Source organism: Lates calcarifer, linkage group LG23 (genome assembly GCF_001640805.2).
Source record: "Lates calcarifer isolate ASB-BC8 linkage group LG23, TLL_Latcal_v3, whole genome shotgun sequence".
Taxonomy (NCBI): Eukaryota; Metazoa; Chordata; class Actinopteri; family Centropomidae; genus Lates; species Lates calcarifer.
Window position 1 is genome coordinate 7490267 of NC_066855.1, and position 121896 is coordinate 7612162.

At 41.1% G+C, this 121896-nt stretch overlaps 9 protein-coding genes across 14 annotated transcripts; 6 read left to right on the forward strand and 3 right to left on the reverse strand.

The window, feature by feature from the left end:
* Positions 1-19459: 19459 nt before the first annotated feature.
* sbk1 (SH3 domain binding kinase 1) lies at positions 19460-34153 on the reverse strand. The gene is given in 5 exon segments (XM_018681810.2): positions 19460-23006; positions 23008-23742; positions 24271-24473; positions 25187-25428; positions 32883-34153. Coding segments are annotated over 5 exon segments (1311 nt in total). The 5' UTR covers positions 32921-34153; the 3' UTR covers positions 19460-22913.
* Positions 34154-35127: 974 nt separating this feature from the next.
* On the reverse strand, positions 35128-38414 carry LOC108886782 (uncharacterized). Its single transcript, XM_018681812.2, has 3 exons — positions 38281-38414; positions 36517-37093; positions 35128-36469 (listed from the first exon to the last, which is right to left on the reverse strand). The coding sequence occupies exons 2-3, from the start codon at positions 37070-37072 to the stop codon at positions 36108-36110; spliced, it is 918 nt and encodes a 305-aa protein (XP_018537328.1). The 5' UTR covers positions 37073-37093; positions 38281-38414; the 3' UTR covers positions 35128-36107.
* Positions 38415-39738: 1324 nt separating this feature from the next.
* LOC108886781 (retinol dehydrogenase 13) lies at positions 39739-44617 on the forward strand. Its single transcript, XM_018681811.2, has 7 exons — positions 39739-39932; positions 41036-41154; positions 41260-41415; positions 41506-41610; positions 41741-41953; positions 42090-42191; positions 43224-44617. Exons 1-7 carry the CDS (start codon positions 39868-39870, stop codon positions 43544-43546), a joined length of 1083 nt encoding a protein of 360 aa, XP_018537327.1. The 5' UTR covers positions 39739-39867; the 3' UTR covers positions 43547-44617.
* Positions 44618-45598: 981 nt separating this feature from the next.
* On the forward strand, positions 45599-50485 carry decr2 (2,4-dienoyl CoA reductase 2, peroxisomal). Of its 4 annotated transcripts, none has more exons than XM_018681815.2 (10): positions 45599-45702; positions 46525-46626; positions 46803-46871; positions 47400-47451; positions 47557-47692; positions 48094-48218; positions 48477-48570; positions 48651-48755; positions 49741-49929; positions 50136-50485. In XM_018681815.2, the coding sequence occupies exons 2-10, from the start codon at positions 46526-46528 to the stop codon at positions 50168-50170; spliced, it is 906 nt and encodes a 301-aa protein (XP_018537331.1). In that variant the 5' UTR covers positions 45599-45702; position 46525; the 3' UTR covers positions 50171-50485. The 4 variants fall into 4 exon arrangements, 3 of the variants coding, with proteins under 3 accessions (XP_018537331.1, XP_018537332.1, XP_018537330.1); XR_007809224.1 differs by having other exon boundaries at positions 45667-45834; positions 49741-50025; XM_018681816.2 differs by having other exon boundaries at positions 45667-45834; positions 49741-49993.
* A 695-nt stretch (positions 50486-51180) lies between these two features.
* Positions 51181-80301, forward strand: rab11fip3 (RAB11 family interacting protein 3 (class II)). Its single transcript, XM_051066554.1, has 14 exons — positions 51181-54184; positions 60379-60472; positions 63485-63561; positions 66544-66722; positions 70511-70712; positions 72838-72944; positions 74031-74066; positions 74229-74322; positions 74510-74754; positions 75247-75328; positions 75459-75596; positions 75783-75938; positions 76097-76237; positions 76325-80301. The coding sequence occupies exons 1-14, from the start codon at positions 52529-52531 to the stop codon at positions 76436-76438; spliced, it is 3321 nt and encodes a 1106-aa protein (XP_050922511.1). The 5' UTR covers positions 51181-52528; the 3' UTR covers positions 76439-80301.
* Positions 80302-80995: 694 nt separating this feature from the next.
* telo2 (TEL2, telomere maintenance 2, homolog (S. cerevisiae)) lies at positions 80996-87421 on the forward strand. 3 transcript variants are annotated; one of them, XM_051066356.1, is made up of 21 exons: positions 80998-81136; positions 81320-81764; positions 81849-82126; positions 82209-82277; positions 82375-82522; positions 82638-82740; positions 82822-82890; positions 82964-83105; positions 83250-83386; positions 83528-83613; positions 83859-83972; positions 84056-84144; positions 84235-84326; positions 84464-84580; positions 84683-84754; positions 84870-85040; positions 85135-85226; positions 85332-85431; positions 85720-85784; positions 86060-86175; positions 86827-87421. In XM_051066356.1, exons 2-21 carry the CDS (start codon positions 81424-81426, stop codon positions 86946-86948), a joined length of 2523 nt encoding a protein of 840 aa, XP_050922313.1. In that variant the 5' UTR covers positions 80998-81136; positions 81320-81423; the 3' UTR covers positions 86949-87421. The 3 variants fall into 3 exon arrangements, with proteins under 3 accessions (XP_018537333.1, XP_050922313.1, XP_018537334.1); XM_018681818.2 differs by having other exon boundaries at positions 81390-81764; XM_018681817.2 differs by having other exon boundaries at positions 80996-81764.
* A 1180-nt stretch (positions 87422-88601) lies between these two features.
* Positions 88602-111515, forward strand: ift140 (intraflagellar transport 140 homolog (Chlamydomonas)). The gene is made up of 29 exons (XM_018681819.2): positions 88602-88729; positions 89203-89366; positions 89468-89689; positions 89910-90031; positions 90159-90289; positions 90434-90609; positions 90946-91037; positions 91118-91224; positions 91384-91526; positions 91657-91860; positions 91968-92040; positions 92182-92273; positions 92463-92708; positions 92811-92932; positions 93010-93145; positions 93237-93368; positions 93951-94195; positions 106925-107102; positions 107475-107665; positions 107772-107867; positions 107993-108125; positions 108249-108392; positions 108537-108665; positions 108802-108984; positions 109081-109284; positions 109446-109658; positions 109796-109962; positions 110047-110188; positions 110362-111515. Exons 2-29 carry the CDS (start codon positions 89220-89222, stop codon positions 110530-110532), a joined length of 4341 nt encoding a protein of 1446 aa, XP_018537335.1. The 5' UTR covers positions 88602-88729; positions 89203-89219; the 3' UTR covers positions 110533-111515.
* On the reverse strand, positions 96419-105994 carry tmem204 (transmembrane protein 204). Its single transcript, XM_018681824.2, has 3 exons — positions 104672-105994; positions 103626-103781; positions 96419-97841 (listed from the first exon to the last, which is right to left on the reverse strand). The coding sequence occupies exons 1-3, from the start codon at positions 104949-104951 to the stop codon at positions 97597-97599; spliced, it is 681 nt and encodes a 226-aa protein (XP_018537340.1). The 5' UTR covers positions 104952-105994; the 3' UTR covers positions 96419-97596.
* A 450-nt stretch (positions 111516-111965) lies between the features above and the next one.
* ccdc78 (coiled-coil domain containing 78) lies at positions 111966-119171 on the forward strand. Its single transcript, XM_018681820.2, has 14 exons — positions 111966-112154; positions 112703-112834; positions 112923-113009; positions 113195-113551; positions 113665-113715; positions 113859-113947; positions 114222-114300; positions 114475-114600; positions 114720-114916; positions 115455-115617; positions 116001-116044; positions 116136-116217; positions 116327-116427; positions 116509-119171. The coding sequence occupies exons 1-14, from the start codon at positions 112083-112085 to the stop codon at positions 116594-116596; spliced, it is 1668 nt and encodes a 555-aa protein (XP_018537336.1). The 5' UTR covers positions 111966-112082; the 3' UTR covers positions 116597-119171.
* The last annotated feature ends 2725 nt before the right edge of the window (positions 119172-121896 follow it).

Below are 121896 nucleotides of genomic sequence, written 5' to 3' on the forward strand. Positions count from 1 at the left end.
CCTCTAAGGTCCAGGATTCCTGTAATGTCTGACTGTCTGTTGAATCAATTAGAGGCTTATGGAGTCTATGGAGAGGAATAAAGAAAATTATACATTTTAAAACACAGACTGTCATCCAAAAAGTCTCAGAGACCATCTTTTGCCTTTAAGTGTGTCAACAACAACAGATAACCCACTTACTAACACCAACTATTCATAATACAAAACAAAGAGAAAAGGAAGAAGAGAAAAACTACAACACAGATTTAATCCAGCATGGAAGCTGAGCAAAGGACAAAAATATAGAATTAATTAAAAACAAACTGAAAAAGTGCAATGCATTAAAAAAAATATTTTCTCTTGGTGCAATGACAATAAAGCATTCTGAATCTGAATCTGTATCTGAAATCACTGCCATAGGCTTCTAGTCTGTCCTGAAGTCATGAAAACTATTTCTACAAGTTGTAGTTGTGACTTGCAGAAATATTTCATTTTTATATAATTTCTAATAGTGTATTCACCCATCTCTCCTCTTTCCATTTCCTTCAATAAAGTTTTTACAACTGTTTCTAAGAACTGTACTACATTCCAAGTATCTCATGTCGTCTTGTAAGCTGTTCCAAATTCTCTGCTTTGAATAGGGATCAAAGCTAAAAAGATGGTTGGTCTTATTAAATATTTCTCTATTTAGAGGGAATGTCCTGAGACTATCCTCAGAATCAGGATTGGGGCCAATCCAGGACATAATGTTTTTGATAGTTTGTCAGTATAGAAGTAATCAGGAAACATGGGGAGAGAAAGACAGAGGGGCATGACATGCAGTACCCATCTGGAGTCAGATCAGGATGTTGCGGTTATATGTTACGCATCTTAACAACTAGGTGAATCCAGCTGTGCCCGATCCAAGAATTATATTATGGCTCAGAATCAGCTATGTACTGTAAAGCCCCATTTCCCATCGTTTGTTTGACTGGTTTGAGTGCAAAAAACATTCCACTTCACTCCACGCTCATCATAAAATTGGCAACACTATTGTGCACTCATGCACTCATTAGTATCATGCAACATTTCCAAGAAGCAGAACCCTCCCCCTAACGCTAATCTCTGCACCTAATTTTCTCCTCTCGATTTTTTTCTCTTCTTCATTACATTTCCTTCTCGCCCTCCTTCTCACTGCTACCCATCCATCCCCTCTATAACTTCCTCTTTCTCTCTCCCCAATCACTTTAGCCCCATTCATCCCCATTTCTTCCCTCCACACTTCACATACTCGTCGTTCTGGGCGAGGGTGCATTACAAAAAACACTCTACCCCCCCAGGATCCTTAAGTAGGTCTGACGTAGCTGCATGGGAAGAATGACGCAGATGTATTCATGAGAGTAGGTGGTGTAGTCCTCAGGAGAGAAGCAGACAGGGGGGAGTGGGGGGTGGCAAAAGGGAAACAGGAGACTGAGCAAGAAGGCAGGGAGAAGAGCGATAAATGAAAGGAGACAAGGAAATGGGAGTGGAAAGGGAGGTGACTGAGGGAGACAGATGAAGAGGGGGAATGTGAGAGGGGACAGATTGATGAATGAATGTTTGTGCATGCCATGGCGAGGCAAATGCCAATTTACTACACCAAGCAAGTGTTTCAAATTGAAGTGATGTTTTGAAAGAGGCTGGAGGGGGATCCACTTGGATTCAAAGCTCTCCCTTGTTTTCATCTTCAATTCCCTCCTGAGTGGAGTCTGAAAAATACCAAAATAAACTCAACAAATTATTTAACCGTTACCCGAGAGTGATCATTTGCACATTGCCAAAACTCTGTGCAATGCGCTGTATCAAAATAACAGCTACAAGCTTATGTATCAGCAGCGTTACACTTGACTAAAACTTGCCAATAGGAGCTGAATAGCAATCTCCTGCATGCTGCAAGCTGTTGAGGTCGTCAGCGATGATTAACCTTACAAGCTCTTTGTAGAAGTTTATGTTCTATTTCATAAATAGACCTCTTTCTGTACTTGTTCAGAATTATTCACCATTTTAAAGCTGCAATAAATTATTTTTGTCAATCAACTGAAAGATTGTGACCTCGTTCAACACATAAAGAAAGTGTTTATTAACATTAAACCAAATCAAAGATCTCTCCCTAACCTTATCTAAAGTAGTTTTGTTAGGAGTTAGGATGTGAACCCTGGGCTTTGCTGTCATGACAGTCATGCAATTTGTATGCCTGCCATCCACCCCAAACAACTTCCAGCGACTCCACTGCAGTAAATAAATATAGCAAAAAACACTACCTCTGAACATAATCCAGCCACTGATTAGATTTCTCACTACAACATAACTGGGAAAACAATGAAGTTTAATGTTTAAATGTAATTTCCATGAGAAAGAGTTGCCATTTAGGTTGATGTGCTGAAACTGTTAGCACACTTAGCAACACAATCGTTCATTTGGAATCATGTTTCTGGTCATCTCGCAAATCTAAGTCCAACTGTCTCTATCTGTTTTTGTTTTCTACTGACTCCTGATGGAAATATCTGGTTGTTTATCTGCCACATGCTCCACTGTGTTGACCAGCTAGTTGCTAACTATGTCTCTCTGGAGCAGTGAGTGGTAGTGAGTAAGGTACAGTGAGTTTACAGACCTTTTTCACTGTAAACAGCTGCCTAGTGAAGCTATGAGAGCTACGAGAGGCTGGACAGCTAAACAATGGCCTGAAATTTGCTTTAAAGCTTGGTTAAGTTCAGTGTAGCTGCAGGTAATTCTCTATACATTCATTATTAGAAACAGCTCTTCCCAAATTGTCACTGTGTTTTCACAGTGTCATTTGATACATGCTTGGAAAAAAGCCAATTATAGCCACCTTAAATGTCATGTATTTTAAATTTACAGCACTAAAAGGTTTCATTAGAGGTGACACCTCCTACTGAGTTTGTTTGAGAGAGCACAGTGTGCTCAAAAGAAATCTGCGGTTAAATCATTTTCCATGGTGCGGCAATCTGTGGTGAATTACATTTAAATCAGTTTTCACTGGGAACAGGATTACTTAAAGTTCAACCAGAGTGATTGAAAAGCAATCCTCTTTAAACAGGTAATGACTGCAACACATGGATAACATTAACAAAAAATGTGGCACATAGAGCGGTATATATCCAGGTGCTGGTAATAATATTTGTACCTGTGCTTTATGTATGTGTGAGCTCATGCCCTTAAGGACAATTTGTTATCAGGTCTGTTTGTCTGTCTGACACAGGTATAAATGGATTTTCTTGAAGCTTGGTTTGCCTTTGATCTAAACACCAAGTGATACATATGCTATGATATGATATGATAGTGATCCAGGTTTGCCATTAAAAGATTTGCCATATTGATATCACTAACTTAAAAAGAGCCTGTATATCCTCAAGCTCCAATATGTTTTCAGAGTAAATACATTTCACTCAAATATGAAGTGACAAGAATGTTGGTGCCACAGCAGACAGTAGTAATTCTGACCAAGCGCCAGTAAAGTATCAAATCAGTAAAATATCAAATCATATTTTCTATAAATGCTGCTGTCTCCACTCTACCAGGAATAAAGTTACATTTTAAAATCTTTAAAAGAGTAAAAGTGCTGAAATTTGAAACCCGTAAAATATCCAACATGTAAACTTACTTCCATGTTGCTAAAGCTCCCAAATTCCGACAACAAAATACCATGGTCATGTCCTCAAATGTAACTGTGCAGCCCTGTTTGTAAGAGAAAATAAGATTTCTTTTACTTTGCTAACACACATCTTTCCTCACCCCCCTCTGTGGCCTGTTAGCTTCACCCAGTAACTACATACAGTGTATAACATCCTCACACTCAACAGAAACAGCTCAGATACAGACCCTCGCTCTCTCCACACTTGCAATAATAAACCCCATACCTGGATGAATTAAAAGACCAGACCTCTGTTTGTCTGTTTTGATATCACACAGGGTACAAGGGTACATCCAGAGATGACCCTGAATCAAGATATGAGCTACTGCAGCGTGTGTAAACACAGTCGTTGTGTGTGCATGTCTGTGTGCAGAGATGTTGTTTCCTCTCAGTAACGGGAAACACTGACATGTGTAACCAACTCATCTGAAAGATTTAGCTGATGATGAGGAGGATGATTGCAACAGCAGTACTGCGCTCCCTCCTCAACAGAAGTGTAGCAGACTCACTGGGACGGCATGAAAACACAATTATCACATTTCTGAAGTGTTTCAACTGGGCTAATCAGTCAAGTATGAAATGACATCGCTCACATCACTATACACTGTAGATTATGGAGTTTTTAGCACAACAGTTGGGTATAAAATCCTCATGCACGCAAAGAAAGGCGATAAGGAAAAATTCATGAGGAAGGCTATGCAGAGGAAGTAATTTTGCAGCCTTAGCATATTTCATGTTGTCTTCTTTCTGACAAGTATTAACTCCTTGAGAGCCCATATTTAAAAGAGAAGAAAATGAAACGAATAAGATGTTTTTTGCAAAGTGAAGGAGACAAAGGTCGCATTTAATAATGTACAAGTATGATGCATTAATGCATCTGTTAAAAAAAATACAGTGCATTACAATTACTAATTAAAATCACTTTGTGCTGATTTGTAATCGTGAGCATGGTTTCATTGGTTGTGTTTGAATAATTGAAAAAAATAAAATCTCATCTCACAGCTGGCCATGTTTGCCAAGAACAACCCCGCAGTGACAGTAAGAAAATTTCCCTTTTCTCTTATGCACCAGAAAAGAAAATGTTAATAAAGCACAGAGGAACTGACATATAAAGGCTATGATATCAAAGTGTTTATCTATGATTATGATGAAAGTGATGTGCCTTCTGCTCTCAGTATCACAGAAGAAAATGCCCTCTGGGTTATTATCACCACAATGAAACATATAGATTGGTGCAGGAGAAAAAGGAATATGCTAAAGGCAGACAATACTCCTGATTCCATTCATCACACTCATTTATCCAAAACAGAGATGCCCGCAGCAGAGAGGGTTTTCTGAGTGGAGCAGGGAGGAAGCGTGTAGGCTACCTTTTGTTTGCTGCTAGGCAACCTCAACTTTAAAGCTGTTGATTGGCGGTAGTGTGTGTATGTGTGTGTGCGTGTTTATCCCTTTTACTCCAAAGCTACACTTCCTGTCTTAGAGTTTCATAATGGCAAACATTGGCTCATTGGTTGCCTGAAACGCACTGTCCCTCCTGAACTGTTTTCAAATGAGGAACACCGTAAATGTTTACAGACGAGGCTGCTTTTAACTTCCAAATTGCTCCCCTGCGTTGCTCCATCTGTTTTGATCTGGGCCAACCTCGCCAAGACTCAGTTCAGTCAGAACGCCAGTTCACTCAGACAGGCCAAAGTACTTTAAGAATGATTAAATTTTAAAGTCTTTTTCCTGTTGCCCACCATTGTACAGCATTGGGAACCCAGGCTTTCAAGAAATGCTTACGTAACGCTGCAAAATTTAATCAACCACCGAAGGTGTTGTGTAACAAGCTTACACCAGAACCTCAGAACATCTTGTAATTATATCTAGGCGACGTGATCCCTATATAGAGGACATAATGGGTCATTTGACACTTAATTAGGTGCTGTTAATACTTTTATATCTGTTGTGTTGTCTGAGCTTATTCTTCTTTGCTCCTCTAGGAGTAGGAGTGTATGGAGCTGTATCTTTTTCCACACTCATTTCTGATGTGAATCCAGGCAAGTGAAAGTTATGCAATCAATAGGTGAAGGTCAGAGTTCTCATTATTCTACAACACTAGAGGACAGAACTATAGCTGGAAATTACATAACATATATGTATGAGCTGAATAAAATGTCAGGGTTTGCAAGTTTTCTTTAAGATATTAACAGTGGTTAATACATAATTTGCTTTAGAGTTGAGTAGAAAGGCGATAAACAGAAAAACAGATCAGGTCGAGCCAGGTTGTAAATCCACATTTAAGTGAGCTAGAACAAAAAACTAGTATTTCTTAAAAGCTGTTCCAATTTACACATTTATTAAATATAAGAAGACAATGTTTTGATCCCATCTGGACCTTTTTCGGGTCAAAATGTTTGACAGTGGTTGTGACAGAATATACTGTATATACTGTAGGCTGTATGTAACAAGAGGCAACAGAACCAGAGATATCATTCCTTTTATCCCACAGATTCTTCTTCCTTGTCAAACTCCAGGCACCTACACTTCCCATAATTCCTCCTGCCGATAGTTGCAGCAGCCTCGAGCCTTTAGCAACAAGCAGGTTTGAGGAGCAGGCCACAGAGGTCTGGTGAGCTCACATCTAACACCACACCACCATGCTTTTTTACATTTTCAGACTTCTTCAGCTCACACCGCCTTTAGTGACACCACTTGAGGACTTTATGAGATTTTGCGCAGCTTCCTGTGCAGCCACAAACAACTTTATACGTCCTATATGTCCTAGTAACTCAGCTCACTGATGTGCCAAATCATGGGGAGTTCCCCTTAAATAACAGTCATAAGTGGGGTTACAACCCATAAACCTGGTTTATACAAAAATAAAAAAGTTTGCAAGAAATAAATGATTTTATAATCCTGGATTTAGACCCTTGATTCCAGAGTGTAAATGGTTAAAATACCCTCAGAAGAAGACTATTAATATCTCCTCCTCCTCTTGGGCTTCTTGCGTGCTCAATGCAGATGTATCTCAGGGAGAACACTGTGTCACAGCTACAATGGTCGTCATTATGTGGACAACTTCTGTGTTTGGCTTTTCTGTTATTTAAGATTCGCTTTATTTCTCCCCTACATGAGTGTCGGCAACTGGGCACATGATCAGACAGATTACACTTGACGATAAACCTACATTCAGTTGCTGGTCATTACCACGTATCTCGAAAATGTCAACTCATTAGCTTTTTCAGATATTCCAGTGGATTTTTAAACAGTTTATACACAATACCTAGTCCTTCAGTTTATCTGAAAAAGGAAACAAAAGGTCTTTCAATCTGTAAAATATTAATACTGTATATTAACACATCATTCATTAACAAATTACAAACCCTTTATCAGCATTTCTTATTGTAAAGCTTTGCCACAAAAAACATTCAGACCTCTGAACATTTAACTTATTTGACTATAGCTTTATCCCACATTTTAAGGACTATTTCTTGTTCCTCTTTTATTAAAAACAGTCAATTTCTTGGGCAAAAGTTTGTGTTTCTCAGAACCTGCCAGTGTAACTGAAGAGAAGTAATTACGTGGACACGTTCTTATTTTGGTAAGTATTTCTCTCTGTGTCTAGTATTGATATATTCTTTCGAACAAATACATTTCACCCCCACTGAAATTATTTATGTCTCTCTGAGTTAAGTGTGAAGCCTGATTGCGGCTTCTAAAAGAGAAAGAGAAACTGCCTTCCTTCACAGTCTGAACATTACAGATATGACAAGGGAAGGGCATTTTTCTAGCTCACGTAATCAATCTATGTCTCGCCGTACAGCAGTGAGTTTGCTTCAGGTTTGAACATTTCTGCTCTTAAATCAGTTTCTAGTGATCTTGACCTTCAATTGTCTGGTGACCCTCATCAGCCCAGCGATGTGCAGACCCTCGGCTCGCTTTAATGATGTGTTAAAATTGAAGAGCAAGCAGAACTGCCTTAATTACATTATATACAATGAGATAATTAATGAGGTAGTCTATGCCGCCTTGTATTTTCGGCATTAATGCACTTAATGAGATCGAGCTTTTGTTACTATCTTCTCCTGCTTTGAGAGGAGTGAGTCGTCAAGTCTTTTTTCTTTATTAACACAAAATACACAGATTGGCAGGCTCACAGTCGAATGAGAAATCCTCCGAGCTGCAGGCTCTCCAAAGCATCTCATCTTTTTTCATGATGTATTATCTTTTACAGGGAGTGGATGGCTCTCTCAGTAGGCCTCCTGTTTGCTACATAAAAGACGTTTCTCTCCTCAGCTGTTTTAATCACAGACAACAAGCATCCAGTCATATCCTGTTACCAACCATGGCGATGAATTGAGATTACCCTGGCAACATAGGAGTGTGTGTTTATGCCAGATGCAAAGCAACCACTTCAGACTGCATTAATCACCTCTTGGAAACCAGCACCGTTTGTTGTCACCCCAATCAAACTTTGTCTCTGGCCTCACACAAAACAATGCAGGTTGTGACAAGAGAGCCGGAGCAGCATGAAGCTGTGGGTAGTGAAATCAGAGTGTGATTCACTTCTCCAGTTCATTCACAGAGGTGTGTGGCATGACTCATTCAGGTCTCAACCTGTAGCATATAAACATATGTCTAACTTTTTTCTATTCATAGCTATTTTCAGCCACATAAGCGTCTGAATCTGCCTGGATCCCCACTGTATCACTGCTACAGCTCTACAATACTATATGCAGTAACTACTGGCGCAAATTATATTATTATGTACATTATAGTTCATTATTGTGTCAATATTATTAATGCTTCAGTTCAGTGGAGCAAATTATCTACCTTATTTTACCATTTGGTAGCTAGTAAATCTATAGCAGTACATTTTATTTAATAAGACAACTTGTGTAATATAAAAAATCTTGATCTGCAAAGTAACTACTCACCACAGAATGAGTAAAAAGTAAAATATTGCCCTCTAAAATTTCATGGGGTAGAAATAAAAAGTGACTAAATGGAATACTTAAGCGCTTTACTTAATAATAGAGTCTATAATACCTGAAATTTCAGAGAGAATTAAAAGAAAAAACAGTGACATTTGAACCTACATTAATATTCATTAAGAATATTATGGAACCCTTAATCTTCATATCTGCTGAACTGTACACTTGCCTGTAGAAAAATGTCAGTTTTTAGTATTTTCAGCTAACTTGCAGTGCACTGATCAAAGGGTTACACTACCAGTTAATTGGAATTAATTAACCTGTCTGTGTATTTTAAGTTCAAGCTCTGCTTTATGACATGAGCTTTTAAATTCATTTCAATTTCACAATTTCATTTTTTGAATTTAACTGCTCAAAATATGTCCGTGACAAATTCAAATTTATGAAATTCCATCTCCCCTGACTCTAATCCTCTTCCATAAGTGTGTCACACAGTAACTGAAATAGACTCATTCTTTCACTGGCAGAGACTGCATGCTGTGCTGGGTCACCACTGGCTGAATTATCTGTAACAGACGGGAGAGACTATATTCCCAGAGTGTCTCTGGTGCACGCTCGACCATGGCTGCCATGGGTGTTGAGGTGAGTAAGTCTAGTGTGTGACGTCAAAGCTGAGGCTTCTTCATTAGCCGTCGGTGCGGCAGGGCACCAAGTTTCATCAACCAGATGCTAATGTTCCAAAATGTGCAGGGACTGGATATACTGTACCAGGCAGATATTTAATACAGGGTGAGAAAAAGAGGCCAGCCAGTGCTGACACTGAGAAGCCTGACTTCCTTTTTCCATGCAGATCACTGCAGCTTAAGGCAACACAAACACAGAGATACAGAAGATGCCTGCAGTTTATGAGACAGCCTGTTTTGCACATTGGGAAGTCAGGTCTACCTAAATGAGAGAGAAAATGCTTTCAAAGTCAAGTCATTTTTTTTCTCTTCTAGATTAGAAATGTTACTACTCAGGGCTCAGGACAAATAAAAACGCATTTAGTACTTCCTCAAGGTCACAGGCAACAATTACATCAATTACTTGGGGCTTAAGGTGCACAGCTAATTATGAGAACGTTTGGGAAAATCACATTACAGAGAGGTCACACTGAGAGAACTGGGAGATTTTTCAAGAAAATACAGGAGTGCTGAAAAACACAGTGAGCACAGAAATTCTTAATATTAAATAATGGCTGCAATCTGCTTAAGTGGGCCACTTACTGATGTGGCTTACTGTGACAAGAGTGAAGTCATTGTGCTTCCCCTGCTTTGTCGAGTCAAAATATTTCCTGTAAAAAAGGGTCTATTGTGAGATAATCGTCAGTCCATTCCAGTCAAGTAATACAGAGTCTTTCATTTTGAATCCAATTGTGAATTGGCTGCCCTAAGGGGAGGCTCAAGGGGAGGGTACTCAAGTGGACAAATCTCTTAAAGATGTTGAATCAAAAAAAAAAAAAAAGAGAGAGAGAGAGAGAGAGAGAGAGAAAAGAGTAGTACCATCTTCCTTCCATCCACGCTAATTCTTGCCCAGCAACCCATGACACTAATGACGGTGACGACAATGTCAAACTGTCACCCTCTTCTCCCACCTGCTCTACCCCATCTCTAGGGCTAACTGAGGACATGGAAGGGCACGTCAACATGGCCATCAAATAAATACTACACTTTAACTCCCACATTCTCGGACACTGTTGTTGTGCAATTTCATTTCATTTCATTTCATTTTTATTTCTTAAACTGTGAATTTTTCTATTACTGTGAATTTTTCTATATTTATATTACCTTAGCCTATATGTATATATTCTATTTTATTCTAAATTATTCTTATTGTATTTCTATACTTTACTTTCTGTAATTGGCTTGCACCGGGACCAGAGTAACCCATTTCGTTTCACCTCATGTTCACATGTTGAAATGACAATAACGCCTTGAATACTGAATCCTTGAAATAACCCAATGCCTTCCAGGTATCCCCAACAAGTGCAAGATTATCAGTAAACAGACAGATTCCCCACCACCTCTCCATGATAGGCTCTCTCTTCCTTGATCAAAAACAAAACCATAACTATGTCAAATGTTGCTAATATTCTTCTCCAAGACTTATAGCCCAAGCTAGTCAACAATATAAGCAAACTGAACATCATAATAATTAACCCAATTATGGCAACAAACTGACCTGAATTATGTTTTTAACTGAGAATTGGCTTGAGACAAATGGACAGAGACTGTCACCACCTAATTATAACTTTTCTCAGTCTTGTAGAAAAGACAGAAAGGAGGCAGCATTGCCACCACTGTTTCCTTTTTCTTTCATCATAAAACACTGAATTTTGGTGGTGTTTCTTCCTTTGAATATCTCACTGCGTTACTGAAATGAAGCCCTACTATTCTTTCCACTACAGTCTACAGGCCCCCAAAGCAAAGTCCTCTATTCTTTGATGAATTCTCTGACCTTGTATCAACTATTTACTGCAGTTATGACACTTTTCTTATCTTAGGCGATTTTAACACATTGTGATGTCACAACAGGTGCTATGGCTGTTGCATTGCACAATCTTTTTATATTATATTGGTGAGTTCCTGCTGATAAACATGGCCACAGATTTGATCTTGTTATCACTGGAGGAGTTTGTACCACTCTTACATTAGTCACTGACGCTGATATCTTTGATCATTTTTGCAAATTACTCCCTGTCATTACTCTTTGAGAGTAGTCACCCACCTTGCTCCACAAGAAAGCATTTCTTGATTCATGCACCCCTCAAAATGAGAACAGTTAAAGACACATCAAAACACCATGGAAAAATGCAAATACAGCCACACTTAAAAGAAACTTCAGAGAGGCTGAGTGTAAATGGAGTTCAACAAAATTAGAAGAGCACCTCAACATTTTAAAGGAAAAGCAACTGAATTCTTGTATATTTAAAGATTCTGATCTTGTCTGTATCTAAACTTAATAATAATATTTTTATAATATAACATATAACATAATCAACATCAAGGTTCAGTCCTTGGGCCCCATTATTTTCTGTTTGTACATGCTGCCATTAGTTTCTACAATCCACAGACATGTAATCTGTTTCCATCACTGCACAGATGACACACCTGATGACTAATTTTCTTCATTTAATTTAGGACAAAACAGAGATTGTGATAAAAGAAAAGGCCAAAAGAGACCATCTCATTTCATGTCAGTGTACATTCTCTCTTTTTCCTCTCTTTGATAGTAATTTAAATCTTGAGGCACACATTTGAAATGTCACTAGACTGACCTTTCATCATTTAAAGAACATCATGAAGGTCACACTATTCCTTTCAAGGGACAACAGTGAAAAATGTGTTCCTGTATTTAGTAATAGTCAACTTAATAGCTGTTGGTCTCTTCTCTCAGGCCTTGCTAAGAATCTGATAGAACATCCACAGCTGGTTGGAGACACTGCAGACAGGATTCTCACCAAAACCAAACTGAGTCCACACATCATCCCCATATTCAAATCTCTCCACTAACTGCCAGTAAGCTTTAGAATTGATTTTAAGGTGCTTAACACATCACATCATGTTCCAGACTATATGAGGTTATGTTCTTAACAGATCACTGTGTTCTTGTGACTATCTCACATTAACTGTTCCTCGGTCCAGAACTTAAGCCTAGGGTGATGCTACATTTAGTTCATACACCCCCAACCTCTGGAACATTCTTTCCATAGATTTGGGAATGTGCACCTTAATTACAACTTTTAAAACAAAACTCGTCTTTTCAATACTAGTTTTACCTAGAGACTTGTACTCTAACTGCTCCTACAGTAATCAAGGTATACAGTATGAGATAGAGCAAAGATGAAGGAGGATGAATGACCAGCTATGGCACACTAAGACACTAAAAAAGCTTTGTTAAAGGGGAAATCCACAAGTTGTACACATTGACATGAGAGTTACTGCACAGATTTAAAAACATTGTCTTCACTGGCACTGGAGGAGCTTTGCCAAATGTGAGTTAATTATTCAAACAACATTACGTGGTGTTTGACATTTAAGTCATGGAGGGTCTAATGAGAGAGATGCATTATGGGAAGTAGATCTGGAGCTAATTATTTTTGTTATCAATTAGTCTGACAATTATTTCTCAGTTAATTGATTTATCCTTTAGTCTATGGAAAAGTCAAAATAAAAAATGAAAAGAAAAAAGCCCATCACAGTTCTCCAGAGCTCAAGGTTGTGTATTTAGATTGATTCACAGTCCAGAGAAGATATTTACTATCATATGTGACAAAGAAACACAGATTCTTCACATTTGAAAAGCTGAAACCAATCAACATTTGGCATTTTTGCATGGAATATCACTGGAGGGATTAATTTGTTATCAAAATAGTTGCTGATTAATTTCCTGCAGATTGACTAACTGATAAAGCAGATAATTGTTTCTGGATTTTTACAGCATAGGACTTAAAATCAGGACATCTCAGCCTCTGCTGAACTGATTTTTGTCACCTCTCTCCTCTGCACTGTACAGAAGTGCAATGCTAAATTCCTCATTTCACTTTAACAACAAAGAACAGGGTTGTGATTCCAAATCAAGTTCATTTAAATGTAATTAAATTCAAACATGTTAAAATCATAGCTGGTATTTTGACAGAAAACAAAGAACTACACGTAGGTTGAGGATGATCATGCTGAGGCAGACTACTCACTACAGGTGCATTCACAGCAACACAGTGTTCCAGTGCTCTCTAAGCTGCAGGCAGCGAGTAGACTTCACCAAGGGGGACAATCCTCCCCAACAGGCCATTTTCTCAATAATAGAAAATCCATGTCCCAGCAGGCATCTGAAATACACTGACTGAGAGACCGACTGGAGGGTAGTCACTGAACAGGACTGCAAATGAAAGCACTCATCGAAAGCATTTCTAATCATATAGTTTGTTGTTAAATGTCACAGCTATTGAAGTGGGAAGTTCAAGTATCGGCTTCCTTAAAGAAAGTAAACCTTGCTCAGGTCTGTTTGCAATCAGGGGAGATGATTAATCTCTGCCTGTCATAGTCAAATAAGAAGCCATTTAAATTATCCAGTCAAGACAATGCAGGAAATCATCTCCCATGACCGAGATGATGGTTTTCCATCCTGCTATCGGGGAATTGTGGTGGACATGAATCATCTTTGCCGAGCCGCTAGCGGTAATTCCTCTGTCACAGCTGCATCTCTTGTTTCCCCACTTGTTACCGAAACTCATTAGCAGATAATTGAAAGTAACGACACTGATTATAAGAAGCGCTTGAGCAGCATCCCAGGGGTCTTCACAATTTACAAGCTGGCAATGACATGCGGACGATGCTATTGTCTACAACAATCCATAGGGAGTGGTGCTGTTTACAGGCAAGAAAAAAATAATAGTTTTGGTTTATGATTAAATGTTTTGTTTCAGCATGTCTGTCTCCATATCACTAATGCTGACCTATTGCCTTCTCCCTTACTATTAGAGAACTAGTAGAGTGGTTAAGAGAAAATGTTAAGACATTACAGTGTATATTAAAGGAGAAATCTTCCCTAAGACATTTGATAGTACTGAAAAGACTGATGTACCTCAGGTTACAGGGATCATGTCAGCATTACCATAATACATAGCCAATGCTTAAAGGAACAATTCAATATGAGAAGATCCCACCCTCATATCTATGGGGTAAATATATGGCTACAGTCAGCAGTCTGGAAAGAGGAGGAAATAGCTAGCCAAGTTCTGATCAAAGCTAACTAACTTCACCAGCCAAGCATCTAGCAGGGACTTAAGATATAGTCCCACTTTCAACTTGTAGTTACCTTTTGGTTTTTGTATGGATCAAAGTGAACTGCAGAGGTGCTGGTATGTAGATTTTATTACCTTTGGACACAACCAGGCTAGCTGTTTTCCCTTGTTTTTAGCCCTCATGCTAAGTTGTGCTAACAGGCTGCTGGTTGTAGCCTCATATTTGTAGCACTTTAGCGTGAGCAGCGGCGTATCATAGCTAAGCTCATCTTAGCAAACTTAAAATAGACACTGCTGTTTACTAAATGTGTCATCTCGTTAGCATTATCACTGTTCTCCACTTGTGTTTGTTCTAAACCTCAATTCAGCATTTCGCATGATCTCCTACCTTGGAGGGTAGTTATAGGCTCCACATCGGCAGGTTAAATTAGCTGTTCAGCAGTGAGTGACTCTGTCCCTGAGAATCAAACAGGAATAACGTTTCTGTAAGTCAACAAGTCATTCACTGGGAAATTCATCCGAGGCTGTAACTTTTTTTTTTTTTCTACCTCAGTGGACCATAATGTGGTAATGCAACCACAGGTAGCTACATTTTGAGAAGCAGGCACAGCTGTTGCTTTTTGTTAATTGCATCATGAATTGGTATTTCTATAGCTGCCTCAAGACTTTCAAATTTCATTTTATTGCATTAATAAATGTATTATATTAGATTCCTATTATCAGTATGTAACCTTAATCTTTTTGCTTTTGCTTTATTGTATCATGTACAGTGTCATAGTATCATCAGATTGACCATCAGTGATTACAGTAATAGAAATTCACAGACTCTTATGAATATTTATTAAATGTTCTGAGATTGTTATTATTGGCAAAAATCTTCAAAATATATCTGTACTGTTTTTTTGCGTAGTCAACATCCCCTTAACTCACACAGAAGAAGCAAAAAAAAAAAAAAGGCCACAAATGACTCAGTAATCTAAAAGCAAGTGTTGTTGTTTTATTTCACATATGTTCTGTTATTTTTGTTCTTTCATATTGCTGTTTGTTTTTCACCGTGATTCAACTTAACGTTTCAGCTCTGCATCATTAAGCTGCCTTGGTGGAAGCAGTGCATCACAGATTTTTTTTGATGCACAACAACATGGTGCATTTGTCCTTTAGGCTGGAGGGTGAAGAGCTGGAAGAATTGAAGCATGGGAGATGACAGATGTTGGTGGGTGGCGCACGCAGGTCTCGTGGCAGCTGACAGTAGGCATTCAGGCTTCAAAATGCAGCAAGAATTTCTGCCCTGAGTGGTGAACATATGAATATAAATGAAAATGTGAAGCTTCTGCTCGTCATTTGGAGCCACAAGGGTCTCCACAGTGTGAACAGCAGGATTCTCCATGATTAATATGACTGAAATATGACTTCTGAATTCATACAGTAAAGCAGGACCCAGACATGGTTTGTCGTGTCTCTTGGCTCACGTAAACACCTGCTGTTCAGAAGCTCTTTTTTAAGTGTTTTAATATTGGGTTCTGCTTATCTCAGGATTCCTTTAATTACACTGCAGTATGCTTCCACAGTACACGTAAAATCCATCTAAAATGCTATTAAACTCAGACAGTCTGCAATCTGCCTATTAGATGTAATACATAGATGCTGGAGGTAAGGTCAGAGGGGTCATCATGTGGCAGTCTTCTCAGTAGTGGTAGAAAAATAATTGTAAAAAAAAATTAAATAAAATTTGAAAAATTGTTTCTGGAGGGTGATTGTGGCTGCATTTTAAAGTGAACTGCCTTATAGTCACTGCAAAGGCACAGGATTCATAGTACATTGCATGCACATACAGTGGTGTGCACTGTACCCTGTTGTTTTAACTGTTCTGGATATTTGTTTGTGTGGGGGAAGCCACTTGTATACTGAAGTAGAGATATGGTAAAATGCAGCACAAACAGGCATCCTCCAGCTTAATGAGCCATCCGTGCTGGAGACGGAACACCCACTTTAACATAAAGAACAAAATGTTTCAGCACTATAAACCAAAACAAAAATACTCAATCAGAAAGTGTCCGCACAGTACCTCCAGCAAGGAATGTGATGCTGGTTTCTAAAAATTTTCAGAGCTCCCCTAAACTGGGACCATCTCAGTTGCTATAGCAATGGTGGCAGACGACCACACACTGTCTGAGAGTTTATGTCTGGCACTGACAATATTTAGTGGCATACCTCAGGCAATGCAAATACAGTACACACAAATAGGTTTCTGATTGAGTACAGGTTTGCAGCGACCTAAAAACAGCACAAATGTAGGATAAACAAGGTTATTCTCGGATGACTCCTCTGCACTAGATATATATATTATTATTATTTGGTGTACACTCATTTTGTCCTTGTGTGACTTCCTCTCTAGCACACACACAAACACATTTATCCCGCATTACACATCCCTTCTTGGTCATACCCCCCCTCTTTTTTTTCTCTGCTCAGGCACTCTTTTCCTTTCTCTTCCCAGCTCTCCAGCAGTGATCAGACACTCTTTCACATGATGCCTGAGTCAGGATCTGAGGGAGCAGGGGAACATCCCTTCACAGTCAACCCCTGCTGAGATCACCATCACTATCTGAGTTTCTGACTTCCGAATCTTCAGCTGCATTTTCCAGTGTCATGCCTGCAGCTGTTTTGCAAAACACATCGAGGAGAGAAGAATAGTTCATGGCGCACCGACGGCTTCAGAGTGATTCATCAGTAGGTGCAGAGGCAGGAAGCTGAGGTGACGCAGGAGGTTTAATACTGTACAGTATGTTCCCTGTGGTGTTAAAATGAGCAGATATTACTCTGCAGTCTGCAACTTAGAAAACTTAAAAATATCACCCTCCTTTGTTTACTATGCACACAACCTCTGGAAGAACGCTTTGCCTGAACTTGTTTGCCTACTTACGCAGATGAATTTCCAACAAAGGAAACCACAGTAGGTGGTTTATGTGAAGACACAACAGCTGCATCTTTTTATTGTTCACCAGCAAGACAGAAATGTTCTGTAATTATATGCCTGTGACCTCTGTTTGCTCAGATCTGTCGTCATTTTCATCTGTGAAACAGCTTTGGATATACAGATATACAACATTTTAAAGTATTACCATGCAGAGTTTGGAAGTTGGAAGCTACATGTACAAACAGACATTTGAGCTGAACACTTTCCGACCATGTTTAAAAACCAGATACAACTTTTAGGGATGAACTAATTCAGTATTTTTTAAAACCTGGTTACACATGGAAAAGCACCTGAAATATGTTCTTAAAATTCACTTTTATTTATACACCCCAACAAAGCTACAAGGATTTGACAACCTCTTTTTTCTCCAAAACATTTCATGCTGTGATAACATCAAGTTGAGAGTATGTGTGGGATTGTGTTTTTTTGTTGTTGTTGTTGATGTTGTTTGTTTTTGTTTTTTCGAGGGTTTAGCTGGCACTAACTTGAAATTTTTGTCATATTTTGTCCAAACAATAAATTGTAGAGATGAAGGTGAAAATTTGGTAATTGACATTCAAGGTATGCTGCCTTGAATCAGGGTGGCAAGCGGTCACACAGTCACCTCATGTTGCCAACATTAACCCTCGCTGAGAGACCATATCTGAGCAGGATTTAACATTTGAGCTCATGGAGACAACTGCATCCAGGGAGATCGCTTTCCTAGCTGTTCGTGCTGCTGGACCACCTACTGAAGGCTTAAAATCCAGCTTCCTTCAGTCCCGAGAATCAATTTGGTTTAGCTGACAGCCCTTTAAAAGCTGCAGCTAAGGAATAATCTGGCATTGCCGAATCTTTAGAGGGTCAGTTCAGCCCAGTGGGGGGAAAAACAACCTATTGGTATATCATATTAGCCATATTATAGGTCATATTAGCCATGCATGCTGCAGATGTGAATAACAGCATGTCTGTGAATTATCCTGTTTAAGGAAAGACTAGTTGCCATTGAGTAAAATACCATTTTCTGATGCTTTAACCAGGAAATAATAGATGCCACTAAAATTAATGGGCCAGTTCAATCAGAAAGACTAAATGATGAGACCGCTACGAGGGAAACATAGAATGGTGATTTTATTGAGACAAGCAGATTTTTTGGCGATTAGACCCCGGCAGGAAGAGGATCACCTTGGACAGCTGGTGAGCCTGGCCGAGGCTTCCGCAGGCCGAGAACTTCCCCCCGGAGCCTAGACCTGGTGGTGGTGGTGGAGGATGGACCTGAAGTTGGGGAGGTCTTTGTGGAGGGGACTCGATCTAGGGGTAGAAGGCAGTGTGAGGTGTCCGCAGATGGGTGGTGCAGGGGTGGAGGTGCGTCGTGCGGTTTCATTGCTGAAAGACAGCTGAATGACAGCTGAATGACAGTCAGTCTTTCTGACTGAACTTCCGCTAAGCTTCATTTGTCTGTTTTTTTGTGATGACATGATATTTTATATTCAAGTGTTCACTTTTTGACTCAGTCTGAATTCAGCATCTTCCATCTTCTCGGCTGAGCATTGGAGCTAACACAATTAGGACTGTTACACCGCCACTAGGCTGCTGTAGCCCTTTAAGGACAGAGAACAGACTATCACAGAGGACAAGCTTCCACTCACTACGCAAGCCCCGCGTGTCATGGCTGACCTTTCCTTTCTCTTGCACTGTCTCCACTCATTAGCTTTTCTCAGTGGCAGATACACCGTACAAAGCTTACCGCCACTGTCTAAACTCAGTCTGATAACAACTTGAGCAAACTCTTCCATTCTGACACAACAGTTGAGACACAGTAAGAAGGGTTGTTGGGTTGATAACTGCTCTCATCTTCGGTGCCATATTCTAACCACCCTTGAACTCATTTGCTCTTTGAGGGCAGCAGATAACTCCTATCTACAGATGTGTTAATTGGGCTTTCAGAAGGAAGTCAGCATATTAAAGTAGTCTGGGGGCTCGCTGGCGAAGCAGACCAAAGCCTCGGGAAATCACATGTGATTCAAGCTGACCTTCATCTAATGTGCAGTCTGGGGACTGTACAAAGCTCGGCTGTATTAGATTTGCCAACACTGGCAGAAAAAAATACCACCACAGTATTTCTAACTATCCACAGAAATACCCAGGAGCCATGACGTGGTGCATAAATTTATTTCAACATATATTAACATTTTGTTTCTTCTCTTTTTTCATTTTGTTAAAGACACAATACGTACAGTATTTACATTAGATTTTACAACAACACTTGCTGGCAGAAAACAGTTTGATCATTTGATCAAGAGAAACTGGGTAAGAGGAAGGCTACTCTCTAGAACTTCAATAAAACTTTATATAATTTGACACCTCATCATTAAACTTGATAATTCCTGTCATAACAGTCCATGAGAAACAACAGTGCACATTGCTAGCAGTCTAATGATGATAATGGCTATGATGTATAACACAGGCACAGCTGCTCACATCACAACACTGTATCTTGTCATGTTGCGGGATGCTTGTTTACATGTGTGCGTTGTGTTGTTCATGTTGTGATCTGTCATGTTGTGTCCTGTTGTGCTGTGACATGCTGTGATGTGTCATGTTGTCGTATGTCATGTTATGATGTGTCACTGTTGTGTGTCTTGTTGTGTTGTGTCATGCTGTGATGTGTCATGTTGTAGTGCATCATGTTATGATGTCATGTTCTGATGCATTATGTTGTATTGCGTCATATTGTGTTGTCATGTTATAGTGCATCATGTTGTGTTGCATCATGTTGTGTTGCGTCATATTATGGTGTGTCATGTAATGATGCGCCATCATGTGAAGAATTATTTTATGGTGTGTCATGTTGTGATGTTATATATTATTGATGGATCTTATTATGACGCATTATTATGATGCATCTTGTTATGATGTGTCATGTTGTGTTGCATCATGTTATGATGCCTTATGTTTGTTGTGTTACGTTATGTTGCATTGATCCTGTTATGCTGCATCATGTAATGTTACATTGTGTCATGTTATATCCCATTTTATTATGTTCCGCAATAATATAATGTCATGCCACCCTTTGTTATGTTATGTTGCATTAAGTTATGCTGTGTTGACTTGTGTTACTTGACCTTATGCACAGGATAAAAAAGTCCATCTAATCCCTGTCCTTTTGTTGTGAGACAGGACTGATTCACATCTACAGTCTGCTGATGGATTACCTTTTGACAAATGCTTATGAGGCAGCCAGCATCTCAGCATACAACACATCCCTTTGACAGGGCTTCAGCCTCAATCAGGTCACCTTTACTGAATCAAGAGTAAAGACAGAAAGAGACAAGGAAAATGACAGGGACCATCAACAGCTTCGATTATGCTGGATGAGACTGGATAAAGACTTTGGTCTGTGAACTGGCTCATAAAATACAGGAAAAGTGTAACTGCAGAAATGTGTCATCCGGTATAATAAGCTCAGCAACTGTCATGAGGAGCTGTGGATGACTGGGAGGGGGGTTGGTGACCAGTTGTTTCATTTGGGCACAATTAGACTTGATGTTCAAGAGGAGGACAGAAGCTGAACCAGAGCAGCACCAGCACTGTCACTATAGCGACAGAGCTGATGGGCTGTCATGGGAGGAGTGGGGAAATAAGAAAAGTGAAGATAAGCACACATTTACACACATATATATAGACACAGACACACACCTGACTGACATAACAGTAACGCAATTCAAGCAAGAAAAAAATGGTAATGAGCGTGCATTGAGGCATTCACACTGAACATGCGGTGCTTTTTTGATGTTTTCATAATTAGCTGTATCTCTTTGGAAGCTGCGGCTGTAGCTGTGCGTTGGTCAAGATCTATCAACACCTCGCAGAACGTTAATGGCTGACACCGAGGTCATCCCTCCAGACAAAAAAACATCTGGGCTCTGCTATTCGAGTGACACATTTGGATGGATTCCCAGAGAGAGGCAGGGTGATTAAATTAAAGGTGAGCACAGAGGGGGTGCGACAACATATTCTGAGAGGTCGGGATTGTGTGTTTAATGTTGCATCCTGATAATCAAATATTGGAACACCCTTTGCGATGCTGTTTTATGATGCTGGAAAATTAATTTGTGAGGTGTTGACCTGGAAAGCAGCACTGATCTTTAACTGACTGAAAGACAGACTGGCGCTGTACTCATTGACAACAAAGATGCACAATGATTGTACACAGAAAATGGATGTTGCTCTTGAGAGGGCTATGGCGACAGGGAAATGAGTGATGTCTGTTCACCAATTTGTCTGTCATACCTGGTCCAGTTCAGAAACAACCCAAAACAGAAAAAGAAAATAGAGAACAGCGACTGCTACCATGTTATACATTGTGATAGGCTTTAGATCATATCTGTATATATTTAATTTCTTGTGATAGACTGTACATTCTGTCATATTATGTTGCTACATACAGTACATTGCCCCGACAGTAAATGTAAAACCCTAAAACCCCTTTCCTTGTCGTAGAAAATTAGTACAGCTACATAGTTGAACTACCTGATAGTACGGTGCACTCCTAGAAATATCAAATTATTTACAATAAAGAGTTGTTGTTTTCTCTAAGAGTTCTCCTCCTTTACAAAAATCTTGTGCTTTAGCATTTGAAACACACACATACACGTCCAAACACACACAGCAGGTAGAAAAGAAACAATAAAAATACATTTCTTCTCCTCTTCCTTGGTTCATCACCTTCCGAAAATGTACAATCCCTGTATTCTACTGTGTTACAATGGAGATGAATCTCATTGAGAGCAGTTCAGAAGCAGCAGATGTGTCCTCCAGCCAGTCAATGGATTCCCATTAATAATAAAAGAGGAAGTGACCCACTGTAGTGTCCTGAGGTGATGTCTATCACTGAGAATCTGTCTCTCAGTCTAGACACCTACATGAAAAGACATCTCATACAAACTGCTACATCAGGGTTTCTCTTTTATCTTATTTTTTTCTTTAGAACACTTTCTCTTTAAAAAGTCTTAGACAAATTTTATGCATTGGAAGTTGGCAGGAAGTCGGAGAAATGGCGGACGAATGTAGTTGCGTAGATTGCCAGATCACGGGCCTCTGTCTGAACAGCATCATCTGCTCAGATAACGTTTTGGCCTCCCTGGAGCTTATATTCAGACACAAATAAACTCTAAAGTAAAAGGACCTGGACTGACGAGTGAGAAAAGACAGAATCCATTTTCATGAAGTAACCAATTATAGAGTCATTAGCACCACCACAGTGTATGGGGCTGAAAACACAAATGTCTGGATGGCAGAATAAACTGCTGAGAGGAGCGTCATCAGTGGACTGTTAAATGCTGCCTGCATGGCTTCTCAGCTTGGGAAGCAGTCTTTGGTCACAAATCAAAACCTAAACTGCATGTGCCAATGATGAAGCTGTCCAAGTGTGTACCGCTGATTGATGATGTCCATTTTCGCAGCAGTGGATGTGATCCTGAGCTTCTCTTTCATGGTTAAAGTACCTCTGCTTTTTCACTGGAGTCTCTGTGGTAGTCATTAACACCTCTTCACAGCTTGTTATTACTGTGAAAAGCCATCTAGTCTACAGCACTAACATTAGTGTGGTCACACACAGATTTCGATGGCCGTTGCCATCACCATCTGGCTTTTGTTCTTGTCTCGGCCTGGAGACTGGTGCTGTCCAGACTCCTCTCTTGGGAGACAACGGGTCGGAGAGGACACTACGTTTGAGTGGTGCCGGGCGCAGGCAGGATGTTCCAGGAGGGGTGGAGGGCTCGGGGTGTCTGTGGGAGGAACGTGATGAAGTGGATGTGGAGGAGGAAGTGCAACTGCCAGTACACACTCCCGAGCTTGACCTCTCACCTCTCTTGGCTCGGCAAGATGCTCTGCGCCTGAGCTCGCTGACCAGCTCATACTTGACGAAGCAGAAGACGTCCTTGACTCCGCAGCGTTTTTCCGGCTCGGCGGCGAGCAGCCTCTGAAACATGCGCAGAGCGTCGTCGGTGAAGCGGCGCCATTGAGACGGGTACGTTCCCACCGGACACCCCGCTTTCTGCCAGCGTCGAAACTCCTCGTAGAAGGCGTCAGCCGGCAGCGCCGCCTCCCAGGGGAAGTTGCCCGTTAGCATACAGAAAACCAGCACGCCGAAGGCCCACACGTCCAGACTGGTGGTCACGAGGAAACCCTCAGCACGACTGGCGCGGCACACCTCTGGTGCTGTATAGGGGATGGTGCCGCTCACCCGTTTCACACGGCAGCCCACGCGCCGGGTCATGCCAAAGTCTGCCAGCTTGATACGGCGGCACTCGCGATCAAACAAGAGCACATTCTCAGGTTTGACGTCCCGATGCACCAGGTTTTTACTGTGCATGAAGTCCAGGGCCAGGCCAAGTTGTTGCATGCAGCGTTTGACCATTTCCTCTGGCAGACCCACCTGAGATTAAAACAGAGTGGAGCGAGAAACAAGGAGAGTTGGGAGGCAGAAAGAGAGAGAGAGAGAAAAAAAATGAGATTTTGATTAATACAGCATAATTAGATACAGCACTGTGTAGGAGGTGAGACTATAGGAGGTGACACAAGAAAAGAGCTTTGTGGTGAAATTACAGTTCTGTTTAAAAAGAAAGGTGATGGTTGGGTTGAGTGGACGAATGGAAGTACAGTGAAAAGTGATATGCTACTCTAAAAGGGAAAACTGAAACAAAAGAGTCTCAGCTCTGAGTTCCGCTGCAACCATTTTTAATGAGTCTTCAGAAGAACCCTGAAGTCGAGCGCTCCCTGCACATCAGCTGGAATAGCACTAAAACAAAGTGAGAGCTCTGTGCGGAGATAAAACCGGGACGAAGACAAGGCTCCGATCCCCGGAGATCTTGTTAAAACCGCCGTGTCTGAACATGGCGGCTGATTGGATCAGCCCCGGCTGAGCGAGGGTACTGATTGGTGGAGGGAGGGATGATGGCGTTACCTGCGGGGGGATGATGTCGAAGAGGTCCCCGGCGGGTGCATATTCTTGTCCAAACACGTAGCTGTCCTCCGTCTCAAAAAGCACGTCCAGGACTTTGATGATGAAAGGGCTGCAGCTAAGTGAGCCTGTTAGACTGTATTCCCGCAGGAAACTCTTCAGCTTCGTCTTGTTCTTGGTAACAAACTTCAGCGCCATTTTGGTGCCTACACAAATCAGATATAAACATGTAGGAGACATTTTAAACCCTCTTCATATCATATCATATCATATCATATCATATCATATCATATCTCAAATCAATATTTTACTATCCAAAATATTCTAAGCGTTATCCAGGAACCACTTCAAAGTGAATTTAGAGGTGTTGCCTAATATTCTAAGGGAGTGGAGACATTTCCAACTACATAACCCCGTCTTGTAACAGCTGCTACATTCATTCATATAAACATGTACAATGAATGAATCTCACCTCCATTACACATGTACAACCAGCTGCTCACGATTATAGCTGAGGCTCTTTAGTGTGCACGCAGCACTCTTAATCTCCAATGCCCTCTCAGCCTCTCAGCCTCCCTCTGCACTACTTTACAGTGCTTAGTTATACTGCTTTCAGACTAAGCCAGCTCTCTAACCTTGATTTTTTTTTCTTACAACCAAGGATTAAAAGGGAGACCTAAAAAATCCCTAACAAACCCTTTAACTGTGCTGAAATTAATTTCTTGGCACAGTGCCTTTAGACTTTATAACACACTGATCTGCCTTAACTGGTTATCATCAGCTGTGAAGCATGCTGGTACAATGTGGATATTGGGATCAGAACAGTCTGTTTTATTAAATTTCTTTTTCATATTCATGCTTGATTGATAAATGATAAAAGATGGTTGACAGTCTAGACATACAATATAAGACAGCTCACCCTGTGTTCGGTGCGCCACCAGGTCCACCTTGCCGTATGTGCCCTTCCCAAGCTCACGGATGTGCTCATACTGTTTGGCTACATCTGCTGCTGACAGGGAAGTAATGGCCAGGGCCTGCATGTCCTCCACCGGCACCCCTCCACAGTAGCCCATCTTGGATGTAGGGGAGCCCCCGCCACTGCCCACCCGTCCCGGCCCAGATGGAGAAAGAGACAGGCTCGCCTTGACGCTGTGGGGCAGACTAAACGAAGAGAACACTGCTTAGAGTCAGGTTTCATTCTGCCACAATGATAGCAGGCGATATAAATTTTATGCATGAATGTGTTTATGCTCTTCTGTGCTCTTATGCGTGTTGGCGCGTATCCATATATTCTTGTCTGTACAGTCTGTCCCAGTGGGTGGTTAAATCAGGAAGGCTTTAACAGACGTTCATTTCCATACAATCAATTCAGGGAAAGGCATCAACAGGGGAAGTGCTTTCAGTAAATGTATTGGACTTCCTGCTGTCCCTGTAGATCACTCTGGCCAGCTTTCAGATTTGGTCTCAGACAGCACTTACTGGCAGACAGCTATGGGAAAATCAATATATCCAGGTAGAAGGACTAACAAATGGAAATAAACAGAAGGAGCTGATAACTTCAAGGTGTATACGTGCTGGTAAGGCAAGCTGCAGATCATCTGTGACCATACTGAGGTGATGGTACATATACATGTAGCAGAAACAATCAGTGTGGCTGTGAGACAGAAAGGTTCTTTAGTTTTGCCTGGAAAACACATCTGCTTTGCACTGTGGTTGCTATTTCAGCCATGTTGCTGGAGCTGAAAAAAATAATAATAAAATACTGCAAAAGAAAAGTTATTGCTGATTTTCACAAGTGCCAAGTTTAAAATAGGTCAAACTGATCCTAGGAGGCAAAAATATAGCTGTTTTAATTACACGTTCAGACCACACCAAATTTACCAACTGACAACACATTAGAAGCTAAAGATGAGTGCCTGTGAATGTGAGCCTCTGCTACAGTGTTTGAGCAAATGGTAAGTAAAATTACAGAAAACTAAACCTATTGAATAAACCACACAAAATGGACCTCTTGATGAAATGAAGCGGATCACACTAATGATCCTACCCATTGTCTCTGTCTCTCTTCAATCCCCCTCTGTACACACACAATCAAATTTAATCATCCAATCATGCACAGCACGCACACACACACACACGTGCTAATAGGCACCAAATCAGCACAAACAATTTTGCTGATGGCCTTCTTCATCCATCATTCAAAGGCAACTGCTTTGCTCTTTGTTTTTCTTTCCCTGCAGCCACTTTCTCAGCTTTAACCCAGGTTGCAAACACTTAAACAAAGACATCATAAACTCGTGAATTGACTGTTGAGGGGAAAAAAAGCTGAATTAATGCACAGTATCTATCTATGTCCAGTTGATGAAAACATGGAACAGGAAGTTTTGTTCAGACATTCTGAAGGTGTTGAGGTTCCTCAGCTATCTTGTGGGAAGAATGTGATAAATATAGCTATTAGACAGCGAAAACTAAAATAGGATGCGACCATTTGCAGCCTTGTGTTCTTGGCTCAGCACTCTTTGTCGAAGAAGAAGAGGAAAAAAAACAACACTGCAAATAGAAAGAGTGCCCTGTGTACCGTATGTATCTCTGCAAATCACACTTGCTTCTTGATTTTTATCAGAAGCATGGTGATGGTTATATAAGAGACTATGAATATTGTAGCCTACTCATGCTGAGCGTGCCCACTGTATAGCCTTAAGCGAGTTAACACGAAAGTTGATCACTATCCAGACCAGTCTGTGGTCCAGGTTTGGTGATTAAACATTTAAACAGGACAGACAGACAGACAGACTGGAAGCACATTTCCTCTGACCGCCCACCTCGCATTGGCCCCATAGCCTCTGTCAGATGAGAACGAAGCAGAGGGAAGGGAGCACTTGTTTATTGGCGCTCCTTCCAGTCAGCTCCATGGGCAGAATATGCAGCACTCCAGCATGGATCTTAATCACATTACTCAGCTCCCACAAAGACAAAGGCAACCCCCTCCCCTCCACACACACACACACACACCCAACAGTGCAGGATGCTTTGCACGCATTTCCTTTGCAGAAGTGGATTAAGAGTCTTGAAATGTGATGAGTGGTTGGGAGACATAGCTGCAGTGACGCTGTTAAACATGAACCTGAAACTGCAGTGTAGTGCCTCAGAGGTGTGGGGATGAAGTTATGTGTCTTCTGGGAGATGATTGTGCGTGAGAGTTTGGGAAGAGGGAGGGAGGGTCTTGTGTATCAGTCGCACAGTGACACTCTATCAAAGGCCCTTTGTGTTCCTACCTCTGAGAGAGAGCAGCTGTGAGCCCCGTACGACTCAGCATTCGTGTGCTACCACACCACATGCCCCACTGCTGCCCTCTGCTCCTCTCCTGTCCTCTCAGGCAGCTAAAGACAAGGTAACATCAACACGCTCCACATACAGATGAGGATTTGGCTGGAGACACATTTTTAATGTCTGTGGGTTTTTTCAGCCAGCCCAACTCATTGTTAATCATCTATAAGCCTTTTAAAAACAGGTCCCTGCACTCCTATTCCTGCATTGTTTTTATCATTGCTGTTATGGAAGGACCTCGTAACTTAAAAATTTGTGATTTTCATGCTGTAATTGTGATGAAAATCCACTGACATTTCATTACATGAAAACCCTTTAAAAATCTCAATAGATAAACTCAAAAATACACCATATACACAAGGACTGTCTGACAACAAGCCTCTTTTCCTAATTCCTAAAAAGTGGAGATGCAGGATTTTCGCTCAGCAGCAACAATCTGTTTTCCAGCCACTAATTTCCCCTGAACTAGAGATTGACAATCTCGCTCCATTTAGCAATTACTCAAATTGAGATGAGTGCATTCACAGTATAACCCTCTTAAAAACCAGTTTGTTTCCCGAAAAAGGCTAAACATCCATTTTTAACATCCTAATAACCACTTTAACAGTCTGGAAACCTGTTGTGGCTGACGCCACGTGTGTCCACATGACATTAGACTAAAGAAGAAGTCGACCTTTCCTTCTATAAACACTTGAGAATAACGATGAACCCTGTGATGCCACCGGCAAGCAGTCCTCTTGTTTAAGACTGCTTTACAGCCTCAGGGTGTGCTCTCGCTATGTTCCTTGTCCGGTCTGTTGCTGGCCTCTGCACTCTGAGGGTTACACTTGCCAGTATCTTTTGTATACATACTGAAGTTAGTATTTAGCTTGTGTGAAATGAGAATTTCAAACTGAGTAAACAATGTAGTGATTTCATGATGCTTATATTACTCTTTGTGTTGAAGTTGTGGGGATGTCACATGAGAGCCAGCTGAAAGTCAACTGAGAGTTAACATTAAAGGGCCATTGTGCTTAGGAAAGCATGATCAATACCTGAATGTATGACTAGCTGAACCAACCTTGTCATGAGTCAGCAACTGTTGTTCTTTTATTTACCTGATGGTATAAGGCAAGGCATTGTGGAAGTCCTCTCAGAGAACAACCATGCTGGGGTTTTCTCTCCACACAGTATGAAAAGGAGAGATTTGATTCATCATATTGAGTCTATAATTTCTCAGAGAACAAGCAACTCTTCAACTATTCAAGAAGAATTTCTTTCACAAATTCAAAGCTCTCTTAGTCTTGTTCAGTCCATTCAAGGTTTACTTCAATAACAGGACTATTTGTTCAAAGACTAACAGGTTAGGTTTACAGTTCATTGCCACTGAAAATCAGAGCCTGCATGTGGGTAAAATGTATATGCCACAGTGTCATGTGACTCATCAGGGACAACAATTGTGTATTCATTCAGTGAGCTGTTGGTTCTCCCAGTGTAAACTATGTGAGTGATACAGTTTCAATGAACTGTGACATGACATTGATTGCAGCATAAAGATTTTATAGGTGAGTTGCAACCATGAATAGAGATTCATGTCTCAGAAATTAGTTGTGAAAAAGATGAAAATCTGGCTATCTGAGTTGATGTTGCCCCTTAATCTGTAACAACCATATTTTAGTGTGCACCAAGTATATAATAAAGTGAGAGGTGGATGAGAGTTGGCAGCTTTACACACAGTATTTGTCCTTTTTAGTCCATTCCTCCAGTCTTCCTTCTCTCCTCTTTCTCTCGTCTGTTCCTGGAAATGTAAACAAGGGACTAATGAAAGAAATAAATAGATTGCTGAGCCTGCCTCACTTCTCTACCTCTCTCCATTACTAATGGACTAGTTACTTTGCTCTCGGCAGAAGAGTCATAATGGGTGAAGACTGATCTCCTGTGTCCAATTTACTGTCAAAATGCCCAACGTGTCTTGCCTCCAGGGGTAAGTGAAACTGGTAAGTGAAATATGATGTGACTGACGGGGTTTCTCTCACTGTGGGTCTTAAAATAAATCAGCTGCATGCGTAGGCACACATATAGATGGTATGCATGTTCTGTGTCCACCTTCTTGTTGTCTCAGTGTGGATGAGTTGGATAACAAACAAATCACTGCACTCCTAAACAATCTATCATTTGATCAAAAAACAAATGCAGTGAGGACACTCTGTTCCCTACTTGAGCATAAAAATACTGAATCACCTTCCTCAGTGGCACAGAACATCCAAACCAGTGAGTTGGTGGGTTTGCTGCTTCCACATGATTGAAGAAAGCTCCCGCTGTGCTGTGATAGGTGAACCAGTGGCCTGGGCCACAGACACTCACTTTGACAAATCACTCGCTCTCAGCAGTGCCCAGCTGCCCATATGGAGCATCCCTGCTGGGACTGAGTTCTGTGTAACCCATGGCTGACTTGTCTCGCCTCTACTCTCCTTCCCATCATCCCTTACTCTCTCTCTCTCTCTACTGTATGCCACACATACCCCGGAGCCAGTGAATGCTGAAAGGTCCTGGCAGAAATGCTGCCAGCCACTGGCCTCCTGCTGGAATGACCTAAGACCTGGGAAAGGATAACCCAAGGTTAAATGGATCCAGGCAAAGACTGAGAGCAAGGATTAGCTATGGGAGGTGATATTACAAGGACATTTGGCTTAGTGATGACGACAAATGATGATCAGAGAAAAAATTGGGCACAATGATGAATCAAACGCAGACAAAGCAGTGCACTGCAGAGCCCATCCACACTGTAGTTTAGGATTAGGGCTTTGATATTAGACCCCAGAGCATCTGATTGTAAATGACAATCATCATCACTCTCACTGTAATCATGTCCTGCAGAAAATCATTCACCAGTGAAACATCACTGCAATAAGCTACCCAGGGAACATACTGTACCTAACCCCCACTCCATCACAATCCAGTAGCCTCAAGTTCCACATCACATGAAGAGGCTTCATATGATGTGTGTGTATAGGAGGGAGGGAGAGAGAGCAGAATTGGGGAAATCCAATGAGACTGAACTGAAGCATCCCTCCCTTTGTACCACATGCTATAGACTGCGTCCCTTTGATGTCAGATACATGGGGAAATGTGACTCTGAGTTCAGTAAAATGGGGTCTAAATGGGGGTGTGGCTAAATGATGTAACATAACATTTCCATTAATGGGGACATTGTGAGTTTTTTTTTCTTTCTTTTTTTTTTTCCAGACCATTTCGCCTTCCACTTCAAGGCAAGCCAACAGTATATGGTGATTTGTCATCCGGCACGTACACAATAGCCTCTAAACACAATCAGCACACTAATGTTGATTGCTGAGGCTGCACCCAAACCCCCACTGCCCCATCCCCGGCTTCCCTACCTCTCGTTCTCAAATTCAAATGCAACTGTGCTTTAATTGCATGAAGGGATATTAGCCAGAGTAAGACACAGTGTAAAATATGAGATAATTTAAAAACAAGAACATAGTGTACAGAAATCAAACACTAATTAACCACATACTAAAATAATCATTAATAACTATAACAAGTTAAATGGAAAGAGGACAAAGATACAACAAACACAAACACAAATGCAAACCGCTGGTAGTATACCCTACTGTTCATCATCAACACACACACGTATGCAGTATGTAACTTGAGTGACAGAGGTATCATTAGCCTGCTGTTTTCTCACTGAGTTGATGACAGGTTAGATTATAATCTGCAGATGTTTACGTTGTTTCTTTATTTGTTTCACAGACGTTTGAACAATAGAGTAAAATAAATACATAAATAAATAATGCATCTTGTCCTCTTTGTGTCCTAATTCACAGTGTCTGCACCCTTTCTGTCTTCTGGGCAGCCATGTTTTCCTGTGGCAGTTAATCTGTGGCCAGACTGTGGCTGCTGAGTCTGTTTTCCCAGTACTCACTGTGAAACTGTGTATTAGCGATGTTCATTTCTTTGTGTTTTGTGGCAATGCGAGAGGCAAAGATGGGTTTAGTCTGTGTTTGTGTGCCAGCTGTTGGAGTAGGTCATATAAAACTTTTATGCTGCAGCTGCCTTATCTGTTTGCAGTAAGAGCAGACCTCGTCCTAGTTCTTTGGGGTATATTTGGGAGATTTATGTGGACTCCCATAGTGTTTGTGTTACAGTCAAGGTGAAGAATTTCAGACAAGTGGTTCTATTTATATCTGTGTTGTGTTCACTTTCACTAAAGAACACATGCTTGTAAGTGTTGGTTGCTGATCAGTGGTGTTAATGTGATGATTATTACTTGATTAATTGCATGCATATTATCATTTCTACTGTATAGTATAAAGCAATGGCAGCGCTCTGTCTGTATGAAGTTTTCACATTGTTAATATTGCACATCACCTGCTTCAGGTAGAGCAACTCTGACTCTGTATTTTATCTGCTATTGGTATGAACACCTCCTCTAAAGAAAGAGTGCTGTCAAAGCAAAGATCCCAGCCATTACTGGTGCTGCTCTCCACCAACACAATGTCTGTGACAAAAGCAAATCCATGTGTGTGTTGGCTGCTGTTGTGTTTCATTTAGAGTCCATTACCAAGCCTCAGGGCTGTGCTTTTTACGGGGGTTTGCTCGATCAAGTCAGCTGCTCATTTAAATGCATTAGACGGCATTAACGATGAGATATCACCTGTCTGCCCTGGACAAAGTATAAAAGGGCCATTAAAAGTGAAGTGCCCTGGATGCCCTCGCATCCATCTAGCACAGGGCTGAATCACAAAAGCAGAGTGGGTAACAAATAGGTGCGGCTTTCACAAATAACGTGGGTGAAAATACAAATTAAATCACAGCTCAACCATTAACGCTAGTTAGAGTTAATCATTGCCTAATGGTAAATAAAGCTGAAGAGATGTTTAATAACTATTGACACTGAGTTTTTATTACTGTACAGTGGGCTTTCACAGACTAATTTATTAGAGTACATGGTGTGAATACTGCCTATTAAAGGTGAGTCAAAGTTCAGACAACACAAATTTACTTAGGAGGCGGGGGGTGCAGCTGAATTAAGAGTAAAAGCTGTTAATGACATTCAAAGTTCCACAAATAAAAACAAGACCTAAACTACACACACACATACATATAACAATAAAAGCCACAGTATATTGGCTTTTAATCATTCATTTCAGTAAATATAAAACATTTTCATTTAAACATTTCAGAAGCCTATATTTAGATTAGGCTCCTTCTTTCTTAGCAGGTTCCTGTCGACTGACCCGGTTTCAGGCACCTCAGGGTGCATCTAGGTGTTACTCGCTCACCTGCTGGCGACCTGTCTCTCTCCTCCATGGTCCTGCATCCGATCGACGAGCAGAGCTGCCGCGCTCTGCTCAGCGCTGATCCGCTGGGGTCTGCGGGAAACAGATGGACGGCTCTCGTCGTCTGAAGGAAGTTATCGATCAGCTGTAGGTGCAGAGAAAACTGTGCGGCTCCTTCAAAGAAATAAACCTCGTTGACAAAAGACTGGTATGAGGTCCGTATAGCTGCGCTTTACTCGCCGCCCGCCCAAGATGATTCCTGTCTAGTTTGTGGAGATGCTCTGCAGTTTGTGACTTTGTTTGGAGGCGGATTAAATCAAAGCATCATCTGATGCTGGATGCTGAGATGAGGACACAGGCTGGGATCCCTCCTCTCGAGCGCCCACCATCTCAACCTGTCAGGCAGCGGGAGGAGGGTGCGTGTTTATCTTTCGCTCCTCCAGTGGTCCGCATGACCCAGTTCAGCACCACACACACACACACTCTCTGATACGGAGCCCATTCATTCACATCCACTCGGGGGGCTCAACAAAGCTCCGCTCTCTGCAGTCTGCATGGACTAATCTAACATGCTCCCACTCCCTCTAAACTCCGTGTCCTGCAGTCTCTGTCGGCCGGTCAGTCCGTTTTGTCCGTCGGTCCAACGGGACTCTAGGGTTGAGGAGGGGGGGTTGGTCTCAGATGTTGCTCCTCTGCTGGTCCTACCAGTCAGCTCCTTCATTGTTCACCGTCTCCACCCTCTGGCAAACTAATACGCTCACGTGTCCCGGGTCCTAGCGCCTGGAAGCTCCTACCCAACCACCATCCAACCTACCTCAGCGCGTCCACGAGCTTTTTTAACTTTTGATTCATGCTTTGAAGGAACAAGCTGCTCCACTCTTGCATAATTCAACAGCTTATGGCCTCAAGTACTTCACTAGGGTGACTTTGCCAACCGTCCTTATTAGGTAACAGCAAGGCAAGACTTTCAATTAATTCACTGCCCTGGCAGCTCCCCTTTACTGTACATGTTTAACAACAGGCCTCCTGCCAGACATGTTTGCCAACCAGAACAGATTGGACTGAGAAAACAGCATCAACATAACAGGGGTAACCTTAGTGCATCATCATCGACTACTGATCAGATGGGGTGTGTGAATGGAGGAGAAGTGGGAGTGATTGGAAGCTTTTTTTTCCTCTGTCAAAAAAATAACCAACTAAATAAAGAAAGACTGCACTGAAGTTCCCTGTGTTTGTGCTACTTTCTACCACTTTGAACTTCACTCAAATATATCAAGGAGCAACTTCTTTTTATTTCTGTTAACACCGTTTTATTTTCCTGTGTCCACTTTTCTGTCTCTGCCTTTCTTCCTACTTTTTCTAAATCCTCGTTTGCCCATAGATGCAAGTGATGCCCATACCCAGGCTGACTAGGGTGAAATATAAGCTGTTTTTTAAAATCAGACCAGGATCAGGAGGAGACAATGAATGAAGCCTAGAAAACACTAAGTACAGGGGAATGCTGATATTTCTGTTTCCCGAAACAAAATAATTTGACCTGGGATGTTTTTATCCTTGTTGAGGAGATAGGCGAATATTAAATAGCAGCATCTTCAGCAACTCTGAGACATTCAGGTGTCTCACACAGCACACAGCAACGAGGTGGAGAGTTTCCTCAGGGGTTGTCGTGGGAACAAAGCTGTCATAAATCATAGGGAAGGTCAAGCACTGTGAGCTGACAGCAAAGAGCACCAGGGGTCAAACACACCAGGGGGACACACCTCTGAGCTGTGAACAAATAGAGCAGGGCTGCTCCTCCTCCTCCTCACTTCTTTTTCAGACACCAGACTCATGTCCTAGTTTTTACTTTTTATGTGTCACCTCAAGTTTTCCGCCTCTTGTGCGAAGAGAGTGGCCTTGTTTTTTCAAATGTATCTTCTCAAGCGCAGTGCCCTTTCAAAACATGCTTTTTAGCTCACTTATAATTTGATATTTTATTCAGTCATCTAGTCACCACCATCATTAACATCATCTGATTTCCACACCACTGCTGTGTTATGATATTAATAATGGACCCTATTAATAAGACATGAGAAAATACAGGACCACAAATTCAAATGGACTGCTGTGACACATACACTCACTTGGCAAATGTTCCTGATATTTTGTCAACCTTAATTCATTTAAATGATGTGGACATAATATTAGGAACACCTTTTCGCAAGCCAAATTAGTATTTTTCTGAATAACTGTGACCTAAAACTTTAAATGGGTTTGACATGGATTTATTTAATCATTGGAGTAATATGCAGTTCAGAAAATCACTGAAGAATGTTTTTTTGTATCAGCAAGGAAAATATTTACTATATTTACTATAACAACAGTTTGTACTGTTAGTTTAAGCCATTTTGTCACTCATACATGCCCATTAAAAGAAACAGAAGATGTACAATGGTCAAATAACAATGTTAGACGATGCATAGTAATGTTATGTTAACATAAGAGCAGTAGTGCATAAAGTACTTGTTCTGCCTGAGGTATAAAAAGGTGCTATCATGCTGTCACTGCATCTTAAAAAAGTGCTCTAGAATGCCTTCACTTCAATGGCCGTGTGTACAAGTTGTACTGCTATGATCAGCCATTTCCAGTTTAGGTCTCCGTCTAGAATACTTCCATACTTGACAAGGCTTCCATAGGTTGTGACAAGGTTTTACAGTTGCAGGCTTGTTTACTAAGGAATCCATGCTTTGACTGGGTGCAGCCATCTTTGCAATGCACCGTTTACCATGCACTACGCCAGCCCTGACTTGGTCACAGACTGTCGTTTAATGTTTCTCTTTTGAAGTTTCTCTAGAACCACTCATCCAAAAAAACTTCACAGTTGACACTGCACTTCCTTGAGTCCTCAACAATATGCGTTTGAAGTTGATTGGAAGAATGGCTCTCCAGAGAATCAGAGGACAGACGGACAGAAATTCCCACATTTAAAGTTAGACTAGCTTATACAATTTGTCAAACGTCTGGCATTTAAAAGCCTTGTGCCCTTTGTGACTCGTCTATATGCCTTCTCATATAAGAGTCCCTCTTAAAACTTTTGCCACAAGTATGGCATGAGTTTTCTTCTCTCCGGCTGCTCCAGTTATACAATTACTTCAATGACATCACTCTGATGAGTCGTCACTTTCATTCCATTTGCCGTCTTTACTAACATTTAGACTCACTGTTACAGCATTGGAAGATAGGAGGAGCTCAATCAGTGGTTGGCTCTGACTTAACATGTTTGACTCCAGCATTGTTGGAAGTATAAGCCTCCAAGTCTGGACTGATACACTGATCTGTCTGCTCCTCTTTGATCCCTGGGTTGATTTCTGGATAGATTCCCGTTTCCTCCAGGATGGGAACCTGCTCCACCTTAATGTCGTGCTGCTGCGGCAGTGGCAGCTCTTTGACCTGTGGGTGGATCTTTGTTTCCTCCAGGATGGGAACCTGCTCTACCTTAATGTCACGCTGTTGCTGCACCACCTCTCTGACCTGTGGGTGGACCTTTGTTTCCTCAATGATGGGAACTTGTTCCACCTTAATGTCACACTGTTGCTGTAGCAGCAGCTCACCTGGTGACTGCTCAGCCAGCTGTCCCTCAGCCACTGGCGCAGCTCACTGACCTGTGGGTGGATCTCTAGCGTCTGTCTGCAATCACCATGAAGTGCTTCTAGAAAGAAGTCAGTATCATCATACCAGGTAAAATTGCAATTGTCATGGTATACCTTTTCCAGTTGTGCACAAAGCATTTCCTGATGGTGCCAGGCCAATCCTGTGCATTTGTGACCTTGAAAGTTATGCATCTGGTGCTCTGCTCGCTGCGCAGGGGTCTCCTCATCTCGTATGTGTTGCTGAAGTTGCCGGTCGTGTACCTGGTGTGTCACTCGCTGCTCGGGGGTCTCCTCATCTCGCCTGCATTGGTGGCGTTGACGATCATGTGCCCGGCGCTCTGTGCGCTGCTCAGGGGTCTCCTCATCTCGCATACGTTTGTGACGCAGGCGATCATCTGCCTGGCGCAGCAATCGCATCAGTAATGTTTCCTTCTCTCGCGCAAGGCGGTGGCTTACCCGATCCCGAGCTCGGCGAGCATCTCGTGCTTCCTCTGACTCAGCTGCACGTGCACGGCGCTTTGCCTCCCGCATCCGCTCCCGTCTGGCACGGCTGTCTTTAGGCATGGTGAAATCAGCAAATGTTGTCTGCAAGAAAGATTAGATGTCAGGGTCAGTGGCTTAACTTTGATGTCATGCACACTAGCGTACACAAAGTGTGGGTTATAAGCACACCTCGAGGGCCAGCAGAGGAGCTAATAAAAATATTATTCAGAACTATATATCTGACTAAAAATGGAGGAATTTCTGTCTGTCTGTCTTTCGATTTCCTCTACAATTGCTCATCTGATTGACTTCAGACTTGGTGGGTGTATTGCTGAGGATGCAAGGAGGTGCGGTGTCAACTGAAGCTAACTATTTGGGAGCAGGTTATGCTTGCATTTAGCAAAGTAAAATGGCAGCTAACTAAGCATTAGAGCACAGATGTGGTGAGACGACAATGGTTGATGCACATAGGGTTCGTCATGTTGGACAGCTACTTCCAGTTTTTACCATATTTTGCAGGTCAACAAATCATTACAGATTGCAAATTATAAAGCTTATAAAGTGTGGCAGTTTTATGTCAATAAAAAGATGCTGGAGTCTTTCTAGAGAAGCAGTCTAGGCAAATTTAAAGATTTAAGTGTACTGGGTTGTATAAAAGCATGGGCCACCTTTTCACAGTCTTGAGTTTTTAGGTTTTTCATTTAGTTTTCTTTTAAATTTTCATTTCATTTCCTCCACAGACATTATCACCAGCTGGTTTAAGCTCGTGTACAACTGTCTACCATCTAGGGAAAAAAACATGCAAAGGAATTCGCTATTCTTACCAGTCTCGCTTATCTCCACAAGCAAATTGGCTGTAAATGTAAAATGGCAGCATGTGCGACTCTCATTTAAGGTGGACTCAGATAGTGTAGTGACAGTGTTAATTTCGAAAGTCTAGCCTTTCAGGCACAGCAGCAATGTCTAGACGGTCTGGTAGTCGCCATTTAGTGAAGCTGGTCAAGACTGGACGTATAAAACATAGATTATATGTGTAGGCTCGAGGTTTGTAAACCTATGTACACGGTTTATAAAATGTGCTCTCGGATTCATAATCCGTATTCTCAGATTTGTAAACAATGTCCTCGAATCCATGCGCTCAAACGACTTGGTGTGCGAATGAAAAACACAGTAAATACAGCACCTCACAGTAAAAACATTGATCCTTTTAATTCACAGCTGACTGGGGGGACTCCATACAATGTCACACAAATAACACCAGGCATATATATTCAATGTAAGCAACTTACAAGACCAATGAATCCTTTCCGGGCTGCAATAGTCAGTCGGTCTCGTTTGTTATTGCTGGAGCTGGCTGCTCTGCTGCATTCTTTTAGTGTCTGGGTGACGCCGTCGCAGTTGAGTTCCGGCTTTCTTAAAACCCGCCATGTGCGTATTGTCAATTGTCCGGAAGCTGCAGGACCCTGTTACTATAGTTCCGCATTGTCCCCCACTTCACGAACATCGCTCATCACAACCATACAGTCTATGATCACAACAAGTTTTAAGTATTTCAGATAAACAAATCGAAATACAGACATATAGCCAGAGATTTTCTCATTTACAGCCCGAGCTACTTTATAAACTGCAGTGTCGTACTGGGGAGGCATTTACTTAGGGCCTCAAGTTGAGCTTGTGGACTGTTAAGCCTTTTGTGGACCAAAATTATGATTAAACGTTTGTTTTCCCCCTGCTCTGTTTTAGAGTTCAGATGAAATCTACAACATAACCAAATGATAAAAACAGTTAAAATTGTTATATAGTACAGCAACTGTGTATTTTCTGAGACAAAATAAATGTGTCACTTCATGGGCAATCACATGAGTGTGCAGGTAAGATTTAATACCTGCCATAAATCCCATTTGATATGTCTGTCAATTGATAAATAATAGAATCTCGTGAGATTATAGTTATATTTGCCAGAGTTGATTTCACTATTAGGAAAAGTGGGAGGAAAGTGGTGTTATTTCAAAGTCATTTTGGAGATGGGCATGTAATTCTTGGTTACACTCCTGTCTATAAATGAGTATGTATATGTAGACTGAATAATAATAATAATAACATGAACAACTTTTTGCTATAAACAGTCCAACAATATCCCTGGAAGATTTTGCAACATTTGCTTTGAACAGCAGGTTCTTAAACTTTGAACAGAGGAGAGATTTTTTTCACTTTGAACAACATGTGGAGTAACATTTAGGCAGAAAAACAAAATACTAAATAAAAAATGCTGCTCATGTACCAAGCTCTACCCTGTCCTCACGTCTCAGGGCACTGGTCCATAACATCCCCTCTCTGTCTTACTTTAGCTCTCTCTTCCCTCTGTCACTTTCACTTTTTCAGTCTCACCTGGATCCCCAATGGCCTCATCTTTTTTTCACAATACCAAAAACAGAAAAAGCAGCTCACAGCCACATCATCTCTACCACTGAGTCTAGTCTTCTTATCCTGTAACCCCCATGATTTCATCCTTGGCTTCTGTTTTATTTGGTGGTCACAGGGGCATTCTCATGAAACCAATAAATTAAATGCAAATTAGAAATTAATCTGGTTTGAATTACTCTTGGTTAAAAAAAGAGAAAGAAATCAAAGCAAAAAAACAAAAGTCTAAGTTATTGTTTATTGCTACTTTGAGGTACATTTTAAAATGGCACTACATTTCCCACAGTGCCACCGGGATTTTTGATCTTCGCGGTTCGTCAGGACCAGTTGATGACGTTAAAACTATGCGCGTTTAACCTTGTGCTAATGCCACAGGAGTCTTGTCAAATCAGCTGTGAAAACAGCATTTTTAACATTTCGATGGTATATTTTGTCGTCATTATTATTCCGGAGTCATGAGCAGATATATTTTACCAGTTTCTGTTTTCGGGACAGTGTTTGGATGCGCTGTTTTACTGAAGTGAGTAACTCTTCATAATGTGACGTAAGGCCACTGTATCATGATATAACTGTGTATTTTACACCTGTTTGAATGTGCTAATGCCAATATGCTATAAAGTTCAGACTTGGAGCTTGGACACAATTTGTTGAACACCTGTACCTAATGTATGTAGTACACAATAGCTCTGCAACAGCCCATGAAATTCATTTAACTAAGTCAAAACCTGGGTGAATCACTGTGGCCTGTATTGTCAGAGGGTCTAATTATGCTAAGCTATTAATCTAATAGTAGCTTTTCTTCCATAGTGAGGGACAACGTTTAACTGCTGTTAAAGAATTAAAGACTAATTGGCTCGGTGCTATAGTTGGATATGCTTCACAAATGCAGAATATGTAACAGAGTCACTGTGCTGGACTGAATAGACTGTACAAGTGTCAATAATGTTCTGTTCACCCATTCACACTTAATAAGGCTAGTGTGAATTCTTTTCTGTTCCACGCGTTATCTCACTTAATGAAAAAGAACAGTGTGGCAGTGAATTACGTGACGCGATGAACCACTTTACTTGAAGTCAAGTGGGCATGGGTCAAGATCAGGTATAAATGTTCAAATTCAATTAAAGACTCACTGCATGTGAGGGGCAGAAATGAGCTGTTTCCTCTGTTAACTGCCTTTTCTGTCCTCCTTAGGCAATGCACAGTATTTCAATACTGAATTATTGGATGGCCCCAAGTTTGCTGTGTGATAATTTGATTAAACACATAAATGTACATGATATATGCAAGATTTAACACAAAAACTGACACAGTGAAGAACTTAAAACTAGCCCCTACACACCCATCATGAATCCACACAGGTGTTGTCACTAATGTTGCTGATTAGACCTCTCATTTTATTGGTGATGGGTGACATCATCTGACTGGAGCTCTAATCAGCCAGTTATTGAAAACACCTGTGCAGGACATATAATGCCCTTATTATACAGTTGATATTGAACTTTTGTGCTGCATATTAATAAATACATTAGACTGAGAGAAACCCATGACACTAAAAATGAAGGTGTTACAATTTCATATGCTTAAATAAGATGGCACTGTATTTTGTTTTACTTCCTTACATAGGAACCATGTGACTGGAGGTCGGTGTAGTAGTAAGGCTACCATCACTGGAAAGACTGTGGTTATAACAGGCGCCAACACCGGCATAGGGAAAGGGACCGCCCAAGAGCTGGCCACGAGAGGTGTGCAGAAAATATGATGTCACTGTGATTTGGTGCAAAAAGGCGCAGTATAAAAAAATCTTCATCAGTTGTTTTGGTCTTGCTTACACACTCTTACGTTGTCAGGGGGCCGTATCATTATGGGATGTCGGGATATGGAGAAGTGCGAGGCAGCTGCAAAGGAAATACGAGGAAACACCCTGAATCCTCACGTTTACGCCTGTCACCTTGATCTGGCCTCCATGAAATCCATCAGAGAGTTTGCAGAGATAATCAAAAAAAGTGAGGAAACAAAGCATCACTTGTGCTCAATAACAGAAATAAAGCAGAGTCAGTGACAGTTTGCTGAATATGATCTTTATTGTCTTATAGAGGAGCAGAGAGTGGATGTGCTGATAAACAATGCAGGGGTCATGAGATGTCCAGCATGGAAGACAGAAGACGGTTTTGACATGCAGTTTGGAGTTAATCACTTAGGTACTTACTTTAGCTGAATGAAAAAGCAGGCAAATTAAGTCACACAGTTAATCTAAAATGTCTTTACATTCTAATAAATTCTCCCTTACTCCATCACTACCTGATTTCGATAGTGTCTCTTTTCCCCCAGGCCACTTCTTGTTGACAAATCTTCTGCTGGATAAGTTGAAAGAGTCCGCCCCCAGCAGAGTGATCAACCTGGCCTCGCTCGCCCACATCGTTGGAAAGATTGACTTCGAGGACTTGAACTGGGAGAAGAAGAAGTTTGATACCAAGCAGGCGTACTGTCAGAGCAAGCTTGCCAATGTTCTGTTCACCAGAGAGCTCGCCAAGCGATTACAAGGCAAGTCTACTGGCTGTTGCATATGTGGGCATGTGTGGGAGGGAGTACGGCCTATGTTCTTGTTTGTAATTGGCCATTGGATATATATTTTTAAAACAATGCTGTGTGTGCGTGTGTGTGTGCGTGTTTGAAACAGGCACAGGAGTCACAGTGAATGCTGTCCACCCAGGCGTTGTTGCCACGGAGCTCGGGAGACACACTGGCCTGCACCAATCAAAGTTCTCGAGCTCTGTGCTCAGTGAGTATCCTGCATCCTTATTGGATTCTGAATTTAGAGAAATCAATAAATCCAGTCAGGTTCTGCTTACCTAATGCATATGCAACAGCCAGCTTAGGCTGCACAGACTCTGATATGTGGCAGTGGTATCAGGGAACCTTCTATTCTTATCTTCTTTTTCTGTATAAAGAAGCAGAAAATAACTGACCACTTCTCTGTTATGAAATTTCAACTTTCTAACTGAAAAAAATTCTTAGCTTTGTGACCGTGCTGTTTGATTTTAGGTTATCCTCTTGGGTTTTTGCAGTGGTGGGGGAGGTGTTCAGATCCTTTACTTAAGTGAAAGTACCTCACTGTAAGAATACTCCATTACAGGTCAGAGTCCTGTATTGAAAATGTTTTTTAATTAAAAGCATTATTAGCAAAATGTACTTAGAGTGTCAATAGTAAAAGTAAAAAATGGCCCTTGTGACTGTTATACAAGACACTGTAATGTACAAGCTCATCAGAGGTTTCGTATGTAAACTAAAGCTGTGAAACAATTGTATTAATTTAAAAGAAAAATCACAAAGATCATTGTTTTAAAGTATTTCCCTCCACAGCTACATGGTCTATATCACCTCAGCCACCCATCAGAAAAATGATATTACAGTAACCCCTGAAATCTGAACCCACCAATACACCAGTGTTCCCAGTGCTGCTGCTGCCTCAGCCTCTTAGTTCTCATTCTGGGAATTGAGGATGGATTTTTTTTCCCCCTATGCAATGAGTATTTTTTTAATTACACAATGCACTTTGGGGTAATAAACATCCACCCTTGTGGAGAGAAAAGTGTTTGGTATTGAGATCATTTACAGTCAGTGAATAAGATAATTAAAATCCACAATAATAACAAGTGCCAGATTTGGATGTGAACACACAATCAATTTCTCCTTCATTCACCTTAAGTGTTTCATTTTGCCATATGCCACAGACAACAGCATGGATCTAGTTAGTAATTGAATTCATTCTTGACATTGGTCAATTCATTTCACCTCCACCACTTCCCTATAGGCCCTTTTTTCTCCCTGTTGGTGAAGAGCCCAGAACTTGGGGCCCAGCCCATCGTCTACCTGGCCGTGTCCGAGGAGATGGAGGGTGTGACAGGATGCTACTACGACGTGATGACAGAAAAGGAACCGGCCCCCCAGGCCCTGGATGAGGAGGTAGCTTGCAAGCTGTGGGAGGTCAGCAGCAGGCTGGTGGGTCTGGAGGAGGAGGGACAGGCCAGCATGTCAAACCCTCCAGCAGAAAGCCAGAGCAAAGCTGCACAAACAGACCCGGCACAAAAACATGGACAGAACCTAGGAGCAGCTGTCAGTGCTGTTGGGCTATAGATGTGCTCTGGCCTCTGGGCCAGCAGGGAATAATGCTGGCTCTATGACTTGAGCTGTGCCAGGCTCATTGCACCAATTAACTGTCTGAGTCTGTGATTCTGGTTGTCTGAGTAATGGCAGTCTTTTGTATGTGCCTTTATGTTCCTGCATCAGGATAATTTCTTTGAAACATGTGTAACAAACAACCTTTAACAATGGACTCTGGACTCTTTTTTTGAGACAATGTATGTTTTGAAAGACAAAGTAGCACTTTCATTCTCTTAAAAATGAAAAGTTAGGTTGATGCACCTTTGCTAACTTCAGAATATTCAGGGGTGTTGCTGATACTGGGTCAGTTATGACCAGTAGCTTATGGTGGCTAATATTAATTAAAGTTAGCAAACTAATTAGCAAAGCTAATTTGTTAAGTTTATGACCCTTGTCTTTTTTTTTTACCAGTCAGAAGTTACATAGTTAAACTTCACCTCATTAATCAAAACACATTGGAAGAAAGTGATATAAACAGCTAAAATACAATGCTGGCAAAGATGGCAATTTATATGGCAGATGGGGTTAACACTGAAATGGCTAAGAGAAAACATTCATCTGAACATAAAAGAGAAAGAAAAGGAGGATCATTTTAAATGCCATTGGAAATGAAAAACCTCAACCACTAATCTTGAATATTTAAACTTTTTTCATCTGAACATGAACATCTCATTAACTGTTTGTCTACAATTTTGTAACCTTTCTCTGTTTTCATGCCTGCTGGAGCCTTTCTGTCAACAAAATAATAATAATAAATAATAAATAATAATAATAATAAAAATCCCCTCACCCATAAGCACAGACAGTATTTAGCCCTGTCATTCTCTCACACAGCAGGAGGATGTGTGAATCCAGTCTCAGTAAATTTGAAGTACACATGTATTTTTAGTAGGAGGCATTCTTCTGCAGCTTTACTGTAGGTTCAGGTTTAGACTGCTGCAAATGGTATTATCTTTGTGGATTCAAGCAGAAAATGCTGACATATAGTGCCACCTGGCTGCCACGTAATAAAATGCAGGTGCTATATTAAACCTTAGAATAAAACAGCTGTAGGTGTTTTTGCACACGGATCACCTGTTTATAAGTACTGACCATTTTCTTGGTGTGCAGTTGTGTTTTAAATTTTTGCATGTGTTTTATTGTCTCGGAAGTCATTGTTTTAGTTTATTTACAATCTATCTCAAATAGCATATACGCATACAGTGCAGACAAGCAGACAGTGTAAATGGGTTTCTGGGTTTTCTTACAGTATTCAGTATTATACCCCATTAGCTGAGAGAGTCGTACAAACAAAGTCAAAATAAAAGGCATCATAGTGTGCTCTGATTTTTAAAAAAAGTAATAGCGGTTTGTGTCTTAAGAGTAAAATGCTGACATAGTCCTTTTAGGGTAAATCTGTGTTTTTACGAGCCCAAACATCCATTTTCATTTACTAAATGCACACTTACTTACATGCACCTCTTTTTTTATTGTTTACCCATGCCTCTTGAAAAACAAATCAAGTTACAAAAGCACTAATCTTCCATTTTTAATCCTCTCTGGCTCATATCTGCAGCCTAAGTGCTGAGGAAAATATCCATCCCAAAAGTCTTTGAGGGATCCATTGCATAGGGCTTTTTCCAACAGTAAATCCCAAAGTACAGATCAATATGAGCCACTCTCTGCTCCACAGCACACTGATCAGCCTCAGACCTGAAATGATATACTTTGGATCGTTTATTTCAGTGTTAGTTTACCGGGAGGGACCCTTGCTAGTGCAATCCCAGAAGATGATGGGTATTGGAGACTGGCCACAGAATTACAGGATTTTCCTTCGCTCCCTGGATTGAGAAGACCTTCACAGTCCCCCGAGCATGTTGCAGTCTAATCTGGTTTCTCAGTCTGGCATGAATCAAATCAGCCATGACCTCTGAAGTTTAGATACTCACTATATTTTCTGAGTTTTAACCTTGTTTTATTTCTATATTCTCCCCATATTCACATATTCTGTCTTAAACAAAAGACACGCTCGGATAGCGAAACATTCGTGCTCTTGAACACACACGACGGACTTCGTTGCCCATAATGCATCACAGTAGGACGTCGAAAAAGTAAGCGTCCAAGGTACAAATAGTTCCTGCTGGAAAAAGGTGAGGCAATAAATGTAAAAGTACCTCCTGAGAGTGAGATAACTGCTTCATGTGCCGGTCGAGTTTCATTCCAGAGAAGCTGGACGGTTCTTTTCTTCAGCGCTTCAAAAACTAGCTTGTTTTCTTCAGCAGGTAACACGACAGCAGCTAGATGCCAACTCAACCTCGCAGCACAATCCATACAGTTAAAGGCTACAATATTGACTGTGAAAGCAGTAGACTAATTTAAATAACATGTCAACATATTAAAATGCTTGTCAATCAGTTTGAATGAGGGTCTGTGTCACTATTTTAGGCTTTGGTAATGCAGTTTTCTTTTTTGGTATGTGATTATTGTGACTCGCTACAAACTTAAAGGCGTTAAAGTTGATATAGCATCATGACCTCTGTAAATAACTGCCTTAACAGCTCCTCTACAAGATTACTGATGGCTGACTTACAGAATATTACTTATTGTCATTCAGTTTTACATATTTTTGCCAGTTTCTACCACTGTTACTGTGACTTACTTTAAATTCTGTGATGCAGGAAGGGGGAAGTCTCAAATATGACAGCATATGCATGAAATACTTCAAAATTAAAGAGTAGATATAGGAAAAGGTAGATTGTTATGAACAGCAGCTGAAAGACAGTAACAACAACCTTGTAGTTGAGTGTAAATATCTGGCTTGATCCAAACTGCTGCAGTGGGCTACTGTTTGAGGTATATGTGAGGTATTTTCTTTTACTTTGTGCTACTTCTGTACCGACCAGTCAATTTCTGGATTTAGATTGCGGTTGTGCCAGTGTGATTACATCTATTTGACATGCATTATTTATCAGCATGGCAGAGCCGCAGAGAAAAGCAGAACTGCTACCTGAAGACATTGGCACAGACGACTGCCTGACTTCATACACACACATCTACAGTCCAGATTTACTGAAGTAAGCATGAAAACCTGTGCTTTCAGTTGAATTTTCCATTACCACCATCACCATTTACTACATTTCACGCAGCTGTCTGCAGTTGGCTTTGTGCGTGATTACTTTTTTTGTTGAATTGCTTGTCATCGTTATAAGTGCAGGAGCCAGTCTTTGAGGATTTGTGCTTTATTTTCCAGGGATCATGTTGCTTTCATCACAGGTGGGGGATCTGGGATTGGTCTCAGGATAGCTGAAATCTTCATGAGGTGAGAGGGAGTGTCTGCTTGTTTGTCATTCATTGGTGAATGTATAGTATAAGAATACATTTATAGTATGTATAGTCAATGCTGTGTCAGCACATTGCAATTAGTCTAAAACAGTAAAATGTGTGAGGTAGATAGTGTGTAGGTGCACTTTAAACCTTGTAGTTGTGTTATCTGACAGTCAGACTTTCGTCATTTTGCCTGTGCTTGTGTGACAAAGTTGAAATGGTTCAATAATAAACTCATGTGGCAGAAATAGTTTGTCTTTTATAAAAATTAACACCACACCTTGGTACCTTTGTGTCCTGGCTGTTTATAGAGCTGTCAGCCAGATTTGTGGACTCACCCCAACACTAAGCTACTGTTTTGCATTTTGTGTTCCCTGTTTCCCATTCTCGCCCCCTGTCCTACTTGTTTTGTCATGTTTTGTCTCCCTGTTATTCTCACCTATGCGGGTAGTCATCTTCATACTAACACTATTGTTTCTTTGTCTCTCCACAAAGTTACATTTCACTCTTTTCTTTCTCTCAGACATGGCTGTGACACTGTGATTGCCAGCAGGAACTTAGACAAGCTCAAAGAGGTCATTCCTCTTGCACAATATTCACAATAATCCTAAAACATATATGTTAAACCATGACTAAATCTTAATGTGTCGGCCTCAGGTAATATGACTGTCTTCCCCTAGGCCGCTAAAAAGCTGTCTGCTGTGTCAGGGCGCCGCTGTCTCCCTCTGTGTATAGATGTGAGGCAGCCAGAGAGCATCGCAGCAGCTGTGGATGAGACACTGAAAGAGCTGGGCCGTATAGACATCCTTATTAACAGTATGTGACCTCTTATGCACCAGTCTAAAAAATGTTTTTTGTGCTGATGGTTAATGAGTTTGTGGTGGGTACAGGTGTCTGTAAAGTGAGTGCCAGTGTACTTTGAACAAAGGTCACATGTGAAAAGTTAATCTATTTTTATCTTTTATCTTTGCACATTAGTCCCTGTTGCAAACTGTTACTTCACTGCAGGATTATTAGTTAATTTTTTTTTTTAGTTCAGTTCACCTATGCAAGGTGATTTCTATTTCATCAATGCACCACCTAATGAATGCATTTATAGCTGTGATGAAGCATTTATAAAGCATTAATGAAAAAGTCAACTCCTTTGCCTGTCTTACATGGATTTTGTCCAGCAGTGTGTGTCTTTGTCTGAATCACTGTGCTGTTTTTTTTATCAGATGCTGCTGGAAATTTCCTCTGCCCGGTTACGTCACTATCCTTCAATGCCTTCAAGACAGTAATGGAGATAGACACTATGGGCACATTCAACACCAGCAAGGTGGTTTATGAGAAGTGGTTCAAGGTACAATACATTTTTCATCTATCTTTGTGACTCAATATTTCTGAACTTCAAATTAAAGTGAGTTGTTTAATACCCTATTGCATGAGATTCATTTTCTGCAGTTCCCCCAGTCACCAAAAGAGGGTAGTAAAGATCACAGATTACCAAATGCCCTCTCATAGCTAAATGGGATTTAAACTGCAGCCTTTGCTCTTTGATGCTGAATTAATCGTTAACTCATTGCATTGATTTTCTGTCTACCATCACCTCTGTGTGCAGGATCATGGTGGAAACATAGTAAACATCTCTGCAACACTTGGATACAAGGGGCAGGCCCTCCAGGTACATGCTGGCTCTGCTAAGGCTGCAAATGGTAAGAGGTGTTTTTGTGGTGTTACATAATGGTTTCAAAATGAGAATCTAACTAGTTTGTGTTCCCTACGCTGTCCCCAGATGCCATGACCAAGCACCTGGCTGTGGAGTGGGGGCCCAGTGGAGTGAGAGTCAATGCTGTGGCTCCAGGCCCTATCTCTGGCACAGAGGGATTCCGCAGACTGGGTAAGCACAATATTCACTAAATGGCTAATTCAGCCATTTTACATTAAACTAGTGGTCCTTTATTATAAGCAGTGATTTGGTCTCTTATAGTGTGCAATGATTTCATACACAACCTTCAGAAACAGATGGGATGTTGGGGGCTATTGTTATTACGTAATGATACCAAATTTCCATATTTGTTACATGGTTTATGTAATATTATTGTGTATATTATTATTGGTGCTCAAATCATTTTGATCAGATTTTACATATTACACATATACTCTCCTACTGTCTTGATTTAATGCAGTTACCATCACTGGCACATCTCTAATGAAAGTCATTCTGGAAAATACTTTATTAAAGAGTAGACAAGCATATTGAGGCAAAAGTAAATTAAAAAAAGTAAATACTTTTCATCACACAGATTGCCTTGGAATTCCATAAACACAGATAATGTTATATAATGTTAAACATCACTGTTTGATACACAGCGGTGATTCCCAACCAGACACCCAGTGCGTTCACTTAGCTAAAGTTAAAAGTGACTGGAAATAATGTGATGCAAATCTGCAATAACCAGCAAGCTGCCAATCAGTCCAAATCTGTTGTAGCACATTAGCACTATGTGTTGCATTTGAGAGTGTGTGAAAAGTAGCTGGCAAGCTAGAAAAGGAAAGCTACTCAATCAACACTTGACATACTGAGCCAAAAGGATGGTTAAGCAGTAGAAATATTTAGCTAAATGTAATGAATGACCCCTTGAAATGTTAGCTGAAAACTGTAAAACTGTTGAAATAGATACTTGTAATGAATAAACAGTTGAAGTGTTAGCGTAAAGCTGTCACTAAACTGTTGTAAATAGTTGACTGAAAGTAAAAAACCAGTAACAGTAACCACTTTTATATAATAAACAGTGTTAAATAACATCCCAGCTTATAATCCATTCTTAAGAACATATATAAAATAAAACAGATGTGTTAATGAAGGGATTTAAATCTCTCAGGTGGCCCTAGAGGGGAAGCTGCTGGTGCCTTCCAGTCCATTCCTTTGCAGCGAGCAGGCAACAAGACAGAGATGGCCCACTGCACTCTTTTCTTGGCCAGCCGGGCCTCCTCCTACGTGACCGGTGCCATCCTGGTGGCTGATGGTGGGGCGTGGTTGACCTCAGCCAATGATGTCTCCATGCTGTTGGGTATAGCCTCCTCTAAATCTGCTAAACTCTGAACAGGGGCTCTCCTGTCCTCCTCCTGACCCAGGTGTGTAGGAGGAGGTGCAGCTTGAGGTCCATGTAAGGCTGAGAATGAAGTGATTGTGTTGTGGATTGTATCATATTATTGTTTAAATGACAAGAACAGCGAAACCCATGTTAATCCACTTGTCTCTCATGTTTTCTTTCAGGCTATTGGTCATCTGAAAAGAGGGGAGACAAGTAAATGCTGAAAACAAAAGAGTAATTACAGGCCATCTTCAGTATTGATATGCTACATGTACATTGTTTGTGGTTTATCTCACCATTGCTGTCTTAAGAGTGGATTGCTAAGTGGCTGTAGGAGATGAACTCTAACATACAATACTTATTATATTACATGTGTTAGTTGTGGATCAACTTATGTAACAATTCAGGGATTTTTCACCCACTACAGTGCTGCATACTATCATGCATTTCATGTACAGTCATGTTTATCACCTCATTCCATTTGGTTTTTCAGTACCTCTCATTTATTAATAAAACTTTTATAATTAGTTAATGGATGACTGCAGTCTGCATTTACTATTGCAAGTCATTTTTCTTTTTCTTATGTACAAACAGCTGTCTCCTCCTTGCAGTCTGTGCACTGTTAAAAAAAATGCAACTTTCCTCCAGTGGATCAAGATCACTGAAAATCCTAATGGAACAGTTAGAGAAGAAAAAGTAACTTGATGTTTGCTTGCAGCTCATGTCCACACAAAGGCTGTAACCTGTGAGTATATAGTAATTTGCTCTAGAGGGGATGCAAGCCAACAGCGGCTGAGATCCACTGAATGAAATGACCAATATGATGAGGTACAGCATGCATGAATACCTTTGTAAAACAGATGGGGGCGCCAAAACACTGCAATTGCATCCATCTGTGTTTTCTTAGAATGATAAATCTGAGACCACGAGTTGTCTAACAATATCATATTGATTTATATGTTATATCAAGAGTTATTAGAGCTTAGAGACCACAGATCACTGAACAAGACACCCTAGCTCCTCTATGTGACCCTGAACTTTGACCTCCATGTGAAGAGGTGAACACGCTTACTTGAGATATCCTCTAACATGTGAGCGCAGATGACTGTTCGTTATATAAGCCACGACTTTTGAGCATATAAACCCAAATCGTAAGGTCTCAGCTGGCAGCTGCTATAAACCCAGCGATACTGCGGGGTATTTTGTACGCTTGCGTGAAACGTCAGTGGTGTGTATGCGGCTGGAGGAGGAGGAGGAGGAGGAGGATGGGACACTGCTGATGCTGATGCGAGAGCTTTCGCTGTCTGTGATCAACATCGGTGGACTGGCTTCTACGTGACGGAGCTCTGTGGTCTGATTTAATACCCTTTTCAGTCCGCCATGGGTTCCGACGAGGGCCGCGGAGACAGATGTGTTTTTTGAGACGAGAATAATAGAGGAATTTTGTGGTTTCGTCTCGTCACTCGTCTGGCCTGTCTTGTGACTGACACAGGTGGATTGCCGCTGGAAAACGGCATCGAAATGAAGACATAATACTGGACTATCACGGAGTCGACAGTTCCCGTAAATACCTATTAAACCGTGGACTATTTAAGCTAATATTTGGTTTAATTTCACTGAGAGGAGTGGAGGGTGGACCGTTTGGCTTGTTAGCTAGCTAATAGGCTAATTTAGCTAGCTAGTCAGTTAGCAGCTTCCCTGGCCAATGGCACGAGAGAAGTGGGATGCTGGAAGGAGGAGTTAACGTTAGTTGCTAGCATAAATTGATTTGAGGAAAGCCAGTTGTCCATACATTTTGTAAATCCGCCGTGTAATGAACGTTACAGCTCGAGGTTAATTCAGGTTTAAATTACGCTTTTCACATCGTTTCCTCGCCGCACTGTCCGCTCCTCGGTAAATTAGCTTGCGACTGATAAGATTAGATATTCGGCTAAGAAAGCTAATGTTGACAAACACCGGCGACTTAACGCGTTGATTTGTGTTGTTTCAAACCCTCTCGTTGGCAGAGGTACTGTCAGGTGTGTTTGTCAGTTCGGCTCAGAGACTTTATTTCGGTGATTTTTCCAGCTTTCAGGCCGAAGTGAAGCATGTTGACGTTGGATGAGCTGAAGCTGAAACATTTGGCAACAACCGGGAGTGGATCTGGCATGACAGAGATAGACATAGTGAGTCAAAATACATTTACATCAGAACTATATTCGGTAAGGCAAAGAAATGAATATGAGTTTTGAGTTTAGGTAACATTGTTGTCCAGACGTGGAGGGCAACCACAGAAGATAATACAATTACAGTGTGTTAATCATTGTTTCCAAGCCAACCCACCCTCTTGAAATTATCTTTGCTAAGTTAGTTGTATACAGTCATTTATTAAGTCACAGTACCTGCCAGCATTTTTAAATGTCGGAGTTAGACAATGCTTGTAGGAATCCCTCACATGTATTTAAAGATCTCACTGAAAATGTGTAGTGCCATTTAAAATCATGGCATTAAAGTTGAAAAACTGGATCTTGACAACAGCAGTGAGATAAGACGCCAACAGCTTTCTCAAGTTTGTAAGGAGGAACAGGCAATATAAATGGAACCGACAGTTCTGTCAGGCCCTTTGGGGCACGCACAGTGGGACTCAGACCAGCCATTTCCTCTTGGATTTCACACACTGGATTCAGACAATGGAGGTGTGCTCTGTCAAAGCAAGAGTGGCCAGACAGGTTTGGATTTCAGAGACAGTGACCAGGATCAAACATCCCAACACAGTGACAGAGATAAGGTTTTCCAGAACATGCCTGTAGTGCTGGACAACCTCCTAAATATCTCAGATTTCAGTTGTGGGGATTTGCAGTTTGAGGCAGATCAGTCTACAATTTCCAAAGCCTCTCTCCATAGTACTCATTTAGAGGAATTATCTTGCACAGAAAAAACTGAGGGACCTGATGAAATCAGTGACTGTACTTTATCATGGTTATTTCCTCCCAACCTCACTGATGTGGTTGGAAAAAACTCTACCTGCGAGGAACTGAATCTGACACAGGAGGCCCCTCTTGAGGGCTCAGATGCCGTCAGTAGTCAGGCTGAGCTAATAAGCCTCAGTGTACCTGTCTCTCCATCAAAGATTTCTGAGAGGAATCCAGAGACCAACATAGGGGATCCATTTTTGTTGGTAGATCTCCTCTCAAATGAACCTCCTTGTCTGCCCCCAGAGTCTTCAGGTGAGTTTAACCCACAGGGTGTCAGTGAGGAGCTGGTGGACCTGTCACAAGAGGAGCAGGCGGGCCTCCCTCCCTCACAGAGCAGGGAGACTTTGTCACCTGAAACTGAAGACAAAGGTTTATTCCCTGATCAAGTGACTGATCTGCCTGTAACCAGTAGCACTACCCTGCAAGGTCTGCCTGAGAACTGCTCCTCACAAAATCACCTCAGCGCACCACTGGAGTTTTTCAAAGGATCTGTGCCTTTGTTGGATTTAGAGGTTCCAGATTGTGACAGCAGTCTGAGCCTGTGCCCAGCCAGTCCTGCTTCTGTTTTTGGCACAGGTGCGCGGTTACATTTATCAGCTGAGGAGTCAGAGGTGGAACATGCAAGAGCTACTGTAATTAGAAATCTGACTTCAGAACTACAAGGTGAGGATGACTCATTTGCTCTGGGTTTGTCAGCTGAACCTTCATCACTGACAGTGCCTCTGGCTGAAGATGCCTTCATCCAGGGTGATTTCACCAGTGAGAGTTGCTCTGCAGAGAATGTGTCTAAGGATTTGATGGAAGACAACATTTGCTCTGAAGCCAAAAATCAGGGGAATGAGGAAATGGCTTTAGATCTGTGCTTGACTGCTGATGAGGTCCATGACGAGGAAACTTGGGACTTGAAACCACAGGAGGGTGTACAGAGTGGCAATGTTCCTGATCCAACAACCGAACAGAGGGAAGAGAAGAACACGATAGACACTAACCAGCTGGAGGGATCAGATTGTCATGAAGTCACTTCTTTTGATTTTTCAGTTCAGGACTTAAACACTTCTTCTCCTGAGGCTGGATGGACTAGTGAGCAAACTGTGGAGACAATTTCCCTCTCTAAGATGGTGGTAGATGACTCACTGCCAATGGTTTCAGCTGTGAACACAAGGGAGGAAGATGTCTCCCCACTGAAAGCTGTATTCGACGCTTTAGACCAAGATGGGGATGGCTTTGTTCGGATTGAGGAGTTTATGGAGTTTGCTGCTGCCTATGGGGCTGATCAGGTGAGAAATCCTGTGTTTTTCTGTTGATTTGCCCTCCCCTTTTCAGTAGGCAGCTACTGTGTAATGTATGCTGAGTGAAGTTCTGTGTCAAACCATATAAAGCTCCATATACGTAAATGATTTATTATCGATTTTCTGCTGAACCTCAAAGAGCTTCCTGCAAAGAGTCTGCTTAATTTAATCAGTTGAAACTCATCTGGCTGATGTCGCTTTCCAGTATTTCAAGTTTAGGATCCAAATCTATTTAAAACTCACTTTTGTTGTAATTAAGTTGGTAAATCAGTCATGTTTAGTAATTTAGATTAATAGTCTGTGCAAACGCCTAAACTGGTCATACAGAGATTAGTAGCATTATTCTGATATAATTTTTATGTTTCTAAAATGTGGCCCAGTTCTGAGTTGAAATGTTTTTTTGTGCTGCTTTAGGTTTATGTTTCTCTGACACATAATGAAGCAGAGGTAACACGATCCCGTGCCTGGGTGCCTATGTGTTTCCCACAAAGCAGTTCTCAACCTTCAGTGTAATAGATTTGGCTGATACTGGCTTCATATTGTTAAAACCATGCCTGGATTATTTTGCCTTTTTTATTTATTTATTTATTGAGTGTTCAAGAGCTAGGATTTGGGTTATCATGGAGATAAGTCTGTCAGGCATATTGGCTGTAATACATTCTGTCAGGCCTAGAACTCCTCCATATGTTAAATGACAAAACACTCCTCTTCCCATTTGCATATCCTGTGGTTTGGGGATAATCTCTTGTGAAACGCCTGACGTGTCTCACTCCACCCATGACCCTCACCCATTTGATGTGTCTCACCCTTTGCAACATGCCTTTTTAACTTCATTTCATAAGATTTTAGTTACTTGCCAGTCAAAAGACAAACTATTGATATAAAAAGAATGGAAACCTACTAAATGTTAATACTCTGAGCATGGTAGGTGTAGGTGTTGGTCTCGTCTTCCACCGAAAGTTAAATTGAAAGTACATTATAGTAACATTTAACACAGAAGTCACGCACACCAGAGTGAAAATGACCTCCGTTTCTTTTCCTGTCAGACGTGCTTGTTTGTTTGCCTGCCCGACTGTCTACAAGAATCAACCTGAGCTTTAGCAAGTGATCACACCATTTGCAAATAACAGTAAAAGGATGAATGCACACAATGATGTTACCTAACTGGTAACTGAGTATGAGTGACAAGTGTGCTCCAGCGAGCATGTCTTAGATATCTTTTCTAACTCATTATGACTTGTTTTAAGAAGCCATATTGTTAATCCTGCCACTTACAGTGTTTATAATCCATTTTTAAATACTTCCCTTCTAGTTTTAAATGTTGGCATGAGGTGGATTGAGGCGATTTGATGAACTTAGAAAATATTAACCAACTTAATTCAAACTATTTTTGATGAACTTTGAACACAGCCTTTGGGTGAGCATTGGGCGCGTGTTGGTACTCTACACACAGAGTGTGGTGCTGGCTCACTAATGCTTTTTAATCCCTTCTCTCCCAGTTCAAAGCGCCTCTATTGCCCCTGATCTGTCCTGTGTCTAGCCGTAGATATCTGTGGCTCCCCAGGCAGGGAATTGTGAAGGATTAAGAGTAAAATGTGTTTTCCTGAGTCAGAGGGACTTCATGGTTTGGGTGCCGTCCACCAAACTGCCCATGACCTTGTTTTGAGGGACAGAGCGGGGCTTTTGTCATGTTAGTCTAATGTAAATCAATTCCACCTGTTGTTTGGCTAGGCAGCACTGGCAGCGATACATTTACATGACACTGGGAGTTGATTTTATTTCATAGGTGTGGTCTGTTTTCACTGTTCCATTCTCCTCCCAAGTATTGAGATTCCAGCAGTTTTCCTTGGATCTCAGCTTCTTAAAGGTTTCCTTGGACTGCTAACCAGACTGTGCAGATTGATTACTTTTACGTCTTTCTTTGTGTCTCACTATCGGATATCTGAATTCTAAGAAGCAGTAGAAGCTAATTTGTGCCCTTACAGTAAACTCCTCTCAGATTTCTGTCCTTAGGTGATCAGAGACAGGCAGGGGCTTTGGCATGTTTGCCTTTTTTTCGTTTACAATAAGCAAGCAGGCAGCAGACATACTTATCTTCAGAATTTGTGGAATGTTATATAATGCTTGTAACCTTTCAGTGGATTTGGCATCCATTAGCTGAACTCAAGGATCAGTAGGAAAGTCAGGTCTGATCTAACAAGGCCTTCACACACTCACATATTATAATTGTTTCTTTGCTGAGGTATCTAATGTTCTCTCCCGTCATATCAGTTTGGAATACATATGAATGTGCTTTTTATATTTGAATAAGCTTTACCCTGATATGTCCTTGTGTTTCAGTCATCTGGAGATAAAAGTGGTTTGAATAACCTCCACGCCTGAGTGACTCCGATTAGTGAAATTTTACTGTGCACCCTGGTGGTAACACAAGTAATTTTAACAGTGCGGTTGAGAAAACCACAGGGCAGTAAGTTATACTGATTTAAAAAGACATCCATAAATAACACATATAAAAAAAATAGAAAGGTTGGTCCTCTTATGACTTTTTATTGTGTCTACAAGCCTCACACATCAATCTCTTTTCCTTGTGCTGTATTCTCTTTGCCAAGTCTTTGTACAACAGGCATTCCTCAGTGAGGTTTTGTTTTTGTATTTATATTATCATAGTTTGTAGTTGAGGACTAGGAGCAGCCCTTTGCATGAGTTATCCTGTACCTCTTTGCAAATATCGCAGAAACCTGTCAGATACAGCAGGAAGGTATTCATGAGGTATTTGCATGCATGTTCAGCTGGAGCTTGTATGCTAAGCATGCAAATGTTTTCTCCAGAATTATTCCAGGATATGATAGTGCCTATGTGCGCACACACACACACACACACACACACTGCATTGTGTGTGGGTTGAATATGAGCATCAAATAATTTGGATCTTAAATCTGCATCTTATATCACCTGTCTAATTTGTTTCAAAAGAAAACATTGCATTGTTGGAGAAACAAGGCATAAGGTTAATTTGGAGCCTGTACTCCAGATGTGAGAACATTGTTATGAAACCATCTTCTGTAATATAGTTACTGATTTCTGTATCTGTGCGGGTGCTACTTCTGTAAGAGGTTTTAATGAGTGACAGAAAGAAAATTACTCTCCAAAGTGAAATGTCCTGCAGGCATGCACCAGATCTGGGAGTTTAGTTATTGAAAAGATCTTTCTAACCACCCCTGGTTTTGACCCTGATTCACAAAAGCCATACTGAACAGCATTGTGGTGGAGTCTCCCTTGTCAGTGGACAGTCCCAACCCTACTTTAGCCAGCCTCCCACCCCTCACCCGCTGCTTTTATGTACTGCCCCTCTAATCCACAATGGAATGTCCCATGCCCCGAAACGTCCCCTCTCTTGAGTTCACTTTAGCGTGCACATGGTTCAGTTTTTTATATTCAAAGATTGTTCTTGCTTTTTTGTCTGTCTTCTTTCGCCAACCCACTAGGCTTATGATCATGGTTATCAGAGTTTTTTGTCAGAACCATTGTGAAATCCCCTCCAGGAAAGACTCTCACCGAAGGGTATTCTTCTCCATGGGGTTATTCACAACAGTGGTCTGTGTGGAGGCGGTCAGGCGTGCCCCGGCACTGATTAGACACAAATAGAGGAAACAGAAAAACCACAGTGCCTTCACTGCTCTGCTAAGCAGTGGAACTGACAAGAGTTTTATATGAGTGTAGTTTTTTTTTTTTGTCTCTGCTTGTTAGGTGTGACCATGCGTATTATTACATAATGCAGAATTGGATGATAATACAGTGAATTTCATTTTCAAATGCAAAGATTAACATAAAACCAAACAACAAAAACAACAAAAATAAACAAGGAGACAAAAGAAGTATTAAAATAAATCCATTCAAAATTGACTGGTTCAGCTCGCCTAAACTATATGTAAGTAAACTCTGTAATAGCATGTTTCAAGAAAACAATGGAGGCAGTTAGGAGGTCAAATATAGACTACACAAAGTACACACTAACAGTAAAAATGAGTACAAAATGTGTTATTCCTTGACAGAGAACAGTGCTTCCAACAACATGAAATTAAGTAAATGCTAAACAGAATTTGCAGGTGTTGAGTAATTTGCTATGATGGGGACAGTTTGCTGGTTAAACAGCTGTGGAGAGGCTTTTCCAGGGTCCTGGGTGGAGCAAGTAACAACTGAACTTAGCTAAAAGTCACCTTTAGTTTTTAGGTTAGACCTAGGAATAGCCCAAAGGCTCTGCTCACTAGACCTGAGGGGCCTGGCACTGCTGTACCGACTGAATAACTCAGATAATATAGGCCATGGATACCCTCCACTGTGTAGTAGATTTACGCTGCTCTGGTTTCTTTGGCTCTCAAAGTCTTTTTATAGGTGGTTTATTGCGCTGTCTGCTTTTTACTGCAGAAGCAGTAACTAATACTAATTCACTGCTTATTATAACTCTTAAGTAAAAATGACATCAGGACCACAGACAGTTAATTCCCCACGGTCACACCTCGGTTTTCTCACCTCACTAAGCAGAGGTGTTTCTGAATAGCTGCATGGAACAAAATTATTTCCTGTGAACTGCAATGCATCATTGTGAAACAGAAAAGTCAAGACCCTTATTGAAACACCTCACCCACAGATTTGTTTTAACACTCACGCTTCTTTACCAGCCCATCAGCCTAGAGTATGAAGCAAATCTGCTGTACAGAGAGGTTTTGCCATAGCAGAGATGGGAGTTGGATGTACCTCGATTCCTCATGCTAAACCTAACATTGCAGCGTTAACCACCATTCAGTGAAATCAGCCACTCCCCTCCTCTCACTAAATACAGCTGGGTTTAATTCACCAAACCCAGATCATAAGCCATGGAGGCTGTCGGAGTCCGTTTATTAGGAGTTTCAGCCTTCTCAGCCTCCTCAGTCAGGAGCTCAGCGTTGCTAAGCAGATCAGCTTGTTTTTATGTGTAACTGATATAAAAAGCGTAGAAGAGAGAGGCCGCGCGCAGAATGAAAGGTCTCGGCAAAATGACCACGTTCACATTGTGTGCTTGCTTTCTCAAGGAATAAGTGAGCCGAAAACCACAGAAACCTCACCCGACATACTCTCAGGCTCCCTCCCAGCTAATTTTGTCAGTGATACACGCCTGAAATTATACTGTAATAATGGGTTAGTGTAATTTTGTGATGGACGACATTTGACTCGGTCTGTTATTTGTGTAAATAGATTTTGATTGCTCGGCGCCACCAATAATTCTGCACATATCTAGGTCTCAGGTCAGCTAACTAGATTGCAAACATTAACTAGTGAAATGTGCCAAGAAAGGTGAAAGCTCTCTTAGTACAGGTAAGATTAGATTTCATTTCACACACATTAGGAGTCAGTTTTCAGTCTTTCAGTCAACAATTGCTGATCCAAGGTGCACTGCTGTGCACTGTGTTTTTTTTTTTTTTTTTAATTCTCTTAGGTCTTGTGGTTATGGATGCACACATCCTCTTGTTGCCAGGTTACTGGATGTAGGAATATACAGTATGTAGGTGCTCTTATGTAACCCATTTAACACTTGAGTGCAGCAGTGTTTCTGTGCAGAAAAGGCTATATTGCTTCATATGTATGTACATAATTTTTAATAAGTGTGCATGTAGAGTAAGAATTTTTCTAATATTTGGACAGGAGAATCTCTCTAACATATCTTTCCTCTTGTCACATACAAAGATTTTAAAGACAGTACACTTTAAAGATCCTTGTAAACTCACTATTGCCCTCAATCCAATAAAGTCAGAAAGACTTGACATCTGCAAAAAGCTGCTTTTTTTCTGGAGGTCACAAGTGTTTTTATTGGAGACTTTTTGCTTCTGTCATTGAAATATCCTTGAAATTCTGCAGTTGAATTATCATGTGAATGAAGTGACCTCAAGAATTAGTTCTTAGTATTTTCACCTAGCTTATGTTCAGATGAAGCACTGCTTTGTTTTTCTGCCTGTGGTATGCTTCTTCACTGAAGTCAGTATGCAAACATTGCAGCTAAGTCATTTTTCCCGTTGTGCGGAAAACTTCCCCTTACATCATTTATTACATCATCTCGGCTGCCTAAATGATAGGGTTCTGGGAGAAGGGTTTTTTTTCTATTGCCTGATGAAATTGAAATGGAATCTTGTGTTACTTTTATCTTTCAGGTGAAGGATCTGACCAAGTTTTTGGATCCCAGTGGCCTGGGAGTGATCAGCTTTGAAGACTTCCACCGTGGAATCTCTGCAATTAGCAATGGAGGTGAGTCCTGGAGACCTGGTATGTTGCATCTAGTAAGCAAACCTCTTCATTTATTGTTGCCCCTTCTAAACTCTTGACAAGTGTCAACTTCTTGTGGACTCAGCCAGCATGTTATGTGTAGAAAACATCTTTTTCTATTTCTTCCTATTTTGTATTGGCTAACCTAATTCTGCTGTAAAGAATGCCTCAGCAGCAGATTCCTGCACCTACATTTAGTCTCCAGCATCTGGCTCCATCCCTCTGCATTCCCCATGGCGCCAAATATTGTTGTCAACACAGTATGTTCACATCCATCGTTGAGCTGAGGTGAGGGGATTTTGAAAAGAAAGGCAGGAGACTGACCCAAATTCTTTTTAACTGGATTCAATATGCTATTTCTCTTTCTTTAGCAGTTTTGGTGCCCTCCTGTTCCACTTAATAAGCTATTAAAAACTGCTGTACGTTGTAGGGACTCATATACTGTATTTTCCTCTTTAAGTGGTCCTGTCTTGACAGTTATGTCACCAAGTTTTCCAGGCTTAACCTCAGCTGTCAGTCTATAACAAACATTGAATTAACTTTAAATTTGAACTATTTTCCATGGTCACAACAGTTAGTGACGGGCACACAATGGTCTGGCATTTTATAGCACATGCTGGCTGTGTTGACATACAGTACAGGTTGTAGTTATGTCACCGCAGTAGTGCGCTTTTTGCCTCAATCCACCCAGCGTATTGATTTGTGGAACTCTTTCCCAAGGCTTTCTGGGTTGCACAGCTCCGGTTACTCAGACCATTAATAAGTCATGCACTGGAAAGCATGAGATGCACACACACATGGGCTGATTGGCGAGGTTTCAGAGCGGGAGTGGCAGAGAGATGGGGTTTGGACAGAGAGTCCTATTCACTTAAATTATTTACTATCCTCTCTCTGCTTTGTCCTATCTTTCTCCCTTGTTTCTCTCCCTTTGGTCACTAGTTTCAATGCTTTGCTGTAAGATTGACATACCACATTGTATTGGCAGATGTGGACAAGTTTGTCAAACAGGCTGTGCTCCTACACTGTATAACACCAAAAACCTTAAGTGTTATGGCTATCTCAAAGCATAGACAATCTGAAATAATTGGCTTCACAGACAGTAAATGAATGTCTACATTATGTGTTCATTCTGTCATTTGAAAGTTGCTTTGGTTTGTTTTGGGAGGCTTGTTTAGCTAATGCACATATCAAGTAACTATGACGTCATGGGTCAGAATCTAGCCTGTGCAGTCCAGTGTTTGTGTCAACCACTGTTTCACTCTCCTCAGTGTTTTTCAGGGTGCAGTCAGAATCAAATTATTTTCTGCTAGAAGACAGTTTCCCATTAGTGTGTGAAGATCAGACCTCTACTGTAACCTCCCAAGACACTCACACAGTGCTGACAGAATTCCTGTATGTTTGTAAAGGCAGCATACACTATTTTTTACACCCCCGTCAGCTGAACTATTATATTATCTTGAGGTCCACTAAGTCCATGTCTGTACCACCACTGCCACCATCTCCACTTTAATCAATGCAGAAAACCTGCTCTTCCAGCTCTGAACCTACTCTCTAGTTTCAATATATACTTCACTCCACTTTAATTTGTTTCACTTTGGAAAGGGTACATCTTAATAAAGACAGGCCTGCCAGCTATGGAAATGCCTTGTCCCCTGTAGTGTCTCTGGCATGTCTGGAACCAAAAAAAAAAAAGTTGGTCTAGAAAAAAATCTGTGTCCCCTGATATTTTGACATTATTCCAAGAGACTGGAGGTGTGTTGCTCAAGCAGGAGCCAGCTTCTCCTGCACAGCTCCATTCGGCACAGACTCGTTTCACTTTAATGGCCTGCGATGTGTACGAGTCTCAAAGAGCAACGGGCTGAATAAGACCGAGGGGAACAAAAACCCTTGGGTCTACTGGCAGCTTTCAAGCACACAGTTTGTGTTGTATTCTCTCCGTAGGGTGCAATTCACAGCTCTGTTTACCAGATACAGGAGCCATAGTGGCTGGAGGGACTCCATCTTGTTGTTCTGTCTCAGGTTACATGACTTGTCTGCAGGTGCTTTCAACAGGGGCCTGTGCTGACACATTTAGATTGGATATGGGTTGCTTCTTGTCCCTTTTTATTGTTTTATTTTGCCCCCACCTTTCTAACGTTACATGCTGTTGCACCTGACAAGCACAGTGTAAAAGTTACATAATGTTTACTGTCACATCAAGCTCAGCTTGCGGACTGTAAATATGCCAGAGTAGGACACAGAGTCTAGAATGTGCTGATTGCATGTTTGATTAAACACAGTAGAGGTGAGTTAATGGAGGACTCAGATTTATTCGTTTGCACTTTAAAGAGGAATTAAAAGCTTTGTTTGACATCATACTTGGTTATCTATTTTCAAGTTAATATATAAAACATTTATTGATTGTTAAATTCGATCATACGTAACAGGAACCACAGTCAGCTATAAAGTTAGCTTAGTCACACAGACATTTAACTGAACATGATAAGAAAAATATAGTTCAGCATAAATTCATTTATATCCAAGATCATATTATCATTTAGTATATCTGAGACAAACAATGCTTGCAGGCTCCTGAAAATTTAATTGCATATTGTGCACTTTTTGACAACACAAATGCATAATTGATGATGAAAAATGCATATGAAATTTCAAGCATGTATTTTAAATTATTGGCTTTTTAATATCAGTTCAATGGCATGCAAGTAAGTTGAAAAATAATGTAGGACATTTTGCACACTTCCTTCAATTCATAAGGACTATCATGATACTGTATATCTTACTGTTTGAAGCATTTACTTTCCCACTGTCTTCTGTTGTTTCATATACCTGCTGTCACACCTTCCCTCTCTTCTTTCTGCTTCATGGCTCTTTGTTTGCTCATGGACATTGGTACTATAAACACCAGTCATGTGTTTGTTGAGCTTCCTTTGCTGTTTGACTTTATGTGTTTATTCTGCACACATTAAACCTGTCTTCTCCCTCTCATATCTACAGGCCCAGAGCCACAGCTCTACAATGTAAACTACAGTCCAGGGGATGGAGCTGTGGGCTGTCCAGAGGAATACGATGAGGTGAGGCGCTACACAAGAGGCTTAGCCTCTCTCTTTGTGTATGTGGTCCAGTTGTTGTGCCTTCAGTTCCCATTGGTGCGCACAACAGCACAGTGTGAGGGTCACAAGCTGAACTCCCTGTGCACTCTCACTCTTCCCACTGTAATTCACAGAGTGGCTTGCAGAACTATCATTACCACTCTGTGAATGTTCCCCCAACTGAACACCCTGGTTTGGCTGACACTAAATAGCATCTGGCACGCTAGGCTTTTGAGTATTCTTTGACAAATATTGGATTAGCTGGAATGTGCTAGAGTTTTTACATGTGTGTGGACTTGTGTTTTTACAGTTGTGGTGAGCATATCTGGAATTCCTGTCTCCTCTTGTGCACGCAACTTGTATATTTAACCATCATTGTTGCTGGCCTCCGCAAAATTGTAATGTTTCTGCTATTGTGTGCACTTCAAGCACCGCAGGCAAACTGCTGTTATTTTAATGCTATGAACTGTAAAGTATTAGCACCCTCCCTTGGTATAGTTTAGAAGTGCAGGCCTATGTGCTTGAGTCAAGAGTGCACATGAATTCCCTTCACTTCAGTCCATTTTACTGGCTGCATAAGTTGATAATTCATGCAGCAAATGAAGGCAAGCCTTGTTGTTGTTTGACATAGAAAAAAATAGACCTTTCATGTATTGTAATTGATAGAATACAATCAAGTTGTGGGTGATACTTAGACAATTGGAGTTACATTGTTAAATGGTCTGTAGATTAAATGGCATGTGTCCAAATGAGTTAATCAACAAATAGATTTTCCTCTCCTGTGTTTTCTAATGCTGCCTAAATGATGTGTGATGCAACTCAAAGACTTGGTGTACCCAGTTGAGCTGCTTTATGTGATAAATATTAATGTTGATGCCAGTATTAAAACAAATGTGCATCTATCAAAATTATTTTTTTTCAATTGAAATCTAATTTATCTTATGTTTGGTTACATATGACCATTTGCTAAACTGTTTGTTTGGTTTGCACTCTTTAGCTACTGTTTTTTTTATCGTAATTTATTTATTACATAATCGTAGGATTTTTTATTTATATATTCAGTTTTTTGTTTCATATGCAATTAAGCTTGACATAAATGAACAAAACAAATGGATCAGAAAATGCAACTAGATGTGTTCCAGACAAGAAAATTAGATGTCAGTCTGAACCAACAGTGTGATATACTCAGTTATTTATGTAAGTATTTTCTGCACAAAATATTCTGGTTGCTGTAGCTGCTGTTTGCTCGAACCCCTGAGCAGAGTTTTGGGGAAGTTTGTGCGTGTTTGAAGTAGTTGCCACACCTGTGTCCATTGCCTTGTTTTTCCCTCGGGTTCTGGCAGAAAAGGGTTCCTCTCTCAATGGCTGCGCTGTTCTAGCCCTGTTTGCTTTCAAAACAGGCAAGGTGAGGCTGTTGAGCTGAAGCCTGGCATAAGAGAAAAGCAATGCCCCATCCACCCCATTTTTCCCTTACTAAATATTTTCTTCCGTTACTGACTTTCACATTTCCAACTCATATTTTCATTCTTAAATAGAAACATAACAGCAGTAATAGTGGCCTTACCAGTTGTTATAACTAATGGTTTTTTTTATTGTCCTGCCAAACCCTTAGTATGTGCTCACACAGCCTTTCATGAGTTTTACAGCTTAACAACATGTTGGTTTTCTGCTGGCACACATTCAGACAGTTATGGCAGGTTGTTGTGATGTACAGTGTAGCCCTCATTCACTGTGCAGCCTGAGACATGCAGAACATGGCTTAATGATTTATACTGTCACACTGGGCCAGGAAGTGGAGCTCCCAGGAGCCAGGAAAGATTAAACAGTTATTCAGCTGATCGTGTGCTGTTTTAACTCTGGGCTGAAAGCTGGTAGTAGTTGATTGAGCATTACAGCTGACTTCTGCTACTCTTTGGACTTTGTCTCTGTCTCCACCCCTCTGACCACCCAGTGGAGCTGAGTGAGGTGTTACAGTATTTTCCATTTTTCCAAAACACTCTCTCTCTCTCGCTCTCTCTGAGCGTGAAGGTGAGGAAGCATTAGTAGGAGTTATTAGGAAGCTCTCATGGCAGGCCAGCTTTCCTGTCTGTGAGACCGAACAGAGAGAATGGTTCTGGGCATGGTGGAAAGCCCTCTGGGCCTTGCGTCTCCCGACACTTCATTTATAATGGTACGTTATGCTTTCCAACATGACTCACCTGTCTTTTCTTCATTGCTGCTTTGTAGTTTTGGTACCTGAATATGTGTCTTTAGTTGCTGATAGTTTCAGATGTTGTTTTTTTGGCACCTATCAGTCTGTGGATTTTGTGTTGAACATTTGGTATTTAGTGCTGGGAAAGCCTTAAGCTTACTCATTTTATTTGAACTTGTTGCTCTGTGGTGTTGATGCAGCAGGTTTTGCTTGGAACAGCCATCTGAGTTGCAGCAGACTGTCTCTGAAGTCTGTTTATGCTCTGTGCTTTGTTTGGTTGTTGGTGTGATTGGCATCACTGCCAACTGACCAGACTTGAATATTCAAAACAGACCATATTTGAAATCTGTTGTTTTTCACACTGTTTAATCAGCCTACAGGTTTGTTGTCAACTTTTTCCCCCCTCAAAAATGTAAAATAATCCTCATTTCAAATACACCTGATGAAATTTAAAAATATTCTCTAGACACTGTTTAAGTTATACAAGAATGTACTGTCTTGTTTGTTTTTAGAATGATGGTGTTGAACACTGCTTCTTTGTTTGTGCACCGTGGCTGTATTGGAGCAAATGACAGAAGTAGGGTTCAGGTTAAAGCCATGTTATAATCAGAAAGCACAGTATATGACATTCTCGCTCTAGTTTGTATATATTAAGTTGCATTCATGTTCATTTCCTGTTGTTACCTTGGTGAATTGTTCAGATCAGTATGGAATTGTACATGCGATGGGCATTCTGTAATGTGTTTATTCTTGGTCTGTTTCTGTTACTGCAGCAAAATGAGGTGACCGACAGTGCATACCTGGGCTCCGAGAGCACATACAGTGAGTGTGAGACCTTCACTGATGAGGACACAGGGGCCCTCGTACCACCCGAGATGCATGAGGACGTGGAGACGGACAGTGGCATCGAGGCCACACTGCACGATCCCGAGGATGGCGGAAATAGGTCTGTGTAAGTTTCATCCTCTGCCGTACACACAATGTCAGTGTTGGCTAATGTGCTTATATTCTGGTGTGTCAGTTGTAATCCACTCGTCATGAGAACCAGATCAAGGTCATAATGCTGTTTCCATATTGCTGATTGCTACAGAATTTATCATAGAATGTGTGTCAAATCTCTAGCTAGAGGTAGATCCCGGAGTTGCCCTGCACTGACCTTTTACTCTGATCACGTGGTTTACGAGTATTGCGTGCCCAGCGCTGGATCACTCAGGTTCTATTTGGGTCAGCAGACAGGCAGATTAAACAGAAGCAATCGACAGCCACAACTTTATTGACCCAGTGTCTTGAATTCCTCTGGATATGCCAGTGTGTAGAAAATGAGTCCGACATACAGTATTTTACTGTTAATCTGTATTTGGTTTCCTCATTTTTTCCTCAGTTGTCCTTTAAATGCAACTCCTCATTTACTTATACACCGTGCAACGTCACAGGCAGTTTGAGGTAACATTTCACAAAGTCAGTGGAGACGTTCACTGTTGATGTTTTCTGTGAGGCTGAACAGGAAAACCCATTCAGAGATAAACTTGAAATGTGCACAGTGTGAGCGTTAGAAACCTTGAACACAGAGTCCTTCCAACATTCTTTACTATTGTCGGTATGTCTAAGTGAATCATCAGTTGTATCATCTGAAAGGAGACTCTGATCTGCTCATCCTCTGTCAATTCTCAGGTTACAGCATAGGCTGTGAATGATTACAGTAAGTGAAATATTTTTTATGTTAAATGTATCCCTTCTGGTTTTGCAAGAATTGGACAGCCTGATGCGTTTTTCAGAAGGTTTTGTCACATTCATTTTTCTTATGTTCTTTGGCTTACAGTCGCTTTGGATTGAAGTTGGATTCTTTTGATTCTTTTGTGTTTGCACTGGAAAATGCCCAGTCATCCTAGTCCACATCAGTACTGCCTGCCTAAAGTAGTCAAAATAGTAAAGGTCTCCTTTTTTCCTGACTACCTCTGTATTCCAAATGTCTTGCAAAGGAGCTTGTGTGATGTGTGTCTCTTTCTGACACATAGCTGTCAGTCTGTGTCACACACTAGAGTCAGTTTTGCAATAATTAACTGAAATCATGGCTTTTTTTTTGGTGCAGTGTTGGATTTTTAGTTTTAAGATTTTTAGTTTTGTCTATGGCTAGAATGGAGCCTTTAGAAAATGGATGAAAGCTTCACTATTGAGAAAGTATTGCTTTAGTGTTATCTGTTTTGGATAAGTAATGCCCCAGACACTTGAATGTAATTCCAATGTAAAAGACAACATTGGAACACAGTGTACTGCATTTGTAATATGCGTCATTGATGAGCATAGTAGTGAGTCATTTTGGACCAGAAGGACAGTAACAAAGTGTCTCTAATGATCCATCTGTCATGCATTATTTCATCACATATATTTTATTTATATTATATCTTTTTATTTCATCACATAAATAGGATGAGAGGAACATCTTAGAGTCAGGCCCTGATTTTATTCCCAATGTCTCTCATTTCGATGGGTCAAAGAAATTCTTCAGGTAGCTGCTGCAGATGAGGTCTGTGCCGAGTGTCCTTGTTGATATAGCATTCAGGGCAAACACAAGGGAGGAAATGCAGACAAATGAGACCTTATCTGCTGACTGTGTGACCTGTCTCTCCTGGCTTGATGACGGACTGGAGTGATCTGCCTGACATGGATGTGTTTGGACTTCCCATTCCATGCTTGAGCCTTGAATTCCAGGAAGTGTTGAGTTAGCTCTTTTTTTTTGTTGTTTTCCCTTTGGCGCAGGCTAATCTGATTCTCTGCCTTCGACTCACTCATACCATCGTCCCGTTAAGTCTACTGCTGACTGGAACACTGAAAACACTCATACTGTTTGTCTCTATGACCTTTATATTCTCTCATTTTGGGAGTGTGTTAACTACAAACGTGGAAACTCCTTGGTGACTCACCTCCTAGAATGAAAACACACTCTGATTTATCAGTGACTTTACCATGCCAGTCTGTGAGTGGACTTAAATTTATATAAAAATAAGCATGTTTCTCACACCTAAACCTTTTAAGGGTTTTACAAGAGTTAGTGGTTCAACTTTGACTGTGAGTAAATAAAACAAAAAGGCTATCAGCTTAACTGAGATTTTGCCATGCAGCCTGGTTATCTGAATGAATGCTAGCTGCCGCCTGCAGCCTCATAAGATGTAGTCAGGGTAGGAGAATATTCACTGGACGGGGGATTAAGAATCTAACGGGATTATCCTCTCCCTCCCTCCTCTGTCCTACCCCTGTGTCCCTGCACACATTTGGTCCTTGGAAGGTTGGCAGGGCTGTCTGTTGACCGTTGCTTAGCCTCAAATCTGATTCAAATCTGATTAACCCGCTCACAGCCAGCCCTCTATGGTACATCCCTGAGTCTTTTGAGTGGCGCAGACGATGCACCATCAGTCATATGGCGTTGTAGATTGGCATCTGATTAGGACCACAGACTTGGCTGTTTTCAAAGGCCAGACCCTTCTGTTTTCTCCAAAGCTGGGGAGTCTTGGTTTTATTTTAAATTAGTGTAACCTGTGAAACTTCAGGATTCCACTCTGGTTGTCTGGGGTTTTAACTCCAGTTGCTCCACGGCTTACACGCCAGGGCAGCGGAGGGCGTTCAAAGATGCGTTCTCGTTCTTCACCGTCCCTCTGTGTGAGGGACCTCAATATGGGGCCAAGTCGTAAAGGCCTGAGTAAGGGGTAAGTGGCTTCAAAAACGGTTGTTCTACTATTAAACCAGTTTGGCCTGATGTTTATTCAGGGCATGACTGCAGCTGAAAGTGCATTATTGTCTGATTGAATGAGACCGAAGAGTGGCCAAAGTGTCTTTGTTTTCACTTTGTAAATTAAGGTGATGCTTTAGCTTTGAATTAGACAGATGAATGCCATTTTCTTGTAAACAAGCAAAATGGGCTTTGTCGTCATGTGCTGAGAAAGCAGACTTTTCTGCTGATTTGGACATCCTCATCCTGTGTGTGCTTAAGACATCTAACCGATCCTGTCGGACAACAGGAAAGGCTAACTTTCCTGTTCAGTGAAGATCAAGGAGTTAAGGCTCTTGTAACTATCAAACTCACAGAAAAGACTTCCAGATCTGTTCTATAGGTTTCTATTCAGTTATGTAAAATGACCAGCCAATTATGACAGCCCTTTCTCTCAGCACAGTCAAGCTTGACCCACACCAGACCTCACTGAAGGCTCTCCTCACATGTCGTTAGTGTTGGCATCGTGGTTTTGCATTACCAGCGAGGCACAAGACATTTTGTTTCTGCCAAAGCAGCCTGTAGGATTAATGTGAATTAACAGATTACCTCTGAAGACAAGTGATGGTTGAACTTGTCCAGATTGCCGTTCTTCCTGGGGGGAAGATTAATTGTGCTTGTTGCTAGGATTTACAGCAGGTCCCTGTCATTTCCAGGCTTCTGGGTCCCAGCCCAACAGTCAGCCAGCCTTTTTAGAGCTTGTTACTAAGATACTGTACCACAAGTGCTATAGTATGTTTATATTTTTTTTGAATAGAGTCAGAGGATGGGCCTTGTTTGGTTTGACTTAGATTGTGGTTTCTTAAATAGATGGTTATGTGGCTGTTTATACCCGGTTGGTCTTCCATTTTTATCTTGTCTAAACCTGACACATTCTCCCCTATTTTTGGCTCGGTCCTAAAGTTAACTACACTGTTGTTGTGTACATAAGTTAGCACACACACTAACACAGTAATCCATTCTTATGTGTCCCTCAGGTTTTCCCTGAACTCTGAGCTCCATAACCACTCCCTAGTGACGGTCATCGGTGGAGAGGAGGAGCACTTTGAGGACTTTGGGGAAAGTAATACCTCAGAGTTGCTACTGGAGAGCAGCGTAGGAGGGGACAGAGGGGCAGAGCGACTCCCCTCTCGTGCAGCCCCTGGAGCAGGTCAATGGCTCCGCACTACTTTCTCCCAGGTACAAGCTTGTCTTTCTTTCACAGGGTCAAGTTTTGACTAATTCTGACAAAAACATATCAAAACATTTTACATGTTGTGCTCTAATTTTTCCAGAGGACATAATCCATTTTTGATAAATAGCCCAAAGGTGAATATAATTATACAATTTGCACCAGGATATCAAATTACAACTTTTTCTTTATCAATCCTTCCTGATAAGAGGTGTGACACTGTTACATATTCAGCTGCATTGTCCAGGCCCCACATGCCTTTGTGTACATTCTTCAGAGAAAATGTTTCTTTAACAACAAAGACACTGAGGTCAAACGTTGATAAGCACTATCTGGAGACGTCCTTCCCAGCCCTATCTGCCTCCTTTTTTCAGTGAAGGGCAAGATAAATGTGCCAAATACAAAGTTCACCCTGGCAGGCTGACTCTCACTATTGCAAAGATATTGAAAATGTGGATATCGGGATAAGTTCTGTCCTAAACTTGTTACAGGGTAAATATGTTACAATCAAACTAAGTATGTTAAAGTCTTGGTGGCAGTGTCTGTTGCCAAGTGTCCTGGGACAGGCAGACGGTGGATGTTTTGTTGGTGCTGAGTTCAGACATCTTGAGGAGTATCTAACAAGCTTTGCGTCTGAGCCGCAGCAGTATAAATGCAGGTTGACTTAAGTGGTGTAAAGTGCCTGTCAAACACCAAAACAGAACCATCACTTATACACATACACTCCTCTTTATGGCACAATTCATTTATGCTGAAGCCCCATCTGTAGCCTCTCCCCAGTTGTCTTTTTCCTCCCTCCTCCTCTGTTTTCATCAGAGACTCTAAGCTGGATAATGCGTAATTCCCACTTGGGTGATATTTCTGTGGTTTGCCTTGCCAGGAAGCTCTTAACAGCTAACTGCCCACTTTTTGTAGCTCATTGAGAATATGGAAAGGAGATAATCATTGAGCCTCACAGTTTATATCTACTGTTTTGTAAGAGTCATTGTTATCATTATAGTAAGGCTAATATTAACTTAAATGATTTTCATATGTAAGTTCTGTCTGTTTTCCACAAAGTAACAAAAGGATACTTTCAAGTAAATAGAATAAATTTAAGAGTATAATAACTGGAGGTTAAATATACATTCTCTAGTTAGGGTTGTGAATCCTTAAATAATGAAATTGGATTATTATGCCATTTTACGTAATATTTTTGAAATTGGAGAAACTGTATGTGGAAAGATTACACCACCAACAAGTTGAGCAGAAATCTGCCCGTCTGTTAGGGAGGAAAAAAAATCATAAATAACCACATCCCACAACTTCACCCACTCAGTGCGAATGCGTCACCATGTTTTGAGCCATTCGTGCTCATTGTTGGCGCATGTAGCAGCACTGCCTACACACGCCCCCTCATTCTATCTATCTACATATTACAGCACTTTGACTACACTTGCACACATCACTGCAGCATGACAAAGTCATCCTTCACGCAGGCAGTAGAAAATGGCTGCGTCCAACAGTGCATATGACCATCAAGTGACACTCACTCAAAGCCCTGCCATGTAACGCAGCGTTTCTGCCTACATTAACAAGAACCTGTGCCAGGTTTGTTGCGTAATTCAGACCTGACTCAGTCACTTCCTGAATGAACAGTCAGCTGGTAGAGGTGATGTGAGGAGAGGGTACAATGAAATTAACAACTATGTGTTATAATATTTCTGTTATTTTTATTTATTTCACAAAATAGTAAGCATTCTGTAGGCTGTAGTCTGAGCTCTCTGCAAAGACACCAAGGTTGAATAGACAAGAATGTTTGGCAGCAGGAGAAAAAAATCTTATCACCACAAAAGAGAGATCATCACATTCTTCTTCCTAGAATGTTTTGTTTCCTTACACTGTCCAGAAAACAAATCACTACCACACAGCACAGTCTGTTTCACATCTCCCTCCCACCTAAGCTCTCGCACTTTACTCTTTCAAACTCTTCTGTGGATTTCACTAACACCCCCTCAGAGGTGTCCTGTCCCACCTCGGTGTGCACCCCCACCACCCTGACTCCTTCTCGTCCTGTCACTCACCACTTCCTCCTCCTCTTCCTCCTTGTTTCCTCTTTCCAGTGCACCTGCTCCTCTCCCTGACTGCTTTCAGAGCTTCCTCAGGGAGGAGGCGCTGGACTTTTTCTGTAGCCAGTGTCACAAACAAATAAGTCGTCTTGAGGACCTCTCCACCCGCCTCAATTTCCTAGAGATGACTAGGTAACACATCATCCACAACCTGCTCCGACTACAAGCTGTGTGAATGTGTTTGCAGTGCTGAGTAGACACAGGCATGTTCTCATAGTGTGTGCATGCTGCATTGGACTAGCATCAACATGATGTGTGTTTTGTTACGGACTGTACGCACACACTCACACTGTATATTTTCTGGGTTTGTTTTAAGCCCATCATACCTCACACTGTTCCCAGTTTTTTCATCTGCACCTTCTTTTTGTGTGTGAGTTGCCGTGTTAGCATTTAGCATTTATCGATGGAAAAACTCACTTAAGGAATTCTAGTGGCTATGTTGCGCTTCTTAAGTGGTGGTAGCCAGTTCCGTCCCATTGTTACCATCTGCACAAATTATTATTTGACGCTCATACATAATAAACATTTTGCTCATCTGAAAATAAGCTTCTCTACATTGTACATGTTTATTTAATTTGAAAGAGGTAGAAATATGAAACAATAACCCCAGGTATTAAAGGTGAGTGGTGTCTATTTCAGAATGTTTTGTTCTTAATGCCATTACCTTCATGCTTCATTTAAGTTGTTGCAAAAGGCCAGCTGGTAGTGCTGTAAAGCTTTTCAAAGAACCTGCTTTTATTGGAACAAACATGCTGATCCAGGATTACTGACCAGTAGCTCTATTATAGAAACTTATTAACTCTGAAGTCCTCTTTAATCTGTTTACCGAATGTGTGTGTGTGTGTAAGAATATAAGATAAATAACTTAAAAAGAATTTTGAAATCTATAAATTCCAAATTGAGATATACTTTTGTAAGTTTCTATAATGCAGTCTGTTTTAGGTCCATAGCAAAACTGATCCTGGATCAGAATATGTGTAGCTTTATATCTACTACTGTGTTAGATTGCTGTGATGTGTGAATATTTTTTAGCTTAGGCTTTGAAAAAGATCTTGTGATTTCTAGTAAAAAACCACCCCATCATGCCCCTTTTTTCTCTTCTGCTCGGAAAGAGAGGGACTGGGGGTGGATAAGAGGACCATCACGAGATGCTGTCTCTTTCCTCTATCCTTTTTCTCTTCCTGACCATTTTTCCTGTTGCTCTGTCTCCTCATCCAGCGCTGGCAAGAGGCTGTCTAGCAAGAAAGTAGCAAGGTAAGCTAAATGTTTGCTCTGATTTCACTAGGCAAGGTCTCATATTTCTACTATTAGTGTAATAGATAGTTGTGTTTGGGATAAGGAAATCAAAGTTTATGTATGTGAAATTGCTTTAGGAGTTACTTTTTTTTTTCCTTCTACCCCCCTCTCCATGTGCAGACATCTCCTCCAGAACAGCTCAATGACTCTGGACACCATGAGCGACTTAACGCGGGACATCCTGGAGCTTGCTGACAACGACATCACAGACAAGGTGACGAAAGTTAACAGATATTTTTTCTCACAAACACCTGCCTTTACATCCCTCTGACTACACACATTCATATGTGTGAGCTACCACAGTTTTCACCTGTAAAAGTAGCTGTTAAGGAGGGCACATCGTAAATGACTACTCTTAATAATTTTTGTTTCACTAACCACGGAACGTTTACTGTACCCAGGTGCTCCTGCTTGAGCGTCGGGTGGCTGAGTTGGAGAAGGAGTCGGAGGCCTCGGGAGAGCAGCACACACGGCTGCGCCAGGAGAACCTTCAGCTGGTGCACCGGGCCAATGCCCTGGAGGAGCAACTGAAGGAGCAGGAGCTCCACGCTGACGAGCAACTACAGCAAGAGACACGTCGCCACAAGGAGGCCCTGAGCAAACTGGAGAGAGAGAGGGGGCTGGAGCTGGAAAACCTGCAGGCTAGGTGAGCACCACACTGATTTTAGACTATCTTTAGTGGCAGCATGAAAAATCAAAAGATGGATTTATTTTCTGTATATGATTTGGTAATGGTTTATTAAATACAATTCTACCACTTATAAATTACTATTTAATTCCTATATCTAAAAACCATAAGAAAAGTCATATAATTGTCATCAGCTATTTAGATCATTTTAACTGGATAATAACAACAACAGTAAGTTTAGGCTGTACCCTGTTGTACCTGATATACTGATAGATTAAAAACAGATTTCTTAAGTGTGACGCCAGAAGTTGCTTCACTTTTGGTTGGAGGAATAGTGCTTCCATACTGCCACCCTCTGGCATTTATCTGCCACTGACTATAATCTGTTCTCATATGGCACAACATTGTCAACCATTAACAAACAAAAGTGCAGATATATCAGTCGTTACTTTGTGGTTGCACTGTAGGTTTTTGATGTGAATGCCTAAAAGATTTGTGTTTGTTTCTCAGGTTGCAGCAGCTGGACGAGGAGAACAGTGAGCTGCGGTCCTGTGTTCCTTGTCTACGGGCAAACATCGAGAGACTAGAGGAGGTGAGAACAATAAGATCTCATCTTCTTTCCCTCCGTGGTCTAAATTCCCTTTCTCATCTGTGTGAATGCTCCTCTTCATCCTTCATCCCTTCAACCTATTTTTTTTCTTTTTTTCTTTTTAATTTTCCAGGAGAAGAGGAAGCTGCAAGATGAGACAGAGGCCATGTCTGACAGACTGAACGACGAGATGGAGTCCCGCAGGAAGATGAGCGACAAGCTGAGCCACGAGCGCCATCAGAGTCAGAAGGAGAAGGAGTGCACGCAGGAGGTGGAACTGGTTTTTCTACATACAAAATAAATAATACTCTGTGTACAAAATATTATGATAGAGCATAGAGTGTAATTTGTCAGAAGTTCCTGTCATTACTTGAAAAAGTGTTTTTGCCCTTTACCATTCATTTTATATGGTCCTTAATAACTTAACTAACTGCGTCTGGCTTTGTTTCTACCATAGCTGATTGAAGACTTACGTAAACAGCTCGAGCACCTACAGCTATACAAGTTGGAGGCTGAAGCAAAGAGAGGGCGCTCACCCGGCGCAGGGCTGCAGGAATATCAGACCCGCACCCGCGAAGCCGAGCTGGAACAGGAGATCAAACGACTCAAACAGGTAGCACAAATATCCATCATTCCTTTGCCTCTTCACCTAATTTTTGTAGCGTTTTCTCATTCCATCACTCTAACCAGACTGTGATGAAACTCAAGGTTTGATTTAGCACCTGGCCTGTAATGTGTAAGATGCATTACATATACCTTGACCTCTTCCAGGACAACCGCAGCCTGAAGGAGCAGAACGACGAGCTAAACGGACAGATTATCAACCTTAGCATCCAGGGGGCCAAAAACCTGATGTCGGCCTCCTTCTCTGACTCCCTGGCAGCTGAAATCAACTCTGTGTCTCGTGCAGAGGTAGGTTTAGAAAACAGGAAAGAAGATGTGGGATATCAACTTTTATTTGGTTTTATCAACACTGACTTCTGTTTCTCTTGTTTCCAGCTGATGGAGGCTATCCATAAACAGGAGGAGATCAACTACAGACTCCAGGATTACATCGACAAAATCATCGTGGCCATCATGGAGTCCAACCCCTCCATCCTAGAGGTCAAATAGACACCATGCAGCCAGAGAACCACTTGGAGTTACTCCGGGGGCTGTTTAAAACATGTTGGAGACTTGGCTGAAAGAAAACGACCAATAGAAGATGTAAAAATATTCTGACATCATTTTGGTAGAAAAAAAACCAACAACAACGCACTCAACTCATCCAAACCCCCTCCCCACCCCACCCCACTAAAAAAATAATATTTTTAAAAAGTTAATGGCTGTCAGTGGAAAATAAGCTATTTTCAGTTAGATATCCTTTGAGTCTGTACTTATTTGTGAGTGTATGTGTCCTGAAAACACTTGGGTTCTGGTGACGTCCATGTATTTGGCTAGAGGGACCTGAGTCTTCCCCTGTTGTGTGAATGAATGTGTAAAATGTGTGCAAGACGCCAGTATCATTCGGAGTAGAAATCTACCCCCCTCCTTTTCCAAAAACAAAGTGTCAATGTTTGATTTAGCTTAAAAAAAAGGATCATATACCTAAAGGCCTTAAATGAAAGGTGGTCAAAGGATACATGAATTATACATACCATACATGCCTCAGTTCAGTCAGTGGGCTGTGATGTCTCCTGATCCAGGCTGAGTCGTGTTTTAATCGCAAGAGAAAAAGCCGTATGAAGCTCCGATCAGGAGACGAGTAGAATTTGTCTTTAATAAGTTAAGAGCTTGCTGTGCTGCCTGCCAGTCCCTATAAGTGTGCTCTGTCCTTTAACCAAGTTCAGCTGTTTTTCCAGTGAACCCAAGTGAGGGACATTTTTAGGGGTCGAGGACAAGAGAGTCCCAGAGGGTACAGTGTGTGTGTGTGTGTGTGTGTGTGTGAGGTGTTTCCTTTTTTTTTATGTTAATGTAAAGGTTTCTGCAAAAGCTCGATGACACTAGAAGGTGTAGCGAGAAAGTTTCAGTCTCTGTAAATGAAGGAACCGGATGGTTTATAATGCGCTTCATCTCATTTATTTTTACAATGAAACAGGGTCCCAGAGCTCAGGTTGGGCTGGAAACCTCAAGTGGAAAATCACTACATTTCCCATCACTCCCTTGGCACAAATGTCAGACAACTCAAACTCATATCTCATTAGATGCAGACCAACTGACTGTAACTGACAAACTATAACCACCTCATCACTTTGTAAAACTTTCCAAACACTTGAATGAAGCATGAAGGGAAACTGATGAGTGATTCTGGGAATTGTAGTTTTATTTTTGTAAGTACAGCCCACCTGATCCCAGTGTTCTCTTGCTGAGTGAAAGTGACAGAGAGCAAGCTGATTCAGGTTACCAGCCTTTTTTTTCTTTGCTGCACAAGTGATTTATTGTCAGTAAAAATGTTATTGGGACTGAAAAAAGCTGACATTTGGGAGGTTGTATGTGAAGAATCAAATGGTTGTACTTTGCACTAAGTTTTGTTTTGATTTCTTTATTGTTTTGTGGATAGAAAACTTGTTTATTGTGAAGGGATCAAATGTAAAATTGAAGATATTTTGAAGCCCATATAAAGATGATAGCATGCTGGATTTTGTCGCTACAGACACATCAGCAAAGTTGGAGCTGGTGTGCTCTGCGGACATCCCACTCATGCTTAGGAAGAAAAAATATCACACTATTCATATTGCTATATTAAATTGGAAATATTCAAGAATACTACAAAAAAAAATCATTTACATACTGTATTTTTTCAGCCATCAGGAGTTCATATGAGCTTTTTTCCTGGCTGTTGGCCAGTTGTATTGTTTCTCCAGACCCAGTCTGCAGATATAATATTGGAGAGACATGGCAGACTTTGGTAGCAATAATGCTTGGCAAGACCGTGGACGTTGGTGGAGAGCAGATGAAACAAACCTGCTCTTTATTTCCTCTGCTGAAGCAACATCTGTGTTGACTGATGCCACGCTTATCGGTACGGTGCAGCCTCAATACTTTTGGACATTTCTCTCTGACTCAGAAACTGGACATAAGTGTCGGGTTTACCCACCAGACATGTTGACGGATTCACAGTTGAAGTCGGGGAGGTTGTTTTTGTCTAAACAGCATGGCGTTCTGCACCAGTAATGCTAAGAAGAATTCCTGTTTTTCACCCCTGTTCACCTCTAAATCTCCTAGCTCATTCTTCTTCACCTGCCGCTCCATGGGGGAAAAAATGGCCTTGGATGTAAATGACTTGTACATGTAAAGTTTTTTCTACACTCATTCTAGATTCTAGGTATTTTTATAGCCAGAAAAGAAAAGAAAACATTTCTTTTTCTTGTCTTATGCTGAGAGACAGCTGCCTGTATTCTTCTCTAGCATGTAGCGTGTACAGTATCTGTTGGGTTATTTTTCTCTTTCTCTCTCTCTTGTTTTAAATCACATGCAGATATTTATTCATCGTTCAACACAAATGACAACTCACACTCTGTGATCTGTTCTGCTGAAAATATATTTGTACATTTTTGAATTCACAAAGGTGAGATCACAAATTTACAGTGAATGGAATCTGGGAGATTTTGTTGAATTAAGAGACACATTTAAAGCAAAGCAAAGTTATATTGTCTTTGAGTGAGTCTCCATCGTGTGGAAAAAGCTTGAATGTGTCCTGCTCTGACTGGTCGTTTGTTGAGGTTGTCGCACTCTTCCATAATGCTGATGCGGCTTTGACCTCTTCAGGGTTGTGATTTTTGGATATGTGGCAGAGTCTGCAGTTTCTACTGTTGTCTTCCCGGATGGAGTCAGGTACTGCATGGAAACACAGTTTTTTTTTTTTTTGTTTGTTTTTTTTATTGTATATCTCTGATTCAGTTGTTTGACTCTTGGGTTTTTGACTGACAAATCATATGCTATAATATCCATCAGTGGAGTTGTAGGTTGTGAGACCTCATAATGTCAGCACATGACACCTAAAACCTCATATCCAGGCTCGCTGACTTCAGCTTCCTGCGTTGTAGTGTAACTGGAGGTTTGGCCCAACAGATTTAAAGCTTAATTCTTTAGAGGAATGAATTGTTTTTGCTTTACAAAGAGGAACCAGGATGAGACCTGAACACAGCAGGCTGTATTACTCTTAATTCTCTCCCTGCTGAATTTTATTGTCAGCTTTTGACAGATAGTTTGAGGACTAACACGACTGGCAACAGAACAACTAGACGACAGGTGAGACCACAGAGCTGATAAAACATTCCTTCTTAGCAGAGCTGAAGGTGTTTGCACTTTAACCAGATCGAATTTCTCCATTTTAACGCCTGCTTTCAAAATGACCAAAGACAGAAACGGATCATTTTATCTATCAGGGTCCGCCATGAATGCTTTTGGTAACACTTTCCTGTTCTAACCAGTCCATAAATTGACAGACTCTCTGCTTACCCTGAAAGAAAAGCAAAGAAACTGTCCTGCTAGTCTAAACACTGTGCCTCTGTGTCTCAAACTTTGCCTCTAAACTAACCTGATGATGAGCCCTGGGAAAAGCACTGACCATGTGACTGTCAGTTTGTTAAATTATAATGATGAAACCTAGACTGTAAATATGAATTGTCATTTTTGTGAACTTTTTTTCCTCTCTCTCTCTCACACACTCACTTCCAGTGTCCAAAGAAAGTTTGCTCAAGGCACAAACATCACTACTGTAGTAGTAGTGCATGGCTTGCCATTATGTGACATGGGAAGATAAAAAGAGAATATTGTAGAAAAGAGAAATTGTAAAAGTTAAATTTATTCCTATTTTCAAAAATAAATGTATAAATTATAACAGTATTGGTTACAGCTGTATATTATTTTTGAAGATCCCCAAATGATCTAATCCTAATTGTTACTGGGGAAATATAATTTCAGTCATTGTAAAAAGAGAAAATTTAAAGGTAAGCAGTGAAAGTAAGATTAGAAAAATAAATGGAATAAAATGACTGTGTGTTTGTTGTGTCGTTTATTGCATGTATTTTCTCTCTGCCGTGTCTTAATTAACACAACTCATTTGACAGGAGAAGGCATTTAAGTGTTATGCCATTTCTTTCACTGTGACAGGCACGGACTCATGATTCAGGTGATGTTTTAAAGGATTTGAGTATAGAATGGCTCTTCTCATTAATGTGTAAGCTGTCCACAATTCTGCTTGTGACAGAAATAGTATGTTTTACAGCCCCACCTGCATTAGTCCTCAACCCTTTCTTAGTAATTCTTACTTTCTAACATTATGTTACATTATGGCTCACAATTATCTTAACTCCCTCAACTGCCAGACCTGAGAGGAAGTGGTGAACTCCATCTGTCATTAACAGTAACAATGTGAGTATATGAAAATGAATAATTTCTGTATATGATTTATTCATCACAATAGATGAACTGTGGTAAACAGTAAAATATTAATAATATTTCTATGCATTAAACGACGCAATAAGCGTAGAAGTAATTGATACTTATGTGTCTATATTGTTATCTTATATATATATATATATATGTGTGTGTGTGTGTGTGTGTGTGTGTGTTGTTATGACATGACGGACACTTTTAAGTGTTACAAAAAAAACATTGGGCTCTTGAATGCCACACACAGACCGACTGCCCTCGGAACCTTACGTCTCCATTCTTGCTCACCACGAACGTATTTTGACGGAACACTCGTAGATCCAAGCGACACGGCGGGATGTGCTTGACATAAATGATAGTAGAAGCTGGAAATTTCACTCCGAACAGAAATGTTTTAATGTCACAGTAGCTGTAAATTATATCCGCAGTCGCCATGTAAGTTTTTGTCGTTTAATGAAAGTGCTCGGGTGCGTATCAGTTTTGACAGGCTAACAGTTAAAGCTAATTCAGGCGTGTTTAATTTTATGGACAGTTTCTGCATTTTGGAACCTTACTTTATGTATACCGGTGTCTAGTCGTTACAGAATTGGTTGTGAACAGGTTTTTTCTTCTGTGTAGAGATGGATACCTTCTCAGAAACTTCGCTGCTGTTTTGGGGTAAATTGTTCCCCTTAATGTTTTTGTCCAGGAGGTGAAGCCAGCAGATACTGTTACTTTTAAAGATGGAGTCGCTCTCCCCTAACTCTGAGGTCCGTCTAATGCTGGCCCAGTGTTTCCGGACACTCACTACATCCACAGATGATAAAGACATCATTGCTGCTCTTCAAACACTCCACTCTTACTTGGGTGAAGGACCAGACAGCACAACCACTTCAGTTCAGCGAGCTGAGTTCAGGAGAGCTCACTACACCCGCACCCTTCAGTTCCTCCTCAGCAACATCCAGGCGGACTGGTTGCATGGCCTCACAGCAGCCCAGCGAACAGAGTTATGGGATGGCCTCTTCCTCCATGGCCCCCCAGATCAGGCTCTTCTGGTACTGATGGAGGGCATAGGAACACTAAGGTGGGTGCTGCTGGAAGAGGGATGTGAGGCACCTGTTTATAATTGTGTCCATTCATTAATTACTATGTCGTCTCTCTTCTGCAGACCCAGTGCAAATCTTGACCACCTGGTCAGCATCACTGAGAGGTTCCTTCAGAGCGGTCGCCTCGGTGACCTGCTGTGGTCGTACTGTCTGGCCATGGCTCCCTCTGACTCCCCCCAGCTCCGAGAGACTCTGCTGGGGCGTATAGTATCGTTGCCGGACCTCACCGCCAACAGGTTACATCCCAACAACAAGCCCCTCTTTCTTCCTCAGCAGTACTACACGTTACTCGCCACAGAGATGCTCACTGCTCTGGAGCAGACCTGCCAGGCCCTCAAAGGTGAGGCAACATCTGTTCATAAAAATGTATTATGTGTCAGGATAAACTGTCATTTCTCAACTTGTTTATTTGTGTGTGACAGACGGCACAGACTGTTCCTTAACATTTGTGGCTCAGACACTGGGAAAAGTGTGTATCCAGGGGCATAGTGGTGAGTTTATTGGCTGTGAATGTGTACAAAAAATATTGTGCCTTCTCTTGGTTTATGGTGGAAATCAATTGTGACTTTTTTTTATTTATTCCTGTAGACATAGTCCTGGCGGTTATGGCGCCTCGGCTGTCTGCCTGCACATGCTCAGACATGGTGTGGCAGAGGGTTTGCTGGAAGCTGCTGGAGAACATTCCACAGCGATGGATAGAGAGCGTGCTCACTGGACTGGTGCAGGCTGTCAGTGGGTAAGGTTGTGTGCAGTTAAAGTCATATGTATTTGAACAGCCAGCAGTTTATCTGGACTCTGGCTGTCGGTTTTTCTGTAACGTATGATCCAAGTCTCTTGTCTTTTTTTCTCAGGCCTGATGCCTTGGGACGGATTATTGGGAATCTAGTGTTAACAGATAAAAAGGCCCAGTTTGTCATCACTCATAAACTGCTGTTACTACAGTATAAGTATGAGGTAAGAGGACATCTTGCACTGTGACAGGAAACCATATGCGTATCTTGTAAATATCATATGAAGCATATTTTTCTTTCCCAGACTCGAGTCTTAAGAATTGTTCTGGGTTATCTCGCAGCAGACAGAGAGAGAAGGCCACTGCTCATACAGGTGAGTGTACAGTATGTTCAGCAACCTATTGAATTTGTTGATGATTTTTACACATATCCTTGTGTGTTTTCAGGTGTTACGGTCTGTGTCCCAGGCCTGGGCTAACCCCAGTGCAGTGAAACACACACCTCTAGAGCAGCAGCTGTATGTTAGCAAGGCCTTACTGCTGAGTGTGAGTCTGCTGAGAGACTCTGAGCTACAGGAGTTACGCTCAGGTATGATTCTGACAACTTGTGACATCATCCATCCCCAAACCTGAATTAATGGATTTTCACTCAGAAGCAGCAGCAACAGCAGTAATGCGATTATATCTGCTTCACTGAGCTCTCCTCTCACTCATGTGCGCCTCTGTTTCTCAGAGTTACTGCAGTGTATGCTGAGTGGCATGCAGAGCCACCTGGACAGCAGTGTGGTACAGATCAGGCGTGTGGGCATGGTGGTGGGTGAGTGCCTGAGCTCTCGCATGGATATCAACGGAACCAAGCTCAAATTCGAGGTACAGTCAACATGTAAGAAACAGGAAACAATGATGTAGCTTATGATAGCTGCCTAGTCAGCCCAGTTGACTTCATAATATTTGACTTGTACTGTGCCATTGTGAGACCTGTGTCTGAGTTTACACTGTGCTGTCTTGTAGTATGATCAGGATGAGGAAACTCAAGAGCTGCTTTCTCTCATGACTCCTGTCACTAGTGATGAACCAGAGCCTGAGCCTGTGGATGGGTAGGTGTTAAAACATCACTGTAGCTGTTACTTCAAGGTTTGAAAGCTTGACTCGTTCAGTTTAGTTGTAAAGTGATGAGAACACACTGTAAGGTCCCCTCTCATTAATGGTTCTTAGAAGGTGATACGCTCTAAAGGAATCTTGAAGTATCATCCAAAAAAAGGGGGAAATGAGAAATTTATCCATCAGTGTTGCAGACCACAGTGAATGTATTTATTTATTAAATGGCATCTGTCATCTGCAGAGCTGATACTCCTCAAGAAACCGAGGAAGTGACTCCATCTACTCAGAACGTCTCATCTCAAAATAAATCAGGACCTCAACCCCTCAAAACTGATCCAGACTCTGACCTGGATAGGTAAGTACGGTAATATCCTTTAAAGTGTAGGTCATTGGCATTACTGAAGTGTATTTTTAACCTCGAGTCTGTTATTGATCCAGTGATGATGAGCTCACTCCGTATGACATGTCGGGAGATCAGGAGATGAATCAGGCGTCCCCACCTCGTTACCTACGAGACTGTTTGGAAAGTATGGCTCCACAGATCTAATCTCTTTTATACCAAAGTGCTGTGTGACTTGTTCCAACTCCAATATTTACTTATCTCTCAACCCATCCAGCTTTAATATCGTCTGAGGATCCGGTGCGTGTGGAACTCAGTTTGAAAGTTGCTGAGAGTTTGGTGAGGAAGAACGTTTTTGCAGCCAAAGAGGTATAACTGCAATAATAAAATGGTGACAAAAGAACACTGATTTGAATATTTCCAGCAAGTAGATTATTTTGCTTGAAGGTAATATTACAGATCACTTTTCACATTATGATTCATATTTATTTGTTTGCCATTTACAGATCAGTGTCCAGCTGACCAAAGTGCTTCTTCACATGGAGGATAAATACAGCATAAATGGCTTCCTTAGTCTCAGACAGGCAACTATGGTGGCTCTCGCTGCCACTGACTGTATCCCTGTATGATCCTCACACTTCAGTTTCAGCACTGAAACCACAAAGCTTTAATCTCCATTTTCAATTATGTCTTTTTGAACAATGTTTCTATATGTTCTTTGATAGGTGACTCAGTATTTGACCACAGAGTTTTACTCTTTGAACTACAGTCTTCGCCAGCGACTGGATATCTTGGAGGTGAAAACAGCAGCTTCTCTGCTTTTAATAATGGCTGTGTATCTTCACCACATAAATGAACTGATTTGATTTCTTTTGATTTAAAGCCACAAGTGCATTCATTTTGGTTTATTAGGTCCTTGCTCTAGCAGCTCAGGAGCTCTCTCAGCCATTCACTGAAAAGAGAGATCCATCCATCAGCGTTGCTACCAGTGCTGATTTGGCTCCATACCCCGGTGACAACCCAATCCATTGGCGACAAGTAGTAGAGAAGCGCATTCAAAGCAAGACCAAGCGCCTCAGAAAGGTACTTAAAGTAGACAGACATTTTCACCTGCCTATTCAGTATTTGAATGAAGGCTCACTCCTGAGCTCTGCACTGATTTCTCTCATTGCCACAGGGTGCTACACAACCTCCAGCTAAAGCCACCCCTAACCGTTACGCACCTGTTGCTGGACACTTCTTTTTTCCACTGCTCAGGAATTATGACAAGTAAGTGTGTTCTCTTCTGCAAATGTAAAATATTTTACAGTTTTATTTTATGTTTAAGTTCACACCAGACATTTTTAAACATGATATGTAATGTTTTTCTGCTAGACCTCAAGTGACCTTTGACCTGTTGGGCAGCGATCACCTGGTACTTGGAAGGTTGATCCACACTTTAGGCCTCTTCATGCATCTCGCAGTCAACGCACCGGTAGTTTTATCCTTTATTAAATGACCTCAATGCAGAGTTGATATCATTATCGGCCTGCCAGTATTTTAGGTACAGCTGTTGATGCAGTCAAACAGTGCATAAATATGTTTTAAAGGAAAAAAATCTGGAATAGGATTAAATATCCAAGCATCTAGAGACAGGCTGTTTTCAGCCAGAACAGTTTAAGTTCAGATACTGTAGCTTTTAAGTATATATCATGTGTATGTCAATATGTCAGTATATCATTATATTACAATAAGCTAACCCCACATGTTTTTTTGAATTCAGATAGCTGCACAGATGGGTCGTGCTTTGCTGGACTTTGTGTGGGCAGTGCGCTACCATGTTGACCAGTAAGTATAATACATTTCAGTGTTTTTCTCAGTGTAAGTTGATGAAGTGAGTGTGAGTCCGAAGAAGACAGTTGTGACCATTAACAACAGTGTGGTGTAGTATTCCTGCTACTAATCAGGCTTTTTACAATTAACATTAATTATGTAGCTATATGTTTATGGTTGCATCCCTCTCCGAGCAGCATGTTTTGTCACCTGGTCTCTCAAAAAAACAGTGGACATGAACACACTTATTTCAGTCTTGACCTGTAACCTGAAATATGTCTGTGTTAAAGGATGGTGAGACGAGGCGTCCTCTTCGCTGTCTGCTCCGTGTTTCTGAGCATGCCCAGTCAAAACCTGCTGTTGGACCTCAGTGATCAGCTGTTTGAGACCAGAACTTGGTTGGCAGGTAAAAAAGAAAAGAAAAGAAAAGAAAGTAAAATGAGAAACCTATCCTTTTCTTCATGGAACCTGGACATAGAAATAATTAGACTTTAAGGGCTACAGATACATTTCATTAACGTCTCTATGAAGTGAAAGTCAGGCAGAGCGTTAGCTCTAAGTTATTATAGGATGACAATTTCAAACATTTGTATTTAGTCTTATTTGTTACTAATAATAGACTGACCCTAAAACACTTGATTCTTGTAAATGGACTCACACCTGCATAGATTAATTCTGTCAGGGATGTCCCCCTAGTTACACATATCCATGGACACACAAACACACAGAGCACACCCATACACAGCTGGACTGAGCATTTCTGGGAAGTAGATGAGGAACCAGGATGTCCTGTACTATGCAGACTGTCCGTGACGTGATTGGCTCATCAACAGCTGTATTATTATTATGGGTTTTTTTTATTCCTCTGAGGATAAAAGTAGTTTCACATTACATTGAGTGACATGGAGCTGAGGTGCAAAGGGCATTTTTTCCCTCCCACGTAGGATTGTTAATTGTGCAAAGAAAATGCCAGGTTTATGTGCAGTTCTTAAGATGTACATTTTTTTGTTACCACTACTAAGGCTGCTAATCCTTTTATTGTTGTTTATATTCACAGATGTGGCTGAGGGAGACCCTGATGCAGATTGCCGGAGTCTGGCCGTACAGAGTCTGGTGCTGCTGGACAAAAGCCTTAAGAAACAGCTACAAGATCCACAAGCGCTCAGTCTGGAGTCATGATCACAGAATCAAGAATGAACAGTGAAATACTGTATGTCTCTGTGATGTGGGGTGGGCTTCACCTTCCACCTACGCTCTGTTTGTCACAGAGCCTGGAGACCAAAGTTTGGAGGTCGATGGAAATGATGTTCCGGATACTTGTGGGCAGCGGGGCTGGCCTGGCAGTAGTGGATGATCCCGGACACTGAGGGTTGTCCTTTTAGCTCAAGAGCTGCTTGTTGCAGGTGCTGCAGAAAGTTTCTCATATCCTGGAACACATAGTTGACCAGAGGAAAAGGGGGGCACATGTCTTCTCACGCATTTCTTAATGTCTCTCTGTACAACTAAATCATACGCCACCCGCCCACACATTTCAATATTCTGTATTGTTTACATGAACATGTTGTGTATAATTCATGAGTCCAGATAAGATATTGATTGAATGGAGAATAGGGTGCCATTTTTGTCCACCAATAAAATGTGCGTTATGAGGATATCCTTTTCAACCTTTTTTCCTGTACTGGCACTTCTTCTCCATACTGCAGTTGTTTGTTTGCAAAGGACATCCTGTGAATATTCACGTGCATACACGCATTCGCAAATAATAGAAATACTACTACTACTTCCTGTTGTGACATAAATGAAATGCGTTGTTCGTCTGTGTGTTCCCAAACAATGAAATATTTTGAAATATGCAGTTGTTTTTTCTTAGTGGTGGCCTTGACTTGATTACCTTGGCATTTTTCTGTTCTATGAACTTGCCCCTGACTCTTTACCTTTGAGTGAATAAAGCTGAGCGTAGGTAAAGATATAACTTGTACTAAAGGTAATCTTACAACTGATTCTCGCTTAGTAGCAATAGCTTGTACAAATAAGGAAGAAATTTTAATTAAATTTCCAAAATTGTGAGTTTGGTGATACTGAATAATAGGTCAATGAATTTTCTGTCAGATGTTAATTTGTTGATTGAGTTTGTAAATGACATGTAAACAGAGTGATGTGTGTTTTATGATAGACCACCAGATTTTTTTTTTATGTGGTCACATAGCAGTTTAAAACACTGTACAAACTTTGTATAAACCAGGGAACACCAGGGGATGTTAAACCTGTTATTTGCTCCTTTGTTTGTTGGACAGCAAAACAATGAGTGCAGTGTTTTGGAGCCTGTCAGTTTAGATTAATGGATGTGAAATACCTTCACCCAGAACTAATCAGCACCTGAATTAAAAAGAAACATTTAGTTACATCTCAAAAACCATAAAATATAACATCAAATCTGTCAATCTGCATATTACCCATCGTCCTACCTATAAAACTCTTTATATTATATCTACCAACAATAAAGGAATTTGAGCACCATGAAAATTATATTGTGGCATCTTTTATAAGATCATTTCTACGTAAAATGTTTAACTTTACGATACTGCAGAGTCTAAGTTTAATTCGCAAGTCTTCTCCCACCGTCGGCTGTAAGATTTCGCGACAGTAAAGCTCAGTTTCACAGCATTTCTGATGTGTCTACTATAACGACAGAAAAAAAATGTCAATTTAGTTTGCTGGGATTGGACCACAATCTATGGATTGGACTGCTCGATTCAGCGCTAATTTCGACAACAACTCGGGTGACGCTCGTTGTTTTCCGTAACTCCTCCTTCTACCCTTAGAGGTTGTCAGGGGCAACTGGGAGAGACGCTTTTTGCTCACACAGGAGGCTACACACCACTGCAAGTTACGGTCGATGTCTTAAGGTATTCGAGTTTCAGACACTAAGTCGACATAAACCTGAAGAAAACGACAGTGAGGTGGGTCTTCAGACAATTTAACAGAACGGTTAACTTTATTCCACAGTAGCGAGGGCCGGTAATGAATGCTAACTTTGGCTAGCTTATTTAGCTTAGCTAATGTTAGCAGCTAAAGCTAATTTAACAGTTTGTTCCATACAGATATGGCCTAATTAGCTGACAGTGCTTACCAATATGGTGATTCCATAACTCCGTTACAGTCCATATTGTAAATTAACGTCAGCTAAGTCAACTGGCGTTACATATAGAGTCAAATTATAGACTGTGAATCATTTAATGCTATTTAAGGGTACGATTTAGAGTTTACTAGTTGGTGATTTCCGAGCTTTCAGCACACTAATAAGCCAAACAGCTGTAAGTAGCAGGAAAAGAGAAAAAGCTGCACAACAAATAGAGAGAGACTGACCAATAACTACGTGTAATATTGGAGGCTCCATCACGCTGGTATCCTCTCATTCCTCTTTCCTATTTAGAGGGGAGCGCCGGGGATATGGCGGTGTATTTTGACCACCGTATTGAGGCCCCTGAAAGCAGTGTTGTGCCCTCTCAGTTGACCTGGCACTCAGCTCTCCCTGTACTGGCTGTGGCCTCAAGCAGCCCCGCCACTGGAGGCAACATAGACCTTTACCTGCAGCAGGTAAACACTCACTCACTTTGAAGATTCACTGAGTGAGAATACTATTGATTACAGCATATCTAACAACATTTGCATATCTATATCCATAATTCAATATGCAGGGAGAGTATGTGGAGGGCTGCCATGTTGAACGTCCGCACCAGCCCACAGTGCTGCGCTGGCATCCCACAAAACCAGTGCTGGCACTAGGCTGGGAGAATGGAGAGGTAGTGCTGCTGTCACACCCCTCTGGAGATCAAACAGTCCTTCCCAGCACACATGCAGCCTGTATCACGCTGCTGGTGTGGAGCAGCTCTGGCAGCCGCTTAGTAACCGGGGATCAGGTGAGTGTTGCAATGACTGTATGCAGACACAGACACACAGATATGCATGTCACTTCTGCATACTGATTCATTCACAGCCTGTGGACAGCCTGATGGGCCTCATTGGTATATACAATAAAAATGTTTATTTTTTTCTGTTATATGGCATATTTGGCACAAGAATTTGTTCCTATTTATTTTTGTTGCACTGCATAAATATGGTGTAATTATTTATTGACAGACTGGAGCTCTAGCCGTGTGGAAAGTTGATGCCAGAGGGAGACTTCAAGGAAACCATCTAGTAAAGCATGAATACAACAAACCTTTAACTTGCTGCATCTTCAGACCTGCTTCACCTGGAGAGTAAGTAGTTGGTCATTCTTCTTTTTAAGTCCTTAGCAGTAATCTTATATTGAAAGCACTATGATTATTTTCTCTTGATTTGAACGCTTGCTGTGTTGCTGATAGTAAGACCTAACTCTTGTCACAGTGATGTGGCAATGCTGGCACGGGCATCAGTGAGTGGAGATGAGAGTGCTCTGGACATGTTCAGCTGGAAGGGAGCGCCTCTCAAGATGGGCCCACAGGAGGGACTTGCGTTCTATGTCAGCACTGCAGATGGTAAGAGTTTGTCTTCTTCTGTAGGAAACTAATCAGTCTAGGGAGAATCTAGCAGGCCTAAGAAAAACATTTAATTCTGACTTCAATTTTGAAAATTCATTTGATCTCTCTCTTTTTTTTTAACCCTGTGTCCCTTGTATTTAGGTAAGGTCCACAGTGTGGATGAACACTGTAAGACAAGCACACTTCTCAGTGTGGAGGGTGCAATCAAGAAATTGTTCTACCTTGAGAAGAGAGAGGCCCTCGCTGTGATCACAGAGACCCTGATGCTGTCACAATTCACTCTAGGACCTGAGGGAGGAGCCCAGGAATTCATGAAGGTATGCTATGGTCATTGAAGATGCAATTTCTGTTGAAAGCCATGGTAATTTTGATGGGCCATGTTTGTACTTGTAGACCACTTTAAGGGACTAATGAGAGGAATCAGATACTGTGAATAAAATGACCACCATCTGGAAAAACTAAAGGGTTTGGATCAGCATTGGAGGCTAATAAAAGCTTAATCGGGATATTCCTTCTAGATTTATTTGACACTGTTGTTTACACAGCAATTCATCTGTGAAATCAACATTGGTCCAATGTTCAATGTTAATGAATACCTTTCCTTTTATTCATTCATTTATCTATAATGGTCCCACACACAATTGAATTGACAGGTGAAGTTGAGCAGCAAGACTGGACAGAATGTAGACATTGTCTGGACAGAAAACAGCCTCCTCATCACAGCAACAGGGGAACAAGTTATCAGGTCAGTATACATATACTGTTTGTACTCACATACATACCCATTTGAAACCTGACTAATGTCCTGCCCCTGTGTTTTTGCAGGCTGTGGGACCTGGAGCGAGATGACAACTATGTTTTGTCACTGGACGAGACTGTGGGGTTTGAGAGAGGAGAGATGATCAACTGTGTTTCATATTGTGCAGGAAAAGGTAACTGCAAAATATTTGTCCCATAGTGCAAAATGTACAATACTTTCCAGATGCTTTATTTCATCACATTCTCAAACCTTGAATAAACGGATGGTTTGCAGGCTTGTTTCAAACCTCAAAAAGCCTCATTGCCTTTGTATAACATTGCTGCCTCCTCAGAAATCCTTGCAGCTGGCACCAGCCATGGACGCATAGCAATGTGGAGGATGGTGGTGCAGCCAGGTAGTAGCAAAGGTGACACCAAGGCCCAGTGGAAGCTACAGACCCCCACTGAAGTAGAGGGAAATGTCACTCAGCTACAGGTACTGTCTGGACTAGCATTTACACCATACACCACTTCTCTATTATTGATAATGGAAACAGTGAAAATAATTGTGATATTCTTATGGATAGTAATCTGCTGGGAAAGTTCACTCAGACCCTCCATTTCAGTGGGGTTCCAGCCTGAATCTGCTGGCAGCCAACAACTCAACCACAGTGCTGATCCTGTGCGAGCATGTGATGTCAGCCCATTTCAGCCAGCAGGTGGCAGCAGTGCAGCTCACTCCAGCGCAGCTCAGCATTGCTCAGTTTTCCACAGGAGTGCACCTTGCTCTGCAGTCAGATATACACATAAAGGGAGTGTGTGTAACTAAGGTAAATATGGAGTGCAGAAGAGTGATCTTTACAAAGATTTGCTCATGGAAAAAGTAAAAATCTAGACTGATATTATGGTAAGTGCACATGTGTTGTCATACCAACAGGACTCTGTGACAGTGTGGAGTGGCAAGCAGGTCACTGTGTATGAGCTCTCAGGGACAGTTTTACGCAGTACAGGTACAACACTCACCCAACAGTCCAAACAGCATTTGACACTCCAGGTGTTACACTGGAGAAACTGTCCAGATTCCCCTGTCCTTCATTGCACCCTTTTTAGTTTCTCTTCTTTCTCCACCTCCTCTCTGGTTGATTTTCCAGGATCGTTTCCTTGTGACTCCCATGTAGTAGCTGTACATGGCGAGAACCTCTATACTGTGGAGCCCAACAGGGTACAGATCCGCACTCCACAGGTCTGTTTGCCTATCCAGTATTCTTATCAAATGTCAACAAATGTTTCAGTGTGCGTGATGAAAAGGCCTGACATCGTTCTTTTAGTACTGAATTGGGATTGATTTTAGAACAAACACATATGCAAGTAGTATGTGTCATCAAGAATTTGGTTCGTCATTGAACCATCTTTTTTCCTCTCATTTCTTTAGGGCACTGTGAAGCAACTGCTGACTTTCTCCAAGGCAGAGGGCAACCCTGTACTACTCAGTGTGTGTGGGTCTTACCTGGTTGTGGGCACAGACACAGCACACATCAGAGTATTCGACCTCTCTCGAAGAGATGCCAAAGCTCACTGCACTGCTAAGAACCTGGCTGACCAGATTGCCAATCTGGGAGCCCTGAGGTCAGTCAAGTGTAATGCCAATGGCAGCCAAGTCAGCATCCTAATCTCTCAGGTGAATGCATAACAGTCACACTCTACTTTCTGAATGTTAAAAGGTCACCATTTTATGTACATATTTCTCTTAGTTTAACTGAATATAACTCCTTCCTCTCAGGTTAATGGGCGACCTGATCACAAAGTGTACTTTTATGACGTTGAGATGGACACTGTGACACACTTCGACTTCTTCACGGGCAGACCTTCCAGTGGTGTCTCACATCCTGAAGACAGTGAAAGGTGACTGAAGTTGCTTTTGTCTGTATGACAGTTTTACCTTCACTTTGTCTTATACTTATTTACAATCTGTGTTTCAGGCAGCAGTTTCAAGGGACAGAGCTCAGCGGCCGGTGCCCTGTATCTCATTTCTGGGATGAGAGCGAATCTCGCCTTTTTGTCTGTGAGACAGTGCCAATCAGCTCTGAATCATCATCAGCTAGTTACTTGGATATGGTAAGGACTGTTGTTTACCTGTTAAATGATTTTAATAAATGTAAAGTAAACATAAAGAAGATTTACAGTGCGTTGTCATCCTTCCATTAAGGTGGATGTGTCAGTGGTGACACTCTTCTGTACGCAAGAGCATGGGCTACTCCTACAGGACTGCTACCCCAAACCTCCAGGCCTGCAGGCCCTTCTTGCTCTGGATGTACCCTACTATTATTTCAGCTGCAAGGTGAGTAGTAGAACAGTGTTGTGCATGTGTGTTGTCTCTTCAGTGGGAGGCGCGGGGGTGGGGTCTTGACTTTTCTTAAACATATTCCTTTTGTTTTTGTTTGTACCCATCAATTTGTTCTTATGTTAAATTCTGTGTGTTTGGTCTAACACACCCCAGCTATTATTTTGGAGGGGTGGTGTCTTTCGACCAGAAGTAAGTATCTGTTCTCTACAGTCTATTCAGAAAGCTTGAGTTTTCTCGACTCCTAGCTTCTAACACCTGTGATCGTGTACGCCTTGTGCTGCATTGAAGCAAAAATGAAAATACTGGCTCCCGAGATCAGCAGCACAAGAGCATCCCTGAGATATCTAGAGCGCAATAATCTGTGTCCAGTTCCTAATGGTTGTCTTTTGGTCTGTGATGCTTTGTTGATGTTTGGTTTGCTCTGCGTCCTACCTGTTCCCCAATGTCCATGTTTTCCCCAGGATTTTGCATTTTCCATTTGTTCTATTATCATAATCCCACTTCACAACATGCATCATTTACTATTGTTTCTGACTCTTACAAATATTTACATCATGATGCTCTAATCCTCATCAGCCTGGTGAGGGGGATCCAGAGTTACCAGACGTTTCAGCCACAACATCAGCACCCCCACACCAGACCCAGCCATCAAGAGGGGCACCTGCCCAGCTCCCCCATATGGTGTCCAGGCGAGCTCTCAGGGACTTTGTGGGCCTAGAGAACTGTGAGAAGGCCACCCGCGATGCCATGCTCAACTTCAGCTTCTACCTGACCATCGGTGATATGGATGAAGCCTTCAAGTCTATCAAGCTCATCAAGAGGTAGGGTGTCAGTATGTGCATGCTGACATTGCATGTGTCATCTCAGTGGTGTCTGCAAAGAGAGGAGACATACAGGATGGCACGTCCACTTTGATCTATGTCATCACATCCACCAACAGTCCTTTCCACAGGGGCTTTAGTTCAAAGCAAAGCAATAGCCACAGGGAGAGCATTGTTGCTACAACCTTGACTCTTCTCAGAGTGCTCTGCAATGGTTTGCAGTGGGAGAGTTGTAACAAATTGCTTTTACCTTTTGTTGAGAATGGGGCATTGTTGCCACTTGGTTTTTTTCGCCCCTCATTTCACTCAGCACCTTTGACTGCTGAGGTCAAACTACAACAATAGTTCTGTAACCTTTACTTTGATACGCTTTCTTCAAGTCTGTCAGGTGATCATAAGACTCAGCACTGATGTTTTGATATTTTCTTTCCTAGTTTTGTCCTATTTATAAGAAATGAGGATATTTTAAACCATGCACTTACAGGTCAGTGAAGAAAGATGCAACACCATGTATATGTCTTTGGAAAGGCAAATACATTTTGAACACTTTATACTGTGCTTAATTTAATAATATGCAAGCCTCAACTCAGCAGTTTGCTTCTAATGATGCTGTGATCAAATTAGATCCGGCAAAGCCAAACTTTTGTTTGTGTAAGTACATCAAATAGATTTGTAAACACAGGACATGATTAAGGACTTTTTCTGTGTCTGTGCTGTAGGGAAGGAACTCTTCAATGTGTATATGTGACTGTTTCTGTTAGTGTGCGGGTGTGTGCTGAAGGGATGTACTTTTCTAAACACACTGCAACTCTCACACATACTCCAAAAGGAGTGCCCTTTCCATTCTTGTAAAAACAGAATCAGGTCACTAAAAGGATGTGCATGTCCATTCCTGTAAGTTTGTGTGTGTGCGTGTGTCATAGGAAAACGTATGCGATTTCATCAAAGATATGATATAATCTTCAGCGGAATACGTGATTCAGGGCACTCGGTCTGAATTCTTCTGTAGTGTTGCTCTCACATGTACAAACATTACACAAAAGGGAAAATAGCATAAAAACAAGCAAATGGGAAAACAGCATATCCCACTGGCCGGATGTGCCAAAGAATTTAATAGGCCCGATGACAGCTTTACTAAGTTCCTCATTGATGGCTATTTTTACTGCTGCTGTGTTTTTTTAAAAGATCAGTATTGTGTTCGATTCCCGCATATCTCCACCCACAGGAATATGCATTTCCTGCAGCAGTAACCTGCATCTTCTGGGACTTGTCTCCATGGTACAGATCTTTGAATCGACAAAGGTTCTCATACTCAAGTCTGAGACTGGCCACCGATTCAGAAGTTAAGCTTATTTCATCTAGTGCATGTACTGTAGGTCATATCTGTTGGAGATGCAAGTGACAGTTTCACATGTATACCTTAAAGGATCAGTTCACCCATATCACAGACGTGTAGGTGAGCTATGCGTATGTGTGAATAACAAAATCTACTACCTCAGTCTGATAATGAAACCTGGGTGTGTTGGGAATTCTATATCAGAAGAGGCTTTAAAGCCCAATTACTGTGTATCAGTGGGGTTTTAATCAGCCTGTCCCTGAATGTTTTAATTTGCTTTATCCAACACAGACATTCTCAGTCTGAAAGTACCTCTGCCTCCCAAAGCAGTGTGTCATATACAGGTTGGAATGTCTTTATTCAGGCCAGACTTCCTCTCATTCACATTGTCCTTGACTTTAGGTGACATGCTGCATGATTATCTGCCCATATCTCTTACTGTCTTTTTGCCATTACACTTGGTATTTCAAAGCAAAGCTCCACCCGAGGAAGTGTTTGGGGTGAAGCAGTGACTGATGAATGATGTTGTAGTCATAATTATGCTGCTGTAACCCTCATGCTCTCAGTTAATGCCATTTGTCATCGGAAAGTATGTCATTCATTGCATGTAACCACTACAGTTCTTCTCCATTGGTAGTCGGCCATCCCTCAAAGGAACTAGTGCCATCATTCATACCACCATCATCAAAATATAGATATTTATATGTATTATATGTGATGTGATGAGATGTCACACTGAACTGGACTCTTAACAAATTCTGCACGTGGAAGTTCATTAGGAACACATATCTGTGATAAAGTACATAAATAGTTTAATGAAGTTGTGTATTGTCCGTTTTTTATATGTAGTGTTGGACACTAAAACAGCAACAGCAACGACCACCGTGTTTGAATATTTGCCAATAAATTTATTGAATTCATATGATATATTATTATTTTAATGTGCCCCTATGTTTGGCATTGTGGAAGATCCACAGATAACCTGGAGTTCTTTGCAAAAGTATGATATGGTCACAATAATACTACTACTAATGATAGCACTTCTTTACACAACTATATTATATTAATTTAAGTATACAGTATGTACCACAAGCGAGCAGAGTTTCATATGGAAAGCATCATGACAAATGAACATAAGTAGTGAAAAGTGTATGTCATTTCAAAATGCAGTAAATGGCCAAGACATTTGTTACCATCAGTTTAACAAATACTGCTTTAAAATTCAAAATCAATTCACATACATTACTTGGCGGGTCACTTGTTTTTTTATTTTCCTTTTTTTAAGAGGAAAAATATGTATGTAACAGCGACCCAGAAGGTGAGAATATTCCCTGATGTCTTTGAGTAAAATATAATTTGATCAAAATATCACCTCAAATTGGCTGTTTGCCACTGATTTGGAAAAGCCCAATCAAAGGGTTTGCTGAGGTGGACTGACTTTTCTGCTTTTACCTTGTTAGTTTACCTACTTATAATTGCAACATATATCATTAACATTTATATGTATTAAAATTGCATAATAAGCTTTAAAAGGATGAAAACAAATATGAGGTATTCTGGTATTATATTTTCAACATCTTTCATAATTTCCAATTTATAATTATGCAGGAGGCCATTTAATAAGTGCACATATAACAAAATAGGTCAAGTTCCAGCTTGATCTTTTCATATGAAGGATGATTCATATAAGACAGTCTTAGTCCAGATTCCATGTTTAGCTATCAATTAGCTGACTCAAGCATGAATTCATGAAACATGATTCAGTATTTCAATATATTTAGAAGTTTAGGACTGCTCTATACATTAATTTTAAAATCTCAAAACTGTGACTTTTGTGCACTAAGCAGCAAAAATAATTCTATATAATAGCTTTTGTTTATTTTGGGAGGAGTTGTGAAATATAGAGATTTATAATTGCAGGTACATGTTAGTCCAGCCACTGTAAAGCCACAGGAATGTTCTTTTCTGGAAGCACCAGCTGGAGAAAAACATGAATAGTTGAGTGTGCAGTCTTGTCCGTGCAGTCTGTTACTCCCTATTGACATAGCTTGTGAGGTCACATGGCTCAACAAGGCGACTCCACGTAGTCATTGTCTAGACGTGGGTGGAAAGGTGACGCCAGAGAGCGACTGATGATGATAACTCGAGGTGCAAGGCAATCATCACGGCGGTGTAAAATGTTCCAGATAAGCATGGCCGCAGCTATCGTGGCCAGCAGGCAAGCAGCTATATCCAAGTAGCAGGAGTAGGACAGGTGTGTGTAGGGCCCGATCTTGTAGAAGGTCACAAGTCCAATCACCAGCACAAAACCTGTACAGGAGCACAGAGAGACAAGACCTTAATTGGTGAAAATGAACTGCCATTCTCATGTAGCATCTCATAAAGTTCCAGTTGAAAGTATTTATTGAATAATTTTCTATTAAAGGGTTTTCTTATTGCCAAGCTGTTTAAGTAGTGTCATGGTTCACATGTAGACACTGTCAGTTTCAGTTAATTGCAACCTGTAGTGTAAAGCACTTTGTGTGGTCGATAGCAGTCCATTTACCATTTAATACAGTTTCACATTAATACAATTACTAGGAGCTGCCTAGAGCCAAAATACTGTCGCTGGCTATTGAAGAAATATTCATGAGTTATAATTTCAGTACTGCTGAAGTGATCAAGATGTATGTACGCACCAAAAAAGGCAGGTGCTCATACTGTTTCACATATACTATGTAAGGAATGTTCTGTGCTCTTGAAGATGAGCTGAAATAAGAGTCTATACCCACACTTCATCCTGGGGGTGATACAAATTTCATGACATTCCTTTGGACAGTAATTTATATATTCCAGTCAAAACAAATAATTGTTAAGTCTTTACTAAAATCAGTATGATTCATCATCTGGGGATCATGATCCTCTTTAGAAGTTTCATGGCAATCCATGCCAGAGATATATTTGTCTGGACCACAGTGATAGACCAATCAACTGACTGATATTGATGGAGCCAAAAACTGAACTGAGAAAATGTTCTTGAGGCAGAGCAAAGAAAAATGTTCAGGAGAAAGTTTTCCTATTGTGATTATGTATTTTACTATTTCTAGTTCACTATTTCTTGGATGTTCAAAAGGTTTAAAGGTGCAGTTATTTAACAGAATATGTGGCAAGTATACCTGAAGTGGCTTTTTGAAATCACATATCACATCCATCCGTGTAGCCTTGTATTTCACAGTCCAGCAGGAACTCTGTATGGGGCCTTTGAATTTGGAAATCTGTTTCCTCCTGGGAAGAACTTCTAAGATCTCAAGATGAAAGTTCCCAATAGTGTAAAAATATCAGAGCATGAATATACGCTCGGAAAAGCCTTTGAGAACTTTTATCTCCCGATTTCTTTGATTCACAATAGTTTAACTCACACAATGAGGAACTCCTGTTTGCATGCGAAGGTAAAAAGCCATAGACTTCTGTTCCATGCTGTTTCTTTGATCCTTAACTTTGTTTTATCTACACTATTAATGTCTCCATAACCCACACCGTTCCTCAGTCTTTACCAATAGAGTTAGTTAATTCCTCATTTACCACATTCAAGTGTTGTCTGGAGCCTTTTAGTAGTTCCACAATAATACATGTCTGAAATATTGCCTCATCCATAGTGGTATAAATATAGGGACCAGAAATAATCTCTGGAAATAGGGACGTTGGTGCTGTAGGATATGAATCAGTCCATTTCCTGAAGTATGTCAGTGGCACCAAGGGGGGAGTTCATTTGTATTCCTTTCCCTACCTCTACAGTAAGATGGCTGTCATTGTTTTAAGTGAGGATGTGAACAATTGTATCTATGTATCATTGCGTGTCAACCACTGTGTGTACGCATAAGAATGCAACTGTTTGCTCAAACTGTTCATGTTTAACCTGTCTGGCTCCTTATCCAAGAAAATGAATAATCTCCTGTTCAGGTTCCAGCCAGGGTGGGCTGTGTGAACTTCTTTTTTGGCACAGACTTATCTCTCAAACTTCCTTCCCCTTCTTCCTCTTTCCATCCTTCCTTCCTTCCCTCCTCTCCACACCCTGAGCGTTGAGGTTAATATATTTGCTGGACATTTGACATGATCTGTCACAGAGAAATCTAAACAAGTCTTATCTAAAGGCCAGGTCTTGGAAATTCATTTAGGTGGTTTGTTTTCCTTCCAGTTACTAATGTCTTGGTTTATTCTTAAAGGGCACAAAATTGATTAGAATGAATATCCTGCCTGGATGTCTTGCTCAAACCTGTATCACTCCCTTACTACCAGGAATCTCTTGAGCCACGGACTTCAGGGAAAAGTCTGACTCCTCTCTGAGCCAGATATCACAGATCAGAATTGAAGCCCACAAATTAAAAAGAATAAACCGAGAGGATAAACTGTATCCATTCAGAAAACACATTCCAGAGTAGTCTCCAGGCGTGAAATGGCCAATATTATGCTCTCAGTCTGGACCTGCCAGCACTGCTGAGATATCACTGAATGAAACTGGATATTGTTATTCCACATGCTGCTTGCAATAGCTGAGCATTTTGGCACGATGGAAAATGAAAACATTCCTGAGAAAGAAAGTGATGGGTAAAAATATCTCCATTCATTCAGAGCTGAAGCCATTCACTGACTCATGGGGGAGGTCTAAAGCAGGAATGGGGAATGGATTACTGAATGGTAGTGGCCAGTACAACTATCTGTAATCAGGAAATGAGGTCCTTTTACTTCAGTATGAATTTAGTGAAGGAAAGCCTCTATTCGTGTTTTTTGCATGCTTAGTTTTAAGATTTTTTTTCTAAATTTTCATTCTTAGACTGCAATGAACAGTTTTAGAATAGACCAGTCTGACATTATTTTTATTCACGTTTTATTTCATGTTATTTTCTCAGTCTGATCAGTTGTATAGATTTTTTCCTGAAGCCCAAGATGATATTAATCAAGATATATTATTTGTTTTGTTCAATGCACACTCTAAAACTGAAAAAATATTCTGTTCGCTATCAAGGACAAAAAAAAGACTATGAGACAAACTAAAAAGCAAAGCAAATTTGAGAAGCTAGAACCAGGAAATATGAGGCATTTCTGTGACCCATTCTAGTGGTGCGGCTCTGCCTTTTTGCTGGTCAGTTGGTTTGTCCACTACCTTGGTGCAGACAAATATCAACTGTTGGATGGTTTTCTGTAAGATTTGGTGCCAGATATTCATAGTTGTCACACTGTATCCAAATGACTTGTGGTTCCCTGACTTTTCCTTGCCACCACTAGTAGTTTGACATGATGTGTGATGTGTGCCATAGTTGCAATATTGCAAATATGACATGGACTGTCGTTAAATTCGATAAAGACATCAATGGCCTCCTCGGGATGAGTTGTATTAACTTTGGTGATCCCTTAACTTTTTATCTAGTGCCACATAAAGTCAAAATTTAAATTTTGTCCAAATATAGACACACTGATGACACACTGACTTTATGTATGGTGCTAACAAGTAAATGCTAGCTAGCTAATACGCTAACCTAAAATGGTAAACATTGCCTGCTTAACATCAGCATGCTAATATCATATTATTATGATATTATTAATGTTAACGTGAGCATGTTAGCATACTGATATTAGCATTTAGCTCAAAGTACTAGTATGGCTGTAAACTCTCAGTATAATTAATTTTAATTTGTCCGTAAGACTACTTTATAATCATATACCTGCAAAAACAATAATATCTATCATCCTCACCTATACTATACTAACCTAACCTAACTATACTTAGTGCTAATTAGCAAATGTTAGCATGCTAAACTAAGATGATTAAACATGGTGAGCATCCAAACAAAAGCATATCAGCATGACACAGAGTAGAATGTTACATTGTGCTGTTAACCTTTGTCTGTTATATCACATTATTAGTGTCTCATACACATTGTCATGTTAAGCTCTTTAATGTTGTTGCTTGAATTAGATTTTTCCATAGCTTTCAGTGTTATCACATTGCTTCATTAGATTTCTGTTGTTGACTTAAGTGACCTTTGAGAAAACATTGCTATAAAATACTAAGCTACTATGTCTAATGTCAAGAATAAATTTTGATGGTTAACTTGTAATCTTCATGACAACTGAGCAAACTTCATACACCGATGAAGGCTTTGTGATACAGTTGAGGTTCTAGAATAAGCTATTTAGAACCTTGAGCTGGGACTGCTTTGTCAAACTGCTGAAAAGATCTGTATTTTATCAAAACTGCTATTATTGTATCAAAAAAAAAATCCCTGTGTAACTCAGTTTATACATACAGCCTCATGTAAATCATGGCTGTTGTACTGTTTATTAATATTCTTCCAAGCATCCTGTTTTTGGTTAGGAACATCCCATCTGCCAAGATACGTGTCATTTTGTTACTCAGCAGCTTTGTTGACCATTTATGGTTACAGAGTAAATTTAGAACATGCCATTTTCCTAGGATTGTTATTTTTAGATTTTAGGGAAATAGGTGTGTGCTGTTTATTTCTTTTTAGACTTTGTCACTACTGTTACTCATGTCCGCATTTGTGAATATATGTAATCTCTTAGCTCATCATTGACTACATTTAAAAACAGAACAGCTACTTTGTCCATAGCCCATTTTGGAGATGATCATTCATGGGATGGGAAATCTGTTTACTTTGTGATTGTCTTCATTAAGGCTTTTGTGATATGAGTTACTTGTTGCTGAGGTTGTGGTGTTGGTGTTGTCTAATACTGGAAAATACAGTAAAGTCGGGTGGGTCTCAGTCTTCTCACAGAGATCGTTAGATAAAAGCCGTCATTCCTGCTGCGATGCATGCCGAAGACGCTAACCATAAAGAGGGGAATCTTTATTTGCTGCTGCTCTTGGACATTTTGTAAACACAGACATAAAAGCTAGGCCAGCTTATCTAGACAGAGGCAACTCCCACCCTACTGTCATGTGTACCACAGGACATTTCTCTGTAAAAATACACTATGAACACACAAACCAACACACACACTGATATACACAAAAATACATGCACATAATCCCTCCTGCCAGCGCAGACACAAACATACAGTCCCTGTCGAAACTGTCTTTCCCGTGCATTCCCCCCTCCCTTCTTTTTCCTTCTTCAGCTCAGGGTTTTGCATAACAGGTAGTCACAGACATTTCCTCGTCCTGAGCAGGGATATCCTGGCGCCTGACAGTCGCTCCCTGGCTCGCTGCAGCTCTGGCCCATGGATTCTGGACTGGGACTAAATTTAGACCCAGAACAGACCCCCTTCATTCCGCTCTGCCACAATGATACCAAGTGGCTGAGTGACCACTGCACACAGCACAACACACTTCCTCAGCAGGGGCACTGGGACAGGCCATGCCAGCCAACTCTTTAAAGTGGCACAGTGGGATGGATGGATGAATGTGTGCTGGGTGTGGAGGAGGGCTTTTGTTACCATGACTGCATGAAGTCATGTCCCACAAGGATGACACTCTTTCAGTTTTCTGGTCTCCTTGTGTCCCTTATTTCTATCCCTTGCAGTTTGGCTGCCCTCTTAATTTATTCAAGTTTTATTTGTAGTCTTTCTTTGCCAGCATCAAAAACACTGTGATTCCAGCAAATTTGACTTTTTTAAAGTGAAAAAATAACGGAATAACGGAATTATATTAAGTATGTAAAATTAGCTATTGTTTCCAATCTGCTCAGTGTCACATTTTTTATTTGTCTAAATTTTACCATGAATTTATATTATTTTTAAAAAATAATAATATTATCTAGCCAGGGTGAAGATTATTACCACATAGTAGATAGCTCTAGTTTTTTCCAGTGTCTTCTTAAAATATTTGGCTTCAGAGGTTGATCTTCAGAGAGCCAGCTAGTCTAGCTCCCTCTGTGATTTTATCCCTCTCTTTTTGGCATTCTACCAGGGAGCATGTGACCTTTGCTTTGCAGCATCTAGATTTCTCTTTCTCTCTGTCAGAATGATATAATGTGCATAAAATGTTAGTGGCAAGGACGATGATCATCTTCATCAGAAAGGTCCTTCTCAGAGACTTGTCTTTCTGCTGACGCACAGCAATTCAAATAAACGAGCTGTAGGAACATTAGTACTCACTGGCGAGCTGGAAGAGCGCAGCAATGGCTTCCTCCCACCACTGTGATTCCTGCGTGATGAAAGGCAGCTCCATCAGGCCTAGAAGGAAGATCAGCTGACCAACTGTCAGGGCCACCGTCGCCATCAGGTTACACGCTCGCATCATGTCGAACTGCACTTGAGGGACCAGAAGAGTTGTGTCATATTTCCTGCTATATGATCTGAATTCATTCATCACAAGCTGGATTAAGGCTAAATCAGGGGTCTTGATCTTTAAATGATAATGTTGTTTTTGAGATACATTTGTAGGAAGGTGACATAAACATGATTACTGCTCATTTATCATCAATGGTGAGGCACGTCTTTGTCTTACATTGCCAGGCAGTGCTGCCCATTGTGCCCAGTAATGCTGGTGAGTGGACTTCAACATTTCCCAGACTTGTTCTTGAATGGGAATTCCTCAGTGGAGCTTAATCAAATAAACACTCACTCTGCTTTAAAATGCATCCAAACCAAGTTTATACTCAGACCCTGTTGACAACATGATTGCCCACAAAAAGATGAATTTGACTTTCAAATGCACTACATATCGCAATGTCTTGGCCGGTTGTCATGGGCTAATGTTTACACTAATACATTAACAAGTAATAAACCTTAAGTAATGCAATTATATTGGATTTGTGAGTGTATACATCAAGTTGATGTAGGGGTGTTGTTAATTCAGCAACTTTAGTGTTTTGGTTTTGACAATTAGTCAATTCTGGCCCCCATTCATCACCCCTTAAAATAGAATTTATTTATTTACTGACTCACATTAAAATTCCTCTGTGTGTTTCATATGGAAGAAAAATTTAAAATGACTATAGCAGTGGGCACAATCAGGCACAGAAATACCCTTAGCGCTGTGTTTTGTTTCTGTTGAAAACTACTACATCTTGGACGTGCAATCAGTCAGTCTGATGACAAAAAGATGAGACAATTTGAAGTTTGCTAATATTCACTTTTTTGGAAAGAATGAGTAAAATTAAATAATTAAGCTTTAAATCTTAATAAAACTAAAAACTTACATTTGACAGTGCTGCGTGACTCTTGGTAGCCTGCATACTCAGAGCCCCATCCAAGGCTTTCACACTGCCTCGGTGCCCCTTGCCCCCTTCTCCCAGCCTGGAGGTCATCACGGACCCTTTCCCCACCAGTGGGGCACATCCTCCATAGTCCCACGCTTCGCTTGCGTCCGTCCTCCAGGGCTTGCAGGACCCAGCTGGGGGTGAAGGCTGCGACATTGTTTAGGACCAGGGACAGCAGGGCCACTGCCACCGCCGCCGCCACCAGCCTCTGCACGGCCATGCGACGCCCGCCGCCCGCCACCTCGCCCCCTCCCTCGTGTCCCTCCTCCAGACCCTGTCCTTCCTCAGTGTCCTGCCCGCTCCCGGCTCTCCTCTGGGGCGGGAGCACCAGCAGTGCTCTGGGCCCCCTGGCTCCTCTCCTCCACCTCCTCCTCCACCACCACCACCTCCTCCAGCTGTTGGCTTGTGCTGTCCCAGCTTACGCAGAGGTGGATTTGGCAAGAGTGTTGTCTTGAGGCTTAGCTAAAGAACATCTCCATTCATCCTCATTCAGGAGTTTGTTGTCGTTGCAGCAGATCCTCAGCCCTCCTCCTCAGACAGCACTGCGGGTACGCTGGGATTAATCCAACTGGCACCTAGGTCCATTCCACTGGCTTCGGCTGGCTGCAGCTTGACTGGATCTCGCTCCTTACTTAGTTTTCTCTGTTTTTCCTTTTGTACTTCTTTCCCTTTCTTCAGTGCTTTACTTATTGCACTGGTCTGAACTCTGTGTGGGCAGCTGGCTTCTCTTTGCAGGCATTAGATTGTTTTTCTTCTTCCTTTTCTTTTCAGTCACTTCACATTGCCTTCGGAAGAGTATTGATGCAAAGAAAGCATAGATTCTCCGGACAGCGTTGCTAGGAGCTGACTCGTTAGTGGCTTTGCTTAAGCTTACCACGACTGTCTCTCTGCTGGAAGAGCCCCCACTGCCTCATTGGAACAAGAAGTCCTCTAGCCCACCTCCTTTTGCTTTTTTCTTTCTATCCCCCCTCTCTCTCTCTCTGTCTCTCTCACTCTCTCTCTCTCTCTCCCACTGTTTCTGCAAATCCTTGAGGTCAGAGTTGAAAAGTGGGGGAGTTGCTGTTCGTCATAGTCCAAGGCATCAGCTCGCAAATGTAGCAAGCTTTAAACAGACGGCCCCCTTCTTTATGATCACTTTAAATGTGTGTGTGTGTGTGTGTGTGTGTGTGTGTCAGTGTGTTTGTGTGAGAGAATGTCCAAAAGACCCCCGTTAGACGTCACTGTTGTGTATTCTTTTGTCTGGAGCCCAGGGGGCGTTCGCTAAAGTCCTCTCTCTCGTGTGCAACAAATATATTGGCCACCACAGTCAGCCAGCAACAGGATGTGTTTCCTGAGAGGAAAAGAGGATGGGAAGAGGGGCCTGTTCCTTCTCTTGTCTTTCCTTTTCTGGCTCTCTAGATCTTGCCGCCCTGTGTGCAGCGGGCACGACTTTTCTCTGCATTCTAAAGTATCTCACTTTTTCGTTTTTCGTTTTCAGGGTTTGTTTTCTGTGACCAAATAGAGCAAGATTTTGGCTGACACTTACCAGTCTTGCTTTCTTTTACTTCGCTTGGCCCCCATTCCCCCTCTTAAAGCAGGGCCCCTAAAGATTTGGGATATTTCCTGTTGCCTGACTTTAATAAACAGCCCACATCTGTATCAGCTAAAGCAGGGAGGGAGGGAGGGGACGCAAATAGAGACCAGATGGCTGTGGAATCTTAAATTTGGAAATGAAGCGAAAGAGAAGGGGGTAGAGGGGCTGATTTACGTCAGCAAGACAAAAGAAAAAAGAAGGAGGGAAACAGATAAAAGCACGCCTCTTGTTTTGAGTTCAAGTCCTGCACGTATTCTTGTATGGTTATGTTTGTGTGCAGAGGGTATGTGGAGGATTTTTGTGATAATCATGATAAATGTTGAAATGATACGCAAGTACCAGAGGTCTAGCCAGTGAGACACAAGGGTATTCACCTCAGATCTGTCACCTTTCTTATATGCATATGAAAGGTCTGGGTCTAAAATATAAACTTTAAACTTAAACTTGGAAACGATTCTAACATATGCCAACATTGTATTTTTTTTTCTAATAAGAAATATCCTGAGATTTACGTGGTACATGTGCTCAACTGTTTTCACTGTTGTATACAGTGCATAATAATACAGTGCAGTGAGCCACACATCAACCTTGCAAACAAGCCATTTCTCTTTTCTTTGTAGTAAAGCGGTGTGGGAAAACATGGCACGGATGTGTGTAAAAACCCGCCGGCTGGATGTGGCACGTGTGTGCCTTGGGAATATGGGAAATGCCAGGGCAGCAAAAGCGCTAAAGGAGGCGGAGGCTGAGCCTGAGCCAGAAGCCCAAGTGGCAATGTTGGCCATTCAGCTCGGCATGCTGGTAAGATATTCAAGCATTAGAGTGTAAATGATTGATGGGATGTCCCTCACTCACAATTAACACTAACAACACTTTTGTTCCTTTTTTCAAATTGGAAAAAGAATTATTGAGACGTGACATGTAAAAACACGTATCCAAAAGCAGAGACAATTTATATCCATTTGAACAAAAAGGTAAATAAAATCCATCTAGTGGATATTTTGTCTGTTCTTCATAACTAATGCTAGTCCAACAAAATGAGGAGTTTTGTGACCAAAGGATGTGGCACAAACTCCTCTTTTTTGGTCTAAGCTTTTCACCCGGACAAAGACCGCGGGACTTTCCGGACCAAAAGCATTTATCTTTCCATCATCTTTTCCTGTCTTCCAACAGGAAGATGCAGAAAAATTGTACAAGAGCTGTCAACGCTATGACCTGCTGAACAATTTCTACCAGGCTTCTGGCCAATGGCAGCAAGCTTTGGAGACAGCTGAAATCCATGATCGCATCCATCTGCGCACCACCTACTACAGTTATGCCAAATACCTGGAGTCCATGGGCGACAAGACCCTGGCCCGTGCATAGTAAGACGCAGTCTATTGCAGTTTTATGTAAAAGATACACGCTTGACGTTTGTTCATGACAAATTTACTCTGGAAAACAAAGTGATTGTCAGTGTTTTTGTTGCAGTTATGAGAATTCAGACACACACAGGGTTGAAGTGCCCAGAATGCTCCAGGATGACACATCAAACCTTGAGATCTATGTTAACAACATGAAAGACAAGTAAGTCCAGACTTTGCCTTGGTGGCAAAAACCTTGTCATCAGAAGAGGATATCACATGATTCTCATACTACATGCATGCACATGGTTACATTTAAACATCAGTCCTGTCACTTTATCAATCCAGGAGCATCTACAAGTGGTGGGCCCAGTACCTGGAGAGCCAGTCAGACATGAACTCAGCGCTGCATTACTATGAATGTGCTCAGGATTACCTCTCCCTGGTTCGAGTCCACTGTTACATGGGGAACATCCAGAAGGTGACTCAGTTTGTATCAGGAGTTATGTAATAATTCTCTTATTTCATTCAAAACAGTTTTCAGTTTTTGGACATCCTCAAACAAATTCCACAAATGTGATGTGTGAATTTATTTATTTACTAGGCATCTGAGATAGCCAATGACACAGGTGACAGAGCAGCATCGTACCACTTGGCCAGACACTATGAGGGTCATGATGATATCAAACAGGCCGTCCACTTCTACACACGGGCCCAGGCCTACAACAATGCCATACGACTTTGTAAGGTAAAGTACTACTCTGCTCTGCTGTGTAAATTTTTATTGGTCATGATATTCATCCATTATACTCAGATTCACTAATTAAAACATGTCCTCTTATTCATGTGTTTTAGTCTGTGAGTGGATTGTTGACTTGAATTGTCTCAACAGGAGAATGGTCTGGATGACCAGCTGATGAACCTGGCTCTGCTCAGTAACCCAGAGGACATGATGGAGGCTGCCTGCTACTATGAGGAGAAAGGCACACATATGGACCGAGCTGTCGCTCTTTACCACAAGGTTCAACACAACTGTCCCATTTTTTCTGAATGGCTGAGACCATTCCACAGGGGGCAGTATTGTGCCATACATTTGAGCTGAATAATGTTGATGGTTTTTACACCATTATGTTTTTTGGCTAATTTCTCCCTTGTAGGCTGGTTACGTCTCCAAAGCTCTTGAGTTGGCTTTTGCCACCCAACAGTTCTCTGCACTTCAGCTGATCGCTGAGGATCTGAATGAAAACTCAGACCCGGTCCTCCTGGCTCGCTGCTCTGACTTCTTCATCACACATTCCCAGTATGAGAAGGCTGTGGAGTTACTGGTAGCAGCCAAGAAGGTACCTGTTGTGTCACATTATTACCTATATGTGGAAGTATCAGTTCATATTTAAATGCTTATATGTGTGTGTCTTTATATTTGTTTATGTACCTAGTACCATCAAGCCCTGGAACTCTGTGTGACCCAGAACTTGACCATCACAGAGGAGCTGGCAGAGAGAATGACTGTAACTAATTCAAAAGACTTGTCTGAAGATGCCCGCAAGGACGTGCTGGAGAGGCTAGCTGACTGCTGCATGCGTCAGGGAAATTACCACCTGGCTACCAAGAAATACACGCAGGCGGGCAACAAGCCCAAGGTAATACTGTGTGTAGTGACATATATTCTTGGCAAGCTCAGAACATCTTGCAAGTATTCCATGTGTGAGTACACAGGGTTTACTCCACCTGGTCTGTCAGGTGTTCGTGTGACATAAAAATACAAATACATACACGTTATTGTATCCTTTTTTTGAAACAGGCTATGAGGGCGCTCCTTAAGTCAGGCGACACAGAGAAAATAGTATTCTTTGCCAACGTTTGTCGCCAGAAGGAGCTTTTCATCATGGCTGCCAACTACCTCCAGTCTCTGGACTGGCGGAAAAATCCAGAGATCTTGAAGACAATTATTGGTTTCTACACCAAAGGCAGGGCACCAGAGCTCCTTGCTGGCTTCTATGAAGCCTGTGCTCAGGTGCGGCAAATGTCTGTCAATTCTTTTTATGGCAGTGGGCTTAAATTTGCAAATATTTATAAATATTTATAAGAATTTGAAATACTGAATAAATAAAAAAGTTTTTAAAAGAGTTTTTTCTTGTTACCTTTGTTCAGGTAGAGATTGATGATTACCAGAACTATGAGAAGGCACTAGATGCTTTGACTGAGGCTGCAAAGTGTCTTTCAAAAGTGAAGGACTCTTCAACTGGACAGCAGGAAGTAAGAGTGGCAGACCTGCAGCATAAGATCACCCTAATCAAGAAATTTGTCCATGCACGCAGGTAAGCATACAGGCATCTTAATAAGTAGTTCTTTTTTCCTTCCTTCGTCTTCGTCTGAACTTCGATTTTGTCCTTTGTCTGCAGGTTGTATGCAGAGGATGCTGGTGAGGCAGTGCAGTTATGTGAATCCCTACTGGAGGAGCCAGAGTTGGACCCTGCTGTGAGGATTGGAGATGCATTTGGTTTCCTGGTGGAACACCACTGTCAGCAAGGAAACTTCCAAGTGGTAACTATCATTCTTTCCTACTGTTTTAATAGATGAAATGACATTTTGGTTAAAAAAGAAAAAAAAAACATCTGCATCCAGTCAAAGAAAATGTTAAAGTGAAGATTGATTCTAAATCCTAGTAGAAATCTTGCACACTCAGCTCTCTGTCTCCCTCCATGTTTCTTGTCCAGGCCTACCGTAAGCTGGAGGAGCTCCAGAAGCTGCTGCCATCTCAGAACGTTAGATACTATGTCAGCCAGGCCAGTTTACAGGCCCTGCAGAAAGAGATGGGTGTTCCCATGGACCATGGTGACACCAGGAACAATGTGGAGGAGGATGAAGTGGAGGAGGATTTAAATTAGTCTTAAATGAGTATCACTCACAATTTTTTGTAATCTTGTTAAGCAATACATATATTTTTATATATCTGTTTTTTTCATGAGTATGAAGAGTCTGCATTTTCACCGGCATGAATATGCAAAGCTCTACACTTTCTCAGACTAGGAATGACTGTAGAGTTGGTCCTGAACAACACAGCAACACGAGCTGTGTTAGTTACCAACTAAAGTCATATTGGTAAAATTATCACATTAATTGGTTATAGAATGTAATTAGAAGGCACTTAATTATTACATAGGGCAAGCACTGTGAAGTGAAGACAAAAAATGAAGGGACACAAAGCTACAGCACATGAGGCTATTTAAAATCTTCATCACATAAAGGCCTGAGAGGATGGCTATCAGCTCAAAAAACACCATTTTGACCTGCGAAACACTGAAGTACAAAAATACATTGCAGCTAAGGACCAAAGGAAGGAATCAGTGCCAGAGGCTCTAATTGTAGAGCCGTGACATGTCATTTTATATAGATTTAAATAAAACATAATAGACATACCATCCTACACGTTTTCACACAGTGCATTCAGATATAGACCAGATCTAAATCATCAGAATGTTGAATATAAATAACCCTTAACCTGTCCAGATCTACAAAAGGGAAAATATTAGTTGTATAATACAGCCCATCTTAAATTAACCTTAAATCGTGAGTTCAATTGTTTGTTTTGTTTTTTTGCAGACTGGTGTGGATGAACACAGACTATTGCCTTCTTCAAAATGAAATGTATGTGTATGTTTTTTTTTTTTTTTGTTTTGTTTTTTTTAGTTTATGTATTATTTGTAAATATCCTCTCAATGTCAAAAGTCATATCTAAAGTATTTTGCAGCTATTTTTGGTAACTTTTAGCCAATTTCTACTAAGCACATGATATTGTGAATTAATGTGTTTTACAAGGCACTGTTCCTACACATGTAAAGCTCCTACAATAAAACATTTTTAAAATTAATTGCACAGTATGACCATAAAGGTTTCTGACTTATCTGATTAATCCTAATGATATTTTCTCCAGAACAGAAACAGAATAAATTCCCAATTGTAGTCACAGGGGGGCGCTATTATCAATGAAATCCACCAATCCTCGGTCCATACGTTGTACAGTCCATGCTTCGGTCCCTGTTAGCAGCAGTGTCTCCAATTCATTTTACCGAAGAAAGGCTTAGGCACAGCCTTATTTTTCTTTTTCAGGTTGAAAATCGCATATAAACACAAACGTAGCAGTCACAGGTCCATCACATCACATTTGTTGTGATTCAGCGGTAAACTAATCTCACTGTAGACACAGTTTGTGGTGAAAGTCAAAGACACTAGAATAATGAGCCTGACTGCTGTTTATAGCAGCAGTTGTGGTGCTACTGCTTAAATAAATAAACAGTAATCTTCTGTATCATATTTAGTGTGAAAAAAAAACTGTGTCCAGAACAGTTTTGTTTGTGTTTTAGAACCATGGTAACTTATTGTTGGTGGATACGTCGAGTGCCATATTTTGCACAGTCACTGAATAAAGTGACTAAAGATGGACACTCAGGACCAGCAGCCAGTTTCAAATGAACTTCAGGACCGACTTCAAGCTCTGGCAGAGGAAAATGTAAGCAAAATATGCAATTGTTACTGTCACTTTTAACTTATGAATATTACAATATCTAGCCTGGTATTTTGTTAATAAAGTAATGTTAAGGGAAAGGAAAGGGCAAGTTAGCAAACTTGTTCCCAAGGATATAGTTGAGGTGTGGTGGATAACACTTTATGTTTGGTTACCCTGTTTAACATGTATAGCATATATTTGCATGTACACACATAATGGTTATAAATGATTAACACTAATAATAACTACAGGTAATAAATGGTTAATGCTGAGCAGATATAAGATTTTAAATGTATGTATTTGTCTGCAAGTATAACCCTTCCTGTAGACACCCAGAAGTGGAAGCTGCTGTACAGATAATGGCAAATACTGTACATTAATAAACACTCAAGAATACCTTTTATTTGTGTGCAACTACATTATATTGTATTATAGGCCATTTATTATTAGTATACTGCTTAGAAATGCTTAACAGTGGGACTTAAAGTATATGGTCAACATGGGAGATAATGTAAAAGTGAATGTACCATTGTCACTTAACCTCTTTTCAGCTTCAGCTACGTGACAAAAATGAGCATCTTTTTGCCAAAGTGGGTTACCTGGAGAGCAGACTGGGCCACCTGGCCAGCTCCAACACAGACCTGTCCTGCAGGCTGGTCCAGAGTGAGGAGGATAAACTGAAGGTAGAGCACATAAACTGTGAACTAAAGCTTCAGTGTATGTATTAAGTATAGCAGCAGAGGGATTTGTTTTCCCTATATCATCTTTCAGATATCCAAGGAGCTTGTGGAGGAGAAAATTCAGACCAACAAGATGAGAGAGCAGTTTGAGGAAGAGACGTTTGAGCTGAAAAACAAGGTGATGTGGTAAATAAAGAAGTGGGTAAAATTTAGCTTCTGCTTAATCAGCAGCTTTAATATGTGTAAAAAAAAAAAAGTTAGGGGAAAATGTTTTCTCAGGGTTAAATTGAATTTTTACAGGTTAACTCTTCTCTACATCACAAATAACTGAGGCTGCCTGTGCTGCTTTTCCCCCCTGGTTAGATACTGAACCAAGGCGGCGTGATAACAGAGCTCGAGATGGAGCGAGACAAGCTGTCCAGGGAACTGCATTCGACTGAGGCTCGTCTGAAAGTGGGAGAGAAGAGCGGTCGAGACCTGACAGAAGAGTATGCGGCTCTGAAGAAGAACTACCTGGTGCTGGCCAAGGCCCATGATAAAGAGCTGGCCCAGAGTGAGGAGCTGAGCACTGAGCTGCTGGCTCTGGCCCAAGCCCAGGACGCCCTCCGCAGGCAGCTGGAGGAGCAACAGCAGAGTGTTGAGACCACCACCCAGGGCCTTCATGGAGAGCTGGACAGGGTGCGGGCCTTGATCAACCGCATGTCATATAATAGAGTCAAGGTGAGACAGCGTATTGGTTGATTTTCATTTAGGGCTAAGCTAAATTATAATTAAGAATATTTTTATTATTTATTTGAAACTTTAGATCCAATTTTATATTATTGTATCAACAGCCCGAAGATCTGGCAACACTGAACAAGGAGCAAAAAACAATGGAGAAAACTGTGAGTATTTCTGTACCAAATATGATATAATTTATTTTTGGGAACAGTGGCCAGCACATATGTTTTATGGGTATCTGTAATTTATCTAACTACAGTTTCAGTAACTGCCCTCTGTACCTTGTCATTCATCTGTTGTCACACAGCTTCTTGGAAACCAAGATGAGATCAAAGACATGCTGGAGAAAATGAAGAACAGTTATGAGGAGCAGCAGAAGAAACTGGAGGAGAAAGTGTGAGGCCCAGTGAATGTTTACCATTTACTCATTAAGATGAAGCATCATTATCTTTCCATTTCCAGTCATCAAACGACCAAGCCCATCTCAGGATCTATGTCCCAGTGTTCACCCACATGCATCTGCTCTGCAGTTCCCTCTTTGATATTTGTACTAAGCTGTGGTTTTATTTACTGTGTGTGTGATGTGGTGTCTGTGCTTCCTCCTGTGATGTGGCTGTCTGTGGATTTTGGTCACTGCTCTCTTGTGGTTGAGCCTGTGTTTGGTCATCAGGGTGGCTATGGGTAAAGAGCACCAGGAGAACAAGAGGGCGATCCATAATAGCCAGCAGAAACTATCTGAGCAGAGTGCGGTGAGCATGAACAGTCCCACATACTGATTTACAGGACACTGCTAAAGTTATTATAGATACTATCACTGTTTTGCAGCTTCTGAACGAATGCTATAATAATTTCAATAGCAGGCAAAAGACTAAAAATAGTGGAAATATGTTCAAAGTTAAATATCTGTATAATTTTCATCCAAGGCCCTGATGTGCTCTCAGAGCCAAGTGAAGGAGGTGGAAGAGGAGAACTCAAAGCTGCAGCTTCAAGTCAAAGAACTGAATGAGGAATACCGAGCAAGGCTAGTGTGCTATTTACAAGACTTAGCTGTGAGTAGCAATGAACACAAAGCACTGAGATGTTCATAAAGTAAAATCAGGTGTGACAATCTTGGGACAAATCCCTCAGCATCTTGCTGCATCATTCATTTGCACATGCTTTAATCCAGGGTTACATTGATGGACTTGAAGATGGTAAAACTCCTTCAGAGAGAACTAAGATGAGGCAGTTTGTGGAAAGCATGCTGCAGGATGTGCGTTCATCCTACAGGGTTAGGGAGGAACAGCTTGCTTCTGCTGCTCGCTCCTATAAGAAGAGACTACAGAAGATGACCAAGACCCATCATGCCCTCCTTATTGCCTACAGGTAACTCTTAAGTTTATTCACCTTACTGAAGCAATATGATCACAGATGACTCAAATCTTAAAACATCAAAGTGTAATATTAACCTTCTTAATCAGCATCAGTCTCCTTCATGTTAAAGATGCCAACAAGAGCAGAAAACATTTTGAGTCAAATAACACTGCAGATATTTAATATTTTTGTTATTGTCAACAAATCCCACGAAAAGATAAAAAAACAGTGCCGTAGTGGATTTCCCAGTACTTTCTGACTTTCCTACCTTGTCTGTGGGTAAGCCTATTCATTCCCACTGAAGAGTAAAATCTTTAAAAACAGATCATGGATGTATACTTTCATTTTATTAAAAGAAATCATGGACATTGTACTTTTAGGGGTAAATAGTGTTTTTGTTCTGAACTGTTTTCTGCTGCAGTTGTGATGATACGTATCACAATGACTCAGATCAATTTGTCATTGGTTTTGGACTTTTTATGGGATATTTTGACAGTAAGAAAAATATTGAGCATCACCAGACTCATATATCTGTAGATAATTATATCAGGGTTCAGAGGGAGCAGATCTTGGCCAAACCTGAGAGCCTGGGTCTCGACCCTGGGCCTCCAGAGGCCCACTTCAGCCTGGAGCCCACTGAGCTGAGAAGTGAGACTGAGAACGAGCTTCAGTGCCTCCGTCAGGACAAGGCGAGGCTGGAGGGTCAGCTGCAGGTAGTATAAAAGAAAGATGGCTGCTTTGAAGTGGATTGATCTGCTTTTGTTTCGTTTTGTGAATGCTTGTATTTGGTCTTTGGGGATTCTACTTCTTTGTGTCCATACTTCCCCTGTTATAAAGCCAAAAAGCACTTGTTATGTGAACAATGACCTGTAAAAAGGTCCTACAGTAACATAAAGGATCATTGTTGCATTCAGGGATTGCAGATCATGTAACAGCATTAATGGATGTAATATTCATTGATATGAAATGTTAAGTGGTTGCCATCTTGGTTACTGCTAGGATCAGTAGCAGGAAGAAAAACCAGAGGAGAAATAATTGTTTTTCACTTGTTATGTGTAATTCAAGACCTTCACCATGACTTCACTTTTTATTCCAGGTGGCTGCCCTCAGAATGCCTGTTCAGAATTCAAGCTTTCAAGAGTGGGTGTCATTTTTGAATTGTATCCAGTGACAAAATGTGGTCAGCTGTAAAACATGTCATCACATATTATGACAAATGTAATTTTATCAGGCCGGCAAAATTGGAGCAGATATGTGAGGAATCCTGGCTGGACATGAGGACGCAGCTGAAGGAAATCACAGACTCTACACTGGTAAACAAAACTCTCCTCCATTTAGATTTTTAAAGGCACTCTTGAAATGAAGAATATTACAATCTTCTACACGATGAAGGTGATTTGAAACTTCTCTTTCCTCACACAGGTGGGCCTTGAGAAGGAGCGCGCCCTCCTCATTACCAGAGCCACAGTTGCAGAGGCGCAGGTGTTGGAGTTGCAGGACTACATTGACAACCACCTGGGCAGGTCAGAAAGTCACTCAGTGTGTGAGTCATATAATGTTTAACTTCAGAAGGGTGTTATATTGAACTTCACTGCTACCTGCAGGTATAAACAGGAGATCACACGTCTCCACAGACTGCATGGGATACAGGAGGCTGGCCGTTCCCAAAGTGCTAATTCATCTCTCCGTTAAGGAAACTGGAAAACTGAAATCCAGTCATGTCCTGTAGAATAATTTAGATAACACATTAGCACAATTCTAAGTTATACACCAACAAATACGTAATCTGAAAATTAAATTATAGTCTTAAATGTTTACTTCTGTGATATCAGACATTAATCAGACATTGTACACAGTTTTAATTCCTGTTTAAATGTATACTTCATATAAATTTAACCTGTTTTAAGTATTTAAACATGATGTGTGAATCCCTGGTGCTTTTACACCATCACTAGGTGGTGCTGCTCATAGTGGTGGTTTTCTCTATGAAAGGCCCCCAAAGAAATCCAGCCTTGAGAAAAAAATGCCTGGAATGTTTGTAAAGCTTATGTCAATTTCACGAGCTCAGGAGAAGAAAGCGCGGTGACAATGAGGGGTCACCCTGGTGAGAATAATGTCATTACATGTTACCCAGACACGTACACGCCTGTGAATACTTTTCCCTCAGTGCCGTGCTGAGAATTGTGGCACAAACAAGCCAGGCTTTTTTTTTCCAGGATGAGGGTTCATATTTATAACCTTGGTGTTGGTTTGAATAAGCAGCTATTCCCTTTAAATCCCTTTAACAGTGAAGGGGTCTGCTTTTTTTTTTCCTAGTGTGTTTTGGTAGCTGGGTGGTTTCATGCCATAGCTGACAGCTGACATAACTTTAAAAATAGAAGTTCCTTTTAAATGTGGCTTTAATTTAAAAGGTTTGATTAAAAGTTTCATTAAGTTTCTTTCAAAACAAGCTTTATGCTGGAAAAAGTTGAAGCAAAAATACTCATGGGAATGATGGGAAAAGTAGAGGAGATGGAAAGAGTCACAGGCATGTCACCCCCCAATCCCCATGCCAGCCGGGGGTGGGGGGTGGGAGGGTGGCAGGGGTGTGAAAGTTTGAGAGGAATGGGAAGTGGGATTTTGTTAGTAATGTATTACACTCCCAGGGCCTTGGGAAAAGGGGTGGGGGGTGTTCAGTGTTGGGCCTGTGCCAACATATTCACTGTGCCAAAGTGCTGGCTGCTGGGGACCACTCCTCTCACCGGCAGATCTGTGGGAAAATCAAAACCAGGTTGTTCTTTGCTGCTGCGCCAAAAAGACAGAGAGGTGATGTGTCTGCAGAGGCCTCTGCACAACTTGTACAAATGAAATGTACTCTGAATAAACAAAAGGCAAGGGAAGTAGTAGAAACTGTAACATTACTAAAGCTTTGCAGTAAGAGTTCGTCTGGTGTGCCACAGCTGGTCCCCAAGGCGGTGTGCCAAGTTTTTTTCTCAACTTGGGGCATTTTGGAAAAAGTGACTTCTTGGACTGTGAACAGCTATTTAATGACCACTTTACATGGTCACTATTATGATGTAAATAATAAAAAATAGTAGATTTGTTTCAGTCGGTCTGATAAATGAAGCAACAAAAACACTATAGTTTAAATTGTTTGAATAATGAAAAAACTGTTCCAACAAAAGGAGTTGCTGGTGATATGTGCAGTTATCCTAGCAACTATTAGCAACTTCAGTTTTTTGTTGTTGACAAACAACCTTAGTTCAAAAATCGATATTTTCCCAGCTTCAAATGTCATATATTACACAATGCTCCAAACCTCTGATAAGCTTGTTTATGTGAATCATATGAGTCATAAGGTATTTTGATAAATTACCTAACTATTTGTGTGTTGAATGTCAGCTCATGCAGAACAGTAGCAAGAGTTTCTATGTAATTTTTTCTGCCCCAGATGTGAAAACAAGCACCAACATGATTCGCTTAGTGTAACGACCAGTTTGTGCTTTATCTGTTCAATCCAACCAGTTTCTCCAGTAAGTGTAGGACACTTTTTTCTACAACTGTACGTACAAGCACACAACCCAGCACACAAGTGTAAAATCTACAGTAGGAAGATTTACACAGGCACAGTCTGGGCTGACAGACCCTCAGACATTATTGTTTGACACAAATGAGTCTTTGATTATTAGAATAATTGAATTGAAAATATTGATGAAATTTTAAGTGTCACCATTCTACCGTTACAGGTGTCACAAATCAGCTTCCCTCTGATGCTCTGAAAACTTTATTTAAAACATCAGTACATTAATTACTTATTAGCTATTTAACATTTTATCAGTCAAAAATACTGTGTAAATCAGAGTTTCATATCATTGTACTTTCTGTCTATCTGGATTTTATCACATTGAGATAAAATATTACTATGAAATTGCTGTTAAATAGTCCTTACAGTGATTCTTTTAACATCTGACATCTTACATTAAGTTCCTCAGTATAATACAGTCTACAACATTTTAAACTTCTCCCTTAGACCTTGCCAGGATTGCTACATTTAATTCTGTAATATTGTGCAGGTTTTGCCTCTGTAGTAAGTTCATGTCTGGCACGCTTCAAACATCATGATTCATGAGTCCATCTCAAAGACTGAAATGTTTCTAATCTAATCATTTTGTATCAAGTGGGAATAGTTTAAACAAGAATACACACAGCATTAGCATTCTGGTTTACATGAAATCATTGTACTGTATCATTAAACCCTGACCTAATCAACATCACAACCGCAAGTAAACATTTGATGCTCATTCACTTTCTCTACTCTTATCTGTTTTGTTGTTACATCGGGCCCAGATTTGTTTTGTGACCGGCGCAGTGGGAAAAAAGGTTGGATGAATGTGTCATTCTGAGGATGGGAAGCAGGGTGGAGCGATGCGGAGGAAGTACCTCACATGGCCTGCGACGGGCTGCTCGTCAAGAGGCCTTTGTTTTAGGAGGTTAATGCCTAATTGATACAGGCTTAATGAGAGCGGGGCTGTGTGTGCAGAGTGTGTGAGCCGGGGGGGCTGGACGGCCCTGTCGTAATTGGAACGGACAAGCCTTGTGTGGAGGAGTGCACAGGGAAGGGATTTATGGGAACGCAAGGAAAGGAGAGAGAAAAAGAGAGAGAGTGAGTGGGAACCAGGAAGAAAAGGTGACAATGAGTACGAGGAATTTGGAGGCAGTGGGAGAGGAATCTGATGTGATAGTCAGGAGTATTGCAAGATCATGAGAAAGAAATGCAGTGACAATGGAAAAGTGAGCATGAAGTTTAACTAGGACGTTCCCATGGATGTTTAGTTGGTTCTGCTCCCATGATACTAATATGTATTAAGATACAATTTTTGCCTGCTGCATACAGCATGTGCACTATACCAGTGATAGAATTAGTTAAACACATTTTTTAAATGTTGGATATTAATTAATGTGTGCAAAAATGCCAGCATAAACTGTCTCTGTCTGTTTTAGGAGACACCTGTCTTTTCTTTTCTGATGAGCTGTCTTTTTGCCCCCTCTTTCAGTCTGACACAGTCTCAGACTATTCATGCAAGAGTCCCCAGCTTCCCTCCAGACAAGCTTTCAGTATGAAGGCTGGAGAGGCATTAAGAGGGAGGAGGGAAGGGGCAGGAGAGGGGAGCACAGAAGAGCCGTGCACTTCAGAAAACCTTGAAGAATTAGGACTGAAAGCTATGGAGATTCTGGGTGGCTACAAGAAGGGGAAAAGGGGGGAATGAAAAGGAGAAAAAATAAAGGGGATCAGGGTGCATAATTATAAAGATGAGAGGGGAAACAATGAAAAATCGAATCTCCGGGATGAGGGTTAACAGAGTGAGTGACTAAAGGTAAAAAAAAAAGTGATGAAAATGGAGTGTGGAGAAAAGACAGAATATAGGGTGAGAAAAGAGGGGGAAAAAGGGGAGGAAGAGTTACAGTAAGGGTGAGAAAGACAGGGGAGGGAGTGAAAATGAGGCTGAGTGTCAGTGAGGGAAGGAGAGAGGGACAGACCCTCTGCTTTCCCACACTCGGCCGGTTCCCACAGTGGACCCGGCTAATCCCTGTCTTAATTGGGGGAGAATTCCAGCGCACATGTTCCCCTGGAATGAGCGTAGAACGAAGGGAGAGAGGAAAGCTCGGGAGCTTCTGTCACATCAGACGGGCCACAGCGGCTGGACTGATGCACAATGTGTGAATGCACTTTGCTGGAATATAAACATGCAGCCTGACTGTCAGCACATGTGATGCATAAATGGCCTCAGAAGTTTCTCAGTTTCTTTTTCTTTTGACTCGATCCAACATGAAAAGTGCTCTTAGCAGCCACTTAGCATCACTTAGTCACATTCCACCATGACTGAATTATGTAACTTAAAAGTTAAAAGAAAAAAAAAAACAACCTATAATACTCCCAATGCTTAAAGGGTCAGTTCACCTAAATTCCAAGAATTTTGTTTATAGTCCTCAAAGCATTGAAAAAAGAGGTTTATTAATGGCCTGAGAAACACACAAAATTCTTTCCTCCACTGTATTGAGGTTGCAGAAGATGAGGTGGATATATCAAAACATCAGCGCTAAACTTAAACTGTCTGCATTGTACACTCCACTACAGCTAAGCGAGAAAGAATGTTACTGTATAGAAAAACTGTAGCTGCTCTTGGAGTAGCTTGTTTTTTCAATATTCTTATTCCCAACTGGCTAAACGTAAAGACATTAAAGACACAGAAAGCTTCATATGAACTGATTGTTTTCAAGCATAAAACAGCCTTAAAACAAACACTAGTTATTGGAGTAGTTTTGGATTCTGATTTTCTGGTTCCAGCGTACAGAATATGACGTCATGTTAAAATATTTCTAGGACAGTTTTAAAAGTGTTTCAGATTGTGTCTATTATCTATAACCAAAAATGAACACTAGGTTTTTAGGTTTTTTTTGAAGAAATAAAATGTAAGAACTTCTTAATAGATGTATCTTTTCGTATCAATATTCAGCAATCATGCAGGAGAAAACCAGAGGCAGAGGGATCATTTTTTTCTACCAGCAGCAGCCTCAGTAGAGTGAAATAAACCTACAACACATTAGGTAGGGGATTGGTGTCAAAGATATACAGCATTTTCGCAAGTTTTCCTGCTGGGTAACTGGCACATATGCCCTTTTCCCCATGTTTGATTATAAACAATAACGTCACAGTTTTTCTCTGGTGACGGTTCAGATTAACTCTGGAAAATGTAAGATATCATTAAATAAGGTAGAGGTTAGAGAGGCTTGAGAGAAACAGGACACAGCTCAATATATTCCATATCAAGTGACATATCATTCTTTTAATAGTAATAAATTAACTCTTGTAAGAGTTTCATAATGAACGTGTTACAAAATCATCATGTTTTCACATATTTGGCAGCACAGTGCACCAGGAGTATCTGTTGACCAATCTTTGCCCCGAAGGTGTGAAATGCAGGAGAAAAGTGCAAGGAGATACTAGTAACATA

What these genes read in the sequence shown, in the direction of transcription:
- LOC108886782 (XM_018681812.2), bottom strand. Translation starts at nt 37,072, where the DNA reads ATGCCTAAAGACAGCCGTGCCAGACGGGAGCGGATGCGGGAGGCAAAG. An exon ending in AGAGATCCACCCACAGGTCA is followed by an intron (nt 36,470 to 36,516) that starts GTGAGCTGCGCC and finishes AGCAGTCACCAG; the next exon opens with GTGAGCTGCTGCTACAGCAA.
- rab11fip3 (XM_051066554.1), top strand. Translation starts at nt 52,529, where the DNA reads ATGGAACCGACAGTTCTGTCAGGCCCTTTGGGGCACGCACAGTGGGAC. An exon ending in CTCTGCAATTAGCAATGGAG is followed by an intron (nt 60,473 to 63,484) that starts GTGAGTCCTGGA and finishes TCATATCTACAG; the next exon opens with GCCCAGAGCCACAGCTCTAC. An exon ending in AGAAGGAGTGCACGCAGGAG is followed by an intron (nt 75,597 to 75,782) that starts GTGGAACTGGTT and finishes TTTCTACCATAG; the next exon opens with CTGATTGAAGACTTACGTAA.
- tmem204 (XM_018681824.2), bottom strand. Translation starts at nt 104,951, where the DNA reads ATGGCCGTGCAGAGGCTGGTGGCGGCGGCGGTGGCAGTGGCCCTGCTG. An exon ending in GTCACGCAGCACTGTCAAAT is followed by an intron (nt 103,782 to 104,671) that starts GTAAGTTTTTAG and finishes TGGTCCCTCAAG; the next exon opens with TGCAGTTCGACATGATGCGA. An exon ending in TGCGCTCTTCCAGCTCGCCA is followed by an intron (nt 97,842 to 103,625) that starts GTGAGTACTAAT and finishes GCTCCTGTACAG; the next exon opens with GTTTTGTGCTGGTGATTGGA.
- ccdc78 (XM_018681820.2), top strand. Translation starts at nt 112,083, where the DNA reads ATGGACACTCAGGACCAGCAGCCAGTTTCAAATGAACTTCAGGACCGA. An exon ending in AAAAAACAATGGAGAAAACT is followed by an intron (nt 113,716 to 113,858) that starts GTGAGTATTTCT and finishes GTTGTCACACAG; the next exon opens with CTTCTTGGAAACCAAGATGA. An exon ending in AAGAAACTGGAGGAGAAAGT is followed by an intron (nt 113,948 to 114,221) that starts GTGAGGCCCAGT and finishes TTTGGTCATCAG; the next exon opens with GGTGGCTATGGGTAAAGAGC.
- ift140 (XM_018681819.2), top strand. Translation starts at nt 89,220, where the DNA reads ATGGCGGTGTATTTTGACCACCGTATTGAGGCCCCTGAAAGCAGTGTT. An exon ending in GCTTAGTAACCGGGGATCAG is followed by an intron (nt 89,690 to 89,909) that starts GTGAGTGTTGCA and finishes ATTTATTGACAG; the next exon opens with ACTGGAGCTCTAGCCGTGTG. An exon ending in TCTATCAAGCTCATCAAGAG is followed by an intron (nt 94,196 to 106,924) that starts GTAGGGTGTCAG and finishes TTTTCTTTGTAG; the next exon opens with TAAAGCGGTGTGGGAAAACA.
- telo2 (XM_018681817.2), top strand. Translation starts at nt 81,424, where the DNA reads ATGGAGTCGCTCTCCCCTAACTCTGAGGTCCGTCTAATGCTGGCCCAG. An exon ending in CCAGACTCTGACCTGGATAG is followed by an intron (nt 83,973 to 84,055) that starts GTAAGTACGGTA and finishes TTATTGATCCAG; the next exon opens with TGATGATGAGCTCACTCCGT. An exon ending in GACCAGAACTTGGTTGGCAG is followed by an intron (nt 86,176 to 86,826) that starts GTAAAAAAGAAA and finishes TTATATTCACAG; the next exon opens with ATGTGGCTGAGGGAGACCCT.
- LOC108886781 (XM_018681811.2), top strand. Translation starts at nt 39,868, where the DNA reads ATGAGCAGATATATTTTACCAGTTTCTGTTTTCGGGACAGTGTTTGGA. An exon ending in CCAAGAGCTGGCCACGAGAG is followed by an intron (nt 41,155 to 41,259) that starts GTGTGCAGAAAA and finishes TTACGTTGTCAG; the next exon opens with GGGGCCGTATCATTATGGGA. An exon ending in GCTCGCCAAGCGATTACAAG is followed by an intron (nt 41,954 to 42,089) that starts GCAAGTCTACTG and finishes TGTTTGAAACAG; the next exon opens with GCACAGGAGTCACAGTGAAT.
- decr2 (XM_018681815.2), top strand. Translation starts at nt 46,526, where the DNA reads ATGGCAGAGCCGCAGAGAAAAGCAGAACTGCTACCTGAAGACATTGGC. An exon ending in CTCTGCTAAGGCTGCAAATG is followed by an intron (nt 48,571 to 48,650) that starts GTAAGAGGTGTT and finishes CGCTGTCCCCAG; the next exon opens with ATGCCATGACCAAGCACCTG. An exon ending in AGAGGGATTCCGCAGACTGG is followed by an intron (nt 48,756 to 49,740) that starts GTAAGCACAATA and finishes TAAATCTCTCAG; the next exon opens with GTGGCCCTAGAGGGGAAGCT.